Source organism: Acomys russatus, chromosome 5 (assembly GCF_903995435.1).
Source record: "Acomys russatus chromosome 5, mAcoRus1.1, whole genome shotgun sequence".
Taxonomy (NCBI): domain Eukaryota; kingdom Metazoa; phylum Chordata; class Mammalia; order Rodentia; family Muridae; genus Acomys; species Acomys russatus.
This window is the reverse complement of record NC_067141.1, coordinates 22,262,083-22,403,001: the sequence shown is the minus strand read 5'-3', so window position 1 is coordinate 22,403,001 and position 140,919 is coordinate 22,262,083. Positions and strand designations below refer to the sequence as shown.

General features: G+C 50.8%; 3 protein-coding genes, 1 long non-coding RNA gene and 1 other non-coding gene across 25 annotated transcripts in view; 4 read left to right on the top strand and 1 right to left on the bottom strand.

The window, feature by feature from the left end:
- The window catches only part of Dusp8 (dual specificity phosphatase 8), a 17,190-nt gene extending 10,141 nt beyond the window's left edge, over window positions 1-7,049 (top strand). The window contains exons 4-7 of the mRNA XM_051145690.1: window positions 1,984-2,150; window positions 2,806-2,965; window positions 3,184-3,307; window positions 3,555-7,049. Of these exons, the coding sequence (XP_051001647.1) occupies window positions 1,984-2,150; window positions 2,806-2,965; window positions 3,184-3,307; window positions 3,555-4,632 (1,529 nt within the window). The 3' untranslated portion in view covers window positions 4,633-7,049. The remainder of the gene's footprint in view (window positions 1-1,983; window positions 2,151-2,805; window positions 2,966-3,183; window positions 3,308-3,554) is intronic.
- Window positions 7,050-7,780: 731 nt separating this feature from the next.
- Window positions 7,781-7,886, top strand: LOC127190178 (U6 spliceosomal RNA). Its single transcript, XR_007830693.1, has one exon. It is a non-coding gene; the product is annotated as a U6 spliceosomal RNA (small nuclear RNA).
- Window positions 7,887-22,076: 14,190 nt separating this feature from the next.
- On the top strand, window positions 22,077-78,499 carry Mob2 (MOB kinase activator 2). Of its 4 annotated transcripts, none has more exons than XM_051145688.1 (6): window positions 22,077-22,170; window positions 70,553-70,713; window positions 70,888-70,981; window positions 76,675-76,799; window positions 77,295-77,387; window positions 77,474-78,499. In XM_051145688.1, the coding sequence occupies exons 1-6, from the start codon at window positions 22,154-22,156 to the stop codon at window positions 77,782-77,784; spliced, it is 801 nt and encodes a 266-aa protein (XP_051001645.1). In that variant the 5' UTR covers window positions 22,077-22,153; the 3' UTR covers window positions 77,785-78,499. The 4 variants fall into 4 exon arrangements, with proteins under 4 accessions (XP_051001645.1, XP_051001643.1, XP_051001646.1 ...); XM_051145686.1 differs by lacking the exon at window positions 22,077-22,170 and adding an exon at window positions 61,639-61,889; XM_051145689.1 differs by lacking the exons at window positions 22,077-22,170; window positions 77,295-77,387 and adding an exon at window positions 61,645-61,889 and having other exon boundaries at window positions 77,478-77,649.
- A 4,581-nt stretch (window positions 78,500-83,080) lies between these two features.
- Window positions 83,081-134,490, bottom strand: Brsk2 (BR serine/threonine kinase 2). Of its 18 annotated transcripts, none has more exons than XR_007830627.1 (22): window positions 134,344-134,490; window positions 105,595-105,689; window positions 104,691-104,776; window positions 103,253-103,393; window positions 102,838-102,954; window positions 102,331-102,364; window positions 102,108-102,176; window positions 101,850-101,996; window positions 100,367-100,398; window positions 99,905-100,069; window positions 99,615-99,715; window positions 99,390-99,540; window positions 97,571-97,636; window positions 95,679-95,739; window positions 94,691-94,898; window positions 94,281-94,329; window positions 90,494-90,617; window positions 88,875-89,055; window positions 88,709-88,798; window positions 88,421-88,515; window positions 86,433-86,480; window positions 83,081-84,834 (listed from the first exon to the last, which is right to left on the bottom strand). XR_007830627.1 is itself a non-coding variant. In XM_051145676.1 (21 exons), exons 1-20 carry the CDS (start codon window positions 134,435-134,437, stop codon window positions 88,430-88,432), a joined length of 2,097 nt encoding a protein of 698 aa, XP_051001633.1. In that variant the 5' UTR covers window positions 134,438-134,490; the 3' UTR covers window positions 83,081-84,834; window positions 88,421-88,429. The 18 variants fall into 18 exon arrangements, 15 of the variants coding, with proteins under 15 accessions (XP_051001633.1, XP_051001627.1, XP_051001628.1 ...); XR_007830628.1 differs by lacking the exon at window positions 83,081-84,834 and adding an exon at window positions 85,160-85,260; XR_007830629.1 differs by lacking the exon at window positions 83,081-84,834 and adding an exon at window positions 85,291-85,308.
- Window positions 134,491-135,800: 1,310 nt separating this feature from the next.
- LOC127189106 (uncharacterized) lies at window positions 135,801-139,960 on the top strand. Its single transcript, XR_007830630.1, has 4 exons — window positions 135,801-135,932; window positions 136,683-136,859; window positions 138,915-139,004; window positions 139,208-139,960. It is a non-coding gene; the product is annotated as an uncharacterized LOC127189106 (long non-coding RNA).
- The last annotated feature ends 959 nt before the right edge of the window (window positions 139,961-140,919 follow it).

The window sequence follows — 140,919 nt, the reverse complement described above, 5'->3', positions numbered from 1 at the left end:
CCCTCCTGTGGGTAGGGCTGGACAGGGGTCTCTGGTAGAATGTATGTCCTCCTTTGGGCAGGCTGTAGAGGAAAGACTGAGACCCAGGCTCCAGAGAAAGTAACAAGAAGACAAAAAGGGGAGGGCTGGAGAAATGGCTCAGAGGTTAAGAGCACTGACTGTTCTTCCAAAGGTCCTGAGTTCAATTCCCAGAAACCACATGGTGGCTCACAACCATCTATAATGAGATCTGGTGGTCTCTCCAGGTGTGTGGGTATACATGCAGGCAGAACACTGTATATATAATAATAAAGAAATAAATATTTTCTTTTTTAAAAAGGAAGAAGAGCCGGGCGTGGTGGCGCACGCCTTTAATCCCAGCACTCGGGAGGCAGAGGCAGGCGGATCGCTGTGAGTTTGAGGCCAGCCTGGTCTACAAAGCGAGTCCAGGACAGCCAAGGCTACATAGAGAGACCCTGTCTCGAAAAACCAAAAATAAATAAATAAAAAGGAAGAAGACAAAAGGGGCTATAAGCTAGGGAAGGGGCTATACAGAAACATCACCCTCCTGGGGCCTGGGCTTGAGTGGTCACAGACCCCACAATGCCCAACTTAGCCTCCCTACTTGGAGTACCTACATGTAAGCTGAAACATTGCTGGTACCACCACCACAACCTGTCCTCCCTGTCTGGCCAACTGATCCTGAGGAAGGTCACTGAGGGAATAGGAGCAACCACAACAGATATGCTGGTTGAGGGTTATGTGTACTGGTGTGGGCTAGTGTGAAGGCAAAGGTGGCAGATTCTCTGTTCTCAGAGATTAGCCAGGTTCTTGGTTACCTGTCTCTCTTCAGACCAGGGGGAAAGCAGGGTGTGTGTGTGTGTGTGTGTGTGTGTGTGTGTGTGTGTGTGTGTGTGTGCGCGCGCGCGCGCACACCTTCTCCTCACTTCCACCCACAGGGCACCACAGTGGGTCTCATCCCAGGTATTCTGTGCTCTGGGTGGTATGACTGAGACCAGAAACTGAACCCACTTGCTTGTCAGAGCTTGCCACTGTGGAGTATGGGACGTGTTGTTCTGCTGAGCTCGCCTTACCTTGCTAAGAGATCCTGTCCAGTTTCTGGATGAGCCCCAGCCAGGCTAGATGTGGCTTCGTCTGTTCTCTCGTCTTTATAATTGTTTTCTTTGATCCTCTCAACAATGCTGTGTGGCAGGAATATAAGGAAACTGAGGCCAGCGGCATGCCTTGCCTATGGTCACTGAGTCAGTGATACCAGAGGAGCCAGGTTGGCTATCTCAGACTGATGGAAGGTTTCCTTCCCCAGCCCAGAGTCCACATCTTGGATGTATCTAGACAACGGCTGCAGGTGGGAAGCAGGCTGTGTGTCCCCTGTGTGCAGGCTCCCCTGCTTCTCTGACATCTGCCAGGTAGACTGGAGCCATGACTTAACCACAAATGCCCTGTGGGCTATGGCAATTCCAGTGGGTGATGTCATGCCTAAAGAGGCCCCACCTCAGAAGCCCTTTCCTCCCAGGCCTGGCACTGGAGCCCAGGCCTGTGGCTCCCAGCCAGCTGGAATCAGGGAAGGATTGCATCAGCACAGAGAAAGGCTAAGTGCCAGCCTGGCTTCTGGAGAAGGACTTAACCTTGCCATACCTGGGGAATAAGAGACCCCTGATGCAGTCTGAACCTCCCCCTGTCTGGCTCCCATGAGCTGTGCTGACAGGCCACCTTGACCCCACGTTTATGGGCATCAAAGCAGTGCCCCTGAGCCAGTCCCTAATTAGCCTGAGGAGGAATGTGGGCGTAGGTGCCTGCTCTAAATGGGCAGCAGCACACCCCCAGTGCTGCAGAGAAGAGCAAGTAGCCAGCCAGCAGGAGTCCAGGTGCTAGGCTAGGAGCGGGCTGGGCTTGGGGGGTCCGCAGGGTGTGGCCGACCGGAGGAACTCTCTCCTGCCCCAGCCGGCAAGCCTCCTGAAGAGCCTTCTGTGTCTCCTCCAACAGGGGGCTTTGCCACCTTCTCCTCCTGCTTTCCGGGCCTCTGTGAGGGCAAACCTGCCACCCTACCATCCATGAGCCTCTCTCAGCCCTGCCTGCCTGTGCCCAGTGTAGGCCTGACCCGTATCCTGCCTCACCTCTACCTGGGCTCTCAGAAAGATGTCTTGAACAAGGTGAGTGCACAGGGGGTCACTGGTGATGGGGGGAAAGAAGGGGAGGCTCTGGAATTAGGTCCTAAGGTGATCTGAGAGGAAGAGCAGACGGGAGCCCAGGAGGACCAGAGCCCCCCCCCTCCCCCCAACGCCCTGGACTACATACAGCATGGCCCAGGGAAGAACCCAGCGAGACTGGGTGGAAAAGCAGGCTCCCAGTCTCTTCTGTGGTGGGGCTGGAAGCCTGCATGCCAAACTGCTTCTGTCACTGGGCCCCTGGCCAGCTCTGAAAGAATCCCGTGTTTTAAAAATGGTGAGGAGGAAAAAGGATGAAGGCACCGCCCAGGCAACCATAAAATTCCTGGGAGCCCATGCAGGCTGTGGGTGTGGCTTGTAGAAGCCATCCTTCCTGTAGCCGTCCTGGGCTCCATGGTTGAGATGAGAAGGGGTTTCTGGACCCAGCCTTTTCCTATAGAGCAAGATCGTGGACAAAATCTGAAGCTCAGGAGGGCATCGCAAGACTTTAGAGTATTTCTAAACTGGAGAGAGAGACAGAGGCAGAGAGACATAGAGATGTAGAGAGACACAGAGGCAGAAGAGAGCTCTCTGCTCTTCTTCTAATGGGCTTTGCCTTTCTCTGCTACTCCATTCTGACCCCATCTTCCTATCCCTCCAGGATCTGATGACCCAAAATGGAATAAGCTATGTCCTCAATGCCAGCAACTCCTGCCCTAAACCGGACTTCATCTGTGAGAGCCGCTTCATGCGTATCCCCATCAATGACAACTACTGTGAAAAGCTGCTGCCCTGGCTGGACAAATCCATTGAGTTTATTGGTGAGGGGAAGGGAGGATTTGCCTATCTCTGGAGGGTGTGAGAGGCTGGCTAGAGGAAGACTGGACAGAGGCAGAGGGGAGGATTGCCCCAGGGGCCACCCAGCTCTGAAGAGTCACCAGCACTGTCTGCTATAGGGAGGATTGGGGCCAACCTTGGATAGGGAGGAACAGTGCATTGTCAGCCCTCACCTGATCCTCCACCATCCACCTGCCCCCAGATAAAGCTAAGTTGTCCAGCTGCCAAGTCATTGTTCACTGTCTGGCTGGCATCTCTCGCTCTGCCACCATCGCCATTGCGTACATCATGAAAACCATGGGCATGTCTTCTGACGACGCATACAGGTACTCTCCCCGCCCCCCTCCTGGGCCCTCGGGATCTTCAAGTCCACAGCTAATGGCTAACAGCAAGCATTGCCCTCCCTTCCTCTCCCCACCCACTTGGATTGTACAAATTACTGCCCTGGCAGGGAGGGAAAGCCTGAGCCCAACACAGAGCTTGGCTACTTTAAAGGTGGCAGCGGGTGCTGCACAGCAGGAAAGTCAGGGAGGGACAAGCCTGTTCTGACAGAAATGCCTCTTGCTTGCTTAGGTTTGTGAAGGACCGGCGTCCCTCCATCTCGCCCAACTTCAACTTCCTGGGCCAGTTGCTGGAGTATGAGAGGAGTCTGAAGCTACTTGCTGCCCTGCAGAGTGATGGACCTCACTTGGGGACCCCTGAGCCCCTCATGGGCCCGGCAGCAGGCGTCCCACTGCCCCGGCTGCCACCATCTACCTCAGAGAGCGCTGCCACTGGGAGCGAGGCAGCCGCCGCCGCTGCAGCCAAGGAGGGCAGCCCGAGTGCTGGAGGGGATGCTCTAATCCCCAGCATAGCTCCAGCTACCAGCGCACTACAGCAGGGCCTACGTGGCCTGCACCTCTCCTCTGACCGCCTCCAGGACACCAACCGCCTCAAGCGCTCCTTCTCCCTGGACATCAAGTCGGCCTATGCACCCAGCAGGAGGCCCGACTTTCCCGGCCCACCCGACCCCAGCGAAGCCCCGAAGCTCTGCAAGCTGGACAGCCCTTCAGGCGGCACGCTGGGCCTGCCCTCACCCAGCCCAGACAGCCCAGACTCCGCTCCAGAGGGACGCCCACGACCCCGCCGGCGACGTCCCCCGGCCAGTTCTCCCGCCCGTTCCCCCGCGCATGGCTTGGGCCTGAACTTTGGAGACACGGCCCGGCAGACTCCAAGGCACGGCCTCTCGGTCCTGTCGGCTCCTGGGCTGCCAGGCCCTGGCCAGCCAGCTGGCCCCGGAGGCTGGGCGCCGCCACTGGACTCCCCTGGCACACCGTCGCCCGACGGACCCTGGTGCTTCAGCCCCGAGGGCGCACAGGATCCCGGCGCCGTGTTCTCCGCCTTCGGCAGGGCGAGCACAGGCACAGCTGGACCCAGTGGCAGTAGCAGTAGCAGCAGTGACCTGCGGCGGCGGGAGGTGCGGGCGGAATCTCGGGATGTGCGGACCGGCTGGCCTGAGGAGCCTACTACGGATACACAGTTCAAGCGGCGCAGCTGCCAGATGGAGTTCGAAGAGGGCATGGTGGAGGGGCGGGCACGTGGCGAGGAGCTGGCGGCCCTGGGCAAGCAAGCCAGCTTCTCGGGCAGTGTGGAGGTCATTGAGGTATCGTGACCCCTCAGGAGTCCCTGCGCCCCTGCTTCAGCCCGGCCAGGTATAAATATATATTATATATAACACACAGAAAGGTAAATGGTTTTACTGCAATTTTTATCAAGAAGTAAATATTTCGATTTTTTTATTTATTTAAGCTAGTGATCTGGCAACTGTGCGGGGCGGCCCTAAAGCTCTGTTTTTACTGTCCGGTATTTAAACTGAAACAGGTTTCTAAGCAATATGAGGCCGCCTTCAATCCCAAACTGGGTTGACAGGCCCGGGCCCCTCCTTGCCCCTCCTCTCTGGAAACATTACTGACCTTGCAAAGAGCTGCCCAGCTTTCCTGCACTTTTTACATAAGAAAAAGGGGGAAAATGAACACAACAGCAACAACAAAAACCCAAACCCTTATTTGCCACAAACTGAGCCGCAGACCCCTTGCCCTTTCCTTGCCTTGCCTTGCCTTCCCTTCCCTCCTGGTCTCTCTTCTCCTGTCTCTTCTGTCTTGGGCTCTGCAGCAAAGCCATAGGTAAGGAGAGGGGGAGACCCTAGTGTCCCTGCAGAAGGCCCCACCAGCAGCGCCCCACACCTGAAGTTGCCAAGTCTTAGTGGCATAGGGATACCCTCTCTGCCCTTCACCCCAGGGCTGTTTCCTGGCAGGTGTTGGTGGGCACTGGGCCCAGTGGACCAGAGGTTTCAGGGACACTTGGACAAGGGGGTTCCTGAAAGCCAGGTGAGGTAGCCCCCAAGGCAGGGATGGAGGCTCACACTCCTGTGAGAGGTGAGGTCCAGCTCCTTAGAAGGGCCCAGGTGGCCATTCAGAGGAGGCTTCTCTCCCTCTCTCCTTTGCAGGTGCCCCTGCCCAGTGGGAAGCCCAGTGGACACTCCGGCATGATGGACTGTGGCAGTGTCCAGTGCCAGCAGGAGTTGCTAAGCTAGCTGGGGCTGGCAAGGGCTATCTCTGCTGGTCAGAGGGGAGCTCTGGGTCCAGTATGAATGGGGGTAGATCCAAGCTCTCATTCTGGGCTCTTCCTGCCCCAGGTAGAACTTGGAATTCAGGTGCACCTGCAGGTGGAGGGGCCTCTGAAGCAGGCCTCCTTGCAGATGAGTAAAGTACCTAGCAAGCCCTTAGGCTTCCAGGAAATGGGGATCCTCAGCAGAGAAAGACCCCACCTAAGGGCAGATGCTGGGGGAGTCCCCATGACTGCCTCCAGGAGCTTCTCAGGAGAGAGCCTCTCTGTATGCTCCCTTCCCAGGGTACTTTCCCACTGTCTTCAAGACAATGTGCTAACCTCCACCCAAGATGGCTTTGTTAATTTTTTATTTTTTATTTTTATTTTTTTGGCTCTGAGCCAGCCTAGGAGCAAAGATAGGAAAGTACTAGCCACTCTTGCTGAATATCCTCTTGGACCATCTGGGACCCAATGTTTTGAGGCAGAGTAGGGGTTCTTACCCTCAGATGTCCTCAAGTCTAGAAGTGGGCCTGTCCTTTGAGGAAGAAGCCAGGGACTTGTTAACAGGTGGCTGGGGCAGGACAGAGTCTTGGAAAGACCTAGGGTGGCACCTTTCTACCCCACCTCTCTTGCTGTGTCCTTCTGTCTGTTCTTCTTTTGACCCACTGCCCTATGTTCCTGTCACCTTCCTTCTTAAGCAAAAGTCCTGTCCCAGTTCTCCTGACCCCACCCATCCTGATCCCTGAGAAAATAAGCTATTGTTGTATTTGCAATCTATGGATTAGAGGTTTAAGTATTTATTATTATTGGTTAATTATTATTATTATTATTATTAATTATGTAAATTTGCCTCCTGTCTGTCATTGGATTTCTGAGGTGACCCTAGGTGTGGAGGGTGCACTGGCTTCCCCCTCCATGCCCCCACCCTACTGCTGTCCAGGAGACAGTGGTATGGGGCCACCAGTTGGACCCTAAAGCTCCCCCTTGGGTCTAGTCCTTCTCCTCTCTTGGTGGAGATATGCTATCTATCCTGGACACATGGGGCCCATTAGCCTCAGTCTGTCTCTGTTTTCACTCACTCATGACTCTGGTCTCCCCAAAGTGAGCAGACAAGATGGAGGAGAAGGTCTCTGCTCTCGCCTCCTATGTGTTGGAGGAGGTGGAGCACAGGCTTTCTCTCTGGTGGCTTTTTACCCACTGTCCAAGGTGTCGAGAGCATAGGTCCTCTCTTGCTCTCACACCCCTTCTACCTGGTCACTGCCGGCACTGGATTGGCCCAGAATGCACCTGGCCCCCTCCTGTTGTTTTCTGGAAAGTCCAGTACAGGAGAGGTGGCTGGTCCCTTGCCCAAGGCTTCCGGTCCCTGAGGACCAGGGTGCCAGCTTACCCCTTGGGACCTTGCCCCATGAGGCCGCACTTTCCTGTCCCTCCTTTTGTATTTGAAACAATGTGTTGTAATAAATCATGAGACGGATGTTTTCCCCAGGCCTCTGCTGCCTCTTTCTTAGCGCTGGTTGTGGGAGAGGTGGGGTACTCACTGGGGGGTGGGGGGTGGCAGTCTGGCGGTCCCTGAGACCAGGGCCTGGTAGATGGTGCCTGCAAAGCCCACACACTATGTGGGCAGTGGGAAGAATATGAGGATAGTAGACCCGGTATAGAGGAGGGGCACAGGACCTGCAATGAACTCCTAGGATATAAAATATCCATCTTTATTGTCTATCATCAAAATAGCTGCATAGAAAACCTTAAATGTCAGTTTGCAGGCTGGAAAGACGCTTTAGTCAGTACAGTGCCAGCTGGGCAAGTATGAGCACCTGAATTGGATGACCAGAACCTAGGTATGGTGCCAGACATTTGTAGTCCCCGTGCCGGGAGGCAGGCACAGAAGGATCTTGGTGCTCCATGGCCTGCCAGCCTAGCCTACTTGGTGCCCCAGGCCAACTTGTATGTGTCTCAAAACACAAATTGGATGGCTTCTGAGGAATGATACCTGAGGTTGACCTCTGGCCTCTACACACATGCACATGCATGCTGCACACACATGTGTACACACACAAGAGCTCGGTTCACTTGTCAATGTCCCTCACAACATAATCCTACTGTAACACAAGCTCATTCCTATAGACTTGTCTTTGCACAACCACTACTATCTTCCCAACAGACACAGGGCTGATGTGCATTCTTTTGTGTAGGACCAAAAGTATATATTGGAGGTACTGGCTTCTGCAACACACGTACTAAAACTGGAACAGCATGGAGAAGATTAGCATGGCCCTTGTGCGAGACTGACACATAATTCATCATGAATTCTATAATTTTGAGACCCCCCCCCCCGCCCCGTACATCTGCCAACTGATCCCTGGTACAAGCATCCCACTGTTTTGATCCCACAGAGGATGCTTTTGGCCATGACTATAGCCCTGCTCTGCCTCAGTCCTGTCCTCATCACTCCTGTGCTATGGAAGGATAAAGGGAGTAAGACCCAGACTTTGGGTCATAAGATTCTGAGCAGCCATCTTTTCCCTTACCGGAGCTGGGACCATGGATCTCTACCCCTCTCTCACTTTAATCCATACCAAAGGTCTTTGGCTTGATAATAGTAGAAGCCAAGTTGGGTATTGGCACAATTCCTATAATCTCCTTTTTTTTTTTTTTCTGAGACAGGGTTTCTCTGTGTAGTAAGGACTTGCTTTGTAGACCAGGCTGGCCTCGAACTCACAGAGATCCGCCTGCCTCTGCCTCCCTGGGTGCTGGGATTACAGGAGTGTGCCCTCACCACCCAGCAATCTTCATTTTTAAAAGGTTTTTTTTTTGTAAAAAAAAATTAAGCAAAATCATACTAGTGTCTGGATCCATCCTTGTCTCCAGACAGAGGGCTTCTCTCTCTGGGGAGATAGCCCACCCCCCACATGCCTCCACACACCAGTGCAGCCCAGACAGTTCCCAGCCTTATCTCCCATGTGTTATTATTATAAGTCATGTAGCTGTGGGCATCCATGCACCACTCCATAGGACAGACTTCCAGATGTGGCTTTTCTGGGTCACCACAGCATTTGGGTCTCATCATAACAGTCTGTGTGGAGCACTCAACATGGGCTACCCTAGATACCCTATGAGGATTCCCAAGTGGGCTTCTGGGAGGATAGTTCTGATCCCTGCCCCTGGCTAATGCAGCATTCTCCAGGCTTGGCTATCTTATTCCAGAGACACATTTTACTTTCAGGCAGACAGTGACATTGGCCATGAGTAGGCTCTGTGTGTGTGTGTGTGTGTGTGTGTGTGTGTGTGTGTGTCAGTCGCGCACACCCATGTGTGAGTGGTCCAGAAGGTGGAGGAAGAATCAAGAAAGGAGGGGAAGAGGATGTGGCTAGCCCCTCTTTCAGAGAATCTTGAATTCTGCATCTTCAAGAGCCCTCAAAGAGCTGAAAGCTAGCAGCATAGTCTGCCTCTAGCAAGCCTATTTTTAGCTTAAGAACATCTATTTATAGCCCTGGCAGCCCCTAGGAGTCAATAAAACCAAGGACTGGAAAAAAGCTGATGGTTGTCTCAAGCAGGCTGGGTACTCCTTCCACCCTTGGCCCACATGAGCACCTACAATTGCAAAAGATGGATGAGAGCCCTTCCCCTGGGAGCCTATCTGGGAGCTTTGGCCTAAGCATCCTAGAGGCAGTATAGGAGGTACCGTTTACTAACTCACTATGACTTCTAGAGGTCATCTCAGCCAAAGACTGAACAAGAGCAAACTATGCTGGGCTGTCTCCTTGTTCAACTCCTATACTGCCATACCCATGTACACAGCCTCCGAAAAAGACATGACCTCAGTTTGCACCTCTCTCTCCAGCCCTAAGCCAGATAAGAGATGTTGACAGTGCCAGTGACAACAGAGAGAAAAATAGGGAGAGAGAGGCGGGGGTTGTCTTTGGAGACAGGGTATAACACATAGCCAAGAGAGCCTCAAAACTAGCCTCAGACAGTGGGTAGACAGCTGGGGAGGTGGGCAGATAAATAAAAAGAATAGATAATGGATTAGAAGGAGCATGGATGGGAGGATCAATGGATGGGTGGCTGAGTGGCGTTGATGAATGAATAGACACGTAGTTGAGTGGATGAGAGGTATCTGGATGGCTAAAAGAGAGGGAGGGTGAATGTGTGCATGGGTAGATAGAGCTCTTCTGGGTAAATAGAGCTCTTCTGTCTTATATCAAAGGTGTATGCTCAGCCATGCACAGTAGTGCAAGTCTGGAATCCCGGCACTCAGGAGAGGCTAGAGGGTTGCTTGGAGTTCAAGGCCAACCTGAGCTACATGAAATCTTGTCTTAAAAAAGAAAGAAAGAAAGAAAGAAAGAATAAATGAATGAATGAATCAGGGGCACTTGCTGTCAAAGCTAATGAGCCGAGTTCAGTATCTGGGAACCTACATGGTGGAAAGAAAGCATCAGCTCCTGTAGGTTGTCTTCTGAGTTCCATGTGGAAGCTGTGGCATGGACACGCCCACAGATATGCAGGTAGGTGGTAACACATGAAATAAATACACTCAAAAAAAAAAAAAAAAAAAAAGAAGAAGCAAATAGTGATTATAATGCATGCCCTCTGCCCATCACTCTTCTTTGTGCTATAGATAGACACTAGCCTTAAACGCAGAGAGTGTCCAGTGAATGTCCACAGCGGTTCTAGGGCTGCATACCACCTCAGATCCCAGTTTCTCTCCTAGACCCAGAGAGGAGCAGTTTCGCCCAACATCCCTCAACCAGTCAAGGGTAAAGTGGGGCTGAACTAGTCTCTCCATTTGATCCATTGTCACTCCTTGGAAGATCCTGTGGGAAAATCTCTGAAGATATCTTAACTGGCTGTTGGCGGTGGTCTTACGTAACCTGTGCTGCCCTGGGTGGATTTGTCGAAGTGATTCTCCGCTCGGGACTGGAGAAACTTGGTGAGCAACCTGGGAGGTCAGTTCACAGCAGTGCTTAGCTTCCAAAGGCTGAGTTCTTGGGAGAAGCTGGGCACATACATAGGTAGGGAGCATTGCAGGGAGTCACCAGGCAGGAGAAAAGGCCAGAGGATGCCCAGCTAGGAGCCACGGAGATGCTGGAAGCCTCTGTCCAGATAAGGTGCTCTGGCTCGGAAGAGCAAGTAGGGTGGGGCATACAAAGGATTCTGCAGAAAGGTGGCTTACCTCAGGGTGGTGGCAGGAGGTTGAGAGCAAACCCTCCAGAGAAATCAAATCCTATATCGAATATGTGAAAGCTAGACTACAGAGGCAGAGATCAGCTCCAGGCCTATTCAAGGCCCCTGAGCCTAGACCTAAGGTGCTTCCTGGAAATAGACACAGGCACTTTGAAGTGAAAGTATCTTCATGAAGGGATTCTCCCCAACCCCTTCGCTGCTCAGGAGGAGAGCCAGTCTTTCTCAAAGAGGGAAAGAGGAGACTATCTGGGCCTGTTTCCTGAAAGGTTGGGGAGTGTAAAAGTTCCCTCTCTTCTACTACCACTGTCCCAGGCCACAGAGAAGGATGCTGCGAGCACTTAGGGCAAAGCTCAAGCCTATGTCTGGTGTGCTCCCTCCAGCCTTCCCAAGTAGACTGGGTTAAGTATCTATCAATGCGCCTTTTCCCTCTCCAGGACCCCCTGCGGTGGAGGTGATCTCAGAAAGGGGAGTGTCTGAGACAAAAGACTGGGGGACTTTCCCTAGGTGGAAGGGTGCTAAAGGAACTGCAGGTGTGACCCCAAGACAAGTCTCTACATCTTTGCAAGCACCAAACCGTAAACTAGAGCACTAGTCAAGCAAGGCCAAGTGCTGACAGGCAAAGCTGAAGTTTCCTCTTACCCTTTTCTCATCAGGAACCACACCAAGGTATGGGGTCAGTGGCACCATTGGCATACCATTAGCATCTATGGAGGAAGCCAGACTCGGGCTGATGCAATTAGTGGACATGACTATAAATAGCCAAGGAGAGCCTTAAATAGAAGGAGTGAAGTGAGTCCCTAAAAGGCTGAGGAGGAGGAGGATAGACCTGAGTGTCTGACTCCAGAGGAGGACACAAAACAGACCTGGGTCCCCAGTCTCCCAATGCCCCTCAGTGCAATGGAGTGCCTGTACCCAGAATGTTTCAGGGATGAGGGTAACATCAGGGCCTCTGCCCATCCACACTAGGGCGGTAACTCACAGCACCACGCTGAAACTGAGGAGGGTCAGGGAGGTGGGAACCTGTGTCCTTCCAAGTGGCTTTCCCACAGCAGTTCCTGGCCTTGGGATCAAGATTGTTTCTTGGGTAGCAGTGCCCCCTGTTCCCCTCACCTCTCCACACCCCTCTCCCACCGCTGCCTCCTGAGGACTAAAGAACTAAATAGAGAGAGAGCTAGGTGGTGATAGCTCACACCCAGGCACCCATGCACCTTTAAGCCCAGCACTTTGGAGGCAGAGGCAGGTGGATCTCTGTGAGTTCAAGGCCAGCCTTGTCTACAGAGTGAATTCCAGGACTATCTCGAAAAACCAAAAAAAAAAAAAAAAAAAAAGAAAAGAAAGGAGATAGACAGCCCTACCTCTTTCTGTCCTTTTCTTTTCTTTCTTTTCTTTTCATTTTGTTTTGTTCTGTTTCATTGCTGTTGTTGTTTTTGTTTTTTGAGACATGGTTTCTCTGTGTAGCCTTGGCTGTCCTGGACTCACTTTGTAGACCAGGCTGGCCTTGAATTCACAGCAATCCACCTGCCTCTGCCTCCCGAGTGCTGGGATTAAAGGCATGCGCCACCACACCCTGGCTTTCTGTCCTTTTCTAATCAAAATCCTTGAACCTTGAACGTGACTCCTCCTACATCTCATAGGCACACCCAGTAAGGTCCAGATGCATTGACACTCCGCTTGTCTCAGTCTGGGTAGTCAAAGGCCCTCCCCAAATACCTTAATCTTTTCTATCCCAGCCTCCCCCTGGGTCAGAGGTGGATCTGAGACAGGAGTCTAGGGGAGACAGCCCATATGTCCAAGAGAATATTACAGCTAATGGGAAGCCAGACACAAACGTTAGGCTCTAAGTGCCTGCCCTGCCCTCCTTGCTCAGGTTCCTCCTCCCCAGGTCTTTTCCACCCACCTCAGCATTGTGCATCTAGGCCCCTGGTCAAACACCAACAGGCAGCCAGCATTGAGTAGCCACAGTAGGCTGTGTCCTGGAAATTAAAGAGAGAACCCTACAGCCAGTCAATGACTTCAGTCTAGGGTCTCGCTGAGGACTACTCTGCCTGGATTCCCCACCCAACTACCCAGCTCCTTGTGCTATTGCTGGTCACCTGTGGGGAGGGAAGCTGGGGCAGACAGGAGGTGAATCAGAGATAACCTGAACCACAGGATTCAGGACCGGAGACTAAAATGGGAAGAGGAGGGGGCGTTTGGGCCCCACTCCTCCCTTGGCCACTCCCCTCCACAACTTCTGCATGCTGATTTAGGGAGAGCTAGAGTTAGGAGCGTGCTGCTATGTCAGTGGGAGTGGGTGTAATCTTACTGGTGATTACTGGCTGGAGCACAGCGGCAGGTGCAATGCCTGCTCTGGGGCTAGAAGGCTGGGCACAGTGATGGCAATGGCCTTAGGCAACCAGGGCCCGCCCATTCTCTGCCTTCTTAGCACTGCTACAAGGGAGCTCCAGAGACAATGATACAATGAGCATCTGCTCGCTCTGGGTTCTGTACCCAGCACAGCTTGAGATTCTAGCACTAGGTGGTCAAATGGTTGCCTGAGTCTCTCTTGATGCAACCTGTCCCGACTAGGATGGCATTGGCCTCTGGTAGGTGGTGACTTGCTTTTCACCACCCAGCTCCAGTGTGGAGCTTCAGCTGGGAGGATTGAAAGCAGCCCACTAGTGCCACCTGCTGCCCGCATCTGAGCAGGCGAGGGCTGGACCTGGTCCGTGGGCGATAGCCATTGTACTTTGTGCTTCCCACTGGTGTGGTCTTCCTCAAGCTGAAAGAAAGACTCGACCCAGACTTTCAAGGTCTCCAACCCTGCCTCCTTCCCACCTTCCCTCTGAGGCTCTTCCCTTGACCTGGCTGAAGCCACAGTTGTGCTGGCATTCTGGACCTGCGCCTGCTTTTGGCTTTCTGGCATCCCTCAGAAAGATCAGCCACACTCATGCCTTCAACCCAATTGCCTCGATGGTTTCTCCAACCAGATTTCTTCCTGGACTTTCAGACCTAGAAGTGCCAGACTCACCTAGATGGTTTTACCACCATTCCTCTATTTGCTCAGTCACCTCTGCCACCAACACCCCCAACCCCCAGACTATCTATGGTTCCTCCCAGAAGGTGTCTCTCTCCCTGGCCTGCCACCAGTCTGTGCTGGCACCCCCATCCCTTGCCCAGTGACAAGCTGCTGCCAAGTTCAAGGCTTCACTTAAACCCCTCTATGTTGAGTGGACATTCAAGTCTTAGGGTCGGAGTCAGTTGTACCCATCACAGCCAGCAGGGCCTGCTTGGCATTAGAGTTTCCCTTTTTGGTGCTGTGTGTTCCCTGGGGCTTCTGTAACAATCCTCATGAACGGGGTAGGCCTCAGAAATCAACTGTTGCCAAAGTGGATGAAGGAGCAGGCTCTTTCTCAGTGCTGAGAGAGAAAACCCACCCCGGGCCTCATCCTTAGCTGCAGTGGAGCTCCTGGAACCCTTTGTTGGGTCACCAGTCACTTTGGATTAGCATCCCAAGCTATTTCAGAGTAACTTTATCTAAGTCATATGGATAAGGGCACAAGTTCAATAAGGTCACATTCTGAGGTCCTGGATGTTAGGAGGATACAATCCAACCAATAATAAGTGTCAGAGGGCGACTACATGGTCATTCTGGGGCTTTGGTCATGAAAGCCACCTGGAACACTCAACACTAATTGAAAAACCTACAGCTGAAATACTGAGCGCCCCCTTTGCCATCTAACCTTGTGACAGTTGATCTTTGTGGTCAATTTGATTGCATCTAGAGTCAACTAAGGGTCATGCCCCTGTGTAAGTCTGTGGGGGATATTTTCTAGAAGTATCAGTCAAGGTGGGGAGATCCTACTTTAAACTAGATGGAATCTCCAGCAGTAGCCCAAATATAAAGATGGCTGAGAGGAAGGCAGTACTGCTTTTTGCCTGTCTGCCTTTACTCTTTGCTTATGAGGGCATGTACTATGTTGCTACTGCTGCCACCACCATCCTTTGCAGATATTAGGACCCACCCAGTTTCTTTGTCTTTCCAATGATGGTTGAAAGCTCTCTGGGAATCCTCCAGGACTTCAGCACCAGATTCAGGCATCGTGCCCTGTGGGCTGAACATCTACAGGGGACTCAGCCTGGCCCTTGTTGGACTACCCAGTCCAGGTTATATAAGCCAATCAAATAAATCATCTTTGTAATTTTTATTTATTCCATCAGTTCTATTCCCTCTAGAGAACTCTGACTGATAGAAGCTCTAAGCCTTCGCATTGTATGAAGACAGAGGCAGAGGTTGAACTATGTGTATGTAGCAGAGGAATACCAGAAACCAGTGGAGCTGGGGAGAGGCCATAAGGACCCTTCCCTAAGCTTTGTGGCCCCTTGATCTCATGCTTCTTTCCTCCTCAGTTGAGAGAGAATCCGTTTCTGTTGTCTGGAATCAGCAGCATTGTGGTCATTGCTAGGACATCCCCAGGAAGCCCCACAATCCTCAACCAGTCACTTCAGGGTCTCTCAACCCAGTGTAAACTCGCAGGTGACAGCCAGTATCTTAGAAGGCAGGCATAGCCTCTGCAGCTGAACTGTTAACAAGCCTTTGGGAACAGAGAACTTGATGTGTGTCATGCTTCCTCAGGGGCCTGCTACCTCCTCTGATGACTGCAGGGCCCCAGTTAAATGGGCAGGAAGGCTTTCAGGAAGCAGTGAGGTCCTGACCGACACACTGTCTCATTTGAACTTTGGCTGGCAGGAACTCCTTACGGTTCCCCTACAGATGCCAGGTAAGTCCTAGGTGAACAGGACAGCCCAGGATGCAAGCTTCTGCTTCTGAGATCCTGGGCAACACAACACACAATCTGAGTTCTGGGAGCAACCTCCCGCTGTGTCATCTTGGCCAGGTCTATGGTCCCAGGGTGGCCTAGGGCCTGTTTGTGATGCATTTGCCGAGCTCTTGGTGAGTGCTTGGAAATGATTGCTACTCATGAGCACCCCCACCCTGAGCTCTGGCTACCCCAGGAGCAGTGCACCATGCGCAGTGAACCTTGAAGGGGCTTTTTGTGCTCTGCAGAGGATAACATGAGGCTCTCTGAAGGGATTTCATCCTTTTCTCTGCCACAGGGTGGAGATCCTGCTGTCCAGCCTGTCCAGCCTGCTCCTCGGGGTGCCATAAGAAGATGAGAGCACATGGTCTCGGATTCCAGCTCCCTACCTGAGTGGCCTTAGATAAGTGTCTGTCCCTCAGGAATCCTGTCTCCACATGAGAATCACTACAGAGAGCAGCACGAGCATGCGATGGAGGCACAGCATGAGCTGCAAAGGGGATATCTGAGATGCTGATTGAAGCCTTGGGAGAGACGATGCCTGGCAGGGTTTTGGGGAGGGGAGGTCAGACTATTGCAGCAGGCAGAGCTCTGGCTCTCCATGACTCTTCCCTCTAAACAAATCTCTGGACTTATAGATGGTGAAGTAAACACTGTCCTTCATGGATGGTGAGGCCCAGGGGTGGGGGGGGGGGCCCTCTCTCCTGTCCAGCAGGCGCTAGCAGCTATGGGTGCCCCTGGCTTCACTTAGGACACTCCTAAGGACAGAGCCAGCTCCCGAGGTGGGAGGGAGCCATTGATCTCCCGTCTCCAAAGGGCAGGGGAATGTGTGTCACAGGGCTCCTCCTGTGCCAAGCCGTTGTCCATGGGGGTGAGCAATGAAAAAGGGAGGAGGGAAGAGATGCCTGCCACCCCACACTGGCTGTGCCTCTGACTCAGGGTGAGGCAGCGCAGCTAGTGGATCCCAGAGAAGGAAGAGTAGTCAGGCCCAAGTTGTGCGAGGAAAAGGCCCAGCAAACTCAGAGTATGTCTCAGAAGTAAAGCCTGACTAGGGGTTGGGGGTGGATCATCCTTACGCTCTGAAAACACGGCCACGTGGTTGGTGTCATCCTGAAGGCCTCAGATTTCTACCCCACAGGGGAACAGCTACCTGGGGTGGGAGTGAGAGTGCCATAGGTTCTAGCTTGAGGGCTGTCTGGTCTGGGTTGGAGACTAGCTCCTAGATAGCTGTAGAAATCCTGACCCAGGGGCCCCTCAAAACTGAGAAGAAGGGACATGGTAACAAAGGTAGGCTCTAGGACCTGTGTCTGTTAGTCCCAAAGCTGCTATCACAATGTGCCACCAAGCAAATGGTTTAGAAATGCAGGCACATGATGTTTGTTTGGTTTTTTGTTTGTTTTTTATTTTGGTTTTTCAAGACAAGGGTTCTCTGTGTAGCCTTGGCTGTCCTAGATTCACTTTGTAGACCAGGCTAGCCTCGAATTCATAGAATTCATAGCGATTCACCTGTCTCTGCCTCCCGAGTGCTGGAATTAAAGACGTGAGCCACCACACCTGGCTTGAATTTCCCCTTTGTATAAGGGGAATTCTACTGGATTAGGTCCCTATTCTACAATGAATGACCTCACCTTCAGTGATTAGACCTCCAGTGCCTGTTTCCTATATGGCCATGTGCTGAAGTATGGGGCGGGGTGTGTGTGTCAGGCTTCACAATGTCTTTGGGGGTGACTGCTTCAACAGCCAGCATTCTCGGTCCTCTTGTAAGCAGCAGCTTTATTCTCTAGTGTGCCCATTACTTTCTGACATGCATAGCCCCACCCCCTTTTCTCATCAATTAGTACTCCTGCCAGCCAGCTGCAAAGATTAATATGGGGTTTTTCCACTTCTGTTTTCCGAGCACCTTAGAAATGTCCAATGCATAGCTGGTGCTCTGTGCCTGTTAATGGAGGACTAGGTTAGTGCAAAGAAGGAAGGGTTACATGGAAAGCCCTGTGCTCGACTTTCTATGTAAAATGGTCAACTAAAAGTAAAACTTCATCTCCAGAGAAACTCAGAGGTTGGTATCACTCTTCCAGGTCTGACAGACACAGCAGAGGGGCTTCTAACATTGCAATTTTATTCCTCTGTTTCATCCTTGCCCAGGACGAGGAGTGTTGTTAATACACTGGATTGTTGTTAGTTGAAACACATAAATGAGTCCAGTTGCAGCTATTTCTCTAGCATTGGGGACCTTATTGGCACATCAATCCCAGCAATCCATCAATATCTCAATAAGCTTTAAGTCACTATAATGAAATATTGGAGCCTGGAGTGGTGGCACATGCCTTTAATCCCAGCACTCAGGAGGCAGAGGCAGAGGCAGGTGGATCAGTGTGAGTTCGAGGCCAGCCTGGTCTACAAAGCAAGTCTAGGACAGCCAAGGCTACACAGAGAAACCTTGTCTCGAAAACCCAAGATGATGATGATGACGACGATGATGATGATAATAATAATAATTATTAAATAAACTATTGGCCCGAAGCTAACTTTGTTAAAATAAGGAGGCTTGTTTAGCTCACAGTTTTGTGCAAACACGGTGCAGACCCTGGTATGGGCTCTCGGCTATAGCACCTCACAGTGTACAGGAAACGATGGGAGCATGAGTAGGAACAAAGCGATCACATTCCAAACCCAGTGGCAGAGAGAGCTGGGAAGGGCCAGGCTTGCTTCTTTTATATCAGTTACCTTCGAACAACCACGACAATTACCTTAGTATCAGAGCAGGGGTAAAGAACTCCCCTTTCACCAAATGGCTCTGAAAGGATCGGACACCTCTCCACCACCCCAGGAACTAAGGTTCTAACGTTTTGACCCCCTCAATAAACAGAGGATGCCAGAAATAGCATGCTGTCTCTTGGAGGGATGAACTCCTCCTCATCCCAAGACAGAGTTTCTCTGTGTAGCCTTGGCTGTCTTGGCTTCAATTTGTATACAAGGCTAGCCTTGAACTCACTGAGGTCCCCCTGCCTCTGCCTCCCCAAGTGCTGAGATTATAGGCGTGTGCCACCGAACTGTTGAGCGATGAAATTCTTGTCCCTACCATCTTGCCTCAAGAAGTAAACCACTTCAAATGCTATTACCCCCAAGTTAAGTCCACACAGAGTGTCCCAGCATGTTCAGGGGATCACAACATTCTACTATATAGACGATGTTTCATGGGTAGACCCAGGAGCTGAGGTACTAGTGAGAAGCTTGTTGATGCTCTATTTTAATACTCTTTTTATTTGGGGTATTGGCCTCTACCTCTCTTCACCAACCCCTTAACTCTGGGTAAGACAGAAAGGTTAGTGGGGAGAGGGGACGCAGACCTCTTTACTTCTCCCAGGTGTTTAAGGTCAATTGGGTTCTTTTCGGGCAATACCAATCTCCATCAACAGCAAACCCAGCAAGCACTCCCTCTGAGCCACTGCATTGAAAAGTTTCTCTCTGTCTATCTCCAAGCCACCTCACCGTCCCTCTCTGATCTCTCCAAACTGCTACACACCCCACATGCCATCACCAAATGCCATGCTTTCTCTCCCAGTGTGCTCGCCCCAACGCGCCCACCCCCGCCCCCCGCCTGCCAGGATTTCATCTTCCTCAGAGTTCTAGACCATGCTGCAGGCTGTTACCAGCTGGCCAAGACCACGCCCTGCACGAGACAATTATCAGCTGTGGACAAACTAAAGCAAAACAAAAACATACTTGCAACAACATAACTGAGTTTACAAAGAAACCAAAACTTCCATTACAAAGGCTAGATTGTAAAATAACATATATTCTTGCCAAGTCACTGTTCTATTGCTGTGAAGAAACACCATGACCAAGGCAACTCTTTATTTATTTTAGTTTTCAAGACAGGGTTTCTCTGTGTAGCCTTGGCTGTCCTGGACTCACTTTGTAGACCAGACTGGCCTGGAATTCACAGCGATCCACCTGCCTCTGCCTCCCAACTGCTGGGATTAAAGGTGTGCACCACCACACCTGGCTCAAGGCAACTCTTTAAAAAGGAAGGAAGGAAGGAAGAATTTAACTGAGAGTTTGCTACAGTTTCAGAAGTTTAGTTCATTATTATCATGGCAGGGAGCATGGCAGCATGCAGACAGATGCTGAAGCAGTAGTTGCTAAGGGCTATATCCTGAACTGTAGGCAGAGAGAAAGAGCCCAGGGCTGGCATATGCTTTTGAAACTTCAAAGTCCACCAATGTCATACCTCTTCCAACAAGGTCACACCTATTCCAACAAAGCCACATTTTCTAATCCTTTTATTCCACTCAGAGTTCCACTCTCTGGTGACTAAGTATTCAAATATATGAGCTTATGAGGGTCCTTCTCCTCCTCATCTTCCTCCTCCTTCTTTGAGACAGGGTTTCTCTGTGTAGCCTTGGCTGTCCTAGACTCACTTTGTAGACCAGGCTGGCCTCAAACTCACAGAATCCACCTGCCTCTGCCTCTCTGAGTGCTGGAATCACAGGCGTGTGCCACCACACTCAGCTGAGGGTCATGCTTATTCAAACCACTACTTACCCCAAGAAAGTTTAGAAACTCAGACATTGGTGACATTTGGAGGCTTCTGTGGTCTGACATCAGCTTCAACTAGGTGTGATGGCTCGTGTCCATACCTTAGCACTCAGGAGCCTAAGGCAGGAGGGTTGCTGCAAATCTGTGGCCAGCTGTCCTCAAACTCACAGTGATCCCTCTGCCTCTGGCCCCTGAGTGATGAGTTTACAGGCATGTGCCACCATGCCTAGATCATTTTGTTTTGTTTTGTTTTTGTTTTTTGAGACAGTGTTTCTCTGTGTAGCCTTGGCTGTCCTGGACTCACTTTGTAGACTAGGCTGGCCTTGAACTCACAGCAATCTGCCTGCCTCTGACTCCTGAGTGCTGGGATTAAAGGCATGCACCACCACACTTGGCCCACTTTTTTTTTTTTTTTTTTTAAGAAAAGAGATGGAGGCACAGACCATTGAACAGCTTGTCCAAGTGTCCCATGTTAGAAACTGGGAGAGACTAGCCCATCTTACCACAACCAGCCTAGGGCAACTGCTGATGGCAGATAGCGGCAGTCGAAAGCAGGATGGCTCACCAAAGACTGATGCTTCTCAGAAGCAGCAGACAAGGTCGCATTGTAAGGCAGCTGGCTGATGGCTGGATAAAAGCAAGGTGGTTATGGGGTGGGGGGCCCCTGGGAATGGAAATGGAGGAGAGCACAGGACTGATTTCCTTCTCCCTCCTGATATAGTCTTGATTAGGTGACTTTCCCCTCTCCAGATCTTTTCCTTCCTCACTGTTTCATCTCAGTTATCTGTTAGTGATAAAATTGCCACCCTATACCCCCTTCAGGTGCCTGACAGTTTGTGGGGGTAAATAAGGAATGGACCGGACATCTCCTAGCATCCTGGAATGGCTCTTTTGGAAAGGGTGAATACCATCTCAAGGTTATGACAGCTGCATTACAGTAGGCAGCTGGCCTAAAGGTGTCATCTGTCTGGTGCCTGCTATTCATTACACCCCACTGAAGACACTAGTGAGTCAGGTTGTTGTGGCACCTCTGCTCTAATGTATCCTCCTGGAAGCATCTCTCCAGCGTAGAGAATGGAGAGTCAGCCTTTCACTGGTACTCATCGAGTTCTTGGTACTGGTCAGGCTCAGGAATGAACCGAAAAGAGGATAGATACCCTGGACTATGAGGTGACTTATGGGCTGGAGAGAAGTATCCTGGATGATAGTGAGTTACCCAGAAGAGTGAGGGTACAGCTCTTGGAGCAAGGGAACAATTGGGAACACAAGGGGAAAAGCATGTCTGCACGGGTAAACATCTGAGATACAAAGGAACGGCCAGAAAAGCGCAAGAGGACACCAAAGAGGCAAGTGTGGTCAGAACAGTCCTGGCAAAGGCACTAGGTAGGGCAAAAGATGACAACAGGTTTAAGGTGGATAGCACGAAGGATATAAACAGCAGGGGATGAGGGAAGGGGCACATCCTTCAGGGCAGAGGCATTCTGCCTGGGGTTGAAGGTGGGTTGGGGCCACTGTAGGATTCCAGGCACTTCTAAGTCTGAGCACTTCCACATCTGGGATAGACTGGGGTCAGGGATAATCAGGTTCCAGGAACTTTAGATTCCTAAGGGTGTGTGCACTTCGCGGACTTAGGCACTCTGGGGGTAAGGGTCACTCCTGAGGTTAGGGCACCCCAGGTCTATAACACCGGGGTAGGGCACTGCAAGGTCCAGGGCACTGTGGTATTACAGGCACTTTGCAGGTCCGAGGCACTCCGGAATTCCGGGCGTCTGGGTTTCCGGGGTGCTCTGAAGTTACTCGCACTATGGGGATCTTGAAACTACGGAGTTCCGGGAAGTCTTCGGGACCAGGACACTCCGGGGTCGGGAGCCCGGAGGTTCGTCGTACATCAAGTCCAGCGACTCCCGAACAGGTAGCCTTGGGCATGGCCGCAGGGGCCGCTGGGACTACGCGTCCCAGCAAGCCGTGCGCGCGTCACTTCCGGCAGCGGGCGGGAGCCGTCGAGTGTTTACTTCCGGCCGCCGGCGGGGCTGAGGCCGAGCGAGGCGCGGGCCCCGCGCAGCCATGGACTGGCTCATGGGGTGAGTGGCGGCGGCCGGCGCAGCGCGGCGCTGTGCGGGGCGGCGGCGAACATAGCGAGCGTGGGCGGCGGGCGGCGGACTCCAGGAGGGGCCGGGGCTCGGGAGGGCAGCCAGCCTCTGCGGGGTGCTGGGAGGACGGGCGGACGGGAGGGCGGCGGGCGGGAGCGAGGCCCGGTCCCCGAGGCGCTGTCCCGAGAGGCCGCAGTCCCTCGCCGCAGGTTGACGGGCTGCTAGTCGGGCGCCGGGCACTGTCCGCCGTCGGTCTTCGCAGGGTCTGCGAAAGTTCTTCCGTCCTAGTGACTTTCTTCCAATTTACTTTTGAGGAGAGTGAGAGGCGGGCGCTCCTGGCCGTGCGCGCTCTCCCCGAGTCTCGGTTCCCGACCCCGTGTGGTGCCCGTGGCCCTGCCGCGGGGTCAGCATTACCCTGCTTGGCCACGGAGATGCCGCCCTTCGGATTCAGCAGTGCGAGGACTGCACAGGACCTTGGAGACAGAAGTCGGGGAAGGCGGAAGGCAGTGTAGAGGTGGTACTGTCAGGATGACTGAGGCGATGGAGGGTTTTGACCTCCCAGTGCTGCAAACTAGGGAGAGGGCGGACTAAGGGGACAGGCAGCCCTAGGAGTAATCAGGAGGCCCAGGGAGACCGGGAGCCACACTGTGCCACTTAGGGCAGTGGTGAGGGTGGCACAAGGGACCAGGTGGAGGCTCATCTGGTTTCCCTAAGAGGCAGCACTGTCACTGGCTCACCTCTGCTTACAAGCTGTGTGGTCTTCTCTAGACTTGCTTTAGAAGCATGGCCTGTCAGATGGAAGCTGTGAAATTTGCAGTATAGGTTTATGGAAAGGTAAACTGAGGTAAGGGCCAGCACACGTTTGGCATATGGTAAGCGCTGGCAGGGAACATATCCTGGTCATTTACAAAGTCTCTGAAGCCCAGGGGTTTTAAGTGCAGGACATATATCTGTGTCCAGCTATTTCAGATCGTTCTCCTTGATGCATATGTGGAGAGGGCGGCCAGCACTGGAGATAACTTGTCCCACCTGCAAATACAGTTTCACTGCAAGAGAACTGAATCTGTCAGCTTGGTCAGTGAGGAAGCTGCCCGTTGCTGTGTGTGTAATTTTTACAGGCCTATGCCCATGAGTGGTAGGTACTTTTTGCCTAGAGACTGAGCAGAAGTCAGTCTTTAAATTGATGGAGGACTGTGTTTTGTGGAGTGAATCACCATCGCAAATATGCAGACATTAACCATCGTCAGCCTTTAGAGACACTGGTTCTTGTGATTCCTGTCAAGGCCTTTGGTAACAAGGAGCTCTGTGGGAAAGGACAGCTGAACTCCTGTCTCTTATTCTAGGATGGAGGGGCCAGTCCACACCCTAGAGTATAGTTGGGGGATGCTTCTGCGTCTGGAATCTTTAGGAAGGGAAGGAATCCCCAACTCACTATAAAGATAGAGACGTGGTTGCAAAGGGCAGTGGAGACTTCTAAAGAGGAATCTTGCTGCAGGGTAATTCTCTTTGTGTCTACAGTCTTAAGTGTCACAGGTTACATATAAGATATTAGCAGTCGTAAGTTCTTTAACAGTTCCGTCCCTAAAATCCTCTTTTTTCCCCAGAGGTCAGGTATAGCTCCTCCTTGGTATCTTGGAAGATAAAAGCATGGTGCCCCAGTATTCCTTATCCGTCTTTCACAGCATTGCTATAAAAGTAGGAAGCATGGAAGTTTCTGAGTAAGCCTCAGGACACCCGCCCCCCAATCTTATCCACTTTGTCTTCTGATCTCTGTCTGGGTGTGAGCTGGCCAGGTGGTCAGTAGGGAGTGAGCCCATTTTTCCTTCTGAGCACCCATTGTTTGCTCGTGGCTGGAACTTTGTCTTTAAGTAGTTTTTCATTTGGAAGAATTGGAGAAATGTATTATCGTTTGTTGTGTCTTGGTGGTTTCCTTAATTCAGACTATTCAGTGTCGATGAGGAAGCAGTACTTAATGCTTGGAGGTCTGTCTGCTTGCTTGCTTGCTTACTTGCTTGCTGTAAAGGGCTTGTAGAATTACCTCATGTTGGGTGAATGAAGTGTGAGTGTGATAGTAGCGTTCTCTTGCAGGAACTGTTAGAGCCAGAAGAACAGTTCACAAAAGTGCAAGTGGAAAACCACAGCTTCCTCTCTGCTGGTGGGGATCAGGCTGGGACTTCGAGCATCTCACAGCCTTATCTTTAGCTTTCCAGCTGCTCAGAAGGAAGGGCCGTGCAGGGAAACATGCTTGGGATAGCCAGAGCAGAGTTTGGCACGTTGGGACTTGGTGGTGATTTCTGGAGAATGTTGTGGGTGTGGCTCTTAGCCACCTCTTGTCCTGTAGGTTTTCTCTGTTGGAGAAGCTTTGAGCTTGTTGTGAAGCAGTGTATATAGTCAGACTGACTTCATTCCGTATTAGAAAGGGTTACAACTTTAGTGTAGTGGGTCTTTGTTCTGTTCTGGATAACTAAGAGCAGGGTAACACCCAAAGGGAAGCTGCTCAGGATTTGGAGGAGGGAACTTCAACATGCTGAGTGATACTTTAGGAAACAGTTGAATCTTTCCTGTCAGGGGCAGGCATTTAAGCAGAAGGTCTGAGTGCAGTTTGGATTTTTATCTAGCAAAAAGCACAGTGCAGAAGCTCCTTGGAGTTAAAAGAATGTACTTTCTCCTCTTCCCACTGATGACAGTAAATTGGCCCTCCTGCCTGGCTCCTCTTACTGAACCCCTGCCTTCCCCAGTAGTCCCTTTCTAGCCTGCTACTATGGCTCCCTTTCTGGGTGTTCCTGACTCTTGTGGAGCTACAGGTGTCTTCCAAGCCTTGCTCTCTAGTTACTGTTCAGGTCTTGGAGCCTTTAGATCTCTCTGGTGCAGGCAAAAGGAGATGAAACTTGGTGTTGGTCATTTGATACAGTGTACCTTTGAAAGTCTACTCTTGCTCAGCTAACAGGTAAAAACTAAATGGCCTCAGGGCTTTCTACCCTGTCTGGAGGAGCCTTCTGCAGTTTTGTGCTCAGCAGTTGTGTACAGGCTGGCATGGAGGTGAAAAGCTTTCTCTCTTGGGAGAGTATTTCTGGTGACTGACATCTGACTGGGCTTGCAGAGTCTGTAGGTTTTGTTTGAACAGCCGCATGTTGTATCGTTTACGTACCACCAAGTTTGCTTGTTTTAAGTACATGATTAGGTAATTTTTAGTAAAGTTAATAGACTTTTGTTTCTAAGATCATGATTTAATTGTGTGTGTGTGTGTGTGTGTGTGTGTGTGTGTGTGTGTGTGTGTTGCTAGGGGTGGAACCCACGGGCCTAAGCTTGTTGGGCAAGCCACCTACCACGGAGCTACCCTCAGCTTGATACGGAACATTATCATTACTCTTTGAAAAGCCCCACGTACCCGCCTCTACAAGAGGCAGTATCAATCCACTTCATTCCAGTAGTGTGTGTAAATGGAGTCATGAGGTCTGATCTGTAATGGATTCAGTGGTGGGTGTCTGCAGTGCCCATTTGTTGCTCCATCAGGCATTGTGAGGAGACCTGTATGTTCTGTTTCTCCCTTTACCTGTGGGTAATGGTAATTCTGGAAAGTTTGCGGTCATGACTGATAATGCTCTAACCCAGTCTTTTAAGACAGTGAAATGTACTTCTTCTGCAGCCAAGGATTCTGAGCCCACCTATGCTGAGGGCTCCAAGGTCAATGATTTGAGGGCTAAGGCTGGCAGAGGAGGACAGACAAACACTAGGGAAGTATCAGAGATCTGATTGAGTGAATGTGGGGGATGTGAAGTAGAGTATTGGGATCTTCCTAAAGGATTGTGGCACAGTAAGTGGAGTGGGTACACCTGCAAGAGGCCTAGAGGCATGATGGAGATGCCATCTCTTGCAGCTAGGCTCTCCAGTGAATGGATGACCCCTCTGCAAGATTTGATTCTAGAAACACTCCCAGGAATAGCCTCTTTCCATGAGAGGTTGCTGAGGTGGTCATCTAGGTTTGCAAAGGTGTCTGCTTGGGTCTCTTGTGTTCCTACTCCCTTTAAAGAAAATAGTGATCACGAATGCTGTGTACTCCAGGACACTGAACAACACTTCATTTCTCTTGTTTGCTTAGAGTGCCCCTAGGAGCTAATGACAAGCATCCTCAAGCTGGCCAGCAGTGAGCAGGGTGAGGCCAGTGATGTGTTGCAGAAGAGCTCTGTTGACTGGGGACAGTTGGGTGGTGCTCCTGTGCTTCTCTATAAAGGTGTGTCTAAGCATAGTGTGAGGTCAGTGCTTAATCTTCTTAGTGGGTGCTACCATACTCTGTACCTGTTCAGCAAAGCATCTTCCCAGGCTGCCTCCTGACCTTGTTATTGTTGCCTGTGGGATGACAGTTGAGAGTGCTTACTTGCAAGACTTCCTCTCATGAGGAGCTGTGGTCTCTGCCATGGTCATCTGGTATAGCAAGGTATTGAAGACCAACTCAGTGGGGAACGCCTGTATCAGTGGTCCTAGTAGCCAAGCATTTCCTGTATCTTCCTTGCAGTGGCCATAGAAACAGAAACACTCAAAACCCCACTTCCTGGGTTTGTGTAGACATGCTGTACAGCTCTGAAGGAAGCTCAGCCGAAGGCTTGGCAGGGTGGGCAGACCCAGGTCCTGGTGGACACCATTTGCTGTTGCTTTTCTGGGCAACCAAAAAAGTGATGAGGTGAGGTGGTTAGGCATTTCCTGCTGGGGATTTCTGTGTACCCTGTCTGTTGTGGGCCAGTCTGGCAGAAGAAGGTGCGAGCTGCTCCTGCCTGCCTTGCCAGAAGTTCTTCCCATTCTGTACCTACTCCTGTTTGTTTTTCTTTCTGCACAGGATTTCTCAGCTGGGGCACACCCATTGGTGTTCACTGCAGCTCCCTGGGATGGTGCTTCAGAACACGGAAGTAGAAACAATTGAAATAAAAACAAGCGGTTAAAGAGAGGAGGAAGAGGTTGTTCAACAGGGCATCCAGGCCACATGTGGCCCATGGCCCCCTCCACTTGGCATTGTCAGTATCAGTGCCATGGACCATGACTATACCTACTATTTTTCCTCTCTTTGAAAGTTCCCTTTGCCAGAATACATGACTGACAGGGCTGCAGTTTTCATCCGGTTTCTCTTACAATCCTTAGTGGGCACATCCCTGCCAGGGTCATGGGGCCATGAGTAGTTAAGTTCATATAGTTAGTTGTATTCTGCCTGGGGCAACAGTGATTTTTGTTTGTTTGTTTGGTTTGATTTCTCTGTGTAACCTTGGCTGTCCTGGACTCACTTTGTAGACAAGGCTGGCCTTGAACTCACAGAGATCCTCCTGCCTCTGCCTCCCAGAGTGCTGGGATCATAGATATGCACTACCGTGCACAGTTAGGGCAGCAGTGCTTTTAGTTGAAGTACTTCATTGTTTTGGTGTGTCAGGGTGGCATGAGTGCTCACTTTTGCGTGTGAGCTTGCCCCTGTAGGTTATAGATGGTTGAAGGTCGAACAGGAGGAAAGATCTGTTCTCTGGCTTTTGGCTGTGGCCTTCTCAGGGTCAGGTACTTTCTCTCAATTGCCTTTTCAGTGGCACTCCTTTCCTTTCCTCCTTGAACTAGCACACTGGTTCTTAACCTTCTTTAATGCTGCAACCTTTTAATACAGTTCCTCATGTTATGGTAACCTCCAACTATAAAATTATTTTTGTTGCTACTTCATAACTAATTTTACTACTGTTATGAATTGTAATGTAAATATTTGTGTTTTCTGATGGTCTTAGGCAACTCCTGTGAAAGGGTCATTCCACTCCCAAAGGGGTCACAAATCACAGGTTGAGAACCAATGAACTAGCAGAAGGGACACAGGCTTAGGAGCCCTTGAAGGGTTTGGACTGCAGTGTCCCTGCTGAAGGTCCCAGTCCTCACCTTGTGAGGCTATGTCCCTGGTTTCAAAAGTGCCAAGTGGCTAAAGGAAGTGATGTCTGAGCCTGAGGCTGGCCTTGGGAGCAAGCCCAGGAATGTAAAATTAGCCTAGGCATGGTATGACACACAGCTTGGCTTGTCTGCACAGGACCTTGCTGTTTTTAAGTCCTGGCCAGGTCCTCAGGCCTGTCTCAGGGTCCTCTGCAGCATACTTGCCTTTCTGTTCTTTAGCCTGTTCTTTTGGTGCCATGTGTGACAAGGCATTTTGTGTGAGCTCTAGTGTTGTGCGATACAGACTGAGCCAGGGACTGGTGGAATAAAGGATCTGCTGAGGGAGGAGGCTGTGTGAACAGGGGTAAAGTGGCCTGCCTTTTATGCGTGCTCCCTGCTGCTTAAGGAGGAAAGTAAGAAAACTGGGGTATGGTGGATATAGTAGGGCAGGAAAGTAGTTTTTGTTGCAATCCTGGAGTTAGAAAAGGTGCCATAAAGATGACTGGATTCAAGGAGGACTGACACTGTGAACATCTGCACAGAAGGGCTGCTTGTTCCATCTTCCCTAGGCCACCATAGACTTGACTTATGCCGTATTCTACAGTCAAGTGCAGACTTTATTATTTATTACCTTTTTTGTTTGTTTGTTTGTTTTGAGAGAGGGTTCCTCTGTATAGCCTTGGCTGTCCTAGACTCACTTTGTAGACCAGACTGGCCTTGAACTCACAGAGATCTGCCTGCCTCTGCCTCCTGGAGTGCTAGGATTACAGGTGTGTGCCACCACACTGGCTGTGGAACTACTTTTGAATTGGCTCTTTATCTCTTGAATGGGAAAAGGAATTGGGAAGAAGTAGCTGGAGGATGAAATTACTCTAGGGAGGTGGTTCTCAGCCTGTGAGTTGCAATCCCTCGGTGAGGGGTAAGCTACCCTTTCACAGGGCCACATGTCAGATATTTACATGATGATTCATAACTCGCAAAATTATAGTTATGAAGTAGCAATGAAAATAGTTTCATGGTTGGGGTCACAACATGAGGAACTGTATTAAAAAGGGGTTATAACCTTAGGAAGGTTGAGAGCCATGGCTCTTGGGAGTCATGACAGAGCTGTTTTGTCTCATAACTTGGCAACTGTCATTTGAGTATTGTGGGTTGAAACAAGTATATACATATAAGTGTCATTGGTGGGAAAAGTTGGCTTTCCCTCCCCTTCCTCTTCTTTTGGTTTTTAGAGTCAAGGTCTTGCTTCAACCTGCCTTAGGTCTATGAGTAGTGGAATTGTAAGTGTTTGAGACCATGCCTGGCTTTATGACCAAGTTTTTTGTTTGTTTGTTTGTTTGTTTACTTTATATCCTGGTTGTGTCCCATTCTCCCTCCCTCTCCCCTATAATTAAGGTGGTTTTGATAGGAATAAAACCCAATATAAACTATAATCTAATAAAACCCCTATAGTGCTTCATCAGAGTTACTATGAACTTACAGTTCTGTGTGTGTGTGTGTGTGTGTGTGTGTGTGTGTGTGTGTGTGTGTGTGTGTGTTTTCCTCAATATCCTAAGGAGAGTGGTGCCTGGACCAACTCAAGTACCAGGCTTCTCAGATGATCACATCCCTTATGTAAGTGGCAAATGTAACATGGCCACCCTCCTATGTACTGCAAATCATCTCTAAATGTAACAGGCCCAACTGCTGTGTAATAGTTGCAAGTTTATATTTTGTAGGGAATAATGACAAAGTCTGTCACCTGTTCAGTCTAGACACTATGTTTGTTGGTTAGTTGGTTGGTTGGTTGACTTGAAACAGGGTCTCATGTAGTCTGGTCTGGTCTATAAGCTGCTACCACCTTCTGAGTGCTAAGATTATAGGCATGTACCATCACATAAGGCTTATGCCCTATGGAAGATGACCCAGAGCTTCATGCATAATAGACAAGTATTGTACCAACCAAGTCATATCTCCAACCCCATATATGTGTCTTTCTGTAGCTGTTTGTATATGAGTGTAGGTGCCCACATAGGCTAGAGGAGCTAAATCTTTAAAGCTAGAGTTACAGGAAGTTGTGAGGCACTTGATATGGGTGCTAAGAATCAAACTTAGGTCCCCCCCGTAAGAGCAGTATGTGTCCTTGACTACTGAGCCATATTTCCAACCCCTTCCAGATACAATTAAAAAAACAAATGGCTTGGGTGAATCATGGATCCCATAGATCACTGTATTGTTTCATAGCTGGGCTTTATATGTTGCTTTTATATGAGGAACTTTATGAGTTGGCCTTGACAAAACCAACAGCAAGGAAATTATTCTCCATATCTCCCTCCTTTATTCTTTCTATGATGCTTTTGGCCACATATTTTGTTTGTTGTTTTGTTTTTCAAGACAGGGTTTCTCTGTGTAACAGTCCTTGCTATCCTGAACTCAACTTTTGTAGTCCAGGCTGGCCTCAAACTCACAGCAATCCTCCTGCCTCTGCCTCTGGAGTGCTGGGACTAAAGGCATGTGCCACCATTCCCGGCTTGGCCACATCTTTTTGAAGTAGTGTCTGTTTTCAACAGAGACCGTAGCTGTTTACACATTGTGCTTACTGTTTCTGCACCCAGCTGTGACAGGGACACTCAGTGAGTGTATGTGTATGTCTTATGGCAGCTCCTGGGGCAAGTACCAGTCTGGCTTTGCATCTCTGACTGTGATCATGGCTCAGCAGCCATGGATTGGGGGGCTGTTGCTCATCACCTGCTGCTGCTGCTGCTTGTTCCTGAACCATTGTGCTTCAGACAGGTTTTTTCACCTCACCTGCCCTAATTCTTCCGGGTCACCTGTGCTGCCTGCACTGGCGGTTATTCTGGGAGGCTCAGGAGGGCCTTGCTTTCTTGAGTGTCGTCATGTTGGCTGTCTACCAAAACATGTTTCCCCAGTGTAGCTTTTCTTACATGAAGTTTCCTCCTTGGCCTAGAGCAGCATTCTCAAACTCTTTGATCCTAGGATCTCAACTAGATTTGTGTTAGTTGTAGCTATCAATATTTACCATTTTAGGCATTAAACAAATATCTTTCACCATATAAAAAGGATAAGAACTAAACATAATTGAACATAACATTCTTTTTGTTTGTTTGGTTGGTTTGATTTGGTTTGGTTTTGGTTTTTCGAGACTGGGATTAAAGGTGTGTGCCACCACTGCCCGGCTTAACATAGCATTCTTAAATTGAAAAAGAACTGTTTTTCAAAGTGGAAAAACTGGGAAGAAGAGCAGCTTTGGTTTTTGCCACCCCTGGAGCTGGGTCCCAGGGTGGTTTTGTGTTGGTTTGCTGGGATTTGGCCTTTATCAAGCCTATGCAGAGCTGCATTGAACACTAATGGCCTCAGGGTGAGAGAGGGATTTTTGGTTAGCTTGTGGGCCTGGACCCTACTGAGCTCTAGCTCTGGGCCTCTCCTCCTTGGTGGAGCCCCCCCACCACATGGGAAATAGCTGGAAGGGGAGAACAGCATTCTTAGCAGCTTCTATTGGTCAAGGAGTTACAGCTGCCTGGAAATGGAAGGAGGACTGGGAAGAGAAGCTGGTCTCTGGATGAAGTGAGATTATTCTTGGTCTTGTTAGCCCTTGGTTCTTATCCCTAATAGGAAGCTGAGCAAAATGGTGAGGCACTAACCATCACCAGCCTGACACCTCTTTTCTTAGCAGCTGGGTGAAGTTCTGTGACTGTGTAGCTTCAAGTTGACCTCCAGGCAGGATGAGATAGGTTTCCTAGATATCTGCTATCTAATCCGATTCCTAAGTACCTTCTGGTCTGTGCCTGCAGTTGCAGTCTGTAGGGTCACTTCTGCTGTAAACAATGGAGAGCCACTGAGGCTTGACACTTGAGCTCCTCAATACTGGAGATAGAAGGAACAAACATACTGGTTTGTCCTCAGTAGTGTGCCTAGGCTCTTTTCTTGGTCCACTCTCCCTACTGTATCTTTTTGCTGTGACATTGTGAACTGTCCTTGAATGCCGTCACAGTATATGATGGGCCCTAGTGCTCAAGGGCCAGTGTTCTTAGTAGTAGCAAGGGCAGCCATGTTGACCAGAGAATGGGAGCCTGCTCTGTCCCTAGCCTGCCTGTCTCCGGGCTTTGCTTTTTTTTTTTTTTTTTTTTAATCAAAATGATTGTTTCTTAGTGAAATGTTTACCCCCCCCCCCAAGACAGGATTTCTCTGTGTAGCCCTGGCTGTCCTAGAACTCATTCTGTAGACTGGGCTTGCCTTGAACTCTCAGAGATCCATCTGCATTTGCCTCCTGAGTGCTGGGATTTAGGCCACCACCTCCTGGTATTTAACAATTTTAATAACTAATCTCTTATTCTTTGTATATGAACATTTTTCTGCATGTTTGTATGTGGACCACATGCATAGCATCCCTGGTGCTGTGAGGCCAGAAGACGGTATCCAGTCCCCTGGAACTGGAATTACACACAGAGTTGTGAGCCACCAGGGGCTGAGAATCAAGCTTGAGTCCTCTGGAAAAGCAGCTAATACTCTTTGGTTTTTTGAGACAGGGTTTCTCTGTGTAACCTTGGCTGTCCTGGATTCGCTTTGTAGACCAGGCTGGCCTCGAACTCACAGCAGTCCACCTGCCTCTGCCTCCTGAGTGCTAGGATTAAAGGTGTGCACCACCACGCCTGGCAGCAGCCAATACTCTTAATTGCTGAGCCATCCCAGCCTCCAGTAGAATGCTTTAAAAAGATCATCCTCCGTGTGTATGGCAGCTTCTTGCTAATGCCCCTCTGCCTCTGGGACTTTGCAACCTCTGAATGCTGACCTGTTCTGGTTTTTTTGGTGGGAAGACTTCCTATATGGAATCTACCCTTCATTCTGTTTTCCTACCAGGGGATATTGCCTCCTGGTTTCTTTCTTTGGGGTTTTGCTACTTCCCTTGACTTGGCCTCTCAGCCCAATGCAGATAGACTTCTTTTATTCCAGCTTGCTTGGTTCACTCAGCATGGCTTCCCCCGGGTACCTGGCTGGCTTCTCTAAGGTCCCTGCCTCTTCCTTGCCCCATGTCTGGGCAGGGTGTGGCCACTTGCCTTCCCCGTCCCTTATTTCCTTGCTCTTTTCTTTCTCTCTCTACTTTCCCTCAAGGTTCCATTTGACTGCAAGGTCAGGGCAAGGCAGTGAGGCCATGAGTAGCTACTGTGCCCACTGTTCTCCTCGTCACACTCTTCTAAAAGGAAATACCTGATATTATAATGAGATCACATGGCCCATGTAGGTGCCACTGGAACCACAGAGGCCTGCTCAGCATTGAGCCCATGTCAGGGACCCCTTCCCTTGTGCATTTCACATGAGCCTGCCTTGGGGACAGTGTTGCCCTTCATTGTGAGGTTGTTTCTCAGCATCTGAAGGGAATGACGAGAGATATTTATCACCTTCTTTTACGCTGACTTTATACCTGGACCTCTTCTGCCTTCCTCGTCACCATGCTGTGAGGGCAGTGAACTCATGATCTTCACTGAGGCTCCAAACCTTGTCTCTTGTTCTTACTCTAGAACAGCGATTCTCAACCTTTGGGTTGCAACACCTTTGAGAGTCAAATGACCCTTTCATAGGGCTCACCATTGGAAAACACAAACATTTACATTATGATTCATAACAGTAGCAAAATTACAGTTATGAAGTAGCAATGAGAATCATGTTATAGTTGGGGGTCACCACAACATGAGGAACTGTATTAAAGGGTCACAGCACCACTATGAGAAAGTTGAGAACCACTGCTCTAGGATGAGAAGCGAGCACAGCCCTACTGCTGTGGAAGCCAATAACATGCTGTGTGTAGCATGAAGCAGCAGCTGGTCCCCCTATATTTGCAGAAAGGGTGGAGGCTGGAAGGACACTGTTAGATTTAGTGGGTGGGGCCATTACCATAGACTGATGCTTTTGACTATCAAGCAGGTGTTTGGTTGGAACCAAATACTGTCTGTGCTCTAGTGTCACCTGAATGGGTGGGCTGAGATGGGATGAGTCAAACCATGCTTTTGGCTCTAATATGTAGTCCCTCTCTAACCTGCTTTTCTCCTGAAAGCAAGAGTGAATTATTATCCTTGCCTTACTTAGGGTAGAGACAAGTCAGTCCTTGCAGTGGCACCCCACACAGTGTCTAGCACCTGGGAAGCCAGCAGGGAGAATTAGGTTGCCATTTTGCCATGTTGCATTGTTGATGTTTAAGACAAAGAACAAAAGGTACAGGAAGGGCACTGGGTCCTGCGCCTGTGTTGACACAGAGGGATAAGAATTGGAGCCAGGAGCCCACAGGGCACTGCCAGTCCTGGATAGAAATGGGATCAGGTCTGGCCATTTGGAAAGACAGGGTTGAGGCATACATTTCCTTGGAAATGTTTCTCTGTCCTGATGAGCTGTTCCCTAGTGGTGTATGGTGCTGCCATGGGGTTTTATTGAGACTGGGCCTGGTGGGTGTTCACAATGGGGCCAGTATTGGGTTTTTTTTCCCCACCTCTGAAGAGTGGAGACAGGTTGGTCGTGTCACATCTGGGAACTGCATATATAGGCATGTTTAGAATCCTTTGTTGGATTCACAGTCCTGTCTGTCGAGAGCTTGCTGAAGTCTGATGGGTGTGATTTGACACCTTGTATGGATGTCATGGGAGAGGAAGCAGGATATCTGCTCTTGTGGAACTTGGTATTATTATGTGTCTATTGAAGAAAGATGAATTGCAGCAAAAGCCAGAAAACAAAAGTTAATTATTCCATCACTCACGTGGTTCAAGCTGTCACACTTGGTCCCATTTCCTGTGCTGGGTATTTAAGATGATTCCCAACCAGATGGTGCTTTTTAAGGTCCACACTTGCTATACCTGATGCTTCCATGAGTGGGATTCTTGAGCGGCTGTTGGCATACTCCACAGCAGTTCTGGCCCATGCTTCCTCTACCTTTTCTGGTAGCGTTAGGCAAAACATTGTCATTCCATGGTACTGGGACCATGTGATTTTCTTTTGTTATCATTCACTTTGCCTACTTTACCTTGATTGAGTCTATCTTCATTTGAGGGGCATTGAGTTCTCTGTATGGACAAGGTCCTGAGTGTTAGGATTTAGCCTTTAGTAGGTAGGTTCCTAGAGCCAGGAGAAAACCAAGGCAGACAGGGTGGGGTAGCATCTCTACCACTCTGAGCAGCAGTGAGGCAGAGAATGTAGACCAGTGGTAGGGCTCTGAGCCATTCTGAGTGACAACCAAGGTTGGTTCTAACCAATGGCTTCCACTCCCTGACTTGTCACCTAATTTGCTCACCTGACATTTATTCCTTTTCAGGAGCAGGGTTGTCTCTTCTAAGTCCTTTGTCCCTGTCTTCTTCTTAGCTATTGGAACTTATAGTGGAACAGTAGAAAGGACAAGAGACCTTTGGGGCCTTGGATGGCACACAAACATCCTCCTATTTGTCTGTTATGCCTACGGGGTACAGCTGGGGATACAGGCCTGGGTATTCCCTGAATGGTCTTCCAGAAATATCTATTTCTTGCCATAGATTGTTGGGTACTTATCACCCAGTGATTTTTCTTTCTATGCCCCAGGGTAAACAGTATGGTGGCCAGGGGTCACAGGGCTTTCTGAACTGGGGCTGAGGACTCATACTAGCAGCAGCTCTGTCTCCTAGTGGCAGTACTATTTGTGATACCCTTGGTACAATATCTTCTGCATACTTGTTTTGTCTTCTCTCTGGACTTCTACATCTTTCACTCTCTGGCACTCAGGCAGAGCCTGTGCTGTTGCGGGTAGGCAGGGAATGGTGCTGGTGAGTCCCTCAGCCTGACTATCTGCCTGTCTGCTCCCCATGATGCTAAGCAGCAGGACTGCATTGAGTTATAGGCAGGAGATTTGTCTCCTTCTATGCCTTGGAAATGCAGGAATGTTGATTGCAACATCTCCTTATCCATCACTGGAGGTCAGGGCCTTTCTAGAAGTGACACTGTCAGCAGGAAAGTCACAAAATCTTATTTTTAGTACATTCTCTTGTGTCTGTGAGAATATCTTCTGTCTTGGTTGAAGTGATACTTGGTACACTGAGTTCTGCTACAGCTCCAGGCATGAGTTCTCTGTATGGTCAGGATATTAGTCCTGAGTATTAGGATTTAGTCATACTTTGATTCTTAAGAGACAGGTAAACACCGAGGCAGATACTCTGGGTAAGTTAGACTGAGGGCATCTGTGTGCATTACTCACAGCTGCAGTGGGAGTCATGGGGAAGTTGGTGATGTCTGGCTGTGCCCATGTAACTGTCATGGACTTCTAGGGTCTCCACACTCGGTGGCTAAATGCTATGGTCATTGCCTCATGTGTGTTTTATTCTTCTCCCTTGTGAGAATGAATGGTCTGTATATTATGAGGAAGCAACAGGTCTGAGATGCAGCTTTGCTCCCTTTGGAACACTCTTGTTTTGCTGAATCAGCTTCTTTTTTTACATGACTCTCTACTCTTAAGTACATCAATACTCTTCCTAGGAATGTAGCATGGCCCTGGGCTCCCTAGCCAAGTGTTCCCTGCCTCTCTAGATGGCAGCATGAGAAGCCCCATGGCACAGGCTCTGCTGCCATCTGGAAGCTCACCAAGGAACCTTTGGAGCTGACATTCTGCTCATACAGCATCTAGAAAGACTATTTTGGGCCTGGAGCCTTCAGCAAAAGCCTGGCTAGGAAGCCTGTTCTGTCTGGGCCCATGATACACTATGCAGTAAAAGAGCAGTCTGCAATACTGGGTGGGTCCCATGACTGTCTACCCACAATAGGCTCCTTCCTGTCCTCAGTGTCCTGTGGGTTGAACGACTCAGCTATGTGTACTGATACTCAGTGTCCCAGACAGACATTGGTTAAGTCCTTGCCTGGGGCATGTGTTGAATTGATACGCAAGCAGAACAGCTGGCAGAATAGGGCAGGACAGCTACCAGTGCATTCCACTTGTGTCTGCCTTTTTCACAACAAAGACACATTGAAATGGGCCTGGCCCAGCCTAGCAATACAGAGATTCTGCCTTGCCTGTCCCATGGAGAAGCTACAATTACTTGTCACTTAGAAACTGTGATGCTGGACTGTTGGGGTGGGTCGGGGTCTCTCTCACTATACCTGCCATGTAGGTCCTTCATGACTAGATGGTGACTGTCTTTGGTATGATTCCAGTAGGGGTTCTGGTTGTAGAGGCAGGTGTGTTGAAGAGAGTCTCCATAGCTGTTGTTTCCAAGTGGCTGGGAAGGAAGGGAGTATTGGGGCTCCTTGTGAGCCTGGGGGTGATGGTGGAGGTGATGTGCTCAGGCTGGCTGTGCCAACAGATAGGGTGAGGTGGCATGTTGGGTCACTTCAGTAATGATATTGCCCTGCTCTGCCTAAGAGGAATGAATGTCTCTTGGAAACCCTCTGGATACCTCCTCTTGGTGATTCCTAAGTCAGCCTGCCTTGCCCACAGACCAAGCTGCTGCATTTTAGCTAATAGTTCAAAGGTAAGATTAGGTGACACCTATAGCTGTCCTTGGTCTCTGGTAGTGGTCTCTGTTGGCTTTGTGACATCTAGGTCATGGACCAAGAAGGGAAAGGTAGAAACCCCTTGGTCCTGCACTGCTGAAGCTACTGTCTCTGCCAGATGTGGCTGACAGGACATTAATATAGTTATAGTCTTGTGTCATCCTGTATGTATGTCTGTGTTACCATGCACATGCCTAGTACGTGGGATGGCCAGAAGAGAATTCTCTAGAACTGGAGTTAGAGGTGGTTGTGAGCTGCCATTTGGGCAATACTGGGCCAAATCTTGTTGTTGTTGTTGTTGTTGTTGTTTTTCGAGACAGGGTTTCTCTGTGTAGACTTGGCTGTCCTGGACTCACTTTTTAGACCAGATTGGCCTTTGCCTCCCAAGTGCTGGGATTAAAGGCATGCACCACCACTGCCTGGCCTGGGCCAAATCTTTTAAGATTGGGACTCTAGATGTAGGAAGTCCCTAGATTTGTATAGTGCCCTACCTGCCCTAGGCTGGGTTCAAAACACAGACCCAGTCTAGAAACCTATAAGACTCACTGGTTCTTGGAGCCCATGCTGTGGCTCCAGACTACCACAGATAACTGAAGTAGAGAAGACCTATGTTCTGGTTTTTGTTTAGGAAGCAACTAGAAGGAACTGAACACATCTCCCTGTTGCTTAAAAGACTCTGGCAAATCCCTTTTCCTGCTCCGGCCTCATCCTGTATGTCCCAATCATACTACAGCCTGGCCTGTGCTTATATGCGTCCTCAGCCTTTTGCCTCATTAGTGAAGAACTGTTTGGTTTTTTCTGGCTCCCAGTTGCTTTACCTCCCATCCTTCTGTGCCAAGGGCCTCAGAACAAAGATAAGAAAAGGGGCCTGAGTTGAAGTGTAGCCCAACCTTGTCCTTCCTCTTCTCTAGGTCTTTGAGGAAGATGTAGTGCTGTTCTGGTGGTGGGCTGCAGAAAGATGTTGGGGAGCTAAGCACTCCATAAGGGTGGACATCAGTGCTGAGGAGGGGCCTTGCCTAGCAGCTCAGTTAGATCTCCCTCAAAGTTGGTAATGAATCCAGCACTTGTTGGCCACATTCCTCACACACTCAGTTGCAAGAACCCAAATGCAAGTTTCAATGACTGGTGATCATGCAGAGTGGGTTCCAAACAAAGTAGCATTGAAGTAAAACCTGACAGGAAACTATTTACATACGCAAATTCGTGAAGCGTTCCATATTTTTAAAGGCTTTTCAGTGTCTGCTTTCATGTCACTTTTACTCGTTGACTCTAAGATGGTATGTAGTAAGGCTTCTAAAGAAAGTTACCAAGAAGGCCAGCACTAGACATGAAACAGTGGGGTATAATCACTAACTCTTCACGTTTTTATTCTTTAATTTTATGAACAATAATTGTTACAAAGAATAAACTTTGCCATGCCAAGTTTTCAAAAAAAAAAAAAAAAAGAAACCAAGTGCACTTCCTAGTAACCTGAGTGACAAAGGATCAGTGATAGGAAATAGGAAATGTCTTTAGCTTCAAGATAACATGCACAGTACATGCCCAGATTTTCAGAATGCAGACAGACCAGAAAGTAGCTTGGAGGCAAGAAGAAAGTTGGAGTTCTGACTCACTGAGCAGCAGTACCAGCCAGAGAAAGTGAGAATGAAAGAGGGCAGAGCTGGGGCGTTAAAGCAGGAATAGACCTTCAGAGAGAACCAAGGGAGCTAGCTGGGCTCCAAGGCCAGAGGCTGACTCTGGAAACAGGAAGAAAGTGGAAAATCCCAGGATGTGAAGGAAGAAAGGAGAGATACATAGACACTGGACTTGTTAGAGCATTTCATTGGCGCCGCTGGGGTCCACATATAAGAAATTGACTAGCCTCCTGCCATTGAAAGGTTTGTTCAGGATGGTCTTTGACTGGTGCTCCATCTTTAAAAACAACTAGTGCATTAAAAACAACAGGACTTTGAAGAAAATGATATATATTCTTATCTTAGCATTTTTTTTCCACATTGGCTGCCTGCTTGTATTTTAGGTATCTGTGGTTAAATAAAATATATTGACTAATTACTGACTACTTTCACATGCACACTCCCACTTTGAGACTTGGTTCATTATGTAGTCCTGGCTGGTCTAGAATTTGCTCTGTAGAATAGACTGGCTCCAAATTCATTCATTCATTCATATTCTCTTTCTCTCTCTCTCTCTCTCTCTCTCTCTTTCTCTCTCTCTCTCTCTCTCTCTCTCTCTCTCTCTCTCTCTCTCTCACACACACACACACACACACACACACACACACACACACACACACACACACACACACAGCCAGCCAGCCAGCCAGCCTTTGCATCCCAAGTATGAGGATCAAAGGTGTGTACCATCATGCCTGGCAACTTTTTTTTTTAATGTGGCTTTTGAAAGTATAAAGTTACACCTGCGGCTCACATTATAGCTTAAACTTAAATGATAGATAGAACTGTGCTAATCAAAGATACTCTTCAAAGTGAAAGTCCCTAACTCTAACCCACAGGAAGAGGGTATTCATATTCAGCCCTCCTCCAGCTTAAACAGCAGCAAGGGCAGTCAGAGACTCCAAGCAGCAGTACAAACGGCTCTGACTTTTCAGGGTGAACCAGAGGAAGCTGGACACGTAGACTGAACCCATGTGCTATTATTGAATGTCTTTTGAGCAGCTGGTCACTGGAGCAGAAGTGCACTTGTCCGTACCTATTATTATAAGAGCCTTTCATATCTAGTGGCACTGCTGGTAGTTCAAGACAGTCCTCCCATCCTTCTGTGCTTCTGCCTACCCCATCTTTATACTGCTTCTCTTTAATCCCTTTGACTTAATTCTCTCTTTTTAAATTAACCAATTGCTTAATTAATTAAATGTGTGTGGTTGTTTTGTCTACATGTATGTCTGTGTACCATATGCATGCTTGGTGACCAAGGAGACCAGAGAGGGTATGATTCTCTGAGACTGGAGTTAGATGTTTATGAGACACCATGTCGGTTCTGGGAATTGAACCAGGGTCCTCTGGAAGAGCCTCTGGTGCTTTTAACCATTGAGCCATCTCTCCAGTCCCCGAGTTGATTCTCTTTTTAAATATCCTTTCTTCCTAAGCTCTGTTACTTTTGGAATTTTGCACTTCCCTGTCTTTTTGTGGCCACCTGGCCATGGATCCTCAACCTACAAATACCTAATATCTACCTCTCTGTGGCTTCTGGCACAGGAGAGCACACTCAAGCATTATTGTCTCCTGGAGATTGGAATAGATATCCAAAAGGCAGAGACACAGAGGCAGAGGCAGATTTGTGAGTTTGAGGTCAACCTGGTCTGCATAGTAAGTTAAGTGATAACCAGGGCTATATAGATTCAGATTATATTTAGGAGTGTGTGTGTGTGTGTGTGTGTGTGTGTGTGTGTGTGTGTGTACACATGTATGTAATAGCAATAAAGAAAGAGGCCATGAATTTGAAAGAGAGCAAGGCATAGTATATGGAAGGACTTGGAGAGAGGAAAGGGAGAAATGATGTAATTGTATTAACGTCTCAAAAATAAAAGAAAATTCCTGGGCATGGTGGTGCATGCCTTTAATCCCAGCACTTGGGAGGCAGAGGCAGGCGGCTCACTGTGAGTTCGAGGCCAACCTGGTTTACAAAATGAGTCCAGGACAGCCAAGGCTACACATAGAAACCCTGTCTCGAAAAACCAAAAAACAAAAGAAAATTAAAACAAAAAAACTTGAGTTTTTCTAGTTCTCCAGATGTTAGGTGTTATTCAGTTTCTCCAGCATTTATGTGAATCTGGAACCTGGAATCTTTCTGTTTCTGGGCTTTCTGGTATGTTTCCATGTCCTCTGACCAGTTTCCCTGCCATCAGCAGGCCTTCCATGACCCTATGCTGGTGGGCCTCCCTCTGTCCTTCAGTCTTAAAAGCTACTGTCCATGCATGATGTTCTTTTAGCCTGCTCTAGATGTCAGTCAGTTGTCTCCTGGCTTTAGCATTGATGTTGAGTCAGCTGTCAAGGAGACTGATGTGCACACAAATATACACACATATACACAGGCACACATAAACACCTCTTTCTTCCCTAAGCTTGGGAGTGATTTGCTTATTTGTCCAGGAATTGAATGTGTTCTGGTGTGCAAATATCAGATGGCTGTGACACTGAAGGACCTAACTAAGGGATCAGAATCTCTTTCCTTGTTCATTACAACACTCCTCTCCCCCTTCCAGGACTAGATAGCCCAGAATGGCTTTGAATTTGATCTACAGTCACTTTTTATGAATGATTGAGGACAACAAAGGCTTACAACTGATGTTAGGTATGCTGTTAGGGTAGGGCAATAGCCCCATATGTCTGTACTTTCTGTTGAGGAATGGTGTGTGTGTGTGTGTGTGTGTGTGTGTGTGTGTGTGTGTGTGTGTGTAGTGTAATAGAGCAGGGTCCTTTGGGAATGGAAGGAATCAGAAGGACCTCTGCTCTCAGTCCTGTGGACTGTTACCTCAGGGAATACTCACTGTGGTGCCTAAGGGTAGAGTACAGCTGCTCCCTGAAGCTGTACTAATGTTGAGGTATCTTCACACACTAATGTCAGAGACCTTATGACAAATCCCTTTTCTGGTGACAGGTAGGAACATGACAGGACAGAAGGGAGGAAAATGACAGGATATGCAAGATGCTTGGAGACTGACCCCAGGGCTGAACAGAACAAGATGCAAAATCAGCAGGCAGTCCTTAAATGAATGCATCTGTTACATAACCTCTATAACCTAGGTCTCCTAGAAGAGTTCTAAAGAAGCCATCACTAGTGAACATTGGTAAAACCCTGTTTTTCCCTTTTCTCTGCCAATGCCCCAGTCTAGACTTTGAGTTGCATAAAGGAACTCCAGGCCACCTTTGCTTCTCCTGTGAATCACTGCTCTCCTTGCATTGTTGATGGTTGAACCAAGTGTGAGGCTCTGAAAGCCATTTCTAGGCACTGTCCTAGTTGAGATTCCTTTTCCAGCACTACTTTATCCACAAGTTCTAGTTTTATGTATTTATTTGAAACTATGTTTCCCTATGTAGCTATGGCCACCCTAGAACTCTATGTATGTCAGGCTGGCCTCAAACTGACAAAGATTTCCACTGTTTCCATCTGGGATTAAAGGCATGTGTTCCACTATACCTGGCCTGAAGTTTTGGTTTCAGTGATACCTTTCTTGTTTTTTTCTTTTTCTTTGAAACAGCATTTAATGTAGCCCAGGTTAGCCTCAAACTTAGTAGGTAGTTGAGGCTGGCCTTGAACTCCTGTTCCTCTTGCTTCCACCTCCTGATGCTATGATTATAGACAGAAGTCAGTACATACAGCCTAGTATAACCTTTTTTTTTTTTTGAGACAAAGTGGTATCCTGGTCCTATCTTTGCTTCCCTAGTGCTGAGATTACAAGCATAAGCCGCCTCATTTAGCCTAATATTACATACGTTTATTTATTATTTTGAGACAGAATCACTCAATCATACCTCATTCTCCTCAGTGCAAGGATTACATGAGTGTGCATCATGTGTAAATGTTATGTAAATTTTGTAAAATCTGCTATGACATATACTACTAGAGTCCATACTAATCTTGCTGGTTCCTCAGCTTGGCAATAACCCAGAATACCTTCCAGCTTCTAGAATACTCACTTAGGTTCGGTAGCAGCTTACCCTCTGACTTGTGTCCTGTGTCACTAGCTAATGCTATGATCTGCCTTGACTCTTATTCTGTTGGCATGGCCAAAGACTATCCAGAAATGATCCAGGTCCACATTCCTTTGCTTGCTTCTGTCCACTGTATGCTGAGGGTGGCCATAGGGAAACATAGTTTCAAATAAATACATAAAACTAGAACTTGTGGATAAAGTAGTGCTGGAAAAGGAATCTCAACTAGGACAGTGCCTAGAAATGGCTTTCAGAGCCTCACACTTGGTTCAACCATCAACAATGCAAGGAGAGCAGTGATTCACAGGAGAAGCAAAGGTGGCCTGGAGTTCCTTTATGCAACTCAAAGTCTAGACTGGGGCATTGGCAGAGAAAAGGGAAAAACAGGGTTTTACCAATGTTCACTAGTGATGGCTTCTTTAGAACTCTTCTAGGAGACCTAGGTTATAGAGGTTATGTAACAGATGCATTCATTTAAGGACTGCCTGCTGTCTCTCTAGCACTGGAGCCCGTACTTGTAATATCTCCTCCTGTATGCTCCATGTGCCAGCCATCCCCTGGAAACTGGATGGAACAGTTAATTCTTGGGTGCCATAGTCTCATGGTGCTGGCCTGGGAAAGACACTGTTGTTCAATACTCCCTCTATTGCCATTGACTAGCTTCTGGCTAGTACTCTAGAGAGGCAAAAGGGCCCTTGCCATGCTTGTAGTTTGTTCAGGCGTCTGTCTTAGAGGGCTCTTCAAAGTATTCAAAAGAGCCACGACGATCTCTGGTAGCTAGACTCTGAACATGTAATTCTTGGCTACTTTCTTTATAAATCCTTGTGAATGAGAGTTAGGGGCCTTCTTAAATGGCTTGGGCAGACACCAACCCACTTTAGACACTGAATATAAATGGGTCCCAGGGCATCAAAACCACCAGGTTATAAGAGGTTCTGCCATCTGTGGTGGGTATGGTGTACAAAGACTTTGTCCCATCTGTAGTCCATAGGTAGCTTAGGGTCCTGGTCTGGTCTGTGCTTGCTAGCACTACTCACTGCTGCAGCTCCTTGCATACTGCTTGGTGTGCAAACTCATAGCCTTGGGACAGAGCAGACAGACAGGTCACTGCTTTGACCACCTCCTCTTCCCTCATTCTGAATGTCTCTGTCTACGTGGGTGACAGGACAAGCTATTGCAAGTTTTTACAGTGGCTGGGCCTGAAAGATAGCTCCACTGGGAACACGGCCAAATTACTTTCCAGGTCAGAGTTAGACTCAGGTTCTCATTCACTTTGTGTGTGGTCTGCTCTGTGTTCAGAGAGCAGGCAGATGCATCCTTCACCTTCTACGTCTTCGCCTTTCTTTCTAGAGCTTAGGGCTTGGCCAAAGGTTCTGTGGTCTAATCTGTGTCCTTAGGGCCTACACCAGGAGGAATCTGAGGCTGATCCTGGCTGGTTCTACTCATGTTTTGATTCTTTCTCCTTTTCTGGGTGGGGGTTGCATACCTGAACTGTCCTGTCATATCTCCTCAACTCTAGACACTAACACTTGCCTTCACTCACCCACTGCCCTGAGCCATTAGGACTTCATCTCAAGGCAGGTATGTGCACAGCCAGAACCTGTGAAGGAACTAAAGAGAACTTGTTATGTGAGTACTAGGCAAATGTGCACTTGTTTGGTGTGTTATATCCCTTGTAGGAAACTCCTCCCCTTGGGAAGCATTGAAGAGCTAGAGATGTACCTGGGAGCTCTTCAGAAATGAGAGCCTGTAAATCTTGAGCACAGGGTGTCCAAGTCATATTTTACCCCAGGCCCCATGGTGGGACTTTTGGATCTTTGGTTGCCACCCTTTTCTAGTGGGAGCTCTAGTGGCCCCAAATGTGGGCATGGGCATGGGAATACATACATGTAAAAAAGTGCTGCTTCTAGATTTGGCATCCTCTGGATACACCCACGATAGATAAGTGGTTCTACAGGTGTTCAGGGAGTGTAGTGGATGTGTCCTGAGGTTGGTGAGGGATCAGAAGGGCCTTTTCTTCTGTGGAAGCTGCTTATGAAAAGGAAGTGTCTATGACCAGAAAGACTGGATCTGAGGGCAGACCGGGCCGGGCCTGCATGTCTGTAATGAGCTAATTGTGCTGGCTCAGGAGTCACTACATGGGTGTCCTGGGTTCAGAAGAGCTCGGTCAAGGTGTATGCTACAGTGGAAAGGTGGGCATGAGGGGAGTTCTGGGTCTGCCCTCCCTTTTCCTTTTTCCTTTCTTCCCTTGGTGCAGTACCACCCTTTCAAGTCATGCCCAGATCATGGCTGTGTGGAAGCCAAAGGGCAGAGCCCTTCATGTGTAATGTTGTCCAGGCCACAGGATCAGAGAATGGTGTTGATGGCATCAACTTGGAGCCGAATTCCTGCTCTCCTGTCTGTACCTTCCCCTTCCTGTCCAAGCATTTGCTGAGCTTTATTTTTGTACTTGGTGCCTGAGAGCAAACTCAGGACCTCATCCAAGATGGACAGGTATTAACACTCTGCTCAAACATATTGAAGTCTTAGTATTCTCTTAGGAGTATTTCATTGTACATCTCTGAAAGATTTTTTAATTTTTGGTTTGTTTTTTTGTTTTTGTTTTAAGATAGAGTCTCACTTTGTCACCTAGCTTGGCCTGTAACTCCTAATCCTCCTGCCTTTGCCTACCAAGTTCTGGGATTGCAGATGTGTGACACCACTCTAGTTACAGGAAGTCTTCTCTCAGTGTTCACATTTTCCTAGGAACCCCCCACATATCTGTTCTCCTTTCTTCCCTCTTCTAGTTTTTCCACTCTTTTGTCTTTCCCTTTATTCATCCCCATGTTTACTTTCTTCTTGCTTTTCTTCCATCTGAGACCCAGACAAATCCCATGGGTGGCTCTGCTGTTGTTGCTAGATGTCATTTGAGCTGTGATGGCACCTTCATTGTACTTTTCTGTTGAGGAAACTGGTTTGCTGTATGATTGCTATCTGTACTGTGTCTATCATAATATTTTTCTTTTCTTGGGCTAACTGCCCATAGGCACCTTGGCAAAGGCCCAGACTTCTTCACTAGTGTAGGTGCTTCCTCAGTTATGGTAGCACTGTCAACCACTGGTCATTGACAGGATCCATGAAGTTTTTGCATGCTCCTGGACACTGCAGGGTGTTTCCTTTGTTCACTTTTCTCACTAGGTAGATAGCTATGAAGAAGTGTCTTTTGTGACTGCCCAATGTACCCAAGAAAGTCAGGGTACATGCTTGTCTTTTTTCTCAGTTTGCCAGCTCTCAGAATGAAGAAACCAATTTTAGTTGCCCTTCAGAAGTGCCAGTTTAAGGTACATATATCTGTGAGCATTTTGGGGTTGAAAGTCCGTCACCTGTTATGGTTTTTCACTATACTTATAAACATCTTGTCCCATTTTGAGCCAGGCTTGTGGTCTGGTCAACTCAGTACCTACTGGAGCCCTCATGTATATATCCTTTGGCCCTGCCCCGGCTCCCTGCTGCTCTCTGTAGTCTACAAAGTGGCCCCAGCATCCATCCATCCATCCTTCTGTCTGTCTGTCTGTCTATCTATATTTATTTATTTTATTTTTAATTTATTCACTTTACATCCCGATTATAGTCCCCTCCCAGTCTCTTTCTGGTTCCTCCTCCCTCCCTTATCCGCCATCCACCCCTCTCCTAGTCCTCCAAAAGGGGGAGCCCTCCTCCCCTATCATCTGGCCCCAACCTATGAAGTCTCATCTGGATTATATGTGTTCTCTTCCTCTGTGGCCTGGCAAGGCTGCCCTGCCAGGGGGAAGTGATCAGCAAGTGGGCACCAGAGTCTATGTCAGAGGTAGCCTTTACTCCCCATATTATGGGGACTCACAAGGAGACTGTGTTGCGTTATCGACTACATCTGAGCAGGGGTTCTATGTCCTTAGAGCAAGCTGCACAGATAAGTCCCCTCTACCATGGTTCTGTTAGATTTAAAATACTACCTCAATCTGTCCAGAAATTATTCAAGTACTGATGGGCTTTCCATTTCCTGGTCCAGCCAGGGGTGTCTAGGACTGTTGCCAGATTTCTAGAAAAGTACCCATTTGAACAGACCTGAACCATTGTTCTTACTTCACAAATGGGAAGGGTAACTCCCAGAGGTTGATGAACCTAGGAAGTCTGGTTCTCCAGAGCCCACCTGACCTGCTTGGAAGGCTTCTGCAGAGCATCCAGGCAGTGTCCAAGAAATGGCTAACACAACCTTATTGTTTCTTCAGGACCCTACAACCGCTGTGTAGCAGTAGGAGTGCCTCTGGTCTCCAGTCCTCTGAAGGAGACAAAGGATTGTAGGCCTGGAACTAGCTGGTCCAGACCAGGGTGGCCTATGAGGAACCCACCAAAGCTGATTGAGAAAGACTAGCTATTTATCCACACATCGGCATGTCCCATCCCTATGTGTGCCATCCAAACCCCACACAAGGATGTAACTGCATTCAGGCTAGGCTGGGCCTTCTTTCCACTAGAGGGCACTCTTGACCACTTAGGGCCCACAGTAATCCTGTTTACAGTACAAAGAATAGCTACTCTTTTGTGACTTTTCTGTGTGGTTAGTGACCTCTCTAGAGTTGCTGTGAGGTTAATGAGAGAAGGCTGGAGGAAGCTCTGCATAGAGCATATCCAGTACCAAGTGTGGAGCTGACATGGGCCCAGTGCCTAGAGCCCTTAGATGTGTCTGCATACACGTGTACATGTGACCCAGGAACCAGGCCCAAGGACTTGTGCCTTGTTCCAGGGGTGGTGGGAGCCAAATCCAGGGATGGCTGCCTCTGCTCCTGGGAGAAGACAGTAGGGAACTCAACAGTAGGCAGGGCTTATATAGGATTTCTTAGGGGATGGAAATTTCCAGGGTGGGGATTGGTAGGATTTTAAGTCCTGAGCCTGGGGAGCTCAGGAATTACTGAATTTTCCTGTTCAGGGATTGATGTGCTTTTTCTTGTAGTGTGGGGTCTGGAAACATTCCCACCATGGAGCTGGGAATGACAGTTAAAGCCTTTAGAAAATGACCCTTAGGGGAGTCTGCGGTTGGGTTGTGGGGGGGGGGGGGCGCACTGGCTGCTTGTGCTCCTCAGGAGGGGGCCTGGCAATTTTCTTGCCTTGAGGGTTTACAAAATTTACAAAAGGAGTCCCTGCCACTTGAGTCGGCATGAATAGCCAACATTAGCACCTGCAAGTCATGGGAGACCTTGGAGACTCTTGCCAGTCTGAGCAGTCAAAACAGTCTCTCCTCTGGTTTAGGTACTAATGCTAGTATTATGCATAGGCAATACTCCTGCTTGTTCTCTGCCTTTTTTGCTCTTCTGCCATAGCATGTAGACCTTTATCACATACCAGCTTCTTGGACTCAGGAATGGAGAGCAGCATAAGCCTATTATAAATTTCCCACCCAGGTATTAACTGGTTTACATCAGCAAGAAAAGGATCAATATGGGCTTTGGAGATTTGGATCCAAGAATGATTTGGGCAAGCTTGGCTTTCAGAAAGTTTTCAAGGGCCAAAGCGAGGGTCAGCAAGCTAATGAAAGGTAAGCTGCTTTGCCATGACTGGCTGGTGAGGTGCAGGCAGTGTTCTCAGGCCATTTCCTACAGGTACTGTGTGCTAGAGTCTTCTCTAGAAGCCACAGCCTCTCTCTTGTTGCCTCCTTGAAGAATGTGAAGGATGGTCCCTGGCATCTGCTCTGCTGTTCCTTCGCTATCAGAACACAGTCAACTCCCACATCTAATGCCTTCCCTCCATCTTTAAAGACAAAAACATTTCTAATTAAAGAGAAATGTGCCTATAAGGGGACAGCTTGCCTGCCTGGTGACATGGAGCTGGTGGAACAGGTGGCCAGTGCCCTGTATTTGTTTGTTTGTTTGTTTGTTTTTGAACGCCAGCCTTATGCAGTTCTACCCACCCAATCTTTCCTGTATAAAATGACAAAGACTGAGAAAGCCCTGACAAGGCCTGGTGGTTCTCCTAGGCACCTCCCTCACCTGGTATTTGTGACACAACAAACAAGGACAGTGCCAATGCTGCACTGACCTCTCAGATCTTAGAGCCCACTTGGTGGTTTGTGACTCCTCCTCCTTAGAGCCATATGCCAGGCACAGCCCTGGAGGAGTGTATACCATGCTGTGTGATTGAAACTGCACTTCTGCATCAATGGGCCTAGGCTTTCCTACCTGCATCAGGTAGTGTTCCTGATGGGCTGGGGCCGGGGCCAGTCCTAGGAGGAGCTGTCTGCATTTGGATCCTCTGCATTCTCCTCTGGAGATGTCTCTTATTCTTCTATAGAAGTACCCTTTCATTTTTCTCAGATAGACAGTTTCTCTGTCTTTCTATCTCTGAAAGTTTTACTTCCCTATGTTTCTGGATTGCAGGCTTTTCCTTTGGGGGAAAAACCCACCAAAACTCTACTGATTGCCAGTTTTTCGGTTAGAGTACCACAGTAAGGTCTCTGTGGGGGCTTCCTTGCCTGGTATATAGTTTGGAAGGGCAGAATCGGAGGGGCCACATAGCCCAACACTCAGGGAGCAGGTACCCAGCAGGCTCTGAACAGCTCTGCTCCTTCTGGCCAGCCATGTCAGAGCTGCTGCCTCCCTCTTGTGTATGGCTCTCTGCCTCCTTCCTGTGAACTGAGCTAGGCTATATTTTGCAGCTGAGGTTTTTATACCATCAGGCAGGGAGGGGCAGCTTGGCAGGGCTGGCCGTTGCCCTTTGCTGGCTGCCTGTGCTCAGGGCCTGTACAGCTTGGTGATATGCCAAGGGTGTGTGATAGGCAGGATGTTACAGTCTTCCTGCTATGAATGGACTTGGTTTTGGAACCTACAAGCTCCTGGATTGTGAGTAGTCTCTTTGGTGGTGGGTGTAGGGCCCACCTGTGACTGTAGATGAGCCTAGAACTGGTTCTTTGCCTCTCCAGTACAGGGCATGCCTTATCCATAAACATAAATCTTCCTTCCTTCCTAGACTTCCTTCCCATTTACCATGTGCTGTAGCCTGTGAGTGTAGGGCATCAGAAAGGAAGAGATTCTGAGGCCCATTAACACCCCTGCCCACCTGTTAGTATAACAGCTGGGCCAGGCAAGGTGACTATGTAGGCTCCAACAGCCTCTTTAATTGTTCAGTTTCTGCTGGGATATGAACTTGGAACAAGGATTTGGATAGCATGGTAGTACATTTCTCTGCCTTCTAGCCTTCCTCCTCTTCCTCCTTGAATGTACCAGGCAGCACTTTCTTTCTAGCTTTACCTTGCCTTACCTTGCTGCTGCTTCCTCACAATTAGTGCCTAATCTTTACTTTAGGAGGATGTTTGGCCTGCTGTATGGCCCCTGTGAGTCCTCTGCTTGCTGCCTTGGAGATGGGACCCTTGTTGACTTCTTGTGGCTGAGCTGTGAGTTTGCAAGGCATGTGGGGTTCCAGTTGGCCTCTTAAAAAATATATTTATTTATTATTTATACAGTGTTCAGCCTGCATGTACACCTGCAGGCGAGAAGAGGGCCCCAGATCTCATTATAGATGCTTGTGAGCTGGGAGTTGAACTCGGGACCTTTGGAAGAGCAGATGATGCTCTTAACCTCTGAGCCATCTTTCCAGCCCATTGGCCTCTTCTTATAGCTGAGATACTCTGGCACACTGCCTACCCCTTTCTACATTGTATATTGGCCTGGTCTGGCCAGGTCCCAGATTGACAGCTATGGAAGGGAGGCTCCTCCTGATAGGATGTTTCTGTCCTTATTTTCTCAGTTCAACATGTGAAGAAACAGGTGCTGAGTTCCAGCATCATTGGCTGGATTGTGGGAACAGTGGTCGGTTTAGGGGTAGAGCTCACAGCAGCTTCTTTGAAGCCCCAAGAAGGAATGGACTTGTCTCCTGAGGCAAGTACAAAATCCTGGTGAAGGGCCCTGGAGTCCTGGCACAGGAGCATCACTCTAGCTACATGAGCATAAATATGGTTGCCTCCTTTCCCTGTGGATTTGTCCCCTTGGAGGTAATCAAGCATAAAGGCTCCAGTACTGGGCTGCCAGTACAGGAAACCATGTGGAATAGACTTGAGGTAAGAGGGCTGGGTCACTGCAAGGGAAGGCTTGCCACCAACTTCTACCTCAGATAGATCCCTTTCTTCTGGGTGCATGATGCTGATAAGTAAGCTGGTTCTGAAAACTCTTCCCTATGTCTCCAGCTTGTATGGCAGCTTCCTTCCTTCTTTCCTTCCTTCCTTCCCTCTTTTCTTTTCTTCCTCCAAGACAGTGTGTTTTTGTACACAGAGCCCTGGCTGTCCTGGACTCTCTTTGTAGACCAGGCTGGCTTTGAACTCACAGAGCTCTGCCTGCCTCTGCCTCCCAATTGCTGGTATTAAAGACATGTGCTATCACTAGGAGCTCCTTTTCTTGTGACTACTAGGATGTTAGTGAACAGTTGAGGCTTTCTTAGGTTGTTTCTGGGCCATGTCCATCAGTGAAACAGTGACTTCTCACTCAGGAACTAGCACAATTGTTTTGAGTATTACTGTTTGTATACAGGACCTTTCCCACAGTGGACATGTTTACACTGGAGGATGTAGCTTAGAGGGAGTACTGTTAGCCCTAACACCTTCCTTTCCTTTCTTCTATCTTTGTTACAGTGATTTTTTTAATCTGAAAAATCAGAGAATGGGACTTATAGCTGTAGATGGAGCTCAGAAGTACAGCATTGATATAGTATGTGTGAGGCCCTGGGCTCTATCTCAGCACTGCAGAAAAGTGATGATCCTAATGGCTCCAGCACCATCATTGTGAGCGTTAGGTTGTGTAGGACACAGAAGTTCCCAGAACTTCCTCCCTGGTTTCACAGTGACCCTTCTTAGCCCTCTCAGGAGCCATCTCTGCAAGTCCAGTGCTGTGGGGTTGCCTTACTTGTCCTAGACTCTTGAGTGGATACTCAGTGCTGTTCCCTCACTTGGCACAGCCTCCAGGATGTCCTCTAGTGTAAGCTGTGCTGAGTGCTCATTCTCCTGGAATGTAATGTGTTTAGAGCGACTCAGCAATTTAAGGCATGTTCTTAGGCACACACACACTGACAAACCCATGTAGCCATAAACTACACTACACTACAAAGAGCCTCTGAAGCCGTTTCTAGCTTTGCCCTCAGCCATTGCCCACCTGTCTTTAGTTTTCCATTTATTTCTGATGAAATGTCATAGAAAGGGACTCCTAGGTTGCCCTGGTCTTAATGTCTCAGCTTGGGCTGTGCAGTTGGTGCTTATTTTACGTTTTATGCCTGTGGTTGCTGTGAGACTATGTCTTGTGTGGATGACATTCAGGTTATTTTACCTGCTGATAGTTGTTTAGGTGGTTTCCAGCATTCAAAGACAGGTTAAAACTTCTATGAGAGTTCACAGTTCACTTTTCGTCTGGACCTCCAAAGATGGAGTAGTTGCTGGGAGCAGTGGGCCCCGTTTACCAGTTGTCATCTGCCTCAGTCTTTGTGTCCTGTGTCCCTCCACTCCACTTGCTCACCCAGTCCCGGTATTAGTCCTCTACAGTAGTGGAATGCTCTCACTGTGGTCCTACCTGGGTTCCTTACTATCCAGACATTTCTTTGCATGTACTCCTTTTTTGTTTGTTTTTGTTTTTTGAGACAGGGTTTCTCTATGTCCTGGACTTGCTTTGTAGACCAGGCTGGCCTCGAACTCACCGCAATGCGCCTGCCTCTGCCTCCCTGGTGCTGGGATTACAGGTATGCGCCACCTCGCCTGGCTCTTTGCATGTACCTTTTAAGCCACTTTGTCTTTTAAAACCTTTGCCAATTTAAAAAAAAATCTGTGGTGTCCTCTATACGATAAGGAAATATTTTCTAGCTTGTGGTCCATCTTTGGTTTTTTTTTTTTTAATGGCAATTTTTGCAGTACAAATATTTGTAATTTGGGTTCACTAGTTTTGTTTTGTTTTTTTAACTGTGATTTGTCTGGGCGGCTGCTCTTTTGGTTAGGGAACTGAGTGTCTGCTTTTTCTGTTCCTGGGCTGTCTCCACTTCTCCACTTGTTGGTTGGTTGGTTGGTTGATTGATTTTTTTTTTTTTTTGAGACAGGGTTTCTCTGTGTAGTCTTGGCTGTCCTGGACTCACTTTGTACACCAGGCTGGCCTCGAACTCACCGCAATGCGCCTGCCTCTGCCTCCCGAGTGCTGGGATTAAAGGCGTGTGCCACCACCGCCCAGCTACTTGTTCACTTGTGCCCTTTGCTTTGTCTGTGCTTGTTTCCTGAGGTTGGGCGTCAGTACTCAATTTTCTGTCTTCTCTTATTAGGGCAAACGGGCATAGAAAAGGTGAAGGTGGAATGATCCACTCCTCCGCCCTTGATATTTTGAGTGTCCAGCTATAGTTCAGGCTGTGCTTGGGCATATGACAGCTACCAGGAGGTGTGTTGAATGAAGTACTTTCCTCTCCCCCTGGGCAAACTGGCTGCATCCAGTGATCTGGGGCCTTGTGCTTCTTGTGTTAGCTGTGAGTAAATGAGAGAATAGGCCAACAGGATGTGGTTTTGACACTGGCAATAGTGAGCCAGTATCTTTTCTTCAGCAGAGAAGGTGACAGAGGCCTAAACAGTTATGCATATAAGGGGCCAGAGGTAACAACGTGACCTCAATGCCACTGTGTAAAAGCTGAATGAGGAAATTGCTAGCAGTGCAGTGAGGTCACTCCACTCATTCATGGCCCCATCTCATTCCCAGTGTTACTGTAGATGTTGGGGTGGTCAGGAGGAAGCAGGTGACATACTTCTTCTTGGGACTTACTGGTGGGGTAATGGAGCAGGGCAGATAGTTTACAGCTCCTGAGTGTGTGACTGCAGTGAAGAGAATGAAGGGCTTCATGATGCAGGGAGGAAAGTGAGAGAAAGTGGTTCAGAGCTGACCTTAGTTCTGAGGGAGCCTTCACACACTCTCAGGGCAAAATTACTTAGGGTCTTTTGGCTGCTGTGTGGCTAGATGGCATAGAGAGAGCCAGAGATGGGAGGACACACAGATCTACACACGGGTATGAGTACAGCTTTGCACACAGCTTTGGTGTTTACAGCCCTCCCTGAACACCACATGAAAGAAAGATGCACTAGATTTTGTTCTGTTAGGTCACACTTCTGAGGAAAATACTATAATGCAATGGATTGAGTAGAGTTAAATAGCTGCTTCTCCAGTTGGTTGGAATTCTGCCATGGGCATGTCGGCTTCCCTGTTCTGTGTGATTAGGAATTTGAAAAATTGGGCTTGTGATGGCTGTAACTGTCTACTTGACACCATCAGGCTGGCCTGTGAACAGGTCTGTAGGGGATTATTTTGATTATCTTAAATTGAGGCAGGCAGACCTTTTCCTACTGTGGATGGCTCCATTCACTGGGTTTGGATCCTGGACTGGACAGAGTGGAGAAAATTAACTAAGCAGTTAATAGTGCATGTATTTATTCTCTCTGCTCTTCACTCGATATGACTAGACTCATCGACTCTCCCCACAATGGCAGACTGACTAGGTAAGCCAAATAAACCGTTATTTTCTGTAAAGTTGCTTTTGTTCAGTATTTTATCACAGTAACAGGAAAGGGAAAGTAGGACAAGAGCTCTGTGTGGGTTAAATGGGTTAAACACCCATTGTGGGTATGGAAATACCTGATCTGATGCTCTTATAGGGTTAGGGGGGTTCTGCTGAGCTACAGGTAGATGTTTCTCCTAGGTGCAAGCTTTATGGCCACCTGCTATTGATGTAAGAAAAAAGGTCTTTGTCCCCATTTTTCAGTTGTTGTTCCTAGACCTTAGGAGTCAATTTTTACACAATGTCTGTAAGGTGGCCAACCATGCCAGAACCTTCACACTTCCTCTTCAGTTCAGTTCATTTGGTGTGTGCCTCTCTTTCCTGGGCAGTCTTGGTGATCCCTCCACCCAGGTGTCCACTGACATCAGGAGTCATTTGGGCGTTCTAGGACCCAAGTTCACAGGCAGTGCTTGTTTGCTCTAAAAAGAGGACAGCTTTCTCCATTGATTATTTTTCAGTGACTTCAAATTTGTTTGTTTGCTAAGGTCAGGCTTGAGAGGAAAACAGTCTGCTCACCTTCCAGGGGTCCTGTGTGAGCTCTCTACTCTCCCAGCAGCTATGTTGGAAACTAATGTGTCTGTGTCTGTGCCAGTTTCTTTGGTTTCCTTCCTTCCTTCCTTCCTTCCTTCCTTCCTTCCTTCCTTCCTTTTTAATGGGATTTAACTGAGTTTAAAAAAGATTTATTAATTTTATTCTGTGTATATCACTTTTTCCTCACATGTACATCTGTACACGATGTCTATGCCTGGTGCCTACAGAGGTCAGAAGAAGTTATTGGCTATCACCAGAACTGGAGTTACAGGTGGCTGTGAGCTACCATGTGAGTCCTGGGAATTTAACTCAGGTTCTCTAAAAGAACAAATGTTCTTAAATGCTGAGCCATCTCTTCAGCCTTGTGGCAATCCTTGTGCTGCCTGGCACATGGAGGATTCCCAGGGAGTGGCTTTCTTTTTCTCCTTTCTTGGAATTTCAGCCTGTGGTTTGTATAAAGTCAGAAAGCAACTGCTTGGTGTCCTTGTCTGACTCCTCCTGCACAGGGTATCCCTTTCTAACCAGTCCAGCTTGAAATTACTCTGGGATTGACAACTAGTTGGCAGCAGGATTTGAGTCTGCCCCATGTAGAGGATACCTAACAGCAGAGCAGGTATGGAGGCCCTATGGCCTGAAGGGCGTCTATAGCTACTGCTGTAGCCATTTGGGCTACCTGCATCCATCCATTTACTCAGGCTGCTCATACTCCTGAAAGGAGCTGATTGGCCCAAGCCCCTGAGTGGGCTATTTTTCTGCCACCCAGAATCTTGGTGTAGCACATAGGGTAGATGAGGCACTTATATGCAAGAGGCCTTCATGGAAAAGGATAAGGGCTCTCAGGGAGCCTTCCTTCCCCGGCTGGAAAGACATAGCCTATCATGGTAGTTTTGAACTTTGTGGCACACCAAAAAATAAATAAATACATAAATAAATAATATGCATTGTCTGGAAGTAACCAGAACAAAGAGTGTCTCACCATCACCCACTGCCTGAGACTCTTGGACTCTGGGGGAGTGCCTGCCTGGAGTCTGGGACAAAGGAGCTCAGATGTTTTGGAAGCCTGAAGACAGGAGCCAGTGAAGGACTTTATTACCCTAAGGTGTCTGGCAAAATACTCTGTATAGTCAGGGTCTGTAGATTCTTGTGATGCTAGCTTCTTACTCTGAGACTGATTCCAGCACTGACCACTAGACACTCTTTTTTTCTAGTTCATTCTTGCTCCTCCTTGTGGGACCAGAGAACAGCCTGAGTCTATGGAATGGGCCTTTCTAGCCTGGCCCTGGGGGTCTTGCTTGGCTACTGGAGACCCAAGTATGGAAACCTGCTCCACACACACAGCAGAAGTATGGGAGGGGGTGGGTGTGATGTGGGTGTGGTGGGATTTAGAGTAGCAATGGACAAGAGCTCATGAGGCGGGGTCTGTTTCAATAATAGGGCAGGAGAGACTAATTCCAATGTTTGTTGTGTGTAGAGCCATCATGATCCTCTGATGGCTATGATGTGTAGGGTCTGTGAGGGTACCAGGGAGGACTAAGAAGCTAGGAGGACAGGAGTCAGGTCTAGCTGAGTATGAGATGCTAATAGACATCTTGTGGGATGTCTGAGGTGGTTGAGGAGGACATCCCACGGAGGTGATTCTTTTTCTAAACCTTCATTGTGCTTTACTGGACACCCAGGAGATGACTGAGCTTCTTGGATGTCCCTTAGACCTCAAGTAGCACTTTTACCTTACAGTATTTTTATGTACGTGCTTTGGTCAACTCTCAGGCCTTAGTGGAGCTTTTGATAGACCTCTCCTCTCAGGTATCTGAGGGTTCTGACATTACCCTCCAGGTGCCTTGCCTAGAATTTAGGTTGTCTAAACTCAGCAGCCTGCTGGATTTCTACTGTGCCCCTCTGAACAAAGTCTGTCATACAGCAGGTGGGGGTCCCTGGTTGTTTCTAAGAAATCAATGTCCTCTGTTGCCTTATATCTCTCCATTGTCTCAAAAACTGTCAATTCTCATAGTTTGACTCGTGGTTGTTTGTTTTTAAAGGAGATGAAACTTAGTCCTTATTTTGTTCACTGGCTTTCTTCTATGGACCTTGGTTTGAAAGATGTGCTTGCGATACCTGTAGCTCCATAGTTTCTGATTTGCTTAATTGCTCTTGTTTAACTGTGGAGTCTGAGGTGTACACACACAGAAGACAGAAATTTTCATTGTTTCTTTTCCTGCAGCTGTGTAGTACTTTCCCCTCTACTATCAGGTGCTCTCCAAATCTGACTCCATGTAACTTCTGACATCAGTCAGGGTCAGGGTGATTTGGTCCTCGGCCCTTGCTTTCTTTGATCTGGGTGTGCTGAGCTGTTTGATGGCAGAGAAAACCTGGGTCTTGAGACCAGAAGAATTCTCTTTGAGTTTGCGTCTCCAGTGGCAATCCAGTGAAGAGGTACTCAGGTACTCCCACAAATATAGCTGCACATCTGCTGTACTTTCTTGTCACATGTTCAAAATCATACTGCTTGTAGCTCGTTTGCACTAGCTCTTCAGCTGAGCTCTACTCATCATTGGGTAGTGCCATCCAAGAGAAGGCTTCTCTCGCCCTTTTAGAGCAAGGCTTTTGCTTTCTAACTGCGGCCATGTTCTTGCTTAAATCTTAAAACATGGACAGACAATTCTGTTTTCTCTTGGGTGAGTGTTTAGCTATAGAATTACTGGCTTGGTGTAACTTTAAAAGAAACCACCAGCTGTTTCCCAAATCAGTCATTCCATTTTCTATCCCCGTCGGTGTTGTGTTCCTTTTCTGGCTGCCTCCATCTTTTACCCATCTTGTCATGTATTTGCATTCTGTTTGGCTTGAGCCACTCTGTCTCAGGTAGCATGGTGAGGGAGTGAGCTAGGGGTATATGTGGAATACATACTTCCCAGCAACCAGCCCTGCTAAGCACTTTTTTACGCATAGTGGCCTATGTCTTAGATAGGCTTTCTATTGCTGAGACAGAACTACTGTAACCAAAAATAAGTTGAGGAGGGAGGAGGGTTTTTTGGCTTTTGTTTTCAAATCTTGAAGCTTGTAATCTGTCATCCAGGAAAGTTGGGGCAGGAAATCAAGGCAGGAACCTGGAGGCAGGAACTGACGCAGAGGCCATGGAGGAGTGCTGTTTACCAGTTTGCTCATCATAGCTTGTTCTACCTGCTTTTTTATATCATCCAGGACCTACCCAAGGTGGCACCACTCACAATGGGCTGGGTCCTCTCATATCAATTATCAATCAAGAAAATGTCCTATAGGTGAGTTCTATAGAGAGGTTTTTCTGGATTAAGACTCCCTCTTCCCAGATGACCCTAGTTTGTGCCAGGTTGACATAAAACTAGCCAGAACACTGCATGCTTGTCTGCCTTTGTAATATGTCTTGTTCAGTCTTTAGCTCTTGAAAACAGGATTGTCTTTTCTTTAAACCATTCAGCTGTAGGACTTACGTATTTAATGAGTACAGATCAATCATTAACTATAAAATGAACAAAGTAGGTAACCATAGGTTACATGTACCTAACAAAATACTCTTGATTTATTTTTATTTTAGGTATATGAATGTTTTGCCTGCATCTGTGTCTGTGTACCATGTGTGTGGTTGGTACCTTTGGAGGCCAGAAGAGGGTATCACATGCTCTAGAACTGAGTTTTAGATGTTTTGTGAGCTATCATATGAATTCTGGGACTAGAACCCAGGTCTTTTGGGAGAGTATCCACTACTCTTAATCACTGAGCTGTCTTTCCATCCCCAAGCCCTTTTTTTTTGGGGGGGGGTAGCATTTTTTAAAAGTTTGTATTTGTTTAAATGTTGGCAAGATTCTTTTTTTTTCCCCTCCTCTTTTTAATTTAGTGCTGTTCTGGGCTTGGCGGAGGTACCTCCAAGCTTTGTTTTAGTTTTCTGATGCATCTGGGTATAAGATGGGATTTACCACTGTTTCTTACCGACACATTCCTTTCTCCACTGAATGATTTCATACCTTTATTTTGACATAGTTTTCATTTCTCTAGGTCACATGCCCAGGAGAGAAGTGGTTGAGTCATGTGGTAATTTTCTGTTTAACTTTTTAGAATACCTTCAAACTGTTTGCCAGACTAGTTGGCCATTTTGGACTCCCTCCAATAATGATTAAGGAATGTCCCATGTTCTTATTAGCACTTTACTTTAGCCATTCTGATAGGTGCTGCTCTGGTGGAATATGGTTTGAGAATGTGTTGAATTTAATCTCTACTGTGAGACATTAATCAGTGGAGACTGGTTCTTACCATGATGTTCAGAGGCAAGAGCTTCAGTGGGTGATTAGGATTAGAGAAATCTCTCATATAACACCTTGGAATCCAGTCAGCGAAAAGGTGGTTGATAAGAAGCTGGAGAGTTGACTCAGTCGGTTACAAGCACTGGTTGCTCTTCCAGAGGACTGGAGCTTGATTCCCAGCACACATATGACAGCTTACAACCACCCATTACTCCAGTTCCAGGGAATCCTATACTCTATAGGTATAGAGTATACCTATATCCTGGCCTCTATAGGTACCAGACACACATGTGGTATAGACATATATGCAGACACCCATATACATAAAGTAATAAAATCAAAAAGATGGTAATAAAAATAAATATTTGATGTGGATTTTGTTTGTTTGTTTTTCTTTCTGACAAAATAGGGCCACTGAACTTCAGAATTGTAAACTAAGCAAGCTCTTTCTTTAAGACAGAATAAAATGATGCAAGTATGAAGTGGCTAGAAGCCATACTGGATGCCATCTCTTCCATCATCCATACCAAGCCACTGTCAGGTCCTGGCACTGTCTCCAGAGCATGTTGGGCAAGTGCTTCTCACCCCATGTACCTCAATGCTTGCAGAAGCTGCTAGCCCAGATTTTTTGATCCATCCCCATTAGCATATACCACAACCAGAGAAACCTGAGAGCAGCACAAATCAGATCATGCTTCTGTCCTGAATAAATTTTTTGATGGTTTTCTGTCCTCATCCTCCCAGGACTTTAGGCCCTGTACCATTTGGCCAGCCTCTTTCTGCGTTTCCACCATTGTACACCACTGATGCTTGTTTTGTGTTCTGGTCTTCTGCTCTTTAGCCAGCTGCCTTCTCAGTGTCATTAGGGTCTTATTTCACCATGTGACCGTTTGACTTACATGTTTGTGTGTTGTTGTTCATTTGGATACTGTTTTTAACTTCCAAAAGTTGACAAATAACCTGCTTATGGGGTTCAGTTACTCAGCATCACTGCCATCTCTGGATCTGTTTGCACTGGCTTTCTTTCCTGGTCGTCGTCGTTGTTGTTGTTGTTGTTTCTGCTTCTTTACACATCTAGCACATGTTAATGCACTGCTACTCAGGAAGTATATTATTCAAAGGATCAGCTTGTGGCTGAACAAGCCTTTTCTTTCATGAGAAGAGAGAGGCTCCGTGCATTGGAGACCTTGCAGACAGCCCAGCCAGGAGAGCCAGGCCTCCTGGCTCAGAGACAAATCATGTGGGATCCCTGAGTGGGAGGATAAGAAAGGACCATCTTTTTTCTTCTTCCCATAGCCTCTGTCTAACTCTAGAGAAGATACACAAAACACCCAAGCCTAATTCATACCTGTCATCTCTGTGGAGAAGTTCTACAGTGTCCATCTCTTGATTGGCAGCAGCATGAGACTTGGCTCCTACCCAAACCGTAGTGTAACTTAGGGGCAGTACCTCCCTGTCTGTCCATGTTGACTACTCTGACACTGCAATGGAGTTCAGGATGAGAGAGGATGGGAGTGACCACCCCCAGGTATTTGATTTCTAAGCTTGATGGCCTCCCCAAAAGAAGGCCATAACTACACAATTTAGGTGCCCATGAAGTGTTCTAGAAACTTCTGCTGCCTTTGGCTCTTAGTGGCAGTGGTGCTGGCTGGCAGGCCTGATGAACAGTCCTATCCAGAAGCTTGCTGGCTCCTTTTAAAAAGCTTGTGTGAGACCCACTTGCAGAGTAGCAGCAGCTTGTGTGTACTCTGTAGGGGCCCTAATTGCCTATAGGTCCCTGTTCTGTGTGTGTTTCTTGAAGAAGCCTTGCCTGCCTGCTGGTTTCCAGGCTTCTCTCTTCAGGGCTATGTTCAGCCCTAGGCCTAGGTGCCAAGGGAGGGCCTCCAGGTGTGACTTGGACCTCTCTGACAGGCCGTTCCAACTGCTGGGTCCACCCTGTCTCCTCCCTTCTGCTCTTGCTGATTCCACCCTGCCCAGCCAGCTTTCCGTCACTTTGAAAAAGCAGTTCAGGCACTCCCGTATTTCACCAGCCTGGGCGGCCCTTACTATGTAAAGGGAGCAACTGTTTGTCTCCGCAGCAGTCCTCATTGGCCTAGAGCAAGGGCGGAGGGCACTTCCGAGGGAGGGAGCCCAGAGCAACATTGCCTGGACTCCACTTTCCCTCACCAGCTCTGCTGTCCCACATCATGTTTGGAGAGCATTGTGGTCTCCCTTCAGAGCGAACTCTACTCAGCCACCCTCCTAAAACTGGACTTCACTGCAAAATGGTGCTTCAGGCCGTCAGCAAAGTGCTCAGGTAACAGCTTGCCCAAAGGCAGTCTGTCAGGGTTGTGGTTGGCTCTGGCCCTGATTGCCTTCTTAGTAAAGCAGCCTGCTGTGCTGTGCTGGGCCTGCAGTGAGGTGGGTGTGCCATCCTTGGGCGTGGTGCTGGGGTAATTGATGCAGCTTGGCCAGTCTAGCAACTGAGCCAACTGCATGCTACCCAGGAGCAGCCAGCCCTCTGCACTGCGCTCCTTGATTGTCAGATAGGAGTCCTACCTTGTTTCCTTGGGAGACTGCTGGCCAGTGAGTGGCTTTATCGCCAGCAAGTTTGGCTGAGCTCATATGTTTTGGCCAATGGCTGTCTCTTGGGCATGGGCCTTGGCTGCCCAAAGCAAGGATGTCCTGGAGCCTGTCCTTGAGTGTCCAGAGAAGTGACATGGCATATACCACGTGCTTGTTGTATGTTAGCTGCTACTGAGATGTTGCCAAGAAAGCTTTTAGACTTTCCTGACCTGTGGTGGTGCTCTTTCTCCAAGTTGGGGGTGCCGGGGATGGGGGTTGGGGGGAGACACGGTGTGGAATGCAAGTGGATGGGTGTGCATGACTTGCTTGTAGGGTGGCAGTTTCAAGGTAACTTTAGACAGGACTGTGCTCCTCAGCCATGAGGGAAAAGGCACTGCCTTTTGGAGTCCAGTTTTCCTTCAGTGCAGGAATCTTGTGTTTGCCTTTTTTTCTTTCCCTCCCCCCTTCTCCCTCCTTCCTCCCCTTCTCTCCCTCTCTCTCTTCTTCCTTCCCTCCCTTCTCGCCTTTTTTTTTTTTTTTTTAGACAGTCTTATTGTGTAGCATTGGTTATCCTGGAGCTTGATATGTAGATTAGGCGAGTTTCAACTCACAGAGATCTGTCTGCCCCTGCCTGAGTGCTAGGATTAAAGATGTATGCCACCATGCCCAGCAGGACCATTATTGTTTAAAATGAAAGTAAATAGCATTTGATTTTCCAGTGCTTCTTTTAACTGAACTCCCAAAGCAGAACTCTTGGTGAGGCTTTGACATGAATTCAGCCTGTAATAGCCCCTTGTAAGTGGCTGGTGAATTCTAGGATGCATGTGTCTGTGCACCTGCCTGTCCATGGTCACCTCTGACCCTACCTGCTCCTCTGGACCATTGCTACCACATCATTACCTGAGCATCTCAACAGGGAGTGTCCACAGATAAGGCAAGCAAGACTTGTCAATTTCAATGTGAAGTTTTATAACAATGCCAAGCAAGGTGGTGGCATCATCTTCCCTAATTTGGAATGTGATTCATAGCAGTACATAGAAGACTTCACACATGCTTATGTGTGTGCTTCTACATATGTGTGGATAACAGACACCAACATCAGTTCCAGGGATGCTAAAGAATGGCACTCGCCTGCCAACACTGAGGGAAGTTCCATTGGGAGATACTTTAGCCTAGCCTTCCTGAGTATCACACTGAGTTCAGTAAGGATAAATGGGTACTATCTAGGCATACCTCAGCCCTGATGTATCTATCTCTCCTCTGCCTTGTTTTCCAGCTCAGAGGGTCCTTTACTGGGTTAGGAACACTGATGGAAGTGTGCCTTGTCTGGTGGTACTAATTGTTTTGGATACTCTTATGAGAGAGCTCCAGTGACACTTTCCACTGCTTCTGACCAGCCCAACCTGTGTAGTATAGTGATGCTGAGGGGTAAGATGGGCCTAGTAGGGTCTTCTCGTCTTGGCCTCTGAGGCCAGGCATTAGGCAATGGAGTAAGAACTTGGTCCAGATATGGGCTTCCCAGTATTAGCAATGAACTTTCTAGGCCCCACGGAGACCTAGGCCATGATAGATGCTGCAGAAGAGTTGGTAACAAAAAGTGAATATAACAGTGGGTTACCCATCTGCTGAGGGCCTTGGGAGAGCCTGGGAGTATTTGGCTGGGCTGTGAGGGCCATGCCAGCTTGTGCCCTGTTGTCACAGGGCCCCTACAGTCATGGGGAAAGAGGACATTCTATGCTTAAGTAGACTGTAGGCATGTAGGAGTCCCAGTAGAATGACTCACACCACTCTCCTTTTAGCTTCTAGCTGCACTCTGCCTGAATAGTAGTGTTTTCAGACCTGGTCTGGGAGGGCTTGTGTTTTTAAGCTCTTCATGCCCCTGCATGTTTGCCATACCTCTCTTCATTAAAATTCATTTCTTCAGTGCTATCCTCTAGCTCCTCAATGTTAGCATTTCCTTCCTTAATGTAAACTCCAGGCCTCTAGAGGTTATCTTCTGATCCTTCATTGCTAAATTCCTACTCTGTCTAGCCCCTCACTGTTCTGGGCTGTTCAGGTAGCAGGATGGGAAGCAAATGCATTGTTTCTCTAGAGGCCTGAGATGTCCATACCCAATGTTGTTTACTTCCTTGGAGTGATGTACTTTGCCTCAAGAATCTTGGATACCTTCTCCACCAGCCTCAGACCCTAGTATTCTTAAGCCCTTCGTCCTCATGCCTTGCCACGTATGTCTCCCCCAAGTCTGAGCATCCTTTTCCTGAAGTACTTTGCTTTTGAGCATTTGTGTTGGGGCAGAGGCTAGGGAAGCCATGGTGAAGCTCCAAATGGGGACTTAGAAGAAGATGCAGGCTAAGCATCACTGCAAGGCAAAAGCAGATGCCAACATAGCATCTAATCATCCTGGTTCCAGAAAGATGCTGCTAACCTACCTCCTACCACAGCATCCAGAGCCACCCCAGACTCATGCTGGACACCACGTTGTCACAGAAATTGATTCTTTTTTTAACTCTGAAAATTTCTGTTGCTCCTCAGAGGTCAGTCAGACTGTTGACCAGGATTGACTCACACCTAGTGCTGGGGATGCCAAAGGATCCAGTGTCATGGGGTGTGGCCAGCTAGAATAGAAGATGTGACATTTGATAGATGAGGGCTTAGAGGACTAGGGGGAGTTTACTATGTGGGCAGGGTGGACAGAGCACTGTGGCAGCAGAGATGCTGAAACAAGGAGAAGGAAGCTAAGGCCAGGTAGATGTGTGGGAGGCAAAAAGGTGATTCTGGTAGGGCCTGGATGCCTCTGAAATAGGCATTTTACTTTGAGTAGGCCCCTTCTCATTGGGGACCAGCCTCAGCCTCACTGTTGTGGGCTTTTGTTTTGGGGGTATCTTCCCAGAAGCTCATAGCAGCTCTGTGGGTATACTGACATGTGGCACCCACTCTCTAGTCCCTATATTATAGTCTCGGTGCTGCAACTCAAGGCCTTGTCTGTATAGTTCTCCCTCCACATGGGTCACAGTGGTAAGTGGTATAAGGGAAGCTAGAAAAGCCTGTGACCTCAGGCAGGTATGCAGGCATGACTAGCCACTGATGCCATGGTCTCTTCAGCTTGCCCCAGAACCGGGGAGATGTTTGTTCATCCTACCAAGTGAAAACAGAGACACTGGCAAAGGAACTAGAACTGGTCCTCTAGATGAGTCTATTGCCCTGGCTAAGCCCCCCTCAGGGAAAGGGAAGAAATTGGAGTTTGGGACTTTCGATGTCCTGCAGAGGCCTTTCCATTAGCAACTACCACAGCCCTGAGCTGTCTCTTGTTCTTCTTGATGGAATGAGGGCTCTATGACTAGGGCTGAGAAACTTAGGTTGGCAAGAGTGTCCCAGAGTGTACTATGCTCAAGGGTTCAGGTTGGAACTGTTTGATGGGGATAACAGCTAGTTAGGATGTGACTAAACAGGAAAAGCTTGGGCCCTGGTGTGCACATGGTGGTGTCTAGCATGGCCATCTACTCACTCCCTTTTGACTTCACCTTAAGCCCCTGTGGCCCATTAAAGCAGAAAGCAGGCCTTCCAGGAGCTCTTTTCCCTACCAGGTTGGGGAGTAGCTTCGGCCTGGAGGAATTATCTCTTCCTCTGGAATGAGAGGAAGGGCAGGATGCTGTTCATAGGATATACTTCCTGAATGAGTCCTGAACTGTGCTTGGGAGCTATTGTGATGGCTGGTTCCTACCAGCCTCTTCCTAGTTATCCTTCTTTACTCCCTTTAGCGTGCAGGTAAACATCTCAAGCCACAGAGCATGGAAGTGGTTTGACAGCTTGGGCCTCACAAACCTGTCTTTAGTCTTGGTTTCCAGGACAGGATACACAGAAGACAAAAGGTAGCTTGGTAGTCTTATGAAAAGCCTACCATTTAAGGATACTACAGACCTGATACCCAGCATTAGAGAGGTGGGTCTTTGCTCTTTGACTGAATAGTAGGTGAACTCAGCACACATCAGTAGTGGAAGACAAGCATTCAGAAAAGTGCTGAGGATGACGAGTGGATTTGTTCTACAGACGCAAGTAGAGACCCTCCTGGGGCTTGTCCACAACTCTTAGAAAAGCTGAAGCCTACACTGCTGGCCTGCAAGACCCAGAAGCTCATGCCAGGGGGCCTTGAAGAGCCCTCTTTCTGTCTAGTACACCCACACCTACATTTCAGCCCTAAGAGACTTCTGTGCTGTTTCCCTTAGAGCCTGTGCTGTGCCACAGCCTAAAGGCTGGGTTTTGCTGTGCCCTGTCCTCTGCCTGGTTCTGGCTGCTTTTGGCCCTACCCTGGAGGCCAAGCACAAATCGCCTTTTAAGGGTAGGCTCTGCCATGAGAAGCCAAAAGGAAAACATTTCCCTGGCATTCAGGGAACATTCTTCTTTCCTCTTTCTCTTAAATAAACCATCAGCAACCTTTCAAAGCACAAGAAAGGAAAAAATAGGTCACAGTCAGAAAGACCTTTCTCCCCCCCACCCCCACCCCCACGTAGCTTCTCAGGGCTATGGAAGACAGGACTCAGAGCCAAGCCATGCTGCCTCCTGATTGCATGCATGGTAGCTGGCCTAATTATCTGTGTGTGTGGGTCAAAAAGACAGGTATCTAGCAGCTACCCCAGCCTGAGGCCTACATTTTGCTTCATCTGGACAGGCAGGGCTCACCTGGAGTGGGCTTGGTGGAAATCTGAGCCAAAGGCCATCTCCTGTACCACCCCCACCCCCCACCTGTTTGCAAGGATGCTGTGACTCTAGAAGTCATTCCTTTAACACACTGTTCTTCCCTGCTGGGTACTCTGGCTGCCTCTTACCCCTGTGGAGCAAGATGGGCACTCCTAAGGAGACTGCTTCTGAGACAGAGGACCCCTCTAAAGGATCTGCTCCTCCCATCACTCCCCTGATCTGTTGTTTGCCCTGTATAGTCTATGCTCCTTGCAATTAATTGGTTGCCTTACTAGAAAAGGTCAAACTGTGTTCCTGTACTTGGCCCCCTGACTGTCCAGCACCTCCCACAGAACGCCATACTGAGAGGTTTTTTTTTGTTTGTTTGTTTTGTTTTTTAAATCAAAAAGCATCCTTTCTGGTCACAAGGCTTCATGCCAGTATAAATTTACTTCTTACATTTTAGAAGTCAGAATGTTCACCACTGAAGAGTTCATTTAATTATGTGAGGACAAGACTCAGCTTCGCTATGGGAATACTCATTGTGCTTCTCAGACTTCTCACCCAGTACTCTTGTCCTGAGCCTGAACATGTCAGACACACGTGGTGCCAGCTGGCAGTTCAGAGATTGGTACAGTCTCCTTTATTTTTAGCATTGTGTGGTCATTGCCTAGAAGGGCCTGTTATCAGTGTGTTGGTCTGACATGGCCAGCCAAGAACATCTGCAGACTCCTTGACTTGATTGCCTTGAGGAGCTCATCATGGAGACTTCAGGTCAAAAACTCTTCCTGACCAGGCACAGACTTAGCTACATGATAGAGACTTGAACAGAATCACCTGCTCCTACTGGCCTACCACCCCATACAGAACTCAGGCCAGGTAGCCACTGCCAGGGGGCCACTGTGGGTCTTCTCTCTTAAAGGGCGTACCCCATCTCAGTGCCTGCCTAGGAACTTGTTCTCCAAGTGCTACCACCAGTGTTTGAGAAGTACCTGGCCTGGAGGAATTGAGTATATGTGTGATTTGGGTGTGCTGTTTCATGGACTTAGGATCTCTATTTAAGTGAAAACAATAAATTTGTTTGTCTGTATGTATGTATGTATACAATGTTCTGCCTGTATGTACTCCTGCAAGCCAGCAGAGGGAACCAGATCTTATAGATGGTTGTGAGCCACTATGTGGTTGCTGGGAATTGAACTCAGGACCTTTGAAGAGCAGTCAGTGCTCCTTAACCTCTGAGCCATCTCTCCAGCCCTTAAAAATACACTTAATAAGCTCACTGTGTGTTAACACAGCAACATAATTTTATTAAAAACAAACAACTCTTCAAAATAAGGTAGAAGCAAAGAGTCCTGTGCAATGCGGTATGTGAGGAGGCTAGATTCTTTTTATTGCCTCTGCCTTTAAATGGGAACTAGTGGAAGGAGTCTCAGTGCTGGGGCAGAGCCTTAGCCCTGAGGTTGTTTTTTCTTGTTCACTCCATGAAGGGTAACAAGGTGGGAGTGTTGTGCCCTGGCTGGGTGTGCCAGTGAGAGTATGTTGATCAGTGTAGAGGATGTCAGCAAGACCTAAAGGAGAAGCTAGCCTCAATTGGGGAGAAGTACTCTGTTCTTGGAGTACCCTCTATGGGTTGGCAACCTGCTACCTCCCATGGGCAGTCCTTCCTCGGAAGCTTTGATGGTAGCTTTGTAGCTTCCTGGAACTGGTCTGCCTGGAAGGTAGAGCCTTGGTGTGGTCTGGAGGGGCCTCTGCTCAGGAAGGCCCTTTGTAAGTGTTACAGCTTTGAGGGGAAAGGTATCCCCAGTGTAAATGCTATAGTTTTCCCCAAAGAAAGTGCTACAGCTCTGAAGGGAAGGGTATCCTGGCAGTTGGGAGCCAAGGACTACCACAAAATCACACTGCACAACAAACCTCCCATAAGAGATTGATTGGGAGAGTCGCAAGAGGGTGGCTGCCTCTGCGTGGGTGAGAAGCAGCAGGGAACTGGGTGGGAGGGAGGCGCTAGATAGGCCAGTGGTTCTTGGCCTATGGTCATGACCACAGGGGTTGCATATCATATATTTACATTATCTCTAGGGACTGGGTCTGACCATTTTGGCCATTAGAGTGTTGTGTGAATGGAGCCAGGCAGTTGGAGATCCTCGGGGGTGGGGCCGGGTCACTTGAGAGGATTACATTCCCCCCCTTTTTGTTTACTATTGATAAACAATCAAGGGTCAGAAAGGGGGCGTTATCATTAGACTACTTACTGTTGAATGGGGGCATTGAAATCTTTGGGCAAGTATGATCTTCACTGTCAAGGTATAAATCAGGAGTTGCAGGAGCCAGTAATCCTATAATAGCAACTGATTAAAAGTCTGGCTAGAAATCTTTTGGATCTGTTGTTGAAGAAATCTAGGCAAGGATTTAAAAGGCAGGGTGTGACTAATAGAATTAAAAGGAGGAGAGGGGCTGGAGAGGTAGTTCAAAGATTAAGAACTCTGTTCTTCCAAAGGTCCTGAGTTCAATTCCCAGCAACCACTTGGTGGCTCACAACCATCCATAATGAGATCTGGTATCCTCTTCTGGCGTTCAGGTACACATGCAAATAGAATGCTGTATAAATAATAAATAAATAAATCTTTTAAGTTGAGGAGGGCAGGGAGAAAAGGAGGAGAATCAGGGGCAAGAAGGGATAGTATCCAATTCCATATTGGACTGTCAATGCTGCGCTGGCCAGGGGAATGAAACTATTACATCTGGAGTTGTCAGCTCTTAATTTTTTTACTATACCCCACTGGTTGACATTAAAGCAACATTACTCCCTGGAAAAAAGACAACGACTACCTCTTTCTGTTGTTAGTAAATTTAATCCTCCCTGACTTTGTAGCACTATGGGCAGCTGTGATAAATGCTATAGTAAAGTTTACCAATGACCCCTGTCTCCTATCTGGGCTGCCATGGCTCCTAATTAGGATATAGAAGATCCCCCATTCTGCATAAAAGACAGAACGTCTTCCTGGCTCCTACAAGACCAAGAAGTCTCTGGTCACCATCAACAGTAATCTCTATTTTGATCACAAAGAAAGTAAGCATAGGGGACAGGTGTTCTAGAAATCAAGTTAGGTGTTAAAGGGATAAGTATCTCCTTCTGGCAACCCGTTGGTGACCAGTCTCCATACTCCACTGCATGAGTGGTCTGGTTGAACTGTTGAGTATAGGTTTTCTGAACCTTTGAAATCTTAGTATAACAATAGCAGAGCAGGAAAGAAATCTGAAACATTTTCATTACTTCAACTCACTTTCTTAGACCTTCAGAGCTTTCTTAAGATTTCACATCCTTAGACCTTTATACGTTTTTTTTTTAAGACCCTCAAAACTTATTTAAGCTTTTACATCCCCAGACCTTTATACTTTATAACACTTTCTTAGACTCTCAGAACTTAAGTTTTCCTTTGGAAGAGCAGCTTTTTGAAAAAGATTTATGCTTCATGCATCAGATGCTGCCCCCTGCTGTCACAGCTGTGTTGCAGCACTGCTCCATAGAGCTATCCACCAGGAATTCTATGGGGTCATGACCGGTTGGTTTGGCCTATTATAGCATAGTCACCTAATTGCCCAGAGAAGTCTGGACTTTGGTGGCCTCTTTCCTTCCTTGCATCTGACTTAATTATCCCGATGTTCAGAGTCCTTCCTTGGACCCCTGTGGTTTGGGCCCAGGTAGGACATGTGGTGATCATGCCGTCCTTTCTTTCTTGGCAGGAAGTCTAAAGCTAAGCCAAACGGCAAGAAACCAGCTACAGAGGAGAAAAAGGTGTACCTGGAGCCGGAGCATACCAAGTCCAGGATCACTGACTTTGAGTTCAAGGAGCTGGTAGTGCTGCCCCGGGAGATCGACCTCAACGAGTGGCTGGCCAGCAACAGTGCGTGCGGGTGGGGAGGCGGGTACAGCAGCTGCAGGGCAGGGAGCCTCCCCCGATCTCCAACTACCCCCAGAACAGTGGTCAATGGACAGGCTGAACTCAGCTGAACCCACTCCCTGTCACACCAGCTGGAGCAGGGGTGTTTACTCATCTGGCCCTTTGCTTCTCTTCCAGCAACGACATTTTTTCACCACATCAACCTGCAGTATAGCACAATCTCAGAATTTTGCACAGGAGAGACGTGTCAGACAATGGCTGTGTGCAACACGTGAGTAGCAGCCTGGCCATAGCACCTGTTGGGAGTGTGGGATGGGCTGTGGTTGACCTTGCAGTCTGGGCTACCAGCTTCTCTGACTATATTCTTACCTGGATTCCCTGCACAATCTAAGGCTAGGCAGCGTCTTCTGTACCTGAGGGACCAGGGGCCCAGCATAAGTGTCTCTGCTGGGTACCATCAGAGGCCAAAGGCAGGCCATGCTTAAATGATCCCTGAGCCAACAGAGGGCTCAGTGGCCTGAGAGCTGTGGGGTTAAGTGAGCAGGCTGATTCTACTAGTAGGTTGTCTTATTGACAACTTCTGAACAGGTTTAATGCCAGCAGCTCTTTCTTCTGAGTGTATTTGTACATTCAGTGCTGTAATATGCAGATATCTTCAGGGGCTCTATGATACCTCACTTTGCTTTGCACATTGGAAAGCCACTGGATGTCACATGTTTGCCAGCATCCCTGGGTTGATGGTAGGAGTAACTATGCTAGTGAAGGAAGAAGGCCGGATGTGGCCAAGGAGATGGAAGATCTTTCATGATAGCTCCTTGTCATCAAGATGCTGTGTGTGTGTGTGTGTGTGTGTGTGTGTGTGTGTGTGTGTGTGTGTGTTGTACACTCAAGCAGTCCTCCCTGTAGATGCAGCTCTCCCAAGACAACTGAGTTCTGCTCTCAAGAGTCTGCTGTAAGCAGGTGACAGGAGTCCCCTCTGCCTCGGCCAGTTAGGCCTACTCAAATAGCTGTAGCAACTACAGCTCAGTTTCTGGTGATGTAGTGGGGAATAGAGCCAGCTTTCTGTTCCCCAGGAGGCTCAGGTGGCAGCTAAGCATTGCCAGGGAAAGTAGGGTAGCCTTTTAGGAACAAGCTTGGTGTGTATAGGACAGACCCATGACAGATTCTGAGGTAGCACTTGAGAGTGTGTGAACAGCCTAGACAATGTCAAACAGCATGTCTCTTCCCTGGCTTCTCCCATGTGCCTTTTAGTGGTGAATTTGGGAAAAGCTTTCCCAAGAGCATAGGAGCTAGTATTATACAGACCTGCATATGGTGTATGCTGGAGAGCCTGGGCATCTAAGCCTTTTGCTTTTGCTCACTTTATGGTATCATTTAGTGATTCCTACCATAATCCCCTTGCAGGAATCATGTGAGACCAAGAGATTTTGGAAATTCAAAACTAATTTGAAAGAGAAAGGGGGTTAGCCAGAAATCCACAGAACTCCTTGCTGTGTACCAGCCCTAGAGGTTTGTTTAGGTTGAGGAGAGTCTGCAACTAGCCTAGGTCTCATTTCCATCCTTGTAGCACCTGCAGGATGACCCCCAAAGACCAGCATTGGGATCAGGGGGCCAAGACATATTCAGAAACATGGCCAAATAGGTCCGTCAGAGACATCCTTTTATATTAGCAGAGCTGAGCAAACCTTTAAAGACTGATATGTGAACTAGCTTAGACACCAAGCACAGTACAGGCCCATGGCTTGGGGAACCAGCCCCATGTTTCAGGTGACACAGGGACGAAGTATTGCTTCACATTCCATATCCAGCAGCCATGTCCTTCAGGAGCACAGTGAAATGGACCACTGCAAGCTGTCTGACCTACTGCAGGAGCATTACGACTAGTTCTTCAGCTGTGTGACAGCACAAATGAAGAGTCACAGGAACTGGAGAAATACAGACTTTTCTCTGGAACTCTCAGAAGTTGAGAGTGAAATAAAATGTGATCTGACACATTCTTGGGGTTCCTAGAAGGGACATGGAAGCCATCATAGTGAGAGGTGCCCATGTTCTGTTGGTGACCAACTTTCCCCAGATGATGCCAAGCTCTGAGCAAAATATTGAGCGTATGTACTTTGAAATTCTTTAAGCAATTCAAAAATGACACAAAAACATACAGTCAGAACCATAAATAGGTAAATTGAAGTGGGATAGCTAAAGGAGGTAGAGGGATATAGCCCTAAATAAAGCAAGAGCGTGGAAGTATAAAGATGAAAAAACAGAACAAGCAGAAAGCCAACAATAGTGATCTAAGGCCAGCAGATGAGTGACTCCCACAGTGTGAGCATGAGAGTGTCCAAAGAGATTTTTATGAAAATATTCTAGTAGAACTAAATCTGAGCTTCCCTATGAGAAACATATTCACTGTTATTTGTCTGGACTGGCATAATCAAATGCCCATGACAGAGGCTACTAAACAGCACTGGTATATTTCTCATGGACTGTAAGTTCAGATCCAGGCTTAGAATCTGAGAAGAGCTTCTTGGTTTGTGGACAGCAACTCTTTTGAAAGGCATGAGCACTGGTCATGAGAGCTCTGCTATTGTGGCTTGATCACCTCCAGAAGCCCACTTCCTAGCAGGTACTCTGCTACCAAGCCACATCCCCAGCTCTGTTTAAAGTTTTATGAGAGACAGAATTCTGCCACGGTATCCAAGCTGACCTGGGCGTGTCATCTTCTTGTCTTTATCAGCCAGGCAGTTGAGATCACAGGTGTACCCCACCCACCTGCTCTTGCCTCATAGTGGCACTTTACATGCTATAAAGTGGGAAAGCTAACAGTAGGAGATGACAAACCTAGAAAAACACTACCAAATGAAAGCTGAAGTAGCTGTGTTCATAGCAGCAGAAACTTAAAATCAGCCAGGATGCAGAAGGAAGTTATGAGTTGGGAAGGGCTGTTCAACAAGCCTGTGGTGTTTCTCAGTGTCTGTGTGCCAGATGGCAGAGCTTCACAAAGCAAATCACCAGCTGCATGGGGAAGGACCAGGGGAGGGAGAGGCTGAGGTGCCATTTAAGGACATTCCATCCCGGCAGCAAAATGAACCTTATTTTCAACTTCACAAGGAGTGCTTATGAAACAAGATGTTGCCCTTGACAACTTTTAAAGAGTTGAAGTCATATTAAGTAAGGTATCTGATCATTGTGGAGTTATTCTGGAAGTCAGTGAGAGAGATACAACAGACAAGTTTCCAAACACTTTGGATGATCCATAGGTCAGGGAAAAAACAATCTCAAGGGCAATGAGAAGCTTGTTTGAACTAAACACAAGCAAAAATACCAAGTATTAAAATTTGTGAAATTCAGCCAAGTTTGGTAATTCATGACTGTAATCCCAGCACTTGAGAAGCTGAAGCAGGAGAGTTGTAATGAGTGAGATGAGTCCTGACTCCAGAGAAAACCTGTTTAAGAGAATTGGGCAGGGAGGAGGGATGATTTGTGGACTTTAGCTGCCCCAAGGTGGCAAGAGCAGTTTACAACACCAAGTGCACATTTCAGACAGAGATCTCAGAGCAAAACGAAAACCAATGCAAGTAGACAGAAGAAAGGAAATCATAAAACACAAGTGGAAGTCACTCATGTTGACTTCTAGAAACTATAAGGGAAATAAATACATGCTTGCTTGGGAATAGCAATGAAGTTGATAAGCCATATCAAGACACAAAAATGAAAGAGAAGATAGGAATTATGAGCATTAGAAAGTGTAATAGTTCGCTATGAATTCAACAGATGTTACAAAGGTAGCTAGGAAACTGCAGGATCCTCTCCAGATTTACACACCTGGCATGAAATCGACTGTTGTTTGAAGAAGAAAACTTGAGGGCTCATCCAGCTCAGTGAGACAAGGGAGAGGGAGGAAAAGGCCACATAGAGAACACAACTGTGACTGAAGGAGTCCAGCAACAAAGTAAATTGTACAAGACCAGCAAAGGTCTCTGTGCTAGCTGTTTATGATTGAAAACCTGACTAATCAGAACCATTTAGAGTAACTCCAGAGGCAATAAAAATGCTTAGGTATAAACAGCTTTCACAGGACTCTTTCTGGAAACCACAAAAGTTTAGGAATGAGGAGTCAAAGATAGCAGCACACACACAGCCACACAGTGTTTATGGGCTGGAAGACAGTAGCCTACCATATAGATCTATGCGGAACGAATCTCGGGTTTAGTATGTTCTCAGTTAAAAACTCCATCAGAATTATTAGCTACTAGGCTATTGTGTTCTGGAATTTACATAGAAGGGCTGTCTGGAGTAGCCACAGAAACAGTACAACTAGAGGAGGCCCACAGTTTGAAGATCTACTGTTAAGTCCCAGTGACAAGACAGTATGGTGTTGACCAAAGGTGTGACAGAAGTTAGTGGGTCAGATCAGAGTTCAGAAGGAAACTCAAAAATACAGTCCTTTGATTTCTGACAAAGTGGCCAATGAAACTGAGTGTAGAAAGGACAGTTTTGTTTTGTTTCCCAACAACTGCTCCTGTGAAAGGCAACATTACACAGAGGAAGGAAAAGTAGTACCTCAACTTTAAGCTTCACCCCTGATACAGAAATGGGAAAATAATGAGGCTTCTAGAGGTTAGGAGGAAATCTCTGTGACCTAGTATTAGGTTGGACATCAAAAAGAGTGTCAAAAGAGCGGCTCACTGGTGAAAAAGACTCAGCCAACTGGGCTTTATGATGATTCAGAACTTTAGCTCTAAGAAAGACAACTGAGAAGAAAGAACAAACATAGACACGTGGAAACATCTGGGAGGCACCTGTTGCACAAGAACTGGTATCCAGGACATGCAGAGAGTTCTCAGTGCAGCAGCATGCAAGCCGCAGCTTGACCGACAAGAGTTGGGCAGGACTGGTTTCTGCAGTGTGGACATGAGCCACTAAGAAGATACTCAACATTAGGGTGTTAAAGAAATATAAATAAAACCCACATGGGGGTACCGCAGAGCACTAGGTGCTGGGGAGCACATGTCATGCTGGTGAGATACAGGTGGCACAGCATATGGTCTGACTTTGACACATTCTCATGAAATGATGCACAAACCTGCTGTGACTGTAATCCTGTCTTAGCTTTGCTTTAGAGACATGAAAAACGTGTGTTTACATAGGACACCCCCCCAATGTAACAGTATGGCCCATAATCATCCCTAATTGGAAAGAATCATAGGCCCTCAGCAGGAGCTTAGGGGAGCGTGCTGTGGCCTTGCGTCTAGGGCACCTAGGTGGTGTGACATCCCCACAGCATGGCCAGATACCAGAGGCTTGTGAGAGGCCTCTGTGATTCCTTCATCCAAGATCTCCCAAGGAGATGCCTGAGGGGACAGCAGGCAGTACATCAAGGGCAGCATCAGCTCCTTTTGACAGAAGAGTGACTGTGATACTGCACATGGTTAAGACCCAGGGTCTCTGTATATCTAATATCTCCCCATCCCTGATGCTAGTTTCTCAGAACTGACAATCACATGAGGATTGATTACCTCATGCACAGGATAAAGAGTTTGGGGTCAGGTCACTTGACTGTAGGCATCTACTATTCTCCATGGGGAGGGTGTGGCTTCTAATTCTGGGAATAAGATACTGCTGAGGACCTAGGTTCTCTGGCCAGCCCCAGGCCACCTCCTCATAGACAGATAACCTGCTCCCAGTTAATTTTAAAAGGTACAGATTTATTTCAAATAAATAAAACCTGCAGAAGCAGGTATAATGAAGGTGTCACATTGGGCTACCTATACTTTTGGTTCTGTACATGAGGCTTTTGTTCCCCTGAGATGCTGTTCTGAGCACTTTATGTGTCTATTGGAACAGATGTATATAGCTCATCACATCATGCTACCACTGCCTTTGAGTTTGTGCTGTATGTGTGGGAGCCTGCACTGGGGCAGGTATTTGGCAGGGTTGACACCCTGACCAAAGTCTCTGTCCCTACAGACAATACTACTGGTATGACGAGCGGGGGAAGAAGGTCAAGTGCACTGCCCCCCAGTATGTTGACTTTGTCATGAGCTCTGTGCAGAAGCTGGTAACTGATGAAGATGTGTTCCCCACAAAATACGGTATGTCTTTTGCAGCTTGTACCCAAATCATTATGCAAAGCCAGCAGGTTCTTCAGCACTAGGCTAGAGAGTCTTGGGGTATGATTGATTGCAAGTGGGGTCTAGAAGAGCTACAGTTTGATGACTCTAGCACCATTTGGCATGGTGGACCTGGGCTAAGAAGGGAGGAAGGTTCCCACTGAAGAGATCAGCCTAGCTTGGGTCAAATGTCCACCTACATTCTGGGACCCACCACTTGGCCCCCTTTGGCCCTGCTACCAGCTCTGCACAATGAAGCCATCACAGTCCATCTTGCTGAGGTTGGTGTTTACAGACCTGTGAAGGTCCTGATGGGGGCTTAAAACTCATCTTGAGCAACAAAGGGGGCAGCACTGGCTTACAGGTATTCCTATGTGCTTGTTGCCACTCCCTACCTGGTCTACAGATAGCCCTGGGGTGTCTACTGGAGGAAGTACATGGAGCCTGAGTGCCTATCACATATTCTTTGCTGTGCAGGTGACCAGCATGGCTCAGCCAGCACCTGTTACTCTAGGCAATTGCCACCCTGGGGGAGAGGTTGCTGGGAACTCTTTGGAGGAGTGGTAGCAGGTACGAGCACTTAAGGCCCATCCAGGGAAGCCTAGTTGTAGGAGACGGGCCTCCTTGCAGGTCTATGACATGTGGCCTCCCCCTAGGCAGAGAATTCCCCAGCTCCTTCGAGTCCTTGGTGAAGAAGATCTGCAAGTATCTGTTTCACGTATTGGGCCACATCTACTGGGCCCACTTCAAGGAGACCCTGGCCCTTGAGCTGCACGGACACTTGAATACACTGTACGTGCACTTCATCCTCTTCGCCAGAGAGTTCAACCTGCTTGACCCCAAAGAAACCGCTGTCATGGACGACCTCACCGAGGTGCTGTGCAGCAGCCCAGGTAGCAGTGGTGCCACTGGGGATGGGGCCAGCAGTGGAGTTGCCGGAGCACAGAACCACGTGAAGGAGAGATGAGCCTCCAGGGCCAGATGGGTGCACATGTGCAAAGAGACAACTGTGTATCAGTGTGTGCGCACACATGCCCCGGCGTGCTGATGGCAAGGTCTGAGGGCCCGGGCTGCTCGGAGTGTGGGCTCCATGGATGCCGCTGGAGCAAGACGTGTTTCCTGACTTCCCTGTTGGATGGATGAGTGCTGTTTGTAGTGAAGAGCCTTTGGAGTCATTCATTCATTCAACAAACATTTATTGGACTGATGTTTTGATTTTTCTTCTGTGGGGTTTTCCTTTCTTGGGTCTTCCATATGGCTCTTGCCCTCTCCTTCCCTCTGGGGGAAAGGGCTCTGTGGCTTTGAAAGAAGCACCTTATGAGAGGTGTCTCCCCCTTACGGGGCTTGCCCTGCAGACCTGGAGTTCTGCTGTGCTTTGGGGATGGGCTTTTACAGAGGCCCACCCTGCAGCTTTTCTCCCTAGCCCTTGCCTGGACTTTAGCTCAGAGTCTCTGGGGTAGAGAGGCCTGGGATGACCCAGGAGGGCCCACATCTGCTGCTTGCTCCTATCAACCCCTTCTTGCTGCCTCCTCAGTGCCCAAGGAGGTCCCATTTTGCATAGGGGCCAGGGCAGCACCAGGACCCCTCTGAGGTCCTGTGTGAAGACAGGGCTGTCAGTGAAAGGCAGAATCTGCTTTAGTTCATCTGTTCAGATATAATAAAAAGAATTCTCTCAGGTCAGAGCCTGTGTCCTCTCAGCCTGCTGTTTCATAATGTTCTGAGGTTCTTGGGTAGGGAAAGTGCAAGCGCCTTGACCTTATCCTCACTGGCTATGCCTTGACTTGAGTGAAGATGGAGGCCTTCAGTCCTGTAGAGTTGGCTCAGGCTCAACATTGGGGGCCCAGGAGCAGGCAACCTGCTGTCTAGGTGGGCATGGACCTGAGTTCAAGTCTGGAGCTGGCCCGGGGCCCAAGTACCAGGAAAGGGAGCCACGCATGATTATGGCTTGGTCCCTCACAGACAACAAACTCAGATCTTTGGATTCTGGCAACCAGTTTTCTGTGCCTGCTGACTTGCACCAGTGGCTTTGGTGGTTGATTCCTGGGATGCTCAGCCCCCTTGACAGGTTCCTTTTAAATTGTGGGGCCTTCCTGGGGTTTGGTGTCTGCCTGGCCCTCTGGTTCAGTCTGTGCAATGCATTTGTGGCTACCAGACCTTTCTCTTCACTTACTGCACCATCAGAAGCCCTTGGGAGGATGAACTTGGGGTTGGAGGCTCTTCTGTTAGCACCTGAACCAACCCCATCTGCCTTCTGGTGGCCATCTGTCCCTATCTAATGATTACCAGAAAATTCCAGGGTACATGGAGTCTTCACAGCCAGCCTGGTCCTACTGCCTCTCCACAGGGGTTCTTCTGAGACTGAAGGAGGGAGATTGTGAGTTTGAGGCCACCCTAGGGCTACACAGGGAGCTCTTGTCCAAACAAATAAACAAAAAACCCTCCCTGAACCAACTCTAAGCCTTTTGTCTCAGTTCCTGGCACTCGAACCCACCAGACTGCCTAAGCCTGTCCCTGGGTGCTGACCACATCTCTTGTCTCAGCATAGATGTCCATGGAACTGCATGTCTGGGACTGCTATAGGGACCTCAGGGGGTGGGGGCTCAGCTTGCTGACAGTGCCAGTGGGGAGTCCTGGGGGCAGGGGACAGCAGGGGCACAGTAGAGCTTGGCTCAGTAATACTAACCTGTCCTCAGCTCCCAGGTACAGGAGCTAGACTCCAGACAGAGCCCCTCAGATAACAGCTACCATAGTCCTGGCTACACAGGGGAGGGGAGGATGCCCAGTGCAGAGTCTATGGCTGGCTGCTGGGAAGATGAGTTTCTAGCTTGAACTGTTGTGTGGAACCTGAGACAGTGGCAGGACCTCCAAGCGCATGGCAGTGTGAGCCTTTGGAAGGCCATCTATGAAGGATGGATATCCAGGTGAGGGTTACCACCTGCTGGACTGTGTTCTGGGCCTAGTTTCTATGCTCCAAGATATACAGGGAGGTTCTGTGTGGTTTTCTACTACATGGATGGCTCCTTGCTGCCTCTTTGTCCCTGCCATGGTGTTCTTGTCTATATATGGAGTAGGTCCATGAAGAGGTATAGACTCAGAGCTAACAATTATTGGAGAACACTCAGGGTATATGAATTACAAATGACACTTAAGTTTCACTGCCAGGAAAATGCTCCAGAGAGAGAACCCAGGAAATCCTTTGTTTGGACCTCAGCAAGTCAGAAAGGCTAGCCTGGGTTGGTCAGCCCTCTAGCCAAAAGCTGAAAAGTAGACCACAGATTATGTATGAAGAACTTGTGCACAAGACTTTTATCTCAGGGTTTGAGTCCTGTGAGGCACAGGAGTCCGATGAAAGTCCTGAGAACAGTGCATTTCATCAGAAGCCATGAGGTGGGAGGAACAAAAGGCTATTGAGCCAGGGAGGCTCAGGTGAGAAGCTAATGAATGCAGTGTGGTTATTTTTCCTACACACAGGGCAGGGTACAGGCCTAGGCCCCTGAGCCATAGAGGATGCCACCACTGACTTCCTCTTTGTCCTTCTGTGGCTGAGAGTACATGGCCTTGTCTGTTCGTTGGCCTACAGGTGTACAAAGATTACTGCTAGGAAGTCGGGCGTGGTGGTGCACACCTTTAATCTCATCACTCAGGAAGCAGAGACAGGCGGATCACTGTCAGTTTAAGGCTAGCCTGGTCTACAAAGCAAGTCCAGGACAGCCAGGGCTGTTAGACAGAGAAATTCTGTCTCAAAAATAAAAACAAAGATTACTACTAGGACCATCACACCTAGAACCCTCCTTTGACTTCAAGGCTACATTTTGAGGCTTCTGAGCTAATTAAATGAGGTTTGAGGCCTAGCTTTATACTGGGATGTGTTGAGACTTTGGGATGTAGTGAGTATTTTATGTATGGGATGAAAATCTAAGTGGGGCCTGTGGGTAGACTGGGATAGAATAATGCCTCTCACATCAAACAGGTCCTCACCCTGGAACCTATGAATGGTATCTAGTGCTGACAGGACAAAGTTACAGGTGGAATGAAGTCAGCTGATACAGACATGGAGGTGACCCAGGCCCCTCCCTAAGTGGGAGGGGCAGCACAGTAAAACTAGAAACAACACAGTGACTGAGCCTGGAGCTCCTGTTTGGAAGACAGGGATGAGACTATGGGCAAAGGGATAATGGGGACCTCAGGAGCTCCAGGGGGGCCTCCCCAGGTAGAAACACTCCTTCACCTGTCAGTCCAGCTGTCTTTCCCAGGCATTACACCCATCCTCTGGCACTGCAGCTGTTTGCTTTTTACTAAACATCACCAGAAGACCTAGGCTAGTGGATATGGAATGGTGTTGTCAGTGGAGGGGTGGGCATTGAGCCACAGGAGAATAGGACACCTGACCAAGAAGCCATCAGCCAGGCTGGCCATCCATAGTGAGCTGAAATTAAGGTGTTGGCAGGGCCCCGCTTTGTATAGCTGACTGTAGGACTTTGGGGCCCCACCCTCCAAGGAATTGTGCCATTCTGCTCTCAGAAGGCAGTATGAAACCTAGGATGGCTCACCTAGGATAGAGGTTGAGTTTTAATTTTTTACCATCTCTTGAGGGTACCAGGCTGTGCTTCTCTGCTTCACCAATTGGGATAGGAAGCACCCATCAGAGTAACCCTCTTTACCTGCCTACACACTTACTGCTGGGCCAATCAAGTTTAGCTCCTGAGACAGGTCTCTAGAGGCCTTTTTTTTTTAAGTCCTCATTTTAGTTCGATGAGTATGCAGACCAGTGGGTTAATCCTCATTGTGAACTGCAAAAGGCCATGTCTGGTGCATAGTTTCTTCCTGTTTGTTTTTGGTTTTTTCAGACAGGGTTTCTCTGTGTAGCCCTGGCTGTCCTGGAACTCTCTTTGTAGACCAGACTGGCCTCGAACTCACAGAAATCCACCTGCCTCTGCCTCCTTAGTGCTGGGATTAAAGGCGTGTGCCACTGTGCACAGCTTGTTTGTTTTTTTATATGAATAATGGGCTAAGCTTGCTTTGACTGTGAACACTCAGGATAGCTTAGTGTCAGGACTGAGATTGTGGAAGGTTCCTGTCTGAGCCCTAGGGGTGCAGTAGTGTACAATGGGAAGCTGCTGGGTCTGTGAAGTAAGCTGGTCTTAGTGCCCACCAAGGCTAGAGGAAGATTGGGTAGAGGGTGGGTGGGTTGTGGCTCTCAGCATGCCAGATGCAAGGCATCTTAGCACCCTGAGCCCAGACCCAGATAATCAGGTACCCTTGGACCTAATCTCACAGTTAACAGAAAAGCTGCAATAGGAGCTTGGTCCCTTTCCCATACCAAGTGCCTACTGGGTATCCCACTTTTGGAGAGTATATCGACATCCAGAATTCAGCAAATGTTGATCCTAGCTTTACCTCATTGCTTTTTGCCTTGGATTTTGAGCTTCAGTCTGCAGAGCTACCCCGCTTGGTTCACAACAAAGCTAAGCAAAAATGGCTTAGACTTTTCCACCAAGATTGTGTGTTAGCTAGGCCTCAGCTTCAGGGCAGGGTGGCATTTAGGGCTGTTCTACCCCCAGGAGACACATGGTAGTGTCAGAGACAGCTGGCCTCTACTATGCAGAGGCTAGGGATGCTGCGAACTCCTACAAGTACAAGGCACAGAGAACCATCAGCCTCCCACTGTCAGTGAGCTATATAGAACCCTGCCACTAGGCAGTGTAGCAACTTTGTGAAATGCACAGCTTCATGGAATGGACATTTGGACCAGACTCCTAAGGACTGTCCAGCCTCAGACTCTTGGGCATTCAAGACATGGTGCTAGACCTGTCCTGGATTTGTCCTGCATCTAACAGCAGTGGAGAGGTGATAAGGTCAGGGCAACCCTGGCTGGTCACAGGTAGTATGGTGAGGACTCCTCCTGGAGAAAGAAAGCCCAAGTGCTAGGTGACCCCAGGCATATCTGGGGTAATGTTGGAACTGCCACAAGGAAGACAACACACTGTCAGTACTGTCTTCCTAGTAGAACTCTTTGCTATCCTTTGTTTCTAGACTTATTCCCTAGACCTGGTTCTCACCAGAAGCCCATCCCTGGTGGAAGATAGCCTAGGGATACACTCCAGCCTGTTTAACTGACCCTACCACATAGACCCCCTTCCAGGGGTGGACCTCTTCCCTTAGCACTGCCCAGACAGGTACAAGTTGGTTACAAGAGCCACTTTCAGACATCCTGTGCCATTTCCCATGCCCGCCCGGCCCGGACGGAGACCTTGCGTCATGTGTCTTTACGGAAGGAATTTATTGTTCCAGAACTGAAGTTGCTCACAGTTATTTTACAGGGGTTACACCAGATGGGGCTTGTCCATTTCTGTGATGTCTGCGAGTCCGCGTGTGTCCAAAGTACAAAAGAGGAAGGCTAACGAGAGGTATTGCTTTCAGTGTCCTGACTCCGTAGATATGCCCCTTCCCACTTGTACCGCGTGGCTTTGATGATGTTACAGGTGTTTGATTTTGTTCTATGTATAGAAATCCCAGCCTGTGGTGGTTGAATGTAATAGAAGCATTAAAATCTGTACATGAGGGGAAGAGCAAAAGGCATGCATGAAACCTGCCCTCCAGCCCCTCCTGCTGCTACGACAGGCACCGTGGGCCCGCTGGGAGGGACTGGCTTAGCCAGACAGAACGGAACACAGACAGAAGCTGGAGATGAGGGAAGCAAAGTGGGCTTCAGCAGGCAGTGGTGTGGGCTCCTCGCCCTCGCCACCTCCAGGAGGAGCCCACTGCAGAGCACACTGCTAACTCCATTTCTGGCTTTGATTTTTTTTTAACTTTTTATTTTAATTTTTAAAAAAAGCCCCAAGGTACCCCTGCCATCCTGTGCATGAATAGGGTGCCAGTTCAGGGCCTTCTCTCCCTTCTCACTCAGACACCAAACCAAGATCACCCTCAGCCTGGTTCAGCAGAGACGTACTGGTCAGTGCCTCTAGGCAGCAGGCATAGCTGGCCAGTGCAGGCTGACAACCTGTACCCTGAGCCCTCATATGGAACTGGAGCTGCTGCTAAGTAGTAATAAAACAACCCAGGACAGAGCCAACCACGTCGTTCTTTAAATATATATATATATATATGTGTGTGTGTATAGAAATAGCTAAGAGCAAGGAGCTGAAACACAAACTCTAGCTCTGCCCCAGCAGCCCTGCCCCACACCCTTTTCCAAAAACAACCAAGAAAAGAAAGTTTATAAAAATATCTTGCAGGAATTCTTTTAAAGTTTACAGTAGCTTGCCAGTGCTGCATCCACTGGCCGGCTCCCCACTGTCCCCAGCCCCACAACGGCTCTGTCCTCAGAGGGAACCTGGGCTCTGGACCCACCCTGCCCAAGTCAGACAGACAGAACAGATAGACAGCAGGAGGGTGCTGCTGCTGCTCCCCCTTCCCTGAACAGAGAACAAAGACATAAAGAAACTCAATAAATTAAAATAGCAAATAAATAATACTGGTCTCAGCCCAGCCCCCTGGCAGCTTTGGAGCACCCAGGTCTCTTATTTCCACTTCAGCCCGAGAGAACCATCACAGCTGGAGCTCTGCAGCCTGGCAAGGTGGAGCAATGGATGCAGATGAGAAGAGGTGGCCCTGGTAAGGCCAAAGTGTGGAAAAGGCGAGGTGAGTGGCCCAGAAGGCCTCCAAATGCGACGTGGAGGACAATCCATTCCCACTGTTCACCCACCATGGTCCCCTACCCTGGAAGATGGTGGACATGTTGTCCCTGCTGAGGGTCTGGTCACTGGGAGTCCAGGGTGCCTGGGCTAGAAGGAATCCCCTGGGAGACAGACCCTCCTCCCTTGGGCCATGTGGAGCTGCCAGGGAACAGGCAGAGGTGGTGGACAGTGGGCTAGCCTCTCTGCCCAGCAGCAGCAGCAGGAGGAGGAAGAGGAGGGAGGGTGGTCCGCAGCAGCTGCCTTCGCTCAGCCAGTGTCCACACGCAGCACAGAGGATGGCCTCGTGGAGATGACATGTTAACTTTTCGGGATAATTCCTGGTATCAGAGCGGAAACAAGCGATGCTGTCAGAGACAGGCAGAGACAGAGACCGCAAGAGAGAAAAGAGAGCAAGCCCAGCAGCCCAGCCTGCGGGCCACGCCCTGGCCACTCTCCTTTCCTCCCAGGCTTGAGACAAGGTCTGGGCAGGCAGGTGGGGCTGGTCCACACAGGGCGGCAGAAGGCCACAGTCAGTGCTGTGCTGTGCTGTGCTGTGCTGTGCTGTGCTGTGCTGTGCTGGGGAGGGACTAGTGTCTAAGGCTGCTCACGGCGGGCGGCGGGCGGCCCCATCTTGGCCATGTCCTTGCCCATCGGGTACTCGGTGTCCCCTCCAGGGCCAGCGGCCGCGGAGTCACCCAGGGGGCCGTGGGCACTCCGCTTGGCGGGTGTGCTGGGGGCCTGGGCCGCCTGCCCGTTCTTCTCGTCTGAAAAAAGTTGTTTAATTACGTCAAAGAAGTTACTCAATGGGGTGCCTGGGTACACAGAACAGAAGACAAAAAGAGAGAAAAGAAAAGAAAAAAGGGGAAGGGGAGAGAAGAAGGGAAGGAGAGAAAGAACAAACAAATGAACGAAGGGGCCTTGACAAGAGAAAGAAAAACCCAACGAGATGAAGTCAGATGGAATGGCAGAGCAAGGATAGGCAGGTAGCAAGCAGGGTAGGCAGGCGGCCAGTGGGGTTCCTAGTGCCAGGAGCAATGCAGTGGGAGAGGCTGTTTCTGTGTGATAGACCCTTGGACTTCTACACCTCCAAAGCAGCATGGGACTTGGGGGCTGCTTCTGAGAACTGAGGCCCAGGACAGGCAGTGAGATTCCTCCCTCATTCAGTGTGGCCCCAAATGTCCTGGGTCTCCTTCCCAAGTGTCAGGGCCACATGAGCTAGCCAACCCCAGGTGTAGAGATAGCAATGGAATGGCCAGGGATGAGTTGGATCCCTGGGGTTGGCTGTGCTTTGTGGATAATGATTGCTCTCAGAAAGGGTGGCCAGTGCCAGTGACCAGCAGCATACAGGGAGAGCCCGGTCCTGGCTAGCACAGACAGTTCAGCAGCAGACAGACAGGATGAATGGTAGGTGGGCAGGCAGGGAGCTGGGGACAGGCAGCCACAGCTGGATTTCTGGTCCCGGGGGGCACAGAAGTAATGGGTGACCCTCCACCCTCCTGGGCCTGTGCTCACTACCCAGGTGTACCAATTGGATACCTCAGTTCCATTCCTTGCTTAACCTTAATCTGAGCCCAGTGCTGCTCACCCCTCCTCCTCTGACTGGCATAGTCTGTGGACAGATGTCCACCTTGCCCTCCAGGGCAGTGCTACATGTAGGACCCCTATTGGCCTCAGGCACGAGGATGTTTTTCTGCTCTGAGCACTGAAGTCCCTCCTCTGCCTGGCTTGACTGTAGAAATAGGGAAGAAGAAATAAGTGGCTAAGACCATTCTTGGCAGAAGATGGGGCCCAGGGGTGTTGGGTGGTCCAATGCCTGTACATACACAGGGGACCCAGAACAGCCAGACACAATAGGACAGCACTAGTCATGGTAGGTTGTAGGGGCACGCAGTGGAGGTGGCAGGCTGGGGGCCAAGTGAGCATGAGGAGTTCTTACCACATTTGGAAAGTCGCCCCGTCATCACTTCCATACAGTTAGTGGTGTCTGGAGTACAGAATGGAAAGAGGGAGGGAGAGAGTGAACAGGCTGCACACCTGCTACCTCGGGTTGGCTGGCCACCTGCAACCAGCCAGGCTGGGAGTGGGGTAGGGCCCTGAGAGGGCTGGAGCCAGGGGCAGATGGAGTCCAGAGAAGTTGGAGCTCATAGAGGAGCAGGGCTATGAGTAGGCAAGACCCAAGAATAGTGTCTGGCAGGAGTAGAGGAGCTGAGCCTGCAGAGACAGGGTGATGGAAAAGGCAGGCCTAGGGAAGTGTAGAGTTTGGAAGGGGCACAGCTGAGAGCTAGGGTCTAGGTCAGAGGAGGCCTATGACCACAACTGGGCAGGAACAAGACAGATAGTGGAAGGTCACCCTCCAACAGCCAAAGACAGAAGACTGGCTTTGAAGACCCTTTTCTCTGCAGGGCCTGTCTTCTCTGGGCTGGATAAGCCTCCTGCTTTGCAGTGGTTTGTCCTATTCTCTTCTGCTGTACCTCACTGGCTCCCATTTACCCTTGCCTCTCCCACTATGCTGGGCCTGCTGGCATCAGATCTCGGTGGGGCATGTCCACTGGGCCTACTCACTGGAGGTTCCCAGCCTCCTCTCCTTGAGTGGAGCCCCTGTCTGAATGGCCCCCAGGGATTATGGAGGTCTGCACTTTTGCTCACCTCCAGCAGGCCAAGCAGGTCCAAGCTCACTGGACAAGGGTCCAGGACACAGGAACACAATGGGAGGGCATCTGGGGGACAGGCTGAGACCCAAGAATGGGTGGTGCCCAACAGTCTCAAGGGTAGGCTCCAGTTCTGTTGGGGTTGACTGAGTAGAACTGGTGGATGGGTCCTGTGTATATGATCCACACCTGGGAGATGGCACTGGGTGGGGCTTTAACAGAGCATCACACAAGATAGGGCATGGAGACCTGTCCAGTATTCAGGAACACAGGAGGGCTGCAGTGTCTGAGTGGTTACCGTGAGCAGGACCCCAGCAGCATGCTAGATCCTGGCTTTACTTGAACTGAACAGTCTGGTCGGCCTCTGCCACGGCCTATCATTCTTTGCCCTTGGTTACCGACTACTTCTATTGCCCATCCTGTTTTCCTCTTTCCAAGATGGAGGCCTAAAGCCCTAGGAAGACAAGGTTGACTCAAGTACAGTGCCCCAGGTGCACTTGGCCCTGCCTGCTCACTTCTCCCAAGAAGAGTGGACAACTGAATGAGCCCTGGGCTGCTGGGGACTCCAGCCCCACCTGCCAGGAGATAATGAGGCCCATGGTGGGAGCACATCTATAGGCAATGAAATGAGGATGGAATGAGATGAGAACAGGTGGAAGGACCTACACACATACACACAAGAAGTGACTCTAACAGGCCCCAGCTGTGGAGACAGTAAGCTGGGAATAGGGCTCAGAGAAGCTGGCCCTGAGCCACAGCCCATCTTTTCTAGACTTCTGAACTGTCTAAACAGCCCCATGCCATATACCATCAGCCTGTCCCTTTGCTAAAGATAGCCCAGACTATATCCTAGCTATTACTCTGACACATGGGCCCCATGTGTGTGCCTATGCATAGGGCCAGACGCACAGCTCCTGCCTCCTCCCATAGGCACCAGCAGTCCTAGTGCCTTTCTTGGGCACCCTGCTGGGACCAGAGCCTCAGACCCCCAACTTGCTTAAGGCATAGTTCCGGTGGTCAGTGGCACTGAGGTGGGGAGCCCCAACCCTCGTAGGGTACTGGAGTGGGAGCCCCAAAGATCAGGGCCTTGGGCCCTACTCCCAGAGCCTTCTCAGGCTACCTTCATGTCCAGCTGCCTGGGTGCTGAGCCTGCAGGCCTATCTGGAGCCAGGCCAAGAAAGGAGGCACAAGGTGCCCCTCTTAGGACAAGCCTGGCTCTTACAGGAGGCCCTGCCCGCAGCCCCTCCCCTCCCCGGCAGCAGGCCGGACACCTTACCTGCCAGCGTCAGAGGCTACTCTCGTAGCTGGTGGCCACCTTCTGGCCCTTAAGCCCAGCACCCCAGCTTAGTCCTGGCGCTGGCGGGGGTGGTTCTACGGTGGACAAGAGGCGCCTTTCAGTGTGATGCAGCCCACCATGCCCGGGGAGGGGCCCTGCTCCCTGAGGGGTGCAGCACTGCTCGGGGCAGGGAGGTGGGCATCCGTCAGAGTAGGAGGCCATGTCAGTCCTCAGACCTCCCATCCAGGCAGTACTAGCCACAGATGCTATGCCGAGCCCACACCTCACCTGACAGGTGCTGGGCTGATGGCTGGTCATGGGTGCTCAACAGCTGGGCCTGGATGGTCTCCACCACCCTCTTGAAACGGCGACTGGGGCCTGGGGAAAGACTGGCAGTCAAGGCACTGGAAGAACCAGTAAGGAGGAAACACAGCCACCAAGTTGTCTGGCTTACCTGAGAGTAAAGTGAATGTGACTGAGTAGATGCCATTCTCCTTCTGGGCCTCTCCACCCTCAGTGTAGGTGATATCCACCTGGAACTTCACTGGCTTTTGGAACACTGCTGGGCCCCCTGTCGCCTTGTATTCAGCCCTGAAGCTTGTCTGGGAGATAACGCTGTGGCTGAGGCTGGGGATCTGCAGTGTGCACATGTTGGACATAAGTGTAGCCTACCAGCAGGCCCCACTAGTCCACTCCTGGCCCTCGGGGGAGGTGGCCACAGAAGAGCCAGCACTAAGTGGGCACCAGACACAAACCCAGCCCTCCAACCCTCCTCCAGTTTTGGAAACCAAGTATGATACAGAAGACTAATACAACAAGAGAAACACTTCAGAGCCCCCTTGCTAAGCTAGCCGGAGTACAAGCTAGCCACTACTACCCTGTGTTTCCCAAAGAGTCCTTAAACTGGAAAGAGCTACAACTCTTGATTCAGGGGCAGGAATGAAGGGGCATCACAGCAGTGACCAGGAAAGCAGAGCCTTTGTGGATGTAGGGGCGTGTGAGTTCACAGCAGTGAATTCTGGTCACATTGACTTCACAGTAGCAAGCACAAAACTAGAAAGCAGTCAGGGTCACCCCAGCATACAGACTAGCCACCATGGTGAAGTGGATGGGAGCCCCATGCTGGTAACCCAGGGGCCTTATGAAGGATGTAATGGACGGGAGTGAGGAGGAGGCAGGCTCAGATCAAAGGGGAAGAACGCTAAGGAGACATCGGCAGGCCGTGAGTCTGGCCAATCTCAAGTGTGACCACTCTATTGGAAATGGTCTGAGGCTTCTAGCAGACATTCTCAGCTGTCCCCAGGAAATCCTTCAGCTATAGTCACAAATATGGTAACTTGAAAGGCTCCAGGGCAGAATGTCCAAGGCAAGGACACCCTGGAGCAGAGCCTATCTTAAAACAAGGCAGGTACCTTAAGATAAATAGCCATGGGAAAGATGACTCCCCGGGGCCAGAAGTCAGCATATTGAGGCCCTGGGGTAGGAAGGACATGCTGAGGAACGTCTAAGAGGCTGGCCCAGCATAACGCAGTCCCTACACAGGAGTCAGGAGGGACAGGGTCAATTCAGCGTACTCTGGGAGTTCACATCCTGGCTGGGAAGTCTCATCTCCAGTCTTTATGTGCCCTTCTGCTTCTCAGATCCTAAAGATGCCTCCACAATCCGAGAGCCCCAGCCTCTGCAAGCAAGCTCGGGGCCACAGGAGGTCACAAACTTCCAATGAAGAGGGAGCATGGGAAACAGGCTCTGGGCCTCAAGATATTAAGTGGGTATTGTCAGAGCCTACACAGATCTCTCAGGGTTCCCACAACCTCTTCTTGATTCATGTGGCCACCTGTTCACCCTCAGTCTCAGGGAGGTTTCACCTGGAAACCAGCACACCCCAGCCATAGGCAGTTCCCCATTCCCAGAGATGCTGTGCAACTCCCAGCAGGCTGAAGACAGTGGTGGTCCAGGCAGAAGAATAAAAGGGCAGGTGGGTGTTCAGAGTTAGTGTGAATGAGAGGTCCTATGGTCTGCCTGGAGGCTGGGCCCATGGGTGAGAGTGTCCACCTAGCTCTGCCGTGACCTCACCGACAGAAAGGCATGAACGATGTCAGCCTTGATAGAGCTCAGGGGCTTGTCCTTGATCACCACAAAGATCTGCTCCTCCTTCTCCAGGTTGATGAAGTTCCCGAACCATGATTTCTTGGCCAGCCTAGGCAGAGCAGAGACTGTGATGATGGGGGTGTGATGCCTGGTCCACTTCTGTAACCTCCATAGGGGCTGGGGCAGTAGAGCCTCCACTACAGAGCTCCCCACATCCCAGACCAGCCATGTGGCCCTTAATACCTGACACATCCATTCCTCTAATTCTACAATACAACACTAAACTACAATACAACAATAAACTCACCCCACAAACAAGATAAAACCTAACCAAATACCTCTTACATTAACCATAAACCAAAACCCTTAACCCTAACCAAACTTCTCTAACCATAACCTCTAACCTTACTGCAACATCCACCAACCTAGACCCATATCCCCAGCCTGAGCCCCATGTCACTAACTCACAACCCATGTCCTTAACACCAACCCCTTGACCCAAACTTTACAACGCTAGCCCCAATCCTAGGTTCTAAATTATAAATTTCACTACAACACACTCCCAACCACAAGCCCTTGACTCCCACAGGGATGTCTGCGTGGCACTTGCTAGACATCCCACTGTGTAGGGCAGGGGACAGGAGAGGGTGTCTAGGTTTTGCCCTCTATTTGGGTCCCTACATTTTTATGAATAAGCATGCTGTACACCTTCCTAGCAGAAATGTTCCCAGCCTACTGCATGCTAGTGCATGCTACAGAGTCTGGTGGGGCTCTCTGAGATTATGTGGCTCCAAAGCTCAGCTGGTAGAGTAAGATCCCTGGCAGACCCTCAGGGTCAGTTAAGGAAGGGCCTGCCCAGAGCTCCTAGAGCCACAGCCTCATCTAGGTTGGGCATACATTGCCCACCCAACAAAAGACTAGTTTTCTTCCCATGATAGTACTTGGCTACCACTCCACCACTGCCCAGCTGGCCTCAGATGTCTGGCCAGGATACACCAATACCACCTCATGTCCACTGTGACACTCCTCAATGCATGTACAGTTTCCTAAATTGTGCATACTTTACTTTTTTGGTTTGGTTTTGGTTTTTCAAGACAGGGTTTCTTTTTGTAGCCTTAGCTGTCCTGGCTCTCTTTGTAGACCAGGTTGGCCTCGAACTTGCAGAGATCTGCTTGCCTCTGCCTCCCCAAGTGCTGGGATTTCAGCCGTGTGCCATCATGCCCAGCCATACTTTACTCTTAAGTGGAACCTCTGCCAGTCCAAAAGGATGGAAGGCAGACGTCATGCTTCCAGCCTCACTTGTGGGGTCCCACCCATTCCCTTCTAGCCATGTGCACAGCTGAAGCTCTTGCCACCTTGCTGAAAAGACCCCAGCCCAACCTCACCATGGGTAATTGGAAGAGATTCTTTCCTAGCCCTAGAGACCACAAAGCAGAATGCCCAATGAAGTCATTGCTAGACATCTGTCCCAGAGATCCTAGGGGAGGCCTAGCTTCAGGCTGTCTTATAGCAACTCTCAGTCAGCATGACCAGGCCGACTTCTGGCTGGTGTAGATGCAGTGGGGGGCACAGCCAGCCCTCCAGTCAGATGCATTCCTGTATCAGTGACTCAGAGAGGCTAGCCACTGGGAGAAGTGGCCACAGCAGCGGCATGTGTTCAGCGGTGTTCATGTGGCCCACTTGAACAAGAATATCTGCTGTGCAGCACCAAGCCTCTGTTAACCTAAGCTGAGTGGAGGGTTTCCTGGCTTGTTCCCCCCCACCACCCAGGATGGTTCTTCTCTGTGGCTGACACAGATCCCAGCCCCTCTGGGCTTCTGCTGTCAGCTCTGTCCAGTCCTATGTGCACAGGCCCCTGGTGTAGGCACTTGCCCCACCTGTACCCAAGGCCTGGGCCTGGGCCCAGAGACTAGCAATGCTCAGAATATTTTGAAGCAGCCAAGTGGTTCTAGAAAACACAAGTGTTTCTGTCTGAAAGTCACAGATGCAAGCACACTTGGCTGGTATGGCATGTGAGATATAGCCATATCTGAAAGAAGCTGGAGCATCAGAGGGGATTGTGTAGCACAGGATGACATAGCTCATGCCAAAGCTCTGGTGTCCATATTGCTGGGCCCTGGTGCTAGCCTGAGCACACTGAATTTGGGGAGTGGGCCATAAAGGCACAAGAAAGAAGGGCCTAGGGTGATGGACAAAAATGTTCAGCTTGGTGAGCCCCCAAACCAGCTGAAGGCACTAGAGAGAAGGGTCTGGAGGGGTGAACTCCATAGACCACTGTAGCTCCTGTGGCTTCTAGCCAGCTGGCTTGACAGCATGAGGACAACCAAGGCAGCCAATCCTAAGACAGCACTCCTCCTGGCTATAGTTCTGTGCAGGCTAAGACTGATGAGGGACTGGTGGACGAAAAGGAAGGGGTCAAGCCCTCCTGGGCCACTGCAGGGATTGGGGTCAGGGTAGCAAAGCCTCCAAGGGTCTTGATCAAAGAGGAGGCGGTGGAAGGGCAAGGTTTTCTCACTGGCCTCAAGCTCCTGTCACAGATTTCCTACTTTTCCTAGAAAAAATAAAACACACACACACACACACACACACACACACACACACACACAACACGCTGGAGAGATGGCTCAGAGGTTAAGAGCACTGTCTTGCTCTTCCAGAGATCCTGAGTTCATCCCAGCAGCCACATGGTGGCCCACAACCATCTGTAACATGATCTGATGCCCTCTTCTGGTATGCAGGTACAACACTGTATATATAATTAAAAAAAAAAAAAAAAAAAAAAAAAGCACTGGCTGTTCTTCCAGATGATCCAGATTCAATTCATAGCACCCACATGGTGGCTCACAGCTGTCTATAACTCCAGTTCCAGGGGATCTGACACCCTTGCACAGACATGCAGGCAAAACACCAATGCACATAAAATGAACAAATAAATATATCATTTTTAAAAATGATCCTAGACCTAGCCTAGACAAAAACAGCCGTGTGCCCCCAGAGCTGTGGGGCAGGTCCAGTGAGCTTAGGCCCCTGAATCCTGGACAAAAAGACTGCACAGGAAGCACTTCTACTGCTCTCAGTGGGTTAGCACAGAGCAAGCGACTTCCCACAGCTTCTTACTGAGTGCTGGTAACACAGTGGAGGCCTTTCCTCCTGTCTGTCCTCTGTGTGAGGTCGCACAGCGACAATGATGCAATGGTCTTTGCCAGTGCTTCCTCCTGTCGCAGCATAAGGTATTTCCCTACTTTCACATCAGTAGCCACTGAGGAAGTGACTACTGAGAGGCCACACTATACAGGCACTCTCCATCTGCAGGGTGGGTATACTGGGCCCATCTATATTCCCTTCCATCCATCTGAAGGCTAGAGGCACTCTGTCTGTCACAGGCCTCTGCCAATAACCCCTCTCCGAAGCATCACAAGCCCACCAGGCTACTGGTGCTCTACCTGGGCCCTATATCTTGTAGCTGTCCTTCCTCCCCAGAACAGTCCCATTTCTCCTTATGTCCAAACCATCCCTTGTGATCCCTTAGACACCAGGGAAGCCCAGAGCACACTCACTTGCCCCTGGCCAACCCTAGATTCCTCTGAGCAGAGGTAGGACATGTCCCACCACTGGCATTTCTCATGTGGACAGGACCTAAAGTTCACAGAAACTCATGGGTTGTCAGGCCAAGGGGTTCAAGCCAAGGATCAAAGCCCTCAGGTAGTTACCCCCTGCCCAGTGGGAAAGATCCTAGGTCCCTCTCTTACCAGCCTCAAGCAAAGCTACTTACTCTGGAGAGGATTCTGGGGTCAGGTTGGACATCTCCTCTGGCGTGGGAACTGTACACAGGAAAGGACAGGGCAAGGTTGGTGACTGCTCCAGGTTTGAGTCTCAGGACCATGCCCAGTTTGCCCTGCTGGCTCAGGGTGCTGTCCATGCTGTGACACTGAGACCCCATTGTGCTTCTTTGGGCCCCAGCCCAGCCCAGCCTCTATAGACTCACTGACCACCCAAAAGGCCTCTTTGGACATAGCTGCTGCCTAGAAGATGACAGAGCATCTATCTTCTCCTTAAAGGTATAGGGCAGTGCTTGTGGAGAGGCCCACAGACCTACCAGCTGCAGGCATGTTCCATCTGAGCACTGCAAGACTCCCACCTATGCAGACTCCACTACCCACCCAGCCCCACGTCACTGCTAACCTTGCAGTTTCCGGCGGTGGAAGCGAGGTGAGCCCAGGAAGCTGTTCTTGATGGAGTTGAGTCGTGTCCGCCAGGGCACCCCTCCAACACTAGGGCTGGATGGTGGTGTGGGGTTGGGTGTCCCAGCTGGGCTCTCCTTTGGCGTGTGGACAGGCGTCCCTTTGGGGGTAGGAAGGGGACTACCCCTTGGTGAGGGGTGAGGGGTCACCTGTATGGTGGGGACAGATTTGGTGTTTGGTTCAGTCCCAGTTGGCAAGAGCTGGGCAGGGCCCAGCAGGGTAGGGGGGCCAGGGGACAGGGCCAGTGGAGGGCCAAGGCTGGCTCCAGGAGGCCGGGTCTGGGTGCAGGCCGGGAGCGGGTTGGACTTGGTGCCCTGCAGCGGCTTGTCAGTCAGCTTGGCCTTGCACGGCAAGGTCTGAGTCTTGGGGTTGGGCCGCAGGGCGGCCTGTGGAGAGAGGACGTGTCCTGGCCGAGTGGTGCTCCGACAAGCTTCGGGCTCCGAGGAGGTGGCCGGGGGGCAGGCCACATAGGGGAGCTCAGGGGGTAGAGGGGGCAGGACAAACTTCCTAACAGGCTACAGTGACGCAGAGTGGTATCAGGAGGGGTGACCGAGAAGCGGATCCCATGCCCACCCCACCCACATGCACACATAGCAGCCAGGATCAGCAAAAGCAGTCAAGCAGGACCCCAAGCAGGACCAGAGGGAGGGGACAGGCCAGGGGGAGGTTTGCCACAACAAAACACAACACAAGTGACACACGAGAAAACGGACAACACAAAACAAAAGAACATGCAGTTAGCCAGAGCCCAGCAGCAGAGCAGCAGCCAGGAGGGAGCCCACAAAGGAGGCCTGTGTGTAAGGCAGACAGGGGGCTTCTTCTCAGTCTGTGGAGGCCTTGCTCCCCACCCCCAGGCACTCTGGCTGGGGTCCCTTTTATTTCCTGAGGCTAGCCCTGTAACCCAAGGTTTCAGTGGGGTCGTCACTCACCCGAGGACTGCTGAGTGGACTTGTAGAAAGGCCTGAGGAGGCACCACTGATGGAGCGAGACCTGGAGGTAACAGAGCAGAGTGTTCATTCAGCAGCAGAGGATCCCCAGCCCCTATCCCCTAGGTGGCCTTTCCAGGGGGCCTGGGGGCCTGGGGGCCTGATCCAGAGCTCCAAGGCTTCTATCATGCCGAGGAAGGTCTCTGGAGGCATGGCTGTGTCACAGGTCATCCTGTGGGCCTTGGCTGTCACCATCCAGGATGCAGCCAGGGTCTCTGGGGCTCCTTCCCACACAAAGGAGCCACCCACCTGTGACTCCAGATCAGGCACAGGAAAAGGTACTAAGGGGCTCTCAAGAAAAGTCCACAGACAGCTCTGTGGACAGAGGTGCAAGAACACACTATGGGGGATTCCTGTGAACTAGATCCAGCCTCATGCATTCCATCACCCTGGCACCCAAGTCCAGCCTCTCCAGGGCTATACTGTACAGAATTCAGCATGTAGTTCACTACCTGGGCACCTGTCCAGTCCTTTCACGTCCATAGCTACCCACAAGAGAAGCCCAGCTCACGGCCTTCATATTAACCCACCGTTTCCCACTGGGCTGAAGACCTAGCCTGCAAATAGCCGGTGGCAGGTGCTAGCCCTGTGTGTCCATTCCAACATGATGAATAGCTACCCTGCAGGTCAGAGACCCGGCCTTGCATCCAGTTCACCATGAGAAAGGACACAAAAACAGGTCCACCTCTGGCTGTGGGACCCGCCATCTTTGAAGGGAAAGGTGGGAGTGGGGATGCAGCCACAGGAGAAAGAGGATGAAAGAGCATTAGAACAGCTTGCACTGCCCTGGCCCTGGCCTGCCCACCACCAGCCAGACTGTATCCAATGGGTCTCTGGTTCCCACCTGGGCAACTCCCAGCTCTGTTGGCTCCTTGCTAGCTGCTGACCAGAGCCCTGTGTTCATGACCTCCAAGTGTCTCCACTTACTGCTAAAGGAGCCCGAGGAACAATGGAGACCTATGGCCAGGGCATCATGCCTTGGTCAGAGTGGTACCAGGGCTCCCTCTGGGGACAGAGGTCCAGGTATACAGCTAGGAGCCAGTCCCTGAGAAGATGGAGATGGTCATACCAGGAGGCAGGGGAGAGGGGATGCAGCCATGAGCAGTGAGGGCTAGGCATTTGATCCCACCATGCCAGAAAGGAACATTGCTGGGCACAAGGGAAGATGAAGGGAAGCTGAAACATAAGCAAAGGAGCCACATCAACCTCTCCTCTGTCCAGCAATGCTGGAGTTGAGCTGCAGTATGTCCAAAGGAGGAAAGATGACTCCAGCGCCAAGGGCAACCAAGTGGGCAAGAGGCAAGCAGGAAGGGGCACAGGCAGGTACATGGGGCCGTGTGCAGCTCAGCAGGATGTGGCCCAGCCAATCAGCAGCATGAGTGGGCAGCAGCTGTTACTGGCCTGCTACCACCTGCCAGGGGCATGGGACACTTAGCCACTTCATCTAAACTGGCCAGCCCTTGTGAGAAGAGCATCCAAGGCCATCCAGACAAAAGAGTGGCAGGGGGTAGCAGGCCTGCAACTATAAGGCATGTTTGTGCAGGGTGCAGGGTGGTACCCCTGACTTCGGCCTATGCAAGCCTTGAATATGTGGGACTCTGCCTTGAGCTGGCCATGGGCCTTGCCCCAGCAACCCACCCCTCCTTGCATCCTCACAGCTGGCCAGGCCAGGCCGGGCTCTTCCTCTGCCCTGCCGCATAGTTCCATTCCCAGAAAGGAGAGGTGGAAGTGTCTGTCAGTAAGCCCTGCCTCCAGGCTGGCCTCTGTGTGCCCGGCTCAGGCAGGAGTCCTGCATCTAGGGCTGGGAGGACAGGATGGATGGGCAGGGTGTATACCTGTCTTCTTTGCTGAATTGGGGATGGGCTTCAGCGATATCCAGGCTTTTACTGAACACTGCTTTACTACAGCAGGAACAAAGCGAGAAAACAGAGTTACTGCCCCGGCCACACGCACGCAGGTCAGCTGCTGGGCCATGTGCTGCCTGGCCACACCAAACAAGCCCTCCAAGCATGGCCCGCCAACCCCAGGCCAGTACAGAGATGAAGAGAGAGGAAGGGGACAGAAGCCACAGCACAGCCTGCCCTGGGTGACCTTCTGGGTAGGGAGGTAGCCAAGCTTAGAGATGTCTAGACTCACCACCAGCCACGGGATCCCTGGCCCCCACCAGCGGTCCCATCAGAGCTCAGTATCAAGTGGTAAAACCAGAGCAGATGCAGGCTAAGATGTGCCAGGACAAAGGGCCTTCTAGATTCTCTTGGAGACAGCCGCCACCCCACAGATGGGCCCACCCTGCAGCACCTAAGCCTGGAAGCTGTATTAGAGGCCAGGGAAGCTCACTCAGGTTAGATGTCGGAAGAGCTGAGCACTGCCCCTCAGCTACCTTCGGGTTTCAAGGGAGGCCCGGGAACGGCAACTATCTCTCAAGTAGCTGGCATATCCTAGAGCTACTGGGAGAGCCCTGGTGAGGTGAAGCATGTCCACAAGAGGCAGAATCCCAGAGAAGGGTTAGGAAGGAACATGGCCAAGAGGGACCCTTGCTGTCCCGCCTTGTTGCCAGAAGCTGAGGGACTGTGGGCCATGGCTGGCTGGAAAGTTGGAAGAAGTTTCTCAAGGAGTGAAACTTTTAGACTGGGGTATGAGCCAGCCTGGATCCACGGGGAGGACCTAATGGGACAGAAATACCAGCACACTAGAGTCACGGTAGAGGAAGTGCTATCTTGATGACTACTTAGCCACCTCATGGCTCCCGGCTCCTGGCTTGCACCTAGGCTCCCAGCAGGAGAAATGAAGTGGGTGCTGCATGCAGAGGACAAAGCTGACTCTACTGGCAGGGCCCGTGGCATCACCCAGCTCCAGGTCTGTCTACAGATGACCAAAACTCCCGCCTGTTAAGGAGCTGCACTCAGCCAGAGCAGGCTTGGCAGGCTCTACATGCCCATCTACTCTCCCGAACTGTACATCCTGCCCACACTACTACTACTGGCCACATGGAGATGGCCAAGCATCAGGGAGGGACAAGCTTGCTGAGCAGGGGTTTTTGGACAAAGCTGCGCCACACCACAGCCCAGCTCAATCCAGATCAAAGACAGCCAAGCCAGGGAGGGACAGGCCTGATGAACAAGGGGTTCTGAATATAGCTGTACCCATATCACAGCCCAGCTCAATCAAAAACAGACCAGCCTAGTCCAGTCCACCCCACTTCAGCTCAGCCCAGTTCAATTTAGTCCAGTCTAATCTACTTCAGTCCTGCCCACCTTAACCCAGCCCAGGATAGTCCAGTTTAGTACAGGGCAGACCAGCTCAGTCCAGACTAGGTCAGACCAGACTGGTTCAGTCTAGCCCAGCCTAGCTTAGTACAGGCCAGCACAGCTCAATCCAGTCCAACTGAGTCTAGTCCAGCCAAACCCAAGTTAGTTGAGTACAGTCCAGCTCACCCTAACCCAGTCCAGTCCAGTCCAGTGCAGCCCAGCTCAGCCCATGCAGCCAGCCAGCATGCTTAGCAAGTGAACTCCAGCCCAGTCCAGTGGCCTCAGTCCAGCAGGGATAGTGGGCAGAGACAAGCAAAGCCAGACTAAGGGTAGTAGGCTAACAGCCTGATGCTGCCCTGGCCAGGGCAACAGGAGGGAGGCTTGGGCCCCCAGGGCCAGCACATACCTTTGGCCATGCTGGGCCATCTCAATGGCTCTCCGTGCAGGCACTGGGGAGCCACCATCTGTCACACTGAGCACTTCCATGGACTTGCGCTCAGGTCGCCGCTTGCCATGCCGGTTCAACATTGGGGAGTCCACACGCTTCCGGGGAGGGTCTGTGTGCAGACTGGAGTCAGGCTGGGCCAAGAGCCAGGAATATAGGGTACAGGGTAGGCTGGAAGCTTTATACCTATCTCATTCCTAGGGGGCAGGTCCTCATCCTCGTGGCTGGGTGGGTACCGTTCTTTCCGGTCCAGGAGGAGGAAATAGATCATCTTTTCTTGATTCTCCCTGCAGGTAAGAGGTGCCAAGAGGGTAGGCATGTGATGACATGGTGCTTGACAGTGGCCTTGCAGGGACTCAGGCTATGGCCACCTGCCTTGGAGGGTTCACAGCAGGCAACAAGGATGCCCCTAGAACAGCTAGAACTTGGGGCATGGAGACCAGTGACTAAACCATCCCTATCCCACCCCAACGTACTCCTCAGATAGCAGGTCCTGCAGCAGCTTGTTGCGGTCTCGGAAACAGCCCAGCGAATGCATGCTATCCAGCACATCGGGGTCAATGTCTTCCAGGCTGGGCAGTGAGCGGATCTGCACCTTGCGTGGGATTGGTTGTTCCGGCTCTGGCTCATTCTTGCCACCTCTGTGGATGACACGGCACCCAGCAGCAGTCACTCATTTCTGGCCAATCCTGAAACCATTCCACCCACCCTGAAGTGGCCAGGAGGGTCGTAGGTCCACCCTCACATGAGCCCAAGTCCTCCTGCTGTCTCTGCACCCTGCCCTGCAGACCTCCTGCATCCTGCAACAGCCGCTCAGGGAGGTGGAAAGTAAGGTTATGGCAGCCCAGAGCTGGCTGGCACCCTCCCCCCTTCCTAGCAGGCCCTGCAGGCCACAGCAACAGGCAAAGCAGGCGTTAGTGGGCAGAGAAGCTACTTACATATACCATATGTGTTTCTGAATGTGCTCTAGCTACAAGGAAAGAGAAACAGGGGGTTAGTACCAGGGGGAGCCCACGTTAGGAGGTAGGGGGCCAGAAGGGGAGAGTAGGAGAAGGCAGAGCAGGGGCTGCATTCTCAGAGGCCCAGGCCGGCACCCCTACCCCTGCCCCCACCCCAGATGCAAAGGAAATAAAGCCAGGGAAGGAGAGTCTAGGGGACAGGGGTCCATGGAGGAGAGAGGCAAGGAAGCAAGCAGCACCCTGGGGCACCTGTCCTGCCTGCTTGAGTCCTCCCAGATCAGAGGGCATGAGTGAGGAACCAGTCCAGGAGGCAAAGCCAGTAGGCTGAGAGGGGCTGGGTGCAGGTGCGGGCAGGAGGCTGGGGTAGCCCACTACACTTTTTTCTATATCCTGACTCAGAGACAAGGCTAGCTTGCTTTGTCAGAGAGGGCAGATGATACCTCTTCAAGGAGAGGCCAGCCCACCAGGCATCTTGCTTCTTTTACACGGACAGATGCTGTGTGGCTCAAAATGAGTTGCTGGGACTTCCCCTGCAGCCTTTGCCCACCCCGTAGCTGATGGAGCTGTGAGGCTCACATTGCCAGGAAGTGTGCTACAAGGATGTCAGAGGGGCAGGATGGCAGTAAAGGAGGGAAACTCTCCAGGGCTCACCTGAGCCAACTACTCACAGGCTCAGGTCTGCCACATACCACACTTGTGCCCCTAAGATTTGTACACAGGCCCCCTATACCTCAGCACACACACACACACACACACACACACACACACAGAGAGAGAGAGAGAGAGAGAGAGAGAGAGAGAGAGCTATGTAGCTATGTACAGATAACACACACGGGCACTCACCTTACAAGCAGCTGAGTGTAGCCACATGCACATACCTATGCACATCTGCACCCATATACCTCTGTGTATAGGTGACACATACCTGAGGATTCACCCTGCACAGTTGGGCACATGCTTCCAAACTGAGCATATACTCTCCCCCACAACTGCAGGTCACAGCCCCCGACACACACCTAGACACATACACAAATACATGGCCAGGTAACACACACATGGGCACTCACCCTATGTGCAGTTGTGCACAGTCTCACACACAGCTGGGTGCACATTCTTCCCACACATACCTGAGCACACATGCTGACACACACAGACCCATATTTGAGCACATCCACCCAGCATGACACAGACTCACATTGCTGTGTATGCAATGTGCCTGCAGCACACACAAAGACAGGTGGGAAGCCCCACCCTCAAGGACATTTTCTCCCTAAAGCACCCAGAAGAAAGTGCTAGAGATAGGAACTTGGCGCTAACACCAGCTCAGGACAGCCTGAGGAACGGACAGGTCCAAGAGATGGTGTGAAGAGGGGACAAGAATTCGGAAGGCCCTGGCTCTCCATGGGCACCCAAGTTCTGATTAGGGCGCGGAGGGGGGAGGCGGGGGGTAGGCAGGACGCACCGTGAGGCGCCGAGCTGCATCCACCTCAATCATGCCACGCAGGAGACTCTGGCAGTCTGGTGGGATAAAGTGTGGCATGTGGAACACGCCACGCTTGACCTTCTCCAGTAACTGCCGCAGGTTGTCATCATCGAAAGGCAGAGCCCCCTGTGGGTGGGCAGGACAGCATTCATCATGGGTAGGTAGCTTAAGAGAGGAAAGGGGAGGTCTTGGGGAGCTGTGGGAGCGGAACAAAAAGGTGAGGTGGGTGGGGCTCACCACCAGCAAGGCGAACAGGATCACACCACAGCTCCACACATCTGCCTTGCGGCCATCATACTTCTCACCCTGTGAGAGGAGGGCAATGCCAGGTGTTGACGGTGTGCAGGGCGGGGGTAGCTAGTAGGGGAGTGGGTCTGAGGGAAGGCAGCTGAGCTGTGTCTAGCCCAGCAATAGCAGGAGGAGGGGCCCTTCCACCACAGGGACCCTGGCAGCTTCTTACCCGAATCACTTCCGGACAGGCATAGTGTGGGGATCTAAGAGCAAAACAGCAGGTCAGGGGGTAGCAGGCCAACGTGCGCAGCCCATATCCTTACACCCTCCCTGAGGTTTCTCCATGAACCCTGGCCTAAGGAAGCCTGCATGTGAGGCCCATAGGCCATGGCTGGGCTGACTCCAGGAGGCTGAATGGCTTTGAAACCAAGTCCCCCCAACCTAAAAGGCCTATATGTTCGGGGATGGAGGTCTGGACCTGGGACTTCTCTGCTCAGACCTGGCTGCCCATCAACTCAGACCCAGGAGTGAAGGCCGAATGAAACCTTCCCCCAGCTCCCACCACTGAAAGACGATGCCTAGTGTCGGGACAGGGAGAGCAAGCCCTTGGGTTCCCATCAGAAGGTCCGGTACCTCTGTACCCACAGACCAGACTTAAAGCTTGTCTGGGCTGGGCAGAAGTGGCTGTGGTGTCTGCCCCCGGGGCTCTGTCCTGAGCCTGTGTGGCACTGCTTACCCGCAGCTGGTCTCCAGCAGGCTGTCTCCCACCTGCAGGGATGCCATGCCGAAGTCTGCAATACGGATGTTGTTCCTCTCATCCAGCAGCAGGTTCTCTGGCTTCAGGTCCCTATGGCTGTGGAGTAAGGGCTAGGTGAGCCTGAATGCGGCCCTGCACCCACGTCCCTACTCCAGCTCTTTCCTGCTAGTGGAACAAGCCAGTGACAACCTAAGCAGATAACACATAGGCAGCCAACACTAAGTGGTCTTCCTGGTTGGAGTGACAGGGATGCCATGTCCTCCTGCCCTCCCCTCCACAGGAGTGAAGCCTGGGTGGGGTCTTGACAGCCTTTCAAGGCCTTCTAGATGAAGCCCATCAGAACCCCACTGCCCTCTTGAGATGCAGGCCTGACCCAGCCTGGCCTGGCTCGCACCATATGGAGTGGCTGTGGCAGAAGTCCAGTGCAGAGATGATCTGCCGGAAGAACTTGCGGGCCTCCTTGGGGGTCAGCCGTCCCTTCTTCACCAGGTAGTCGAACAGCTCCCCCCCAGACACATGTTCTAGCACCAGGTATCTGCGGGATGGGGCAGAGGGGCATCAGTGCCAGCATCATGACCTGGGACACAGCCCCTCTGCCTGCCCTCCTGCTGCCTACTCAGAGAAGCTTGGTGTAGGACCCAGAGCAAGGTCCCAAGGAGGGCCCGTACAGGACGCTTGCTGTGGCCCCTAGTGGCTCTCACACCAGGCAACTGGGTCCCAGAGAAGACCATATGGACTCCCTGTAGCTGGGCAGTGGGTAAGGTGTGGAAACCACAGAAGGGAATGAAGCTGACCCAGGACCTGCCATCTCCTCCCTGCCCAGTTTGAGATCAGTCTCTTGGGATCTTTGCTATACAGAAGAACCAGAAGGGACTGGTTTCTGGGGTAGAGGTGGGGTACAGGTAATTCGGAGGAAAGGACAAAGGACAGCTATTGATGTAGTCAGGAACCATCTCATTTGGTGACAGGGATCAGTGGTATTAGACAGGAGTCCATGCTGGGGTGGGGGCCTGCTGACAGTACTCAGCTAACCTGAGGTCCCAGGCCTTGTGAGAAAGCCTTGTGAGATCTAGTTGGAATTGGGTTGCCCAGACAGACCGTACAGAGGAGCCACACTGGGACCAGCATTGGGGGACACAGTGGGAGAGTCTCAGCACTGCTTCAGCAGAGCCCCTCCCCAGTTCCCTTCTGGCCAGCATGGAGGTCTAGGACCATCCACTGCCCAGCCTCCAGGTCTGTGGAGGCTGGTCCCCCGCTCACTACCCCGACTCGCATGACACATCCTTAGCTCTCAAAAGGACCAAAATGGACCCTTCTTCTCTCATGCTGCTTCCTGTCAGATATTTGGTCACAGTAATTAAGACAGCAGCCAGACTCACCCTCCATGCAGTGCCCAAGCTGCCTTATTAATCATGGCTTTGCTCCCTGGCCTCCTAATGGCCCTAGCAAGCTATAGTTCCACTCTTTTCCCAGGCTGTCTCACTTAGCCTGGGCCTTTTGGGGCCATGGGAGTTGAAAGACTGGTATAGCTCCAAAGAGGGGCTACTCAGTGGGGGGAAAGTATTAGGAAGCAACAAGCACTGCTGGCCCTACACTCCAGATCTTCCTCCAGAGAAGCCCTACCCATTGTTGGCTCAAGTTAACAGTCTGGAGACCCCTAGGAACACTAGCCACAGGCCTGGTAAGGAAACTGTAGCACTGTGACACAGGCTGAGAGCCCCTCTGCTGCATGGCCACACTGACACAGCCAGCTCTCCAAGTGCAAGAGTGGCATGGGCCTCTGTAGCCACCCACCCCAGCCTCCCCAGCTCTCCAGGCCCAGCAATACCTACAAATATTTTTTGTTTTCATAGACGTCATGCAGCTTCAGGACATGTGGGTGCTCGATGAGCTTCAAGATGGCGATCTCCCGCTCCACCTGCGGAGAAACCATGTCACTGTCCCGCAATAAACCCCAGCCCACTCAGACAGACCCTCCGGCGGCCTACCTGCATTGCCTCCTACAGTTACGACACTGCATTTGGGGTGAGCTGGAGAGAAGGGGTATCTGCAAGTTGGATCTCGCTATCCCCGGAGGCCAGGAAAGAGCAGGTGCCAGGACAAATGCTTTGGGCAGTTGGGACCAGGACAGAGCTGCAGGTGAGTGTCCTCAAAGCCTTTCACCTTTGTAAGTGCTCATGTGCACAATGTCCATAGTACCAAAACCCTACCCTGTATCTCAGGGCCACTGTGCCATGAAATATATCCAGTCAGTGTGTCTCCAGTTCAAAACTGGTCAGCCCACCAATGCCCAAAGTCCCCCACTCCATCTGAGCTGTTGTCTTCTCTTACAACTGCCACCCACTTAAGTCTCTCAGCTTGTCCACGTCAGGACCTGGAGCCAATCCAACCCTCTTCAGGACAGCCTGGTCCAGACAAGAAGGGTCTCAGAGGCCAGGGGCACTTCCTCATTCTAATCAGAAAACTGAGGCCCAGCCAGCTGCTCTAGCATGTCAGCCCAGTACCACCACTGTCCACTGTGGGACCTTTCTCCAGGCTAACAGAGTCCAGGAAAGTGAAACCCTTCCTGAGGATGGAATAGCCTGGGAGCCACTCTGGTGTTGCTCCAGCAGGAACAGACAGGACCCCATGGGTTCAACCGAGGTTAGGGCAGGACAGAGGTCATCCATGTTAGCCCCAGATACCTAGGTGCATCTCTTAGGTGGTGGTCCTGTCTACCTCAGCCCACTGCCTCACCTTCATCAGCACCGACTCACTGAGCTTCTCACGGTTGACAATTTTGATGGCAACCTTCTGGCAGGTGACACAGTGGATTCCCAGCTTCACCAGGCCTGTGGGAGAGAGGCCAGACTCAGCTCTAGCACTGCATCATGCCCACCCTGGGTAGCATGGACCTCATCTTCACTTGGGAGCTCTGCATTCTGATGTGCAGTTCCCAAGCCTGCCATATCCTAGCCATTGACCATCCTGTTCACTGACCAGACGGCTCCACCGAAGAGTGTCTTGCTACACAAAAACCAGAGCCTCCTGAAACCCAAGGTCTTTGTGTGCCCTCGCCCCTCTCCCAGGTCACCAGAGTCCTTTCTCCAAGTCAAGTATGCTGAAGAGGCAACATCCTCTGGGCCCAGAGCCAGTCTGCCCTCCAACATGATCTTACTCATGACCCTTCACCTGCAGACTTCTGCAGGAGAGTATTCTGTTCCTGTTCCCCAGTGCTCTGTCAGCCCCAGGCCCTAGACATGCTCTCCGTGGAGGAGTCGACCCATCTTGGAGCTAGTGTCTGGAGCTGGAGGAGGCTCCAGTGTCCAGCATGAGACATACGGGTGTGAGGCAGGCTGGAGGAGGTGGCAGGGATCCTCTCTGGGACCCATGGTAGTCAAAGGGAAGCAAAGCTGGGCTAAGACCACCAGTCAGGAGGCAGAGACTGCTCCTTTCAACTCATGATGGGTCCAGAAACTCCCAGCAGAATGAGCCACAGCAGAAGACATGAAAACAGTGCAGGGAGAGATCAACAGAAAGGTAGGTTAGGGCTAGAGGAAGCATTTCCAACATGAGCAGTTATCTCTCTTCTCTACAAAAGATTTGTTTCCCAGGTCTCTTGCAAATTGAGAGGAAAACAAAGACCCACATGATGCACACACTCACACACACAAACACGTGCATGTATGTGTATGTGCACATCTATGCACCCATACATGACAGTAATATACAAAATTGGCAAAAAATGAGCACAAAGAAGATAAATGTGTGGAAAGACAGTTCATGTTTTGAATAAGGTCACAACAGAGATGTAGTTTCAGAACCCAGTTGGAGCTGGGGTCCTGGGTATCTAAGTAAATGCAAAGCTGAGTTTTCATGATAGCCCAGGCTGGGAGGTGGCCACGGCAGAGCTCTGTAGCCAGGGGAGCAATCTCTGAGGCCCGGCATAGGCTCTGGTACCTCTTGCTGGCTGGCTGTGATCCACCATGAGTGCCTGCGATTCCTGCTCAGATCAGGAGAAAGAGAACTAGCCAGGAGGGTGAGGTTACTGATAATCTAGTCTCCACAGTTCAGTCACCACATGGGCTGTGACACTGTAAGGCACTAAGACAGGAGGCCATCTGCAGTTGGTCAGAGGGTACTTAAGACTTGGTAAAACCATCCAGTCCATGAAATAAGAAGCAAGAGAAATGGGGTAGAACAGGGTGACAAGTGACCAAAGCCTCCCGCCCCAGTAGGAAGGGCTACAGCACACCTATAAGATCCACCTGCAGAAGGATGAGGCCACAAGGACAAAGCAGGAGATGAGAGTGACCCAGAAACAATGTGTCCCCTCAGGAGATCGCAGAGACCAAAAAGCCGGGTTCTGCCCAAGGATGGTGTAAGAGTAGGGCTGGCGGGTAGGAAGAGGCATGGCAGGCATCCTCAAATGTGACTCTACATCTCAGCATGTAAGGAACCCTGGAGTCCCAACAGGAAGAGTTCTCTGTGTCACCACAGTCCAGCAGGCAAGCATACCTAAAAGCCGTCAAACCCAGCATGCAGACAAACCATGAGCTGCTCAGGAACTGACCTCCCAGGACACACTGGGCCCTGGCAGAGACAGCGCATGCCTCATGTCCTCTCTCTTACGTTCACACTACAGGCATATTCACCTTTACATGGATGGCTGTGTGTGTACCCATGCCCTGCACAATGCACTTATGTGCAAGCATTCACATACTGTCTGCATGGCTATGTACTCACCCTCACAAACTCATGGCACACACATTCAGCCTCACATGTATGTGCACATACACCAGAACACTCATATCTCACCTACGTGCATGCCCCATGCACTCACCTTTTCATGTATGCACACCCATACCCCACACTCAATCCCACACGCATGTCTTTATTCTTATCCACACTCCTCAGCCTGTACATGGTTTAGGCGTAACGGACACCATAGGGGACATGTAGAAAAATATCGTCCTGCCTCAGGAACTGGGCGGGAATGGTACTAAACTTGAGCAGGCTACCAGCAGCCATGAGGCAATTTCTCACACATCAAATATTCAGAAGACAATGTGGTCATCTCCACCCAGTGTGACTTCCAAGGTCTGCCAAGCATAGCTGTGTATTAGGTACTGCCTCATGCCTCACCTTAGAGGTGGTGAGAACTTGGGTTGTGGCATCTACCTAGCTGGCTTCTAAAAAGCCAAGAAGACAGAGGGCCATGCCCTGAGCCTGGAACTTCCTGGGAATAGGGGATCCTGACCCCTGCTCAGGTCACAGTATGGTGGAGGTGCAGGGGAGCCATCCTGGACCCCTCCCTTCACCTTCTACTTTCCAGTATGCACAGAAAGCCCATTTCCCACCACTGGGCCTTGAACGTTCCTACAAACCTTGCATAGCCTGGCATGGCAATGCTTCTTCTTGGTAAAGCTCTCCTTCTATTCTAGGCCATTCCTTCCCTGCCTCCATGTGGGAGATGGGGTCCTGCCTCAGGAATGGGGTTAAATGGGGGTCCTCTAGTGTTAGATGTCTGGGTTATAAGCAGTTCTTCCCCTTCTCTTTGGAGGGGAGTGGGGAGCATGTCCTCAGGGGCCCCCGCCGTCTGGCCTGCAGCCTCAGGGACAGGCGGCTTTTTGGCGGGAAGCCCATGATCACCCCTTATTATCCAGCCCTCTAACTCGCTGGGGCTTATTTTCCAATTGTAATTTTATCTCTAATTATTGTCTTCACACAGACGCAGCCTCACATAGAAATGGAAAGTACACCATGTCACAGATAATTACATGGGGCCATGCCAGGGTGGGGCTGCACGGGAAGCAGGAGGAGTCACTGTGTCCCGCGTCTGCATGGGGCAGCAGCGGGCTCTACGGTACTGGGGCTTCCACACCTCTACGGAGGGTCCCCAGGCGCCCTACAGGTGACTTTGACATGACCATGAGGGTCCCGGGCCCTTCCAGGGCTACTCCCAACCACAGGCACCTGGGGCTTCTGAGCCTGACTAGAGAATCAGAGGAGGTAAGCAGCTACTATGACACTGGTGGCTTCTGCACAGCCATGCCCTGTACCTGACCTCTACTGTGCAAGGCTCTAAGATGTCTGTGTTATGTGGAGTCACCTGGGAGTCTGTGGGAGCCATGCCTCCCTGTCTAAGCCTATGTTCTTGGACCCTGCACTCCTGACAGCAGGTGGCCCAAATGCATGCGCATCTGCCACAGCTGGGAGTTTAAACTCTAGGCTTCGTGAACCCTTGGCTCCCATCTACACAAGGTAGGCATACTGCTGTAACCTAGTCAGGCCTGCACTGGGGAGGTGAGTCACAATCTTCTGAGGTGGAAATGGGACCTGGGGGACAAGCAGTAAGTTGCAGCCATGTTCATTTCCTTTTTTTAAAAAAATTTATTTATTTTATGTATGAGTGCTCTATCTGCATATACAGCTGCATGGCAGAAGAGGACATCAGACTCCAGTATAGAAGTCTGTGAGCCACCATGTGGTTGCTGGGAATTGAACTCAGGACCTCTGGAAGAGCAGACAGTGCTCAGTCTGCCATGTTCATTTTCTAGGTGCCCTGGCCAGGTGTGGAAAGACGGAGGAAACTGCCGTCAGGAGGTTGATCATGGCCTCCCAATTGACCTGATGCCTCTGCAGAAATATTGTGCTTGGGATCCAGTGAGGTGTGTGACGCAGCCCCGAGCTCTCCCTGCTAGTCACTTTAAGGTGCAGCTGTTGCCACCTAAGTGGACAGTCTATATCTCTCAGGATAGGACATTTCTGCACTGCCACCTCTACCCCTCCAATCCATGGCCGTGGCCTGAGGAGCTGGGGGCTACAAAAGGCCCACCTCAATGCTGGTATTGTCACCTCCCTAAGGTGCACTGCCTAAACCACAGAGCAGCAGATGATCCTGGTTTGTGTCAAGTGGACAGGCTGACCCCATGAGCCCTGTCCCATAACTACAGGACCAATGCCAAGGAAAGGCAGCACCTTAGTCAGGGGATCCCAGGAGCCAGGTCCCAGGGCCAAGCGATCTTCCCTCCTCTTCTGTCCCCCAAGCTATCTCTAACCAGCCACTCTCAGGCCCACACCTTCGCAATCCTCCCAGTGGGTCATCAGAGTGGAAAATCTGCCTAGACCCCTCCCTGGTCTCTCCTGAGCCTTGTCATTGGTGGGCTCAGGCCCTCTACAGGACTTCAGGAATAGCCAGGTATGAGAGAGCACCTCCTGTGTGTCCTGTCTGCAAACACTTGGTTGTATCTGCCCTGCCACTATTGCCCATGAAGTTGCTCATCTACCTAGAGGTCACTCTGGGGACCCACTTGGCTTCTGCCAACTCCTATCCTCGCCTGAGCTGGTTCAGAGAGTAAAAAGGAGTCAGTTCCGCCTAGGGCAGAGTGCCAGTGGTCGGATGCAGCACTAGGGCTGATGGAGGGGCCTGCTGGGGCTGAGGTGCCTCCTGCCTGTGCCTGCAGGCCTGATCTGGACTGCTGTCCTTGGTGCTGAATGCAGTAGGCTGTGGCAGCTTTGGGGGGCAGGGTGCCCGCACAATTAGCTAGTGCCTGGGTGCAATGTGTGAGTGTCTGGCAGTAGCTTCCTCTGCGGTTTTTGAGGGATGAGGCTTATCACAATGCAGGATGCACCTGAATGCTGGCCCCAGTCAGCTGATGAGCACACCAACCCCAGTTCCAATTGAGCCCGGCAGGGGGCACCTGCCCCAACTGTAGGCTTGAGACTACTGCTCATGGGGAAAATGCTTCAAGGGTCATTTGTACCTCCTGCATAAGTGACCACCCTGCCTCTGGGACCAAGTGTATCGTACCCAAAGACTTCTGCCTCTACCCTGGGTGGCTTGGCTTCCAGGACAACCACTGTAGCACATGCTGACCTACTTTCCTTCTCTTCTCAGTGGGCAGCACTGTGGGTGTGTGAAGGGACAGTGACTCCCATTTTCCTGAGGTGACAGATGGGACTCACATCCAGCCTCTGTGGGCTTGGCAGGAGGTGGACCCATCCTGGGAAAATGGATCTCAATGCAGAGCCCAATTTGCCCTAGCCAGGCTACCCATGACAATAGCAGGTTAGTCCTTGAGGAAGTGTCTGGTAAGTTGCAGGGCAGACACCTCAGAAATGGAGTCCCCACCCTCGCCAGAAGAGGGCAGGTGATCTACATCATGCCCAGATCCTCACTGAGAGCCGAGAACAGATAAAACCATACTTGCCAGCCCACAGCTGTCCTTGAACGTCCTGACAGAACTCTGCAGGCTCTGCCCAGAGAGCAGGCACCAGTGTGCACACGCGTGCATGCACACACACACATACACACACACACACATAGGGAAGGAGACCAGAGGAACTGGTGCACAGATCCCCATGGGTTCCTGAAAAAAGCTGACCCTTTGGGGAGAAAGGCCAGGAGGCAGCAGCCATCCAGCTCCCAGGTCACCGGGCTGCTAAGACAGGATGAGGAGGAAGGCCCCTTGGGCATAGGCAGCCACAACTGCTCTGTGGGCTAATCTTCCTGGTCTCAACCCTTCCATTCATTCAGTCATTGTTCCAAAAGACCTCCCCAAAGTCCCCAGTGAGCCAGCCTGTTGGATCGATACCCTATATAGGCCTCTCTCCTGGCCATGGACCCCAGAAGCATGACCACTGTTGGGATGACGCTCTGTGAATAGCCTCCTGCAGAGGAATGAGGACTTTGTACAGCAGCTCTCTGGCCCTGAGCAATGGAGGGAATGGACTTCACCTCACAACAACATCCCAGATGAACCTCAGCAGAGCATGAGCCAGGACCATAGCTAAGGCATGGCCCAGCTAAAGCAGAGTCACAGCTAAGCCACGACCACAGTTAAAGCAGGACCACAGCTAAGCCATGACCACAGCTAAGCCAAGCTACTGCTAAGCTGCCCAAAGTTCCTGATACTAGGAACCAGGAGATAATGGTGTCTGCCACCCTAGGTCATTCAATGTCAAGCTGACAGGTCATACACAGTGATGAACACCATGTCCCTAAAGGCCTCCAGATGATGCTAGGGCAGCCAGACAGGCACAGGGGGCAGCCATTCACTGCAGCAGTGCCCTGGCCAGATACAATCCCACTCACTATGTGGTCTCTAAATTGTTTCACCTCCTCCCCCTCCCAGGCCAAGCAGGAAAAGGCTGAGCTCTTCTTGATCAACAGGAGGCAAGACTCAAAAGCACTGGCCTGCTTAGCTGCCCTGCATACCCCTAGCTATGACCACAGCCCCAGAATCCTTCCTGATGGGAGTCCCATAGTGAACGCTCCCCCTGGAGGGGGACACGGTAACAAGGACCCAGGCTGCTCACTAATCCCAGCAGGTCCAAAGCCTGGGTCTCTCAGGCCAGGACAGAGGGCAGAGGTTAGGGGGCAGAGGCTGAAGGACACAGCATGGACACTGGAGAGGGGCAAGGCAGCAGGGTCATGGCCATTTCTTGCCTTTGCTGGACACCAAGAAGTCTCAGATTTTTAGAGTTGGGGAATTCTGTATCCATCTCTCCATGTCCATGCTGGCGAGGTTCCCACTGCTGGGTTCCCACTCTAGTCAATGGGCTCCTCCTCCTGCCCATCTCCCATGAGGATTCCACTGTCCCGTCACCACCCTTCTTGGAAGGCAAGGTCCTGAGGGTCATCTGGAGGTGACCCCCAGGAGCACCTCCTCCCTGCCTTGCCCTATACTGAGACTCACCCGGTGCTAGGGAACCGAGGGAGGGGGGCAGCCCAGGGGCTATGGAGGTGACAGACTTGGTATAGAAGGAGTTGTCATGCACCTATGGCTGATGCCTGCACTCATCAAATGGGGAACATGGAGGGTAGATGATGACCTACTTGGTAAAGGGCGTTGGCAAGTGATTAGTCAGTTAAACATCCCCATGTGAGGTCAAATGGATTCAGGGGTACCAAAGACTACCAGCAATCCCCCAACACTGGAAATCAGCTAGAAGGAATTCCCCACAACCTCAAAGACTGCCTACTCTGCAGTGTGAGATCACACACGCTCTCATATAAACCTCTGTCTGGAGGCCCAAAGACATGACACTTCAGTTCGCACATACACACATGCATATTTGCCATCACAAACCTGGTCATGTCTCCACAAAGGTTCATTCACAAAGACCGCTTCGTTCATTGCAACATACCTGGTGCCAGCTAATGCACTGCACTGTCCAGAGGCATTAAAACCTACTACAAGCCTTGGACATGGAAGACAGAATAGTAGTCTGACCACGTGTCCCAGCAATGCCACTGTGTGAGCAGAACTAGGCTTACATGCACCACCCCCCTCCTTAAACCACAAAGCTTTGCTCTCTTCTCCTCATAAGGGGAAGCAAGATCAGAGCCGGGGGTCATGTGGTCAGAAATCTAGGTTCACAAGACTTCAGAACTCATTCTCCTGTCACTGCCCCAGCAGTCAAGGCTTCCGGCTGGGTGGTGTCACAAGCATAGCATTTCCTCCCAGTCCAAGCTCAGGGTGTCTGTCATGCCTGAACAAAGGAATAGTCACACTGAGAGATGCCAGAGGGATCATGCTGGGTAGCTACTGTCAAGCACACTAGAGAGACAGAGTCCAGGGACAGGGCAGGTGGGAACATAAGGGTCTCAAGAAGCTCGGGGTCACGAGAGCTCTTTGACACCAAGCTGCCAGCAACACAGATATCACAGTGCAGCTGCTAGGTAGAGAGGCCTCCTACGAGCCAAGGCTGAGCAGCTTGGGAGAGCAGAGACTTGCTCAGGGCTGAGCTGGGCATGTCCTTGGAAGCCGGTTTGCCAGTGTTCCCAAGTCACCAAAAGCCCCTAAGTCTCCAGAGCCCAAGTTTGGTGGGGCTTCAGGGTTCCAAATCTCTAGAAGCTGACCATCCCTCTGCCTGCTGAGAGTGCTCTGGAGAGCGAGCCTGGCTTCTGCCCAGGAAGGCCCATGGATTTCCTCACCCAAAGCCCTAATTAGCCCCTCTTCTCCTGGTCCTGATGAAAGATCACATCAAGTTGGAAATCAAGACCGATGGGCAAAGGGATCAGGATGCCTGGAGGCACACACACGGGAGGGAATTTGGCTCCCAGGTTGGCAGTGCTCAGACTCAGTGGGCAGCTTCAAAGACAGACTAGCTTGGAGCATGCCTCTCCCTCAGCCAGGCTGTAGAGACTTTGAAGTTGCAGACATCAAAGTATTCATGTTCTCCTCAGCATCCACACAGCTGTGGGTGCTGAAGCGCCTCCCCAGCCACCCCTTCACCTCTCAGCCTCCACCCCCACAGCTTGGGCACTCAGGTTTCCATGCCATAGCTGCAGTCAGGATTCCCCAGTGCTGGGGGAGGCTGACGACAGGGTGCAGGCAAAGCCCCTCCACACATATCCTGAGGACGCCCACCAGTGCACCAGGGAAGGCTCACTCCTCTGGGGAGACAACTGTTCACACTCCGAAAAGGAATCTCTCAAATTAAATTAATTAAGCCCTGAAATATTTCATATGCCTGCAGCCCTTTGGCTGCCTCTGCGCGCCCGCCCTCTCCTGCCTATCACCCAAATAGGGGGCACAGGCTTCCTAGGGGGGCAGAGCCTCCCATTAAAGGAGGCTCTGACCCAGGAAAGAAAGAGATGTGGAAGGGGAGAGGAAGATCATCCTCAGGTGACCTTGCTGTCATGTATCCTAAGTCCCTTCCCAGATAGTGAAGTCAGCTCTGCAGCCCAGGGGTGGGCAAGAGGGAGAGGGGGCTGGGATCCTGGCTCCACTATCACCTGGCCTGGCAGGACCTGTGTCCCTCCAGCCTTGGTGTGTGTGTGTGGGTGTCTCCTGGTGTCCTTTCCTAGTAGTAGACATCAAATGTGAAGACCCCACATTTGAAGTACCAACAGCTCTGCATGTGCTCATCTCATCCCTCACCCAAAGGTGGCTAGGAGCTTCCTAAGGAGGACTCCCAGGCAGAGGTCAGTCCAGGAGCCACTCCCACTGCCCAAAGGCAGCCGTGGAGGGCTTAAATACTGGGCACCCAGGCCTCCAGGAACAGGCTGCCATAGGCTTTGAACAGATGGGAGAGAATGTCACTTTGGGCCAGGAGTGACCACAGAGGTATTTTATCTATCAGGCCACAGTCAGGTAAGGATAAGGAGGCCACAGAGAAGCTACAGGAAGGAGACTGCTCCAAAGAGGCCTTCTTAACCCAGGAGAGAGGGTAGGGGTTCCTTGCATGAAAATGGAAAATGGATTATAAAATCAAACTTATAATAGGTAAACAATGCCACCAAAAAGGAAAAAAATGGGCTACTTAGAACTCCGGGAAACTCAAAGGCCCCAGGAACGTGCTAAAAGGTAAATGGAACACATCATGAATATAAAGCATCCATGGTGTCAGATAAGTAGGTACTCAACAGGCTTCTAGGCCACTGAGCTCCCAACTCTAAGAAAATCAAGTCTTAGCTATACACATGAGTAGTGTCCTTCCAGTGGGTCCCCAACTACACCCTGGCTGCCCATGCCTGTCCCTCACTCTACCTGTCCCATTTTTCTGCCTTCAAGCAACAAGAAAACAGTGAAATTAAATTGATTCATATAATGGGGACATTCCATCAGGTGTTTAGGAACCCCATTTGGTTCCCTCCCTTGGGGACAGATTACCCCTCTGCCTCTACCTCACTTCTCCAAATAGGCCCCAACATTGGATATTTCCAACAGAGAGCCCCTCCTGCACCAGGGCCCAGGGGACCCAGGTCCCCTGTGTGCATCCTTTTCCAATCAGAGAATGGTAGGCATGGGCAGCTGAAGCCAGCCCACCTCCACATCAGGCCAGGCGCTTCCATGTGCTCGAAGGCCAGCCTGTATCACCCTATGATCTCAGCCTTGATAGCAGGCAAAGCCAGCAGGTTCCCACTGTAAGTGGACATGGGGCTGGCAGGGGGCCACCCACCACAGCAGTGAGGTACTAATCCCAAACCACCCAGTCTGTCAGCCCAAACATGTCCTTTGGTGACTTCCCACCTCTAGCCCAGGAGAGGGAGGCCATGATTATATGTACCTATGCAATGACTTCCTGGGAATCAAAAGGCAAAGGCCTAGGGCTAGAGTGGTTTCAATCTTAGGAGAGCCAGAGAGGCGAAACGGAGGCCCTAGTGAAGCTGGCACCTTCCCCTGTCCCTTCACTTGGCCAAGACTCTGAGTACTGGGCAGAGAGAAGAGGATCTGGTACCCTTTCATAGAAGCAGGTGATATCCTTCATTTTCCAAAATACCTGGGGACAGGGTTACTCTTCCGTGCCAACACTAATGCCAGGGCTCCCCACAGGCTAAAGTGACCCACTTGGACCCAAAACTTTCTATACTGGCTTTGAGGGAACTCACAGCTCTTGAGGAGGTCCATCTTACCCTCAGTACCTCTAAAGGCCCCATATGAGGAAGACCACATTCACAGGGGTCATTACTATAGGGGTCTCGGAGGTCAGATCAGAACCTAGGAACTTAGAAGGGCAAAATTCCCAGAGTTAACACAGAGGGTGGTGGATTTGGCTTGTGTTTTCTCCGGCCATCTGAAGGTAAGAGTTAAAAGATTAGAGAGAGCGCTGTCCACAGTGGAGTACAGGACCACTAGAGGTGTTCACAGGCCAGGACAGCCAACTGATTCCAGCCTTACTGTGAGCTGTGTCAGCTATGAGACAAATACCTACCCCACCATCCTCCTTGGGAGGCCTGGCTGGACCACCAGGCTTGTGGCAGACAGGGAAGGGCATATAGTGAAGTCCATGCAGTGGCTGCCAGGTGAGCTTATATATCATCCTTTGCTCTTTTGGGGGCTCAAGGATCCTGTCCTAATCCTGAGTCTGGAGAATGAGAGCCACAGAGTGATGCCTTGGGCTCCACAGACATGAGAGGACACTGTATCGCTGTGTAGTCTGGGCCTGTGATTAGGCAAGTGACCCATGTTCTAATGGCAGTAGAAACTACCATGGGATCCCTACCACTCTCTCCAGTTGAGGAAAGGCCTTCCCACTGACACCAGGCCCTTCCTCTTTATCCCCTCCTGTCTGCCTAGTACCGACTGAGATGCCTACACCACTGCCACTGGGCCTCACCTAAGGAAACCATAGCCGAGTCCACTGACTACTGTTAGGGAAGAGGCAACAGGGATGGCATGCTGGGGAGTAGAGGTTGTGCTCCCAAGGAAAAGAAGGCAGAGGTTCCTAAAGCCAACTCAGGTTGGCAAGTTGCTCCTGGGTACCAAGGCCAGGCTTATAGCCAGTGATGCCTTCCCCCACAGTGGGTATGCCAGGCCCAAGGCCACAGCTCAAGTGTCAAGCTCCCACAGTACTTGGGAATGCAACAGCTGACTAAGTCTGTTCTCCCTCCCCTTGGTAAACATTGCCACTGTTCTCTCAGGCGTTTGCCTAGGCCTACCCAGCAGGCCAAGCCCCCCTCTCAGCTCCTTAGGTTCCAGTATCAACTTGCGCAGGCTATAGATGTCCTGTGCAGGGTTGGTCTGAACCTGCAGACCTATCCTTGGCTTGACCTTGAAGGTGTCAGAGTACTGAGTGAGGGCTGAGCCTGGGAGTGTAGCCAGGTGGTACTCCACATCATAGCTCTGCCTGCCAGGTCAGGCCAGGAAGCTCTCTGGGGAAGACGGAAGGGTTCAGAGACATCTGGTACATGGCCATTGATGGGTGAGGTTGGCATCCCAGGGAGGCCTTATTCCTGGCTTCAGGTTGGGGGAGACCGAGCCATTCCTATGTCGAGCTCCCCACCCTGATGCTCACTATCCAGCTGGGGGCACAAAAACCTTTCCCATTCTACCTGCCATTCTATCCCAGGAGCCAGGCTGAGGGGCCTTAAAAGGGAGACTCCGCCCTACCCCAAGCCCCTCACAAGTCTTGAGGGCCAATGGCCCTGGGAAGAGGGCCTGAGGTCATATCCTTCCCTCTTGAGTGATCCTTGAAGAATCCCTGCTTTCCAAATCCCAGTCACCTCATATAGAGTCCTCCTTCTCTTCCTCCAAAACTCCATCTGTTGTCATGGTAACAGGAGACTATAAGACAGGAGCACCCAAGGCTCCCCTTTCCTTCCTGCCTCCTTTAGTTGGTGCTAGGTTCTGACCCGCCCCCAACTGTGCCCCAGTGACTTCCCTGGCCACTTCCATTGCTCTGCACTCATCTGCTGAAAGCCCAAAGAAGGGGTGCCCAGGGACATCCTGGCTGAGGTCCATGGAGTATGCCTGGAACCAGCTCCCAGAGTCAGAGAATATGGCTCCTTTCTGTGTCTACTACCCACAAAATTTCCAAGGGTCCAAAGAACAGAGGAGACATCTAGCACCTGCCTGTGCTTAACACTTGGGACTCAGTACTGTCCAGGACGCAGAGCAGCCAACAGTAGTTTACCAGTATGGTGCATGGGGGACTCCCAGTATCATTCTGAAGTTCTCCCCACTCTACAGAGCAGAATGCTAGGGCATCCTTACTGTAAGACACCAAGCGTCAGAAACTAGAAAGGCTGCATGAAAAATAAGTGGCAGGTTGGGAAGAGGGCATGGACCCATCCCTAGGGCCTTCCGAGTTCCTGTCTTCTGTTTGGAACTGTCAGTGTGCCTCCTGAGACTTGCTGTCCAGCATCCCCATCTCAGCTACATCCTATAGCAATGTCGGTAGACTTGGCTTACTACAGCTACGAGAGTTTTGCACACTCATTTGGACTTGGATTCAGCACTCATGATGGCTAAGTCCATCAGCCAATCAGGAGAGCCTTCACAGCCTTCACCCCCAAAGTGTCCTTGTGTTCTTGGCAACCATGGCCCATTTCCATCACGATCACGGTCTGCCTTATGCAACCTCAAGAATCGGTTCACATGGTACATTACTCCAGCCCTTGGAATACCACATGGACCTTGAAGTGAACTAAGTGACTTCTACGATCCAAACACATCCCAGTGACAGACAGGATGGTGTGAATGGGGACATGGGGCCTGTTGCTCACTGGTAGCATCACGAGCACCCTTAACGATATGATGGGTGATTCTCCAATGAGATATAGATGACTGGACAACTGAACTAAGGGGCTTCACATGCCCCTGCCAAGGAAGGACCATGGGATCCTAGAGACAATGACCTCACCCGCCAGCACATCAAGGGCAAGAGCCTAGAGTGTTCATAATGCTCCAAGACCAGGTCAGTCACTCAGGCTAAGGGACAAACTTCCTGGGAAGGGGAAATGCTTTATGTCGAGGAAGACATAAAGGTACAAAGAAATAGGGAGAACTTATGTGCCATACCTATAGCCTAGGCAGGGCCACCTCCCCAGGGGCCAGGGCACCAGTCTAGCGCTCCCAAAGCTCTCTTGTTCCCAGGATGGAGTCAACATGGTGAAGGGGTTTGGCTTGGTCTTCACTCTGTAGCTAAGCTAAAGTCTGCAGGTAGATTCAGAGCCAATACTGGACTGCAGGTGTGGGTGTCTCCAGGTGAATCCCCACACCCCCAAGCCTGCCAACTGGCTGTAACACTCATGGATCCGGCATGTATTCAGGCTAAGAGGCAAGGAAGACACAGGTCCTCTACAGTTGTTTCAAGAGCTATGCCCTAGAGTCTGCCCAGGTCCCTGGTATGAACAATGACACGTGGCCCAGGCATTGAACTCCAACCCCTTAAAGCAGGATACAGGATGACACATAGGCCTCCCCGGGGGCAGCAAGCAGGACATGTGTAAGAATGGAAGCAAGGACTAGACTAAGGAAGTGCCCTTGTAGCAGACCAAGCCCCACTGTACAGAAGGCTCGAGGGAAGCTAGGTTAGGCCTATACTGCCCAGCCCATGAACTGGGTATCATAGTTCCTCCATGCTAGCAAGAGGGAACAAGCAGGTGACAGGCTGGTGTCCTAGGAGAAGGGCTGGGAGGCTATAGAGATCCTGAGGAGGGCCCTGAGAGCTGGACTCTGCAGCTAAAGGGTCTAGGTACCTGGTTCACTCCAAGATTTGCCATCAATACCCCACACTGAGGGACGGGGGACAGTTCCATATCTTCCATTCATGAAGGAAGAGGATCCAAGAGCTTAAGTGAAAAAGCCCCTTTCCTCTTAGCCAGTCACAGCAGAGGCAGCTCAGAGACAATCTCGGTGTGATGTCATTGAAGCCCCTCCCCAGCAAGAGTTCCAGCAGGGTTTTAACTGCCACACATATACCCTGAGAAGCCCATCAGCAGTAGGGGTTGTCTAAGACCCCAAGTGGGAGGTCCCAGTCTCTCCTAGGGAGCACAATGGGTAACCTCTGCAGTCCCCTTGTGTGGGGCAGCCTTCTCCTAGCACCCTTATTTGGGGCAACAAGTCTATGAAACTGAAACTTTAAGAGTACACAGGGATCTAGCAGGATTCTCCCTGCATACTACTCCCAGCATCCATGCTGGAAGCTCAGCCAGTTCTGGGAGCTCCCTTCTTGCTAAAGCACATCCCTAGAGGTGGATAGGGACCCGCACTCCAATCTCTGCAGTGCCAGGTGATCACATTACATTTCCATTAACTGGTCTCTGCAATTCAATACTGTAAAATTATCCCAATGAGGTATTTTTGATAAATCCCTTATCTATTCAGTAATTCAATTGAGTGAACTGTTCATCTAGGCCAGTGTCCTAGTTAAGGAAGCCTTGTTCTTCCTCTCTCTCTTGGTACTGGACCTAGGGAATGGAAGCAGGTGACCAGGCCAGTGGCCTGGAGACCCCAGATGGAGAAGGTTCTGAGAGGGTAGCATTTTCCTGGAAGGCATGTTGAGGGTAAAGGTAAAAAGGTGGGCAGGGACCAGGTGGAGCCCAGCAGAGGGAAAAGGGGGTTGACACCCAGACCTGGAGATCACTAGGAACTTCCACTGGCATCCATGAGGTTGGGGGTAGAGTCCCACCTTCTGTATGCATCCCATGGTGTGGCAAAGGAGACACAGTCAGTGGCAGTGCTCTGCCCAGCAATTGCCTAGCTTCTGAGGGACAGGCAGGGCAGGGCAGACATTGCAGGATTACAGTGCTAGGAAGTCTGTAATGCTCTGGGAAGGTGGGGGCCTGGAAGGAGCCACTACAGCCTGCAGGCCTGACTGTGGGAATCTAGACAGATGCCCGCTCCAATGATCCCATGTGCTGGCAGAACTTTCAGTCCTGTAGTTGTTATCTCCTGGTTTGCACCTGCCAGGCCCCACCCCTCCAAGTGCCCAAGGGATAGGCAATGGGGTTGTCATGGCGATGAGGTTGGGGATGCCTCAGGAAGCCCCAGGGAGTCTCTGACTGTCTTTCCACACACAGGCAGGCACGGGAGTTCAGACCTTCACAGACACACCAGCTCTATACATATGCATATGTGCATCTGTATGCACACACACGTGCACACAAGCACACACAAACACACACACACACACTTGCACACGGACACATGCCTGCAGGTCTGTACACACCTTCCAACCCCATCCCAGAGCAGAAAGCACCAGGCCTCTCGATCTGAGCAGCCTGTAGACTTCTCACTCAGGCCCTCGGACAGCCCACCAATGGGCCACCCCAATATTCTCCCAGAAACACAGCCAGTCCTAGGGACACTTGCAAGACCCAGAGATGTCCCAATTCCACTTTCACAACCACGAATCAGTGTCTCTTAGCAACATCCTCCACAAACATGTGGTGCCCTGGCAGGTCACCCTGGGCCTTTTCACCAGCAGAACCACAGTATCTCCTTGAGGAAATCAAGGGACACGTCTTCCCCGTTACTGTTGGCAGCTCTGTGCACCAATGGTCCAGCAAATGCGAATGTACCCTCTCCATGCAGGTGGGATTCACCTACTTCTGATTACTTCCATGTCACACAGCCAGTGCTCACCCCATGCCTTCCCTGTACCAGCCTTGTTGCAGGAGCCCTGAACTAAGACAGAAGCTATAAACTAAGAGAAAGCTGAGGAGTCCAGATGTTGCCTATGTGTCCTTAAAGCCAAGGAAGAGAAGGCAGCCTGGCCAGTACTACTCCCACGTCCAGGGAAACAACCTCCCTGGAGGAACCACAAACAATTCAGGGATGCCCCCTCCCCGCCCCCAGGGGGACACTCTGCCCAGATAATCAGAGAGACAGACAGATGGACCAATGCCTGGCCTACAAAGCCAATGCGAGGCCACAGTCAGGGAGGGAGTCACGCTGAGCCCTGCAGTCACCTGCTGTCAGGAACAGAAACACTGGCCCCACCCCCGCACCAGTGCCTGCCGGTCCAGCCTCAAGCAGGAGGCCAGTAATCTGCAGTAAGGTAATAATAGAATCTGCTTAGTGGGCAGCAGGCAGGAAGGACAGGGAGAGGAGAGAGGCAGAGCTTGCCGGCCCACACTCTGATGCTTCCGAACAGCAGCATCTGCCCCCAAGTACCACTGAGCCAGTGTCCAACTGAGAAACCTGGCATTCTGTCTGCCTCAGCCACCTCTTCCCCTCCAAGTTGGCACTCAGGCCGGGGGTTGCCTTGTCCCAAGAGCTCTGCCTGTCTTCATCCCAGTCCTCAATGGATACCAGAACTTGAAGTCTGAAGGCCTGACGCTGTGCAGTGGGGTCTCTGTTCCCACATCTGACTCCCAGGCACCAGGCAGGGCCACCTGGCTGGCTCTGTCCTCATAGAGCCACTCTGAAGTCCACAGTTCTAGGAGGGAGTCCTGAGGAGAGGCTGTGATACAGGAGGAAGGGTCAGGAAGAGCTCAGCATTGGCAATGAAAGCAGAGCTGGGGAGGACAGACAGGGAGAGGAATGGGCACAGATAAGTGGGGCCTGCAAGAAGGAGCTGACCCTGGCACCTGAGCTCCCACAGCTCTGAAGGCGTTGGGGTGCTGGAGGTCAGGAGGCAAACCACACGACGCTGGCAGCCTCCCAGAGTAGCTGAAGCCTCCGAGGGGCTGGAGAAGAGCACTAGCCCTAGCAGCAAGAGTGGGCCTGGAGGCTGGCAATTACTTGTGGCGACGCCCCCCTCCCCATCCAGGTATCTACCTGCCAGAGAGCAGCTACAAGAGCATCGGAGCAGCACACACCACACCAGTAGTTCTGTGCTATGGGAAGTGGCACTCCGTTAGCTCAGGACCCATAAGAATTCTCCCCAGTGGGATTGCCATCCCAGGACCACATCGAAAGATCCAAGGTAGAGGTCCGCACAGTGACTATGAACCAAAGACAATGTAACCAGGGTTACAGCCATCATTTGCCTTCTTGGGCCTGAGCACAACTCCCACTGACCCCAAAGTGACCTAGGCAGGCTCTGTGTTCCTCTCCCCCAGATGATGCCCAGGCAGTGCATAGGCCCCAGAGGTGTGTCTCAGGGAGAGCAGGGTGACACAGTGAGGGGCTGGAGAAAGAGTACTGCTGCAAACCCACTCCTGTCTGTATGTGTCAGATGTCTACGACCGTAAGCCAAGCTCTAGAGGGCAATGGGACTATCAAGTGCCTATGCCAGGCCTATTGCATGACCTCTTCCCCCACAGACTGGGTCCTCATGTCACTGGGTAGTGTTCCAACTTGCAGCCGGGGATGGCCTTCAATGTGTCCTCCCAGGGATGGGACAAGACGGTGGGCACAGGAGCCCACTCACGAGACAGAGCTGTGCCTACCTTGTTCCCCTGTAGCATTTGCTGTATACTGTCAGCGACACTAATAACTAGTTGTAAATCCTTGGAGATTTGGGGTTTGGTACCCACAATCCTCCAATCTGAGATGAGCCCACTTCTTTATAGATACCCCAGCAGCTGGTCCCACACTAATCTTCTGGCTCAGCAGCCTCTCCTGCGTCCCCAAGGCCTCTCCTTATTCCAAACACCACTTGTTTCCAGCCACTACCATCTCCCAGTTAGCCTGAGGGGGTGACGGGAAAGATGGACTCTGTGTGCAGGGAACTAGCAGGATTGGCCTAGAATCAAGCCTTGAGGAAATGAAGGATCCAGGTTGGAGCAGCCAAAGGTGAGCACCAGCAACCTCTCACTTCCATGCCCCTCCTCTCCAACGGGTAGGATGTAGGAATCAGCCTAGCCCACATCCAGCCTCTCCTCAGTCCATGCCCTAACAGATACCCAAAGCGATCACATTTCTGCATGCCACCCACGCTCAGAACCATGAAACAAGGAACAAGGAACAAATCAGGGGTGAGGACAGGTGAAAGGTTGCATTCATAGTAGGAGGCCTGCCCCAAGCCCAAGATACCAATGTGAAAGGCTATGTCCTCATCCTGCAGTCAGAGGCACTCATGGGAGGAGCTATCACCAAGAGGTCAATGTCAGTGTCGGTACCAATGAGAAACATTCTCCTCCAGAGTCAGTTGAAGGCCTGCATCTAGCACCCTTGAACATGCAGGCCAGCTCAGGACTGGCAGCATCAGGCCCAATGTGCCTTAAGTTTCCACTGGCCCATAGCCAGATCCACGTCCCAATAGCGACCCAAAGCCATCACAAAACCCTAGGAGACAAATCTGGAAACTCACCAAAGACTTCTGAGTCCCTCACATAGCTTGCTTGGTAAGGCTAAAGCTGGGGACTGAAGGCCAGCAGCTATTGGAAGCGCCTTAACCCTCCACGCCCCCAACACCCTCCCCCAGCCCCCACCCCACCCCCAATCCCACCTGGCAGAAGTTGTGGGCTTCAGCACGGTTCTGCTGGACAGCTCCCAGCTAGTCAGGAGCAAAAGGCCTGACTTAGACAGGATCTCCCACAGCAGAGCAGACAGCCTGAGGTTAGCCCTCAAGAAGGACCCAGGGACTTGAGGCCTCTGTGTCACTTGGGCTTGCCAAAAACTTTCTTTGCAAACTAAGGTGGGCAGGGGTGCCACTAGATGCTGGCACCCAGCTGCCAAGGGGGAGGGCATGGGTCTGAGACTGCTCAGATTAAGGGTAATAGTTCTGAGGACTCCTGAGTCCTGACATCCCTCATACACATGGACAACAGGTTGAATAAAAGTATACTCTTCTAAGTTGTCACAGTTGCATGCATACCCAAGATGTCTGAGTTCTAGAGTAAACCCGAGCTCACAAGCCTGCTTAGCCTGCTGTAACAGCAGCTCCAACTCCAATGAAAAATACACACTTGCACCAAGGATACCCACACCAGTTTCCCAGCATCTGCTAGATGCCAAGCAAGGTAACCCAGATCCTGGCACAGACTCCTGAGGCCAAAATAGAGCCACAAAGCTTCATGAAGAAAGGTGCTAAGATGTGGGGCCTGGAGCAAGAGGCCTGGGCAAACTGGTTAGCTTAACTCAGCTCCATGCCTCCTGCACCCACCGTCCATCTGCTAGAGGGGTAGTGTCCCTGGTAGTTCTTACAAAGCCTTCACACTCTGGATAGATGGAAGACCTTCTCCCTGGAGATGGAATCTGCATCAGGAGCCAGTGGGCAGTGAGGGAGACTGCTGCCTACTTGGCATACAGGAAAGCTGGCTCTGGGAAACAACTCTGATATCCAGTTCCACAGGAATTTGAGAGACCTGGCCTGAGCTGGGATGCTATCTTTCCAGCCCCACCTCTGCCCTCACCTGCTGAAAGGCTCAGGACAGATGGCAGGGTCTAGGACAATCCCAATACCGTGTTAGAGGCTACTGTGATACTCTCCCTTGAGAGGTCCACCCCACTGAGGCTTTCTGGAGCAACAGTCCAGCAGGTACTGGCAGCCAGCAGAAGATGTCCAGGCCCAGGAAAGCCCTTTACTCTCATCCCAGGACTGGGCCAGCTTCTGCTGCTTTGGAAGCTAACGTTACCTCTGGGGTAGTAGCAGCTTTGTGAACCCCAGAGTCTCTGTCTTTTTTATATACACACTGGAACATTGCCAGATAGGATTTGTTTCCAAATCAACAGGGTTAAAGCAAAACTGGGTGCACAGTGCCGATGGCGAGAGCTGGGCATGCCAGGAAGGGCCACGCAGCGTTTTAGAAACTCTTCTACATCCTACCTGGAAATGCCATAATCCAGGACAGACCCAGCACCGGGCACATGGTTTCCCTAACAGCCCCAATCCACAGAAATCCCACAGGGCTGAGTCTGGGAGGATGTGCTTTAAGCTGGAGACCCACAGCTGGCTTGCTGCCCTAAGTCCCCTCCCCTCTTGCCCATCAGGCTGGAGACAGGACCAGTGGGATGAGCTCAACCTAGTAGGAATCCACGGATTTGCCTGAGGCTCTGCGCGCAGGTGACAAGAGACAAGAGTCAACCCACTCTCTAGTCCAGAGCCTGTGAAAGCAGTAGAGGTGCTGTTCTGAGCCTCAAGAGGCTGCGCCTGCCCGGCATCCTCTTGGCTAGGCAGAGGAGGCCACAATCCCATCACTCCCCTCACTGCCTGCTGCAGTACAAACAAGCGCTGCAGGAAAATCCCCTCAGTGGAAGGGGTGAGCAAACAGAAGGCTCGTCTGTCCTGTTTCTGCTCATGCCCCAAGCTCCTTAGCCTGCACGCTGCTGGGCCTGAAGTTGTCACTGGAGACAGCAGAGGGCACAGAACTGCTCAGTCCCTTGTAAAAAGGTTTCCCTGGCATCATCTCACTGTCACGCCCCCTATACAGACACCGCTATACAGACAGGGAGAGTAAGGCATGGAGAACAGGGAATCCCCTATTGTAGTCTGGTCTTTCAAACTAAGCCCTAGAGACAGACCTGCCCAGAGACACAGCACACAAATTATGCCAAAAGTCAGTGAGGACCCCGGGGCCTCCCAACAGTTGCAAACACTACTTGCTGTGGCATGGGGCGGGGCTTGCATTTGGTGGAAGCCAGCCAGGTCAGAAGGATCATGCCTGCATTCCCATCAGCCTGATGGCAAGTGGCACGATGTGACTCCGAAGACCAGAAATCTGACTTGGGGGTGGTGTGCATGAGATCCAGCAACAGCCAGTGTAAAGAGACGCTGCCACTCCCCAAAGCCAGCAAAGCTCTGTGCCCCTCAGTATGGTCTACAATGAGAAGGGTCAACTTGGGTCACATTGAGTCTATATAGCCTTAGTGCCCAGGCTATGCCAGGCCCTTGTTCACCTCTGATCACACCAAGACAAGCAAGAGGCTTTGCCTGAAAAAGTAAGGTTGAAGGTGGGATTTGCAGCTCATTACCTGAGGGAGGGGCTTCACCTGGCCACACAAGAGGAAGCTGAACAAACCCTTACCTGGCCAGTGGACTCCAGACCCACAGCATGAAGAACTCCACCTCAGGAAGAGCCTCCCCAACCCCAGCAATAGGAATCCTTCAAGGTGGCCACTCTGGACAATAGCTTTCCTGGTCAGGACAAGAGAATTCTCAGTCCAGGGAAGGGGCCACGGGCCAGAAGAGCTTGTAGCAACCCAACATGTGACATTAATCCTACCAGGCTGCCTTCTGCTTGGCCATGTAGGCTCCTGGAACAGGTCCTCAGGGGCCACAGCCATGTGACTTAACCTAGCAGCCCTACTCCCTGAGCACTGAGGACCCATTAGGCACTTCCACCCCAACTCCTACCCTGATACTTTTACCCCTGCAAGGGCTGTAGGCAGCTGGGGTGACTGGGGCTCCCAGGCCCAGCCGTCCCTCAACAGCCACATTTACAGCCTCCTTGCGCAAACCGCCCACGACTCTGAGCCTCAGCTGACGTGTAGCCGCCCCCATCTGCGTCACTAGCCCTGAGGCAGCTGCCCAGGCTGCCCTCAAGCCTCTGCCCAAAGGCCAGGAAGGCCAGCTCTGTTCTTCAGGACCCAGAGTGGGCAGTGGCAGTATGAATGCCCCTTCATTTGGTCCACGAAGGCCAAGGAATTTCTGGTCCAGGGCCCCTCAAAGAAACCTAGGACTCTCAATGGCTCCAAGGCCAGCTCTGTGCCCTACTCTAGCCATCTCAGAACCACAAGGGCCCAAAATTAATCATTAAACCCTGGTCAGGTTCACAAGGATGCTGTGACCACCCAGAGAAGGTGGCTAGGTCCTCCCACAGAGTTAGGAAGTGAGGACACTACCCAGGAAGATACTGCCAAACTCTAAGCCTGGGGCAAGACCTTAGACCCAGCCGATGACCAGCATGCCAGAAGCTACCCTCAAAGAAAGGAGAGGTTTCTTATCAAACAGATGGACTTTCAGAATACTGTCCAGCAGGCGGGGCTGGCTCCCAGCTGCTGAGACCCAGAACACTGGCCCTACAGAGGCCACAGAACAAGGCCTGGACCAGGAGGGCTGGGCCCTAAGTGGTGGCCACCCTGGCACAATCCCTGCTTTGTCCTCAAAGCCCCAGCCAAAGCCCAGCCTCCATCCTGTTCAGAGCCCTGGGCAGCAGCTCTGGGCAAGGCCTTGTGGAGGCCTGTGAACAGCCTGGCCATGTCAGGCTGACACCTGCATCACTGGGCACATTAGCTACCACGCAGGTGAGCTCAGGTCTTACTTCTAACCAAGAAGTCCTCCCACAAACCCATGAACTTCCTGCATAGTATAGGTTAAAACAAAGGACCCCATCAAACAGAGAAGTCCAAAGAGACCCTCATCTCCCACAGTACTCCCAAGAAGGGCCACAACAGGCAACCTTACTTGCTCCTACCAGACACTTTATTCAGCTTTGGACCTCACAAAAGTCCCAAGGAAACCCCATCCCCAAACCCATTTGTAAAGGGGGCCTAAGGCAAAGCCTTTCTGCTATAGTTAGTAGGCAGCGTATAACCTCCAGAGTCAGCAGCACAGAACTGGCCCCACTAAGTTGCAAGCGGTGGCAGGACCCCCAGCCTGACCCACAGAGGTCAGCCTGCACAACTGGGTGTTAACCTACTTGGGGGAAGCACCCAACTAGATCACTGCGAAGGTGTCCTCCTCACTACTCTGCCAAAGCCCAGACGATGAGACTTCCTAGTGACTTCACCACCTTTAGCGATAACTGGTAGCTATCCTGGGGGAGGGCCTGCTGCCCACTGTTTGGCATAGAAGCTGGGTACCAAGGTAGGGAGGGGTGAAAGTACCATGCTCTCCCCTGGCCCACTCCACAAACACCAGGAAGAATGCCAGGTAGATGGTCTCAGCATCGGGACCCACTTGACAGGCTGCGTCCAGGAGCTGGCCTGGCTGGTGCTGCTAACAGGTGGGATACTATTCAGGCGACTAGTTACGGAGAAGAGCAGTGCACAGAAAGTTTAGGGGAATGACACTGACCATGTCTGGCCACCTGCAGGAGGAGGAAGAGCTCTGGCTATCTCAGGCAGCCAGGGGTACGGTGGGACTTGGAGTCCCCTAGATTCTCAGCCCGCCACCACCCAGTGCCGCGATGGCTGTGGATAGCCCAGTGGCATTCAGCTCTGAGACTGCTTGATGATCTGTCAGAGACAAAGCCTGGGGAGCGGTGGCAAGAGCTGATTCTGCTTCCAGGCACAGTGAGGGCTAAGCCGGGACCTGCTTCAGCGCAGGTGCACAGAACAGCTTGCTCCGCTGCTTCTAGATGCAGTTCTCCCTTGGGCAACAGCAGGGCAGGGACCTAACCATGACCCATTCTGTTAGGCCACTCTGCATAGGCCTGTTATACCAGGGCTCTGGTGTGTAGCCAGGTCCTAGGCAAAGCCCATATAAGACAGACCCATGAGCCCACCAAGGGAGGCTCTGTGCAGGCACATAGCATGTCTTGAGTGAGCACCCTGTCCAGTACAAGTACACTCCAGCCCATAGCAGGAAGTTCATGGGTCCATGAATAGGCCTCCCTGGTCTTCACTGCTGCTTGTAGCAAGGTGGGGGCCCACGTGCACAGGGACACAGATGCACTCTGAGCCAGCTAGGTGCGCTGGGAAAGGATGGAGTCCTGTGGTTCCCCCACCTCTACCAAGAGCACACCTCCTCCTTCAGGCACACCTCCTCGTCCCTGGCCTCTGAGCCCTAATGCCTGGAAAAGCAGCTCTCAAGAGAGAACAGGAACCCGTAGGAAGAATGAACTGTGGGAGGCGGGCCAGCAGTGGCCAGGCTTAGCCACAGAGAGGAGCTGAAAAGGGCATTAGAGAGGCAGGATAGCTGCACGCCACCTGATAGGAGCTCTGAACAAGGCCCTGGGCAGGCGACAATCCTTGCCGCTGTTCCCAATACGTACAGCTTTAACAGAGTGGTAGTTTTGAAGCCACAGCATTGTCACCTGTACAACTAGGTCACATGGCCAGAGCCAGATGTGGGGGAAAGGCCGTGTAATCACATGAGGAACGCACAGCAGGGACCAGAAGAGCCTAGTGAGGAGTGATCACAAGACACTACCCACCTTCGTTGCTGCAGAGGCCACCAGAGCCCTTCCTCCCAGATTTAGGAGGGCCTTGGCCTCACACAGCTTCCCACTCAGCCCCTCAGCAGCCTGGTCCATCAAGAGGGATTGACACGGAAGCCACTCGCTAGCTCCTGCTTGACATTCACAAAGCAACCTGGTCCCAACAGCCACCATTACGACGACTTCTGTTCCCTCTGACACTGCCCATCAGCACAGCGTCCCTGGTCTTGGCACACCCACGGGGTTTGCTACATGCCTCTCGCCTGCTTCTCTACACCTGTCTGTCTCTCCCCAGCTACGTGTCTTTCTTCTCTGCATCTTCTCTCACATGTCTTTCCCCTGCCCTCTGATCTATCTGCCCCTTCACGGTTCTCCCTCACCCATCTCTCCTCTGACCCGTCTCTTCATGACTGGACTCTTCACCCTCACCTAACCTTCCTTGACCATCTCCTCAATGGCCTGTCTCTCTTACCCATCTCCCCCTTGTCCCACCCTCACAGACTTCTTCTACCCCAAGTGCAGTCATCAGAGCTCTCAGCCAACCTCTTTTATTTTTTTCATTTATTTTCATTTTTAAATAATTTATTCAGACTACATCCCAATTGTTATCCCCTTCCTTGTACCTTCCCATTCCCCACTCCGTCCCTCTTTCACTCTATTCCCCTCCCCTAGATCTGTGACAGAATGGGACCTCCTCCCCGACCATATGATCACAGCCTATCAGGTCTCATCCAGATAGCCTGCTTCCCCTTCCTTTGAGTGCCACCACACCTCCTCACCAAGGGGAAGTGGTCAAACAGGGGGCATGAGAGTTCATGTCAGAGGCAGTCCCCGCTCTCCACACAACTGTGGAGAATGTGCTGTTCCTTGGCTAGATCTAAATAGAGGGTCTAGGCTTACTGCGTGCATTGTCGTTGGTTGGTGCAGCAGTTTGTGCAGGCCGCCCTGGGTCCAGATCCCGCCAGCCTGGCCCTCACCTGTGAGCCCAGCCAGGTAAGCCTGAAGGTAGTCCCCCTCAGTTACCCCCTTCTCTTGGCCTGACTGACCACTTCTTACATTGCCTCCTATAGTAGGTCTGTACTGGCTATAGTTTTCACATCAACACAGGCTACAGCCATTTGGGAAAAGAAATGATTAATTGAGAAAAAAAAATGCCCCCACCAAATTGGCCTGTAGACAAACCTATGGGGCATTTTCTTAATTAATGACTGACACAGGGGGATCCACTGCATTGTGGGCGATGCCACTCTTGGGTAGGCGGCCTTGCGGTTGTACAAGAAAGCAGGCAAACAGTTCCTCTATGCCGCCCACTTCAGCTCCCGCTCCAGAGTCCTGCCTTGCCTTTGGTTCCTGCCATGACTTCCTTCTTTGACGGACTGTAATGTGTAAGCTGAAATAAACCCTTCACTCCCCAAGTTGCTTTTGGCTATGGTGTTTTAGCACAGCTACAGAAATCCTAACTAAGACAGCCCTCCCGGGCTGTGAACCTCGTGAAGGCAAAGCTCCAATATGAGCAGAAAGGTGTCCTGCCCCGCATCTGACAGGCAGGAAGTGAGGCTACACAGCCCAATCAACTCTCTCTGGTCCTGACACCACCTAATCTTGAAGCATCCCCTCAATTCGGTCTCTAGGGGTGCCTTCAAAGATAGGGACTGCCTCCCATCTCTGCAGGGCCTAAGTCTGGAAGGATCTGGCGGGGCGGGGGAAACACATCTCAGATCAGGGGAAAGCCCTGCAGAGTCTTTACCAGTAGATTCTCAGCCTAGCCCAGGAACACTTGGCCCTGGTGTGCCCCTAAGTCCCGAACAGCTTCTGTTGGCCACTCTTCCAAGTGTCACTCGGCACCTGGACCCAGGTGGACAAGTCATCAGAGGACATACTCAAGGCCTCCAAGGGTAACTTTACAGGCACACACACAGAAGAGAGACGGTTTCATGACCACAGCCACAGCATCCAGAAGCAGAGGCCAAAACAACAGAAGTGATAAGAGAAATTCCCTGGGCCCAAGACACCTGGGCAAGGCCAAGCTACTGTCCAATGGGTGGCTCAAGAGAAGAGGCACACTGATGTTCCAAAAAGCGTAGAGAAGCCGCACACCTGCCACTCCATGTGACTCCACGGAGGCCACATCTTGAGGTCCACCCTCCTATAGGTGATAGGCTTATACTACCCCACGAGGCTCACTGCCACCAGACTGTGCCCGTCCACAGGCCCAAGACACAGCTTACATGTGGACAGACAGAGCAAGCCAAAAGGAGCAATGGTTAGTGTTAGAATGAGCAGGTGAGTGGGAACCGAAAGCCATCCGTGTGTGTGTGTGTGTGTGTGTGTGTGTGTGTGTGTGTGTGTTCCCATGACAAGCGGTCATGCCAGGAGAAGCCCTCAGATCAGCATGTAAGCAAGGCAGCCGTGGACAGAGCTCTGGCCTACATACACTCCCCTACCAAGCTTCCTTGGCAAGAAGTCTGGGCTCTGCCTGATCCAGGGGTAACACGTTAAGGCTGAGATACAGTAATGCTGCTGACCTCTGGTGCTAAGCGGCCAGGCCCAGCAAAGACAGTCAAGATCTACCTACATCCACAAGGATGACCCTTCAATAGCAGCCGTGCATAATGAACAGTCTCCCGGGCTTAACATCTGCACTCTGGCGGTCAGAAGTCAGGAGAAAGGGTTCATCCAGAGAGGAGCGGGGGGAGAGAAAGGTTGCTCATGGTCTTTCTATATCACCCACCATCGTGGTGTCATTAACTGTACCGGGCTATGCAATGCCACAGAGAAAACAGGGAGACCGGCCCCTACCCACGGAGTCCACAGGCACCACACATCATTTACTGTTGTCATCGCTTACACGCCGGGAGCTCCTTATAACAATGTTTTATCGGTACGATAATTAGATTATTTCACTGCCTCCTGCATTCTGCTGCTCCAGGCCCTTCCTCACAAACTACAGTTCCTCATCCCAGGAAGCATGTATATCCGGAACTCAATAGAACACCAGCTGCCTATGCCTTCCTCTCGGCCCCCGGGCCCCTTATTCAGTGTCTTGGTGTTGACTGCTCAGCTTAGCAGTTGACTCCAGGGTGTGAAGATGTAGCCCTGGGCTGCCCCCCCCCCAAAAAAAACCCCATCTGCCTCTGCCTCAGTGACATCACAGTCGTGGGCCTCCGAGGGAACTCGGCCTGGCCCACCTTCTTCCCAAACAACACCTTCTACCACAGCCTCCCTGCAGCGCCCCGGGGTGCTTGTAGAAAGCTCCCAAGCCCCCACCCGACCCACAGTGTACCCTCCCACTGTCCTCCACTCCACTCCACGCCCTGGCTCTGGGGAACTTTTTCCAATGGGAAAGGAGATGTGGGCAGTGCCAGTCAGACCTCTCGGGCAGCCGGAAGACAGGCCAGTCCTGGGAGAAGAAAGAAAATGGCTGAGTCCCAGCTTCCCACAAAGACGACTGTGTGAATGCGCCTCGCTGACCAGATGAGGGGGCTGACTAAACCCAGCCCGCCCCAGAAAGCTGGCCAAATGCAAGGTAGTCGGGTTCACTGCTGGTCTACGGGAAAGCTGTGCAGAGATGGAACCTGCCCAGGGAAAGCCAGTGAGGACTCTTGGGGAGGTTCATTTCTGCTGTAGGCCCAGGTTTGTTCCAACCTCCAGGCGGGGATGTATGGCCCAAACCCAGGAACTGTCACCCTCCACCCTCCAGGGAAGCCCAATGTCGCAGCCGCTCAGGCTTGAGACTGGGTGCAGAAGAAGGCGCTGTCCAGCTTTCCTAAGGTTCCTGCGCTGTCACCCCCACCAGAACGGGAGGTCCGGGCTAGGAAAGCCAGGCCAGGACCTGCCGGGCGGTGGCCGCTGCCTGGAGGTGGGGGGTCATGCGGCCGGGACGCAGCTGCTCAAGCAGCACGCCTATTAACGCGGCAGACGGCAGATGGGCGCCCGCTAGTCCCCCTCCTCCCGCGGCACAATGGGCCCGGCACTCGCTCGGGCGCACAATGCGGGCCCCGGGCCGCGCACCTGCAGCGAGACTGCCAGGAGCCGCCAGGCCGGGTTCATGCTGTCCCAGTAGCCGTGCGCCCCAGGCCGCGCCGCGTGTCCTTGGGCTGCACCGGCCCGCCCGCAACCGGTGGGCTGCGGGGCTCCACCGCCAGGACCCAGGAGTGCGGCGGACGCCGGCGCACCGCCGCCCATTGTTCGCGGCCGCCGGGCTCGGCCTGCAGCATCCCTGCTCTGCAGCCTCCCTCAGCCCCACCCGGCCGGTCAGCACGATCTCCCCGGCCCCACGGCCGCGCGCCCGCCCCGCACCCCGGCCCCGCCCGCGCCCCCAGCCGCCGGCGCGCACGCACCTGTCTGCCCCTTGCCCAGCGTCTTCTCTAGCCGGTAGGGCCCCACATACTGCGCGTGCTGCGCCCCGCCGCCGTCCTTCCCCGTCGATGTCATCGCTCCCGGGCCCCGCGCCGGCGAGTGGGCGCCCGGGCGCGCGGGCAGGGAGGGGCCGGCCAGCCGTGCGTCCGAGTCCGCCGAGCGCCGTCCGCGCTGACCCGGCCCGCGGCGCCCCCGGGCCGGCCGCGCTGCTCCGCGCCCCCGCCGCCCCTCACGCCGCGCCCGCCGTATCCGTCCGAGGCCGGGCCGCGGGGATGCCTCTCTGCCTCTCTAAGAGGACCCGGCGGGCGGGGGCACCAGGCTTCCGCCGCCACCTCCGAGGCCCGCGCCCCGCGCCCCCCAGCGCACGCCCGTCCGCGGCCGTGCAGCCGAGCCTCGCCGAGCAACCGAACCGAGCCACTCAGCCGAGCCCAGACGAGCAGCCGAGCCGCTTCGAGTGCCGCCGAGCCCGAGCCGAGCCCGAGCGAGCGCCACCGGCCGCAGCTACCGTGACAACTGGTGCTTGCAGCTGTCAATCATAGGCATGGCCCAATCAGCGCCTCCCGCCTGGACCGCCCCGTCAGTCTCCAAGAGCGCGCTGGGCCGCTGGGCCGGGAAAGGCGAGATTAGGGTGTCGTTGGGGCGGGGGCGAACGAGCGGCCACGCCAGAGCCTGGAGCCTCCGGAGAGTGCTTTAGCTGCCTGGTGCCTTGTCATTAAAACGAATGCCTGGACAGTGCAGGCAGCAGGCCTTGGGGAGACGTCCATGTCATCGCCTTGGTCTGGGGGTTTCTCCTTGCGCCCCTGGGCTTTGGAAGGAGTTTTCTATGCCTCGCGAGAGTTTTTCCTATAAAATGGGGCCGTTGAATCGCGGCAGGGTGCTGTAGGCGGTTTTCGAGTACTGGTCACCAGGCACAGGTGCTTCCTGCAGGGTGGAGATAACAAGCGCTGGCGAGGATATGGTATGCTGGCCGGGTTCTGCAGGCGGAGTGAAGATGCTGCCTTTAGGTTGGGGTTCTGTATACAGCGTGGGTGCTATGTGCAGGTTAGAGCTCTGAACACAGGTAGTGTTCTGCATAGGAGGCATAATGTTTTATGCCGGGCGAGAGAGCTGCACACTGCAGTGCTCAGAGTGCCCTGGAAGCCATTCTTCACCGGCTGTTTCTGTTCCCGTGGGAAGGGGACAGCATTTCCTCGGTATGCCAGTAGACACCACCAGTACAGTGGATCAAAGAACTCTAGCCAAGGCACTCTGCACCAGGGCCTCCTGGTGCCTCCAAGACCTTAACTGCAGCCCTTTCTATACTTCTGATAAGCAGTCGAGTCAAGGAGGTTAATGGCACCTAAGATCCAGAGACGAATATGGCCTTAAGGCCGGTGGTGGAGGCAGCCAGGCCTACAGGGACTCTCTCTCTTTCTTGCCTGAAACCCTTGTCTTTCCTTAAGATGTGTTGTGGAAGGTGGTAGAAGAGGAGAGATGGGCTCATGCTCAGAACTTTACAGATGTGACTTACATACTCCCTGTGCACCTCAGTGGAAGCTGCCAACAATGTGCCAGGTCAACAAGTCCCTGGGTATGAAATGTCACCTTCCCCTTCAGCCACCTCCTTGTCCCTGCCAGCCGTCGGTGTCACAGTGTGAACTTACATAGGGCCCCACTCTTTACAGTAACACCTGGGAAGACCAAGGGCATTGTTCATATTTCCAACGGAAAAAAAAAAAGGAACCAGCCACCAGAACAGCTTTCCCTCCAAAGAGCTGGCCTGGTCTCTGGAAGTGGTAGGTTTAGGGCCGCTGGGTACTAAGTGTTGTCCTGGAATGAGTACTCCTGGCCTGCTAATGGGGACACACAGGCAGTCAGTCACAGTGAGCTTCAGGCTAATGCTGGCACCACTAGGGGCAGTGGTGACTTTTCAGTTGCCTGTAAGAGTATTTGGGATTCAAAGGGGATTTGGCCAGAGGTGATTAGTAGAAGCAGACCATGGGCAGATGAGTAAGGGTTAATGAACCATGTAAGAGAGGAAAGAAGAGGCCAGGTGCACCCCCTACCTACCCCGCTGCTCACCTGTCTGCACTCGCATTTTCAGGTGGACTCAGCAGCGGTTGGTCTGTGGCTATCTTCATCTGGTTTCCAAACATTTTACCTTCAAGACTCTGGTTTTTGCCCCTACCTGCAGTCTCCCCTCTGCCTCTTAGTCTCCTCCCATCTCTCTCTCTGTCTCTCTGTCTCTCTCTGTGTGTGTCTCTCTGTCTCTCTGTCTCTCTATCTCTCTCTGCCTGTTTTTGTGTATTTATCTAGGCAGCACCCATCAATAGGTCTCCAGGATCAGGTGTAGAGCCTCTTCCTTTGGATGTGCTGCCTTCCCTCCAGGAGCAGCCATGTCCCTGCTGTACCTACAGCTTCATTTCAACAGCCCAGTGATTCCTTACTGTCGGGATCACCTGGAAGGCCAGGTCCCAACTTGTCGTGTAAATCCTCAAATTCTACGTCTTTCCAACAGGTGCCACATCCCTTACCCCAATCTTTAGCAGGTCTGACACTGAGGGACATTCCGAGTAATGATCACCTAAGATCACGTAAGAGACACTTATGACCATGGCTGGTGGGGCCCACTTGTTCCATTGTATTGTGGGGATGGGAGCTGTGAGGAGGTCCAATGCTATTCAGTAAATTGACCTGCTCCAGAGTTAGAAAGGGAGGTTACTGTCCAAACCAAGAGGCCTCTCTGGCAGATTAGCCCACCATTACTTTCAGAATGATTTAACATAACCCAGGACCAACAAATGACAAAGACAGGCCCAGAAAAGGCAGTGGAGACTGCTACTTCCAAGGACCTAGTAACAAAATCTTTAACAGAGCATCAGCAAATTGATCCCAGCAATACACGAGAAGAAATCATGTGAGCCTGTAGAGCTTTTTTCTGGGAATACCCAGTGAATGTTTCAAACTAATTTTAGTAAGTTAGGCCATTAGGCCAGGGAAAACTATAATACACAGCATTAAAATATTTTTACCATTGCCCCACCTTAGTGCCAAGCAGCTCCCAGAGCCTTTAGCCTAAGGGTCTCAGTGAAATTCCTCTGTCTTCTCCACCTGCATCTTTTTGGGTTTGTTTTGAGACAGGCTCTTTCCAGGCTGGCCTTAAATTCATATATGTAGCCCAGGCTGGCCTCAAGTTTGCCATGACCCTCCTTATCAGCCTTTCAAGTGTTGGGATTACAGGTATGTGCTGCCATGCCTGCTTCTGCCTACCCAGGTAAAGGGCCTACAGAGCGTTTAGGGGAATGGCCAGGATAGAGATCAGAAAGCAAGGAGGGACTCAGAATTCCTGCAGACCAGGCCTGCTTCTAGTTTAACCTGAGCTGCTCTAGAGAAAGAGATGGGGCTAGATAACTCCAAGTCTAAGATGTATAGGTCCCAGAACAAAGGCCTCTGCTGCCTGCATTTACAGTAATTCAACTGTGGGGCCTAAACTTGGGAGGGGGCTGATCCATTTGTGGGAGGGGCTTAGGGATGGCATTTGGCCAAACTACCCCAGGTGACCATGTGGGGTGGGGTTGGAAAGGTGTACCCTCGTGTACCTTCACTTGTTCCTCCACCTTGCCTGTTGTTCCATTCACATTTGTCCAAGAAGGAAATGAGGCTAAGAAAATAGAACACTGGCCTTGGGAAGGCTTGCTCAGCACTCCAAAAGTGGACTGGCGTGTGGATACATCTGAAAAGGACCGCAGATGCTGTATACTGTGTGCGTCTTCCCACGCCTTAAGAAATTGAAAGAGGGCTGGAGGGTCACATCTTAAAATTGGTGTTTTTTGTTCCTTTCCTCCTGTGTATGGGATCTAGGGGGGTGGGGGCCACCACAGCCAGGGCTCCGGGAGCCAGAGCCAGATGAGGGATTATGGGAAGCAAGGAAAGAACACTTTGTTTCCAAGGCCTCCCGGATGAGTTTAGAGCATTAATCCATTTCCTGGGAAACAGCCCAGGCCCCTGAATGCATTCCCTAGGAGATAGCACCAGGGGGCCCTCATCCTGGCTCCTTACTGCCTTGTACCATACAGTATGGCAAACCAGAGTGGAGGGCAGACTGGGAATATGCACCCACACCTGGGGAAGGGGGAGAGGGGAAGGCGGTTTGCGGCAGTAGTATTAAGGAAATGCGGTAAGTGCAAGTATTGCAGTTGCCAGGAGCCTGGAAAGTTTCTCTTCCCTCCACTCCTGGAGCAAGCGACAAAGAACTGATGCACAGAGAAACTGTCCAAAGCAGTTGAGCATAGCACTCTCTGCATGGAGTCTTCCCAGCCCATTGGTAACAGCTGAATCAAGACAGAACCGTAAGCTCTACCTTCACCCATCATGGATTGTTAGCTTGACCCTCCTTGTATCGAGTCATTTAATGAGATGGCTTCTGAGGCAGAGGTAGGGTGCCAGCCACAGACATTCTTAGAGGCCAGGGGAGGTGCCCTGCCTTGCATTCTCATCCCGCCTGCTCTTGCCTGTAACGAAACTATTTATGGTTTCAATTTAGTTTTTATTATTATTGCTGTTTGCTTTTCAGAGTGTAGAGATGTACATCAAGGCTTCTCCCGCCTCACACGCCTCCGAACCCGTTCCTCGGCTGCCAGGGAAGAAGAGCATCACAGCCGTGGTGAACATCGATAATTAAAGTCGGCATCTCAGTACACTGAGTTGATTCCTTGAAAAAAAAATTTTTTTCATTGCTAGGTAACCCTGCATGTCAATTTTCCATACCTAAATAGCTGGTGGGTTTCCTCTTTTTTTTTTTTTTTTCAAAGTTAATGTCTCTCATGAAATTTGCATTTAATAAAGCTGCTTTCCTGCCTTTCTCAGGAACCTCCAATACTGTGACCGTCTCATGGTCTTGACCTGACCAATTCCCAAGTGATGCAGGAGAGTGAGAGGATGCCTGTGGTTGTCATGGCTACTCAGCGTGAGTTGCACTGTCCCACGCCTGCTCACACATGAAGGAATGTAAATTGTTTCACTCCAGCAGTGTGATCCTTGGACCTCCAACTCCTTCTGAGAAGAAGCCACAACCCTGTTCTCCTGACCCCCTTCCTCAAGGTCCAAGGTGGCAGCAAAGTTGGGCTGTGAACTGTAGCCCCATGGCAGCCCTAAGGCTAAGTGCACCTTCCTCAGACCCCTGGGGTGATTCCAACAGGGTGATTCATCTCTGTCCACCTGGATGTCAAGCCCTTATGGTCGGGTATAGTTGTGGGGTCTCACATATATACCCACAGGCCTCCTTCTCAGATAACGGGCCTCTACAGAGAGGCCGTGGTCCAGGTAGTTAAAAGGATGCTGGTTTTAGCCAGCCCCTTTGCAAAGGGCAATTGTGGGCACCCCGATACTCAGGGGAAGGCATCAATGGCCTCTTGGGTCTGAGCTTTCCTCTCCACCCTTGTCCACCCTTTGCTCAGTAGTCACTGCCCCTCGATTCCTAAGTGGTAGTCAGGTATTCATCATGGCAGCAGCAAAGCAGCAGAAGGTCTCATGCATCCCCTGGGGTCTAGCTCCACGGCCCTCACCTTGAGAACAAAGCCTAGGGACTTACTCATTGTTGAGGTCCTCCTTGTCCTCCTTAGCCACGATGTCCTGGAAGCCTGGGATCCGCACACGTGCCTCCTTGCATTTAGAGCCCCCTTCCCCTGTCCATCACATGATCACCCACGTGATCTTGAGCCCCCCATGCTCTGCGCCTTTCCAGTCCTTCCCCGTGACCGGAATGTACCCGTGTTAGGGTGAATGCCAAGCACTAAATGATTACCTCCTGAGCAATTGTATCTAGATCCTTACAAAGCCAGGGCCCAGACCCAGGGCTGGGAGAGGGATGCTGGCTTTCCCTAAGGCTCTATCACAGAACCAGCTCTAGACCCACACCACCAGACTTGAGTGGCCAGTGTAGTATACGCAGAGCGATCACAAAACTTGCACGAGACAGACCTCTGTGCTTCTGTCATGGCTGTAAAGAGAAAAGGTCTCAGGTGGCTTCTCCAGATGTGGTACAGGAACAGAGGGACTTTGAGCGAGCTGCAGCCTGGAGTCACAGTAGTGGGCCATGCCCAACTGTCCTGCACGCCTGCTTCAACTACATGCATGCTTGTACTGTACACCGCCAAGCCCAGGGTTGTTGTTGGCTGTGCCACACTTTGTCTTTGTGACAGACTAAGGTTCCTGCCACCCCTCCTCAGGAGTCACCCCTGGCGACCTCAGGCCACTGTCTGGACAAGTACCCAGTGCTCCTTGGCAGTTCTGACCATTTCTATTTCCCACAAGCCACTCCCCCTCCTGACAGGCCTTTCAGGCCCAATGTCTAGAAGCAGCAAAAACATCTAATCTCCCCATGACAAAGACAAACAGCAGACCAGAAGGAAAATTGAGAGCATTTTATTTTCATTAAAACATATTGGATATTAAGAATTGTGTTTTCCAAGAAAATTTGCTCAACCATGTTCATAGCAGCCTTATTCATAATAGCCAGAACATGGAAACAGCCTAAGTGTCCCTCAGTAGAAGAGTGGATAAAGAAAACTGTGGTACAT

Bases quoted from the DNA above. Each gene is read 5' to 3' on its own strand.
- Mob2 (XM_051145686.1), top strand. From the start codon at position 61,780: ATGTTTGGAGAGCATTGTGGTCTCCCTTCAGAGCGAACTCTACTCAGC. The intron at 70,714-70,887 runs GTGCGTGCGGGT...CTTCTCTTCCAG, and splicing joins CGAGTGGCTGGCCAGCAACA to CAACGACATTTTTTCACCAC. The intron at 76,800-77,294 runs GTATGTCTTTTG...TTTGCTGTGCAG, and splicing joins TGTGTTCCCCACAAAATACG to GTGACCAGCATGGCTCAGCC.
- Brsk2 (XM_051145670.1), bottom strand. From the start codon at position 134,437: ATGACATCGACGGGGAAGGACGGCGGCGGGGCGCAGCACGCGCAGTAT. The intron at 99,541-99,614 runs GTATAAAGCTTC...GTCTGCACACAG, and splicing joins GCCCCCTAGGAATGAGATAG to ACCCTCCCCGGAAGCGTGTG. The intron at 86,481-88,708 runs GTGAGGTGTGGG...TCTGTACTCCAG, and splicing joins ATCAGCCCAGCACCTGTCAG to ACACCACTAACTGTATGGAA.